The 144,179-nt window shown below is 40.9% G+C and overlaps 1 protein-coding gene across 1 annotated transcript; it reads right to left on the minus strand.

Annotated features, from left to right (window-relative positions):
* Nucleotides 1-28,453: 28,453 nt before the first annotated feature.
* Nucleotides 28,454-115,446, minus strand: LOC128660077 (zinc finger protein 135). Its single transcript, XM_053713689.1, has 4 exons — nt 115,297-115,446; nt 40,891-41,017; nt 30,766-30,855; nt 28,454-30,414 (listed from the first exon to the last, which is right to left on the minus strand). Exons 1-4 carry the CDS (start codon nt 115,318-115,320, stop codon nt 29,207-29,209), a joined length of 1,449 nt encoding a protein of 482 aa, XP_053569664.1. The 5' UTR covers nt 115,321-115,446; the 3' UTR covers nt 28,454-29,206.
* Between the last annotated feature and the right edge of the window lie 28,733 nt (nt 115,447-144,179).

Consider the following 144,179-nt stretch of genomic DNA (forward strand, 5'->3'; position numbering starts at 1 on the left):
TATCCTGGGAATCCTGACTTTACTCCATGAGTAACCCTTGGATTCACACCGATGAAGATATTTACACCATATCTTATGATAGATTTTCCTAGTGACAGACTTTCGAGCCTGAATTAAGGTATCAATGACCGACTCGGAGAAACTGCGTTTTGATAAAATCAATCGTTCAATCTCCAAGCAGTCAGACGCAGAGAAATTAGATTTGGATGGTTGAAAGGACCCTGAAGTAGAAGGTCCTGTCTCAGCAGTAGAGTCCATGGTGGAAGGGATGACATGTCCACCAGATCTGCATACCAAGTCCTGTGTGGTCACGCAGGTGCTATCAAAATCACCGAAGCTCTCTCCTGCTTGATCTTGGCAATCAGACGAGGGAGCAGAGGAACCTGTGGAAGCTTGGCGTTCTGACGAGACGCCATGAGATCCAATTCTGGTTTGCCCCAACGTTGAATCAACTGTGCAAACACTTCCGGATGGAGTTCCCACTCCCCCAGATGAAAAGTCTGCCGACTTAGAAAATCCGCCTTCCAGTTCTCTACTCCTGGGATATGGATAGCTGATAGATGGCAAGAGTAAACCTCTGCCCATAGAATTATTTTTGAAACCAACATTGCAAGGGAACTCCTTGTTCCCCCTTGATGGTTGATGTAGGCTACAGTCGTGATATTGTCTGACTGAAATCTGATGAACCTGACCGCAGCAAGCTGAGGCCAAGCCTGAAGAGCATTAAATATCGCTCTTAGTTCCAGAATGTTTATCGGAAGGAGTGTCTCCTCCTGAGTCCACGAGCCCTGAGCCTTCAGGGAGTTCCAGACTGCACCCCAGCCCAGAAGGCTGGCATCTGTCGTTACTATAGTCTAGTCTGGCCTGCGGAAACTCATCCCCTTGGACAGATGGACCTGAGATAGCCACCAGAGAAGAGAATCCCTGGTTTTCTGATCCAGATTTAGTAGAGGGGACAAATCTGTGTAATCCCCATTCCACTGACTGAGCATGCAAAGTTGCAGCGGTCTGAGATGTAGGCGGGCAAACGGTACTATGTCCATTGCCGCTACCATTAAACCGATTACTTCCATACATTGTGCCACTGAAGGACGAGAAGTGGAATAAAGAACACGGCAAGAGTCTAGAAGTTTTGACAATCTGGCCTTCGTTAGGTAAATCTTCATTTCTACCGAATCTATCAGAGTCCCTAGGAATGAAACATTTGTTAGAGGTGATAGAGAGCTCTTTTCTTTGTTCACCTTCCACCAATGGGACCTCAGAAATGCCAGAACAATGTCCATGTGGAACCTGGCAACTTGAAAAGTCGACGGCTGTATCAGAATGTCGTCTAAGTAAGGGGCTACTGCTATAACCCGCGGCCTTAGGACCGCTAGAAGGGACCCTAGAACCTTTGTAAAGATTCTTGGTGCCGTGGCCAACCCGAAGGGAAGAGCCACAAACTGGTAGTGCCCGTTTAGAATGGCAAATCTGAGAAAATGATGATCTTTGTGTATCGGGATGTGAAGATAAGCATCCTTTAGGTCTACGGTAGTCATATAGTGACCCTCCTGGATCATAGGAAGGATGGTTCGAATAGTCTCCATCTTGAAGGATGGAACTCTGAGAAATTTGTTTAAGATTTTGAGATCTAAGATTGGTCTGAATGTTCCCTCTTTCTTGGGAACTACAAACAGATTTGAATAGAAGCCCTGACCCTGTTCCTCCTGCGGAACTGGGTGGATCACTCCCATAATTCGAAGGTCTTGAACACAATGTAAGAATGCCTCTCTTTATCTGGTTTGCAGATAAAAGTGAGAGATGAAATCTCCCTTTTGGGGGAGAGGTTTTGAATTCCAGAAGATAACCCTTGGACACAAATTTCCAATACCCAGGGATCCTGGACATCTCTTGCCCAAGCCTGGGTGAAGAGAGAGAGTCTGCCCCCTACTAGATCAGTTTCCGGATTGGGGGCTGCTCCTTCATGCTGTCTTAAGTCCCGTGTAGTGGCGTCTATAGGAAACATCTTTTTAAAAACAGGAGGGGGAGAGAACGGTACACCTGGTCTATCCCATTCCTTAGTAATAATTTCAGAAAACCTTTTAGGGATTAGAAAAACATCAGTGTAAGTAGGTACTGAATAGTATTAATCCAATCTACATAATTTCTCTGGGACTACAATAGTGTCACAGTCGTCCAGAGTTGCTAAAACCTCCCTGAGCAATACGCGGAGGTGTTCAAGCTTAAATTTAAATGTAGACATATCAGAATCAGAAACAAAAGAAAGTTCAGGAGTCCCAATTGTAAAAATAATCCAACGAACTTTATTGTGAAAAAATAATAAAAGTGAATAGTGACACCAGCAGAGTAACAGAGAAACAGCTGGTCCTACTAGTTTTGGCTAGTTGCCGTAATCTAAGACCTGCTGTGTACTACAACAAGGGCGTTTAAAAGTAGTGCTCTACACAGTTATTGGCTACTGGGGATACAACAATTACCTCCCACTTAACCCATTGTTGGACAAATAGCATTTGGGGTTTTACAGGCACAAGCAACATTAATTGACAATTAGGCTGACATGTTAGAAAATACATCACATCAATGCATATGTATATATACTGTTGGTTACAGAATGCAGAAATATGCAGATTGCAATAATAAAGGAAGACATGCAGTAATAGATGAAAGAACATATTTCAGAGTAATCAGTGGCTTATACCTAGATAAACAAAAGTAGATAAAAATGGATAAAAGTAGTGGAAAAAGGTTTCAAATGTGTCTATTCTAGAAACCTTACTCTAGGAAATATCCTGTCTCCTAGTCAACTACCACAGGATCCTAAACCATCTACCTGGCTCTCTGTGAATGGTACCTATAAATGTGGAGTCTCAAGGTGTAAGGCCTGTGACTTCATAATAGAAGACAAAACTTTCTATTCATGTGTCACAAATCAGACATATGAGACAAAAGGGTGCATCAAATGCTCCACTAGCTATGTAGCTTATTGAATGTAATATTCACCATTTGCAATATATTGGTATGACATCCAGAGATGTCTGCACAAGAGTGCGTGAACACTTAGGCTATATAAAAAATGAAAAAACTTGTTCTGAGTTGGCCAGGCATTTCATTAAAATTCACTGTGGAGATGTCAGATCTTTTAAATGGCGGGCGATTGAAGCCATTAGGAGACCGTCTAGAGGGGGAGATAAAGATGCTATTTTAGCACGCCAAGAGGCATTTTGGATATTTAAACTCCGTACTCAGACTCCTAATGGCTTCAATTCAGAGTTCGATTTAATCAACCACTGGTGCTGAACTTCTTGTTCGGCACCAGTGCCGCCATATATACTCTAGTATTACTAGCTGACCAGCATATATACACTTCAATCATATAGACTCTTTTGCCGGCTACTTTTTACTGTATTCTCTATGTATATATGGGAATACACTTCAGGTTGTGAGTTTCAGCATTTGGAATCTTTTTTGTTCCCCATATAACATTTTATCTAGTACCAGACTTTTTCTGGCTTTGCCAAGTATACTTCTTTTGCTTACTCCAATATACAGCTTTAATCACATACCTTGCCCTGATAAACTTGTAGCTATACTTATAAGCATATTTCTTAAATCAAGTCAAATCAAACTATATTATCCACACAATAGATAATAATGGAAAATGAGATTTTTTTCCACCTATTGCTGTTGAGCCCTATAAGTGATTGGTTTATTTGGGGACTTTTGATGTTTGACATTTGTTTGCTTATATTTTTTATCCATTGTTTATCCATTTTTATCTACTTTTGTTTATCTAGGTATAAGCCATATTAGAGTTAATTTGCTTGTTTGTGTTTATGCACTGAAATAAAGTAATGGGAGAAAGTAATGGGAGAAATTAGGGCATAACTTAAAAGTAAAAATCAAACCGTGGCAAAGTCTATAGTTAAAAGACTTTATTAAAAACAATGTTTAACACACGTGTGTTAAACATTGTTTTTAATAAAGTCTTAACTATAGACTTTGCCACGGTTTGATTTTTACTTTTAAGTTATGCCCTAATTTCTCCCATTACTTTACTGTGGGACTTAACCTGCCCCTGTAATCTGTACGGAGGAATGAATACACCTGTGTGAGCGGCATTACACTGACGGTTAGAGCTTTGAGGCTTCGTGGAGGAGCAGCTGATCGTTGAGCAGTTTACTGGGCGACTGTAAGAGCCCAGAATGCATATATAGCACTTGTTCAGTGCTTTGGAGCTTGTAAGTACGGGCTATCTGTGTGGGGAATTTCTGATAATATTCACCCTGCACTATTGTGGCGCCTTCTTTCTTTTCTATATCTATCAGTTCGGCCTGAGTATCCCTGGACTTGGATCTGTATCTCGGGAGCTTGGCATTCTGACGAGATGCCATAAGATCCAGCTCCGGTCTGCCCCATCTGAGAATCAGGTTGGCATACCTCCGGACGGAGTTCCCATTCCCCCCGGATGAAACATCTGTCTGCTCAAAATATCCGCTTCCCAGTTGTCCACTCTTGGGATGTAGATTGCTGACAGATAACAAGAGTGAGCCTCCGCCCACTGAATTATCTTGGATACTTCTGTCATCGCTAAGGAACTCCTTGTTCCTCCCTGATGATTGATGTATGCCACAGTCGTGATTTTGTCCGACTGAAAACGGATGAATTTGGCCGAAGCCAACTGAGGCCAAGCCTGAAGTGCATTGAATATTGCTCTCAATTCCAAAATATTGAATGGAAGTAGAATTCCAGACTGCATCCCATCCTAGTAGACTGGCGTCCATTGTCACTATCACCCATGAGGGTCTGCAGAAGCACGTCCCTTGGGACAGATGATCCTGCGACAACCACCAAAGAAGAGAGTCTCTTGTCTCCTGATCCAGATCTATCTAAAGAGACAAATTTGCATAATCTCCATTCCACTGTGTGAGCATGCTCAGTTGTAGAGGTCTGAGATGAAATCGAGCAAACGGAATGATGTCCATTGCCGCCACCATCAATCCAATTACCTCCATGCACTGAGCCACTGATGGCCGAGGATTGGACTGAAGGGCTCGGCATGTTTTCAGAATCTTTAGCTTTCTGACCACCGTCAAGAAGATTTTCATTGATATAGAATCTATTAGAGTTCCCAGGAAAGGAACCCTTGTCTGTGGAATTAGTGAACTCTTTTCCAGATTCACCTTCCACTCGTGAGTCCTTAGAAAGGACAGAACCATGTCGGTATGCGGCTTTGTCAGTTGAAAGGACGACGCCTGGATCAGAATATTGTCCAGATAAGGCGCCACTGCAATGCCCCACGGTCTGTGAACCGCCAGCAGAGACCCTAGAACCTTCATGAAGATCCTGGGTGCCGTGGCCAGCCCGAAAGGCAGAGCCACAAACTGAAAATGTTTGTCCAGGAAGGCAAACCTTAGGAACTGGTGATCTTTGCGGATAGGAATGTGAAGATATGCATCCTTTAAGTCCACGGTAGTCATATATTGACCCTCCTGGATCAATGGAAGAATTGTGCTATACAATTTTGATATTTGCGGCTTTGGAGACACAAAACAAAGTTTTATAACGTATCCCAGAAGGAGTCAACTAATTTGGGCAGTAATTTACACTTTTAAAAATAATAGCACCTCGCCACAGCTATACTGTGGCGCCTACCTGCTCCCTATGACCCAGGGGCAAACGAGCCTCCTAACCACAGAGTGTCTACACCGCCTGTTCTACCCACGCGGCCCAGACAGATACCGGAGTCAATTACTCCTCTGACTCCCAGAAAAGCACTGTGCGGCTTCTCTCAGCGCGGGAACGAGTACCCCGCCCATCGTGGACGTAACCAACGAAACTCCCAGGCGACTCTGTATAGTAGTAAAAAAATGGAGTCGTCTGGACAAATGTGATCCACAACACATATCTAATAAATGTGACCCACAACACATATCTAATAGGAACCAGTCCCCTCAATAACTCCCGGTCTGTTAAACGACTCCGGAGCCCGGAGTAAACCGGAATACACTAGTAAAAATCCCCAGCGTCAGCCCAATCCTGAAGGGGTTAACTTGTTAAAAAAAAAAAAAAAAAAACACCCCAATGTACCTCATGCAGCCCCATAAACAGGCCCAATAATTAAGGCAGCCCTCTAGAACCGTGTAGTAAAGCACACATACATAGGTGAAGATATTCAGTTTACAGAGGAAAATTACAGACTTTTCTGAGTTAGTAGAAACAACAATGAGGAAGCACCCAGACAGTACAGCAATGTGTCCGGAATCCTGCAGTAGCCTTCACGTAGTCCGTCACACCCCCAAATACATTGTGATGACGTTGCTCACTCACCCAGCTGGTGCAAAGACAGGAGCGTTCCACCTCTGCTCAAACAACGAACAGCAGCAACAAAAGTCAGCGCACCCAGCGGGGCAAAGAAATATAGGCACTAGAAGCTTAATCCAACCATTTTATTGAAGTAATGTTAAAGTCTCACATTACAGACATCACAAGTCAGAGATTGTGATAAGGCTGGCAGCTCATGGTCATAAAAAAACAATTTATGTAAGAACTTACCTGATAAATTAATTTCTTTCATATTGGCAAGAGTCCATGAGCTAATGACGTATGGGATATACATTCCTACCAGGAGGGGCAAAGTTTCCCAAACCTCAAAATGCCTACAAATACACCCCTCACCACACCCACAATTCAGTTTAACGAATAGCCAAGAAGTGGGGAGATAAGAAAGGAGCGAAAGCATCAACAAGGAATTGGAATAATTGTGCTTTATACAAAAAAATTACCACCACAAAAAAAAGGTGGGCCTCATGGACTCTTGCAAATATGAAAGAAATACATAGATTATGTTTTCTTTCATGTAATTGGCAAGAGTCCATGAGCTAGTGACGTATAGGATAACAGATACCCAAGATGTGGAACTTCCACGCAAGAGTCACTAGAGAGGGAGGGATAAAATAAAGACAGCCAATTCCGCTGAAAAAATAATCCACAACCCAAATCAAAAAGTTTTAATCTTATAATGAAAAAAACTGAAATTATAAGCAGAAGAATCAAACTGAAACAGCTGCCTGAAGTACCTTTCTACCAAAAACTGCTTCTGAAGAAGAGAAAACATCAAAATGGTAGAATTTAGTAAAAGTATGCAAAGAAGACCAAGTTGCTGCTTTGCAAATCTGATCAACAGAAGCTTCATTCCTAAAAGCCCAGGAAGTAGAAACTGACCTAGTAGAATGAGCCGTAATCCTTTGAGGCGGGGATTTACCCGACTCCACATAGGCATAATGAATCAAAGACTTTAACCAAGACGCCAAAGAAATGGCAGAAGCCTTCTGACCTTTCCTAGAACCAGAAAAGATAACAAATAGACTAAAAGTCTTTCTGAAATCTTTAGTAGCTTCAACATAATATTTCAAAGCTCTTACTACATCCAAAGAATGTAAAGATCTCTCCAGAGAATTCTTAGGATTAGGACACAATGAAGGGACAATAATTTCTCTACTAATGTTGTTAGAATTCACAACTTTAGGTAAAAAATTAAAAGAAGTCCGCAACACCGCCTTATCCTGATGAAAAATCAGAAAAGGAGATTCACAAGAAAGAGCAGATAACTCAGAAACTCTTCTAGAAGAAGAGATGGCCAAAAGGAACAAAACTTTCCAAGAAAGTAATTTAATATCCAGAGAATGCATAGGTTCAAACGGAGGAGCCTGTAAAGTCCTCAGAACCAAATTAAGACTCCAAGGAGGAGAGATTGACTTAATGACAGGCTTGATATTAACCAAAGCCTGTACAAAACAATGAATATCAGGATGATTAGCAATCTTTCTGTGAAAAAGAACAGAAAGAGCAGAGATTTGTCCTTTCAAGGAACTTGCAAACACACCCTTATCCAAACCATCCTGAAGAAACTGTAAAATTCTAGGAATTCTAAAAGAATGGCAAGAGAATTTATGTGAAGAACACCAAGAAATGTAAGTCTTCCAAACTCGGTAATAAATCTTTCTAGACACAGATTTACGAGCCTGTAACATAGTATTAATCACTGAGTCAGAGAAAACTCTATGACTAAGTATTAAGCGTTCAATCTCCATACCTTCAAATTTAATGATTTGAGATCCTGATGGAAAAATGGGCCTTGAGATAGGTCTGGCATTAACGAAAGTGGCCAAGGTTGGCAACTGGCCAGCCGAACGAGATCCGCATACCAAAACCTGTGTGGCCATGTTTGAGCCACCAGAAGTACAAACGAACGCTCCATTAGGATTTTGGAAATCACTTTTGGAAGAAGAACTAGAGGCGGAAAGATATAAGCAGGTTGATAATTCCAAGGAAGTGACAACGCATCCACCGCTTCCGCCTGAGGATCCCTGGATCTGGACAGATACCTGGGAAGTTTCTTGTTTAAACGAGAAGCCATCAGATCTATTTCTGTAAGTCCCCAGATTTGAACAATCTGAAGAAATACCTCTGGGTGAAGAGACCATTCGCCCGGATGTAATGTCTGGCGACTGAGATAATCCGCTTCCCAATTGTCTATACCTGGGATGTGAACCGCAGAGATTAGACAGGAGCTGGATTCCGCCCATACCAGTATCCGAGATACTTCTTTCATAGCCTGAGGACTGTGAGTCCCACCTTGATGATTGACATACGCCACGGTTGTGACATTGTCTGTCTGAAAACAAATAAACGATTCTCTCTTCAGAAGAGGCCAGAACTGAAGAGCTCTGAAAATCGCACAGAGTTCCAAAATATTGATTGGTAATCTCGCCTCCTGAGATTCCCAAACCCACTGCGCTGTCAGAGATCCCCATACAGCTCCCCAACCTGAAAGACTCGCATCTGTTGAGATCACAGTCCAGGTTGGACGAACAAAAGAGGCCCCTTGAATTAAACGATGGTGATCCAACCACCAAGTCAGAGAAGATCGAACATTGGGATTTAAGGATATTAATTGTGATATCTTTGTATAATCCCTGCACCATTGGTTCAGCATACAAAGCTGGAGAGGTCTCATGTGAAAACGAGCAAAAGGGATCGCGTCCGATGCAGCAGTCATGAGACCTAGAATTTCCATGCACAAAGCTACCGAAGGGAATGATTGAGACTGAAGGTTTCGACAAGCTGAAACAAATTTCAGACGTCTCTTTTCTGTTAGACACAAAGTCATGGACACTGAATCTATTTGGAAACCCAAAAACGTTACCCTTGTCTGAGGAATCAAGGAACTTTTTGGTAAATTGATCCTCCAACCATGTCTTTGAAGAAACAACACAAGTTGATTCGTATGAGGGTCTGCAGAATGTAAAGACTGAGCAAGTACCAAGATATCGTCCAAATAAGGAAATACCGCAATACCCCGTTCTCTGATTACAGAGAGTAGGGCACCGAGAGCCTTTGAAAAGATCATTGGAGCTGTTGCTAGGCCAAAAGCAAGAGCAACAAACTGGTAATGCTTGTCTAGAAAAGAGAATCTCAGGAACTGATAGTGGTCTGGATGAATTGGAATATGAAGATATGCATCCTGTAAGTCTATTGTAGACATATAATGCCCTTGCTGAACAAAAGGCAGAATAGTACTTAGTCACCATTTTGAATGTTGGTATCCTTACATAACGATTCAATATTTTTAGATCCAGAACTGGTCTGAAAGAATTCTCCTTCTTTGGTACAATGAGCAGATTTGAGTAAAACCCCAGACCCCGTTCCAGATCTGGCACAATTACCCCAGCCGACTCCAGGTCTGAAACACATTTCAGAAACGCCTGAGCCTTAACTGGGTTTACTGGAATGCGTGAGAGGAAAAATCTTCTCACAGGCGGTCTTATCTTGAAACCTATTCTGTACCCTTGAGAAACAATGTTCTGAATCCAAAGATTTTGAATCGAATTGATCCAAACATCTTTGAAAAATCATAACCTGCCCCCTACCAGCTGTGCTGGAATGAGGGCTGCACATTCATGTGGATTTGGGAGCTGGTTTTGACTTTCTAAAGGGCTTGGATTTATTCCAGACTGAAGGTTTCCAAATGGAAACTGTTCCTTTAGGGGAAGGGTCAGGCTTCTGTTCTTTATTCTGATAAAAAGAACGAAAAAGATTAGCAGCCCTATATTTACCTTTAGATTTTTTGTCCTGAGGCAAAAAAGCTCCCTTCCCCACAGTAACAGTTGAAATTATTGAATCCAACTGAGAACCAAATAATTTATTACCATGGAAAGAAAGAGAAAGCAACGTTGACTTAGAAGTCATATCTGCATTCCAAGATTTAAGCCATAAAGCTCTTCTAGCTAAAATAGCTAAAGACATATACCTGACATCAATCCTAATGATATAAAAAATGGCATCACAAACAAACTGCTAGATTTAGAGTTTTGTCGGTAACGACCCGCGTAGCTAACGCTGTTTTTTTCCCCCCGCACCTTTTAAATACCGCTGGTATTTAGAGTTCACAGAAGGGCTGCGTTAGGCTCCAAAAAGGGAGCAAATAGCATATTTACCGCCACTGCAACTCTCAATACCAGCGGTGCTTACGGAAGCGGCCAGCTTAAAAAACGTGCTCCATTGTTTCCTATGGGGAAACACTTCCTATGTCTGCACCTAACACCCTAACATGAACCCTGAGTCTAAACACCCCTAACCTTACACTTATTAACCCCTAATCTGCCACCCCCCGCTATTGCTGACCCCTGCATATTTTTTTAACCCCTAATCTGCCGCTCCATACACCGCCGCCACCTACGTTATCCCTATGTACCCCTAATCTGCTGCCCCTAACACCGCCAACCCCTATATTATATTTATTAACCCCTAATCTGCCGCCCCCAACGTCGCCGCTACCTACCTACACTTATTAACCCTTAATCTGCCGACCGGACCTCACCGCTACTATAATAAATTTATTAACCCCTAAAGCTAAGTCTAACCCTAACCCTAACACCCCCCCCTAAGTTAAATATAATTTTTATCTAACGAAATAAATTATTTCTTATTAAATAAATTATTCCTATTTAAAGCTAAATACTTACCTGTAAAATAAACCCTAATATAGCTACAATATAAATTATAATTATATTGTAGCCATTTTAGGATTAATATTTATTTTACAGGCAACTTTGTATTTATTTTAACTAGGTACAATAGCTATTAAATAGTTAATAACTATTTAATAGCTACCTAGTTAAAAAAATTACCAAATTACCTGTAAAATAAATCCTAACCTAAGTTACAATTAAACCTAACACTACACTATTTTATTTTTTATTTTAAGCTAATTACACCTACTCTAAGCCCCCTAATAAAATAACAAAGCCCCCCCAAAATAAAAAAATTCCTTACCCTATTCTAAAATAAAAAAGCTCTTTTACCTTACCAGCCCTTAAAAGGGCCTTTTGCGGGGTATGCCCCAAAAAATTCTGCTCTTTTGCCTGAAAAAAAACATACAATACCCCCCCAACATTACAACCCACCACCCACATACCCCTAATCTAACCCAAACCCCCCTTAAATAAACCCAACACTAAGCCCTGTTTGGTTCTGTTCATTAGTGAGGTATATAAGGCAGTGAAGGGTAGCATGATTTATTATGATTTTTTATGCCTGATGAAACGGTCTGTGAACCGTGAAACGCGTTGCATGATTGGGTGATTATTGGACACCCTGTTATCCACTCTCATCAGCAATCATTGTGCTGTTTTTAAACTTTTATGCTTTTTTAAATAAATTTGGATAGATCTTTTATCCTTTGAGTGGATTCATTTCTACCCACCATCTGCCATTGTTCACCTATGAGAGACCAGCCCAGCACCTGAGGGAACACATTATCATACAAATATCAGGATACCTAGAGTTTGGGTGAGCTGCCACACCTCTACCAATCTGCAGCCTGCTTCTACAAGCACATTGGTGTGCTCTGGGAATATGTGAGTACCCTCCATATTAAGGAATCTGTTGTGGTTGTACCATTAATAGTCTGCACATGTGGTGCCCGTATTTCTTGTCTCCCTTATAGCACCACCATCTTACGCCAAGAGCGCCTTCAAGTGGGTGAGCTGTCACACCTTTCTAATTCTACAGCCCGCCCCTACCAGCACATAAGTGTGCTCTCCAAATTTGTGAGTACCCATTTGGCAATAGTTCTGTGACTTGTTAATTAATAGATGATACCACACATGAGGCGCCCCTCCATTCTGTTTTATCTTATCTTATATTTGTCTGGAACACAAAAGCTCAATAGATAGAGAGAACAATGGAAAAACAATTTATGCTTACCTGATAAATTTATTTCTCTTGTAGTGTATTCAGTCCACGGGTCATCCATTACTTATGGGATATTCTCCTTCCCAACAGGAAGTTGCAAGAGGATCACCCAAGCAGAGCTGCTATATAGCTCCTCCCCTCACATGTCATATCCAGTCATTCGACCGAAACAAGACAAGAAAGGAGAAACCATAGGGTGCAGTGGTGACTGGAGTTTTAATTAAAATTTAGATCTGCCTTAAAAAGACAGGGCGGGCCGTGGACTGAATACACTACAAGAGAAATAAATTTATCAGGTAAGCATAAATTATGTTTTCTCTTGTTAAGTGTATTCAGTCCACGGGTCATCCATTACTTATGGGATACCAATACCAAAGCTAAAGTACACGGATGATGGGAGGGACAAGGCAGGAACTTAAACGGAAGGAACCACTGCCTGTAGAACCTTTCTCCCAAAAACAGCCTCCGAAGAAGCAAAAGTGTCAAATTTGTAAAATTTTGAAAAGGTATGAAGCGAAGACCAAGTCGCAGCCTTGCAAATCTGTTCAACAGAGGCCTCATTCTTAAAGGCCCAGGTGGAAGCCACAGCTCTAGTGGAATGAGCTGTAATTCTTTCAGGGGGCTGCTGTCCAGCAGTCTCATAGGCTAAACTTATTATGCTACGAAGCCAAAAGGAGAGAGGTAGCCGAAGCTTTTTGACCTCTCCTCTGTCCAGAGTAAACGACAAACAGGGAAGAAGTTGACGAAAATCTTTAGTTGCCTGTAAATAGAACTTCAGGGCACGGACTACGTCCAGATTATGCAAGAGTCGTTCCTTCTTTGAAGAAGGGTTAGGGCATAATGATGGAACAACAATCTCTTGATTGATATTCCTGTTAGAAACTACCTTAGGTAAGAACCCAGGTTTAGTACGCAGAACTACCTTGTCTGAATGGAAAATCAGATAAGGAGAATCACAATGTAAGGCAGATAACTCAGACTCTTCGAGCCGAGGACATAGCCATCAAAAACAGAACTTTCCAACGGAATGAAGGGGTTCAAACGGAACACCTTGAAGAACGTTAAGAACTAAGTTTAAGCTCCATGGCGGAGCAACAGTCTTAAACACAGGCTTAATCCTAGCCAAAGCCTGACAAAAAGCCTGAACGTCTGCCAGACGTTTGTGTAAAAGAATAGACAGAGCAGAAATCTGTCCCTTTAACGAACTAGCAGATAAGCCCTTTTCTAAACCCTCTTGTAGAAAAGACAATATCCTAGGAATCCTAACCTTACTCCATGAGTAACTCTTGGATTCACACCAATATAAATATTTACGCCATATCTTATGGTAAATTTTTCTGGTAACAGGTTTCCGAGCCTGTATTAAGGTATCAATAACCGACTCCGAGAAGCCACGCTTTGATAGAATCAAGCGTTCAATCTCCATGCAGTCAGCCTCAGAGAAATTAGATTTGGATGGTTGAAAGGACCCTGAATTAGAAGGTCCTGCCTCAGAGGCAGAGACCATGGTGGACAGGACGACATGTCCACTAGGTCTGCATACCAGGTCCTGCGTGGCCACGCAGGCACTATCAGAATCACCAATGCTCTCTCCTGTTTGATCTTGGCAATCAGCCGAGGAAGCAGCGGAAATGGTGGAAACACATAAGCCATGTTGAAAACCCAAGGGGCTGCTAGAGCATCTATCAGCGCCGCTCCCGGGTCCCTGGATCCGTAACAAGTTAGTTTGGCGTTCTGGCGAGACGCCATGAGATCCAGTTCTGGTTTGCCCCAACTATGAATCAGTTGAGCGAAGACCTCCGGATGAAGTTCCCACTCCCCCGGATGAAAAGTCTGGCGACTTAGAAAGTCCGCCTCCCAGTTCTCCACGCCTGGGATATAGATCGCTGACAGGTGGCAAGAGTGAGACTCTGCCCAGCGAATTATCTTTGAGACTTCCAACATCGCTAGGGAACTCCCGATTCCCCCTTGATGGTTGATGTAAGCCACAGTCGTGATGTTGTCCGACTGAAATCTGATGAACCTCAGTGTTGCTAACTGAGGCCAAGCTAGAAGAGCATTGAATATTGCTCTTAACTCCAGAATATTTATTGGGAGGAGTTTCTCCTCCTGAGTCCACGATCCCTGAGCCTTCAGGGAGTTCCAGACTGCGCCCCAACCTAGAAGGCTGGCATCTGTTACAATCGTCCAATCTGGCCTGCGAAAGGTCATCCCCTTGGACAGATGGACCCGAGAAAGCCACCAGAGAAGAGAATCTCTGGTCTCTTGATCCAGATTTAGTAGAGGGGACAAATCTGAGTAATCCCCATTCCACTGACTGAGCATGCATAATTGCAGCGGTCTGAGATGCAGGCGCGCAAATGGTACTATGTCCATTGCCGCTACCATTAAGCCGATTACTTCCATGCACTGAGCTATTGACGGGTGTGGAATGGAATTAAGGGCACGGCAAGCATTTAGAAGTTTTGATAACCTGGACTCAGTCAGGTAAATTTTCATCTCTATAGAATCTATGAGTCCCTAGGAAAGGAACCCTTGTGAGTGGTAATAGAGAACTCATTTCCACGTTCACCTTCCACCCATGGGACCTCAGAAATGCCAGAACTATTTCTGTATGAGACTTGGCAATTTGAAAACTTGACGCTTGTATCAGAATGTCGTCTAGGTACGGAGCCACAGCTATGCCTCGTGGTCTTAGCACCGCCAGAAGGGAGCCCAGAACCTTTGTAAAAATTCTTGGGGCCGTAGCTAACCCGAAGGGAAGAGCTACAAACTGGTAATGCCTGTCTAGAAAGGCAAATCTTAGGTACCGATAATGATCTTTTTGAATCGGTATGTGAAGGTAGGCATCCTTTAAGTCCACTGTGGTCATATACTGACCCTCTTGGATCATGGGTAGGATGGTTCGAATAGTTTCCATTTTGAATGATGGAACTCTTAGGAATTTGTTTAAGATCTTTAGGTCCAAGATTGGTCTGAAGGTTACCTCTTTCTTGGGAACCACAAACAGATTTGAGTAAAATCCTCGCCCTTGTTCCGTCCGCGGAACTGGGTGGATCGCCCCCATTACTAAGAGGTCTTGTACACAGCGTATAAATGCCTCTTTCTTTATTTGGTTTGCCGATAACCTCGAAAGATGAAATCTCCCTTGTGGAGGAGAAGCTTTGAAGTCCAGAAGATATCCCTTAGATATGATCTCCAACGCCCAGGGATCCTGGACATCTCTTGCCCAAGCCTGGGCGAAGAGAGAAAGTCTGCCCCCCACTAGATCCGTTTCCGGATAGGGGGCCCTCTCTTCATGCTGTCTTAGGGGCAGAAGTAGGTTTTCTGGCCTGCTTGCCCTTGTTCCAGGACTGGTTAGCTTTCCAGCCCTGTCTAACGAGCAACAGGTCCTTCCTGTTTTGGAGCGGAGGAAGTTGATGCTGCTCCTACCTTGAGGTTACGAAAGGCACGAAAATTAGACTGTTTGGCCTTTGATTTGGCCCTGTCCTGAGGAAGAGTATGACCCTTACCTCCAGTAATGTCAGCAATAATTTCTTTCAAGCCGGGCCCGAATAAGGTCTGCCCTTTGAAAGGAATATTAAGCAATTTAGATTTAGAAGTCACGTCAGCTGACCAGGATTTAAGCCATAGCGCTCTGCGCGCCTGGATGCCGAATCCGGAGTTCTTAGCCATTAGTTTGGTTAAATGTACAACGGCATCAGAAACAAATGCGTTAGCTAGCTTAAGTGCTTTAAGCTTGTCCATAATCTCATCCAATGGAGCTGTGCGAATGGCCTCTTCCAGAGACTCAAACCAGAATGCCGCAGCAGCAGTGACAGGCGCAATGCATGCAAGGGGCTGTAAGATAAAACCTTGTTGAACAAACATTTTCTTAAGGTAACCTAATTTTTTATCCATTGGATCCGAAAAAGCACAACTATCCTCCACCGGGATAGTGGTACGCTTAGCTAAAGTAGAAACTGCTCCCTCCACCTTAGGGACAGTCTGCCATAAGTCTCGGGTGGTGGCGTCTGTTGGAAACATTTTCCTAAATATAGGAGGAGGGGAAAAAGGCACACCGGGTCTATCCCACTCCTTGCTAATAATCTCTGTAAGCCTTTTAGGTATAGGAAAAACGTCAGTACACACCGGCACCGCATAGTATCTATCCAGCCTACATAATTTCTCTGGAATTGCAACTGTGTTACAATCATTCAGAGCCGCTAATACCTCCCCTAGCAATACACGGAGGTTCTCAAGCTTAAATTTAAAATTAGAAATATCTGAATCCTGTCTCCCTGGATCAGATCCGTCACCCACAGAATGAAGCTCTCCGTCCTCATGTTCTGCAAATTGTGACGCAGTATCGGACATGGCTCTCACATCATCAGCGCGCTCTGTCCTTAACCCAGAGCTATCGCGCTTGCCTCTTAATTCTGGCAATTTAGATAATACCTCTGTCATAACAGTAGCCATGTCTTGCAAAGTGATTTGTATGGGCCTCTCTGATGTACTTGGCGCCACAATATCACGCGCCTCCTGAGCGGGAGGCGAAGGTACTGACACGTGAGGAGATTTAGTCGGCATAACTTCCCCCTCGTTGTCTGGTGATAATTTCTTTACAGATAAAGACTGACTTTTATTTAAAGTGACATCAATACATTTAGTACACATATTTCTATGGGGCTCCACATTGGCCTTCAAACATAGTGAACAAACAGATTCATCAGTGTCAGACATGTTTAAACAGACTAGCAATGAGACTAGCAAGCTTGGAAAATACTTTCAATATAAAAAACGCTACTGCGCCTTTAAGAAGCACAAAAAAAACTGTCACAGTTGAAATAACAATGAACCAAATCAGTTATAGCAACCAAATTTTCACAGTAAATGTATTAAGTTAGCAAAGGATTGCACCCACTAGCAAATGGATGATTAACCCCTTAATACCCAAAACGGATAATCAATTTAACAATTAACGTTTTTATCACAGTCAAACACACTGTCACAGGTCTGCTGTGACTGATTACCTCACTCAAAATGAATTTTGAAGACCCCTTAGCTCTCTAGAGACGCCCTGGATCATGGAGGAAGAAGCAGGAAGTGACTGAATTCTTACTGCGCAAAAAAGCGCTAAAATAGGCCCCTCCCACTCATATTACAACAGTGGGAAACCTCAGTTAACTGTTTCTATGCAGAAATATACGTTAGCCATGTGGAAAAAATCATGCCCCAATAAGTTTTATCACCAAAGTACCTCACAAAAACGATTAACATGCCAGTAAACGTTTTAAACATCCATTTTAAAGGTTATGTAGTGTTATTAATAAGCCTGCTACCAGTCGCTTCTACTGCAGTTAAGGCTCATACATTACTTCAGTATTAACAGCATTTTCTTAGTCAAATTCCATTCCTTAGAAAATTACTTTACTGCACATACATTCATCAGCCTGATACCAGTCGCTACTACTGCATTTAAGGCTGTACTTACATTACATCGGTATCAGCAGTATTTTCTTAGTCAATTCCATTCCTTAGAAAAATATTTTACTGCACATACCTCATTTGCAGGGGACCCCGCATGCTATTCCCTTTTCTGAAGTTACCCCACTCCTCAGAATGTGCGAGAACAGCCAGTGGATCTTAGTTACTTCTGCTAAGATCATAGAAAACGCAGGCAGATTCTTCTTCTAAATACTGCCTGAGAGAAAAACAGCACACTCCGGTGCCATTTAAAATAAACTTTTGATTGAAGAAATAAGTATAAAAACTCCACACTCCTCTCACAGCCTTCCTACTATGTTGAGAGTTGCAAGAGAATGACTGGATATGACATGTGAGGGGAGGAGCTATATAGCAGCTCTGCTTGGGTGATCCTCTTGCAACTTCCTGTTGGGAAGGAGAATATCCCATAAGTAATGGATGACCCGGACTGAATATCATTTTATTACTTAACTATCCTGCATCCCACTAAAAGTGTAATCTCTTCTGCTGGCTGTGTTTACTTAGGCTTGTCAATAGCATATACGCCAGTATCAAAACTTTCAGTATAGGTTGGGAAACCACAAGCTAAATCAGCTATTTCAAATAATGAAATATGAGTAAAGGAGCTACTTGCAACCAATTTAATACACTCTAGCAGGTAAAAAGGATCATTGGGAATAATTTAAAGGGGAGAAAGTTTTTGGGTGAACTGTCCCTTTAAAGCGTCAGAAAGCTCTGTATTAGTTCTAGCCCCAGAGCTGTCTCGCTTTCCTTGTAACCCTGGCAGTTTGGACAATACCTCTGAGAGGGTAGCATTCATAACTGCCGCCATTTCCTGTAAGGTAAAAGAATTAGACGCGCTAGATGTACTTAGCGTCACTTGAGCGAGAGCTATAGGTTCTGACACATGGGGAGAGCTAGATGGCATAATCTCCCTTTATTCAGTCAGAGAATCCTCTGGAGATAAATCTTTAAACGCCATAATATGTCCTTTATAGTTTATAGAAATTTCAGTACATTTGGTACACATTCTAAGAGGGGGTTCCACAATGGCTTCCAAACATATTGAACAAGGAGTTTCCTCTATGTCAGACATGTTTAACAGACTAGTAATGAGACAAGCAAGCTTGGAAAACACTTTAATAAAGGTGAAACAGCAATTAAACAAAAACGTTACTGTACCTTTAAGAGAAAAAAAAAACTAGCACTTAAACTGCAAAACAGTGTAAAAATATAGTAAAGTCTTCGAAATTTTTACGGCGTGCGTAAGAGACTAAAGCAACATTGCACTAACTTGCAAATGGATGATTAACCCCTTAGCCCCCAAACCGGATTTAAAAAACGTCAACCACCGGTAAAAGACAGTTGAGCACCTTGCCACAGCTCTGCTGAGGTTCCTACCTGCCCTCAAATACGATTTAGGTAAGAAATAAACCCTTTATAATGGTCCTCAGATGCCAGAGGACTCCTCCAGGGAAGCTGGATGTCTCAGTCTGAAGGAAACTGCGCATCTAGAGCGTGAAAATAGGCCCCTCCCACCATGTACTGGATGTCAGAGGGGCCTTAAGAAAATACTCCTAGGAGTATCTGACTAGCCATGTGGAAAACTAGGCCCCAAATAAAGACATCTCCCTCAGAGAAAAAAAATGTCCTATTTATGAAACCTGTAAACGTTTTGTCACTAAGTAATATGAGTATTACCCTGTTTTGTAAGCATGATCCCAGTCGTCATTAAATCACTGCATCTAGCTTACCTCAAATACACAAGGCTCTGTCAGCATTTTCTAGAACTTATTCATCTCTCTAGAAATAAAAATACTAAACATACCTCAAAGCAGGTAATCTGCAAACCGTTCCCCCAACTGAAGTTTTCCCATACTCTTCAGTTATGTGTGAGAACAGCAATGGACCTTAGTTACAAACCGCTAAGATCATCAACCTCCAGGCAGAATTAGTCTAATTTCTGCCTGAGAGTAAAACAGTACAACGCCGGTACCGTTTAAAAATAACAAACTCTTGATTGAAGGTAACACTACACTAAGTCACCACATATCTCGTCGAGAGTTGCAAGAGAATGACTGGAGGTGGGGGTTAGGGGAAGAGCTATATAGACAGCTCTGCTGTGGGTGTCCTCTTGCAACTTCCTGTTGGGAAGAATATCCCCCACAAGTAATGGATGAACCCGTGGACTGGATACACCTTACAAGAGAAATAACTTTTACAAAGAGGTTCAGGTGATATTTTCTAGTCAGTTTTATACAGCTATGCTGTATCACTTTCAAGTGCTCAACATTTGGGTATTATGTCCCTTTAATTGAATGAAGAATGCACAAAAAACATTTTTTTTTTTTTTTTTTGAGTAATACAAGTTATGCATTTTTAACCTTTGATTTTGCAGCTTATCTTGGGGAAGTGCAAAGCAGGCTTTTATGGTAATCATGCCCACCAGCGAATTGGACGGGATATGCTAAATAAATGGCCATACACACATGTACAAGCAGGCACACACTAATGTGCAATATAAATTACAGTAAATATAAACCTTTTTCCACTGTCAAGTCAGTGCTGTCCTTGACTTATTGTCAGCTGTCACCTTCAGTGGAAATTAGTGATATTCTTACACTGCTTCCTATATATGAGCTTATATTGAGTCCAGCACAGCTTTCACACTAGTGGTGACAACATAGGGATCCCTGCATATGTAAAAAGACAATATACACACAGAAAGCAAGAAGGACACTTTATGTAACAAACATGTGCTTCTGAAACTTAAAGGGACACTGAATCCAATTTTTTTATTTTGTGAATCAGATAGAGCAGTCATTTTCAACCTTTTTGCCGTGGCACACTTTTTTACATTAAAAAATCCTGCGGCACACCACCATCCCAAAATTTTACAAAATCACCCATTGTAGCCTAATACAGTATGTATATATAAATATACAGAGTATATATATATATATATATATATATATATATATAAATATACAGAGTATATATATATACACATATATATATATATATATATATATATATATACACACACATATATATATATATATACACACACATATATATATATATACACACACACACTGTACTGTCATGCCATGCCTCCTACAAACTATACATGACATTGAAACAAGCAAAATTTAAAAAATATATCACACTGTTGTCAGTCTGCCGCGGCACACCTGAGGATCTCTCACGGCACACTGGTTGAAAAACCCTGAGATAGAGCATGAAATTTTAAGCAACGTTCTAATTTACTCCTATTATCAAATTTTCTTCATTCTCTTAGTATCTTTATTTAAAATGCAAGAATGTTAGTTTAGATGCCAGCCCATTTTTGGTGAACAACCTGGGTTGTCATTGCTGATTGGTGAATAAATCCAATAAAAAAAACTGCTGTCCAGACTTCTGAACCAAAAGATGCCTTATTAGAAAGTTGCTTAAAATTGCATGCTCTATCTGAATCACAAAATAAATAATTTGGGTTCAGTGTCCCTTTAAAGATACACTGAACCCAAAATATTTATTTTGTGATTCAGATAGAAAGTTGCTTAAAATTGCATGCTCCATTTATTCCTATTAACAATTTTTCTTCGTTCTCTTGCTATCTTTATATGAAAAAGGCATCTAAGCTTTTTTTCTTGGTTCAGACTCTGGACAGCAGTTTTTGATTGGTGGATGAATTTATCCACCAATCAGCAAGGACAACCTAGGTTGTTCGCCAAAAATGGGCCGGCATCTAAACTTACATTCTTGCATTTCAAATAAAGATACCAAGAGAATAAAGAACATTAGAAAGTTGCTTAAAATGTCATGCTCTATCTCAATCACAAAGAAAAATTTTGGGTTCAGTGTCCCTTTAAGGGGACTATAAATGTGCACACAATATTAATTTTATTAATTAAGACTTGCTAATTCTGACCCTGATGTATTATAGTAATTAATCCTTCACTAAACATTTATATCGAGATAATTTCAGTGTATAGGGTTCCTTTAAGTTTTGTGCTTTTTCAATTACAAAAGTATAGCTTTCTTTCTTGTTCTACTATTTGTCCTTTATGTACGGAGACATTTTTAAGTTATACAATACTGAGTTTTGCCTCCTTATTGCAACGAGATTGGATGGAAAAAAACAATGCCTTGTCTAAAAGAAAAACTACCAATACTTTAAAGGATAGTCTAGTACCTCTGGTCGCCCTCAGTAAACATTAAATTACTTCCAAAGCAAACTCACAAAACTGTAAATTTACATTGTTTACCCAAGTACCTCCATGAACTGAATTAGAATTAGCTTTTTAAGCTTATCAAACTGCTTAAGGTAATAATATACATTAATATATTGTTTTATGTCATCACCCTTTCTGTCTGAACCTTGACCACATATCCCCAGACAGAACACGGATGGGTCAATTACATCTAAAAACATAATTTATGCTTACCTGATAAATTCCTTTCTCCTGTAGTGTAGTCAGTCCACGGGTCATCCATTACTTATGGGATTATATCTCCTCCCTAACAGGAAGTGCAAGAGGATCACCCAAGCAGAGCTGCTATATAGCTCCTCCCCTCTACGTCATACCCAGTCATTCGACCGAAACTAAACGAGAAAGGAGAAACTATAGGGTGCAGTGGTGACTGGAGTTTAATTTAAAATTTAGACCTGCCGTAAAAAACAGGGCGGGCCGTGGACTGACTACACTACAGGAGAAAGGAATTTATCAGGTAAGCATAAATTGTTTTCTCCTGTTAAGTGTAGTCAGTCCACGGGTCATCCATTACTTATGGGATACCAATACCAAAGCTAAAAGTACACGGATGACGGGAGGGACAGGCAGGATCTTTACACGGAAGGAACCACTGCCTGAAGAACCTTTCTCCCAAAAACAGCCTCCGAAGAAGCAAAAGTGTCAAATTTGTAAAATTTGTAGAAAGTGTGAAGTGAAGACCAAGTTGCAGCCTTGCAAATCTGTTCAGAGGCCTCATTCCTAAAGGCCCAAGTGGAAGCCACAGCTCTAGTAGAATGAGCTGTAATCCTTTCAGGAGGCTGCTGTCCAGCAGTCTCATAGGCTAAACGTATTATGTTACGAAGCCAAAAAGAGAGAGAGGTAGCCGAAGCTTTTTGACCTCTCCTCTGTCCAGAATAAACGACAAACAGGGAAGAAGCTTGACGAAAATCCCCAGCCACCCGCAAATAAAACCTCAGAGCACGGACGACGTCCAGACCGTGCAGAAGTCGCTCCTTCTTTGAAGAAGGATTAGGGCACAATGATGGAACAACAATCTCTTGATTAATATTCTTGTTAGTGACTACCTTAGGTAAGAACCCAGGTTTAGTACGCAGAACTACCTTGTCTGAATGAAAAATCAGATAAGGAGAATCACAATGTAAGGCCGATTACTCAGAGACTCTTCGAGCCGAGGAAATAGCCATTAAAAACAGAACTTTCCAAGATAACAGCTTGATATCAATGGAATGAAGGGGTTCAAACGGAACACCTTGCAGAACGTTAAGAACTAAGTTTAAGCTCCACGGCGGAGCAACAGTCTTAAACACAGGCTTAATCCTAGCCAAAGCCTGACAGAAAGCCTGAACGTCTGACAGACGTTTGTATAAAAGGATAGACAGAGCTGAGATCTGTCCCTTTAACGAACTAGCAGATAAGCCCTTTTCTAAACCTTCTTGTAGAAAAGACAATATCCTAGGAATCCTAACCTTACTCCATGAGTAACTCTTGGATTCGCACCAATATAAGTATTTACGCCATATTTTATGGTAAATTTTCCTGGTAACAGGTTTCCTAGCCTGTATTAAGGTATCAATCACTGACTCCGAGAATCCCCGCTTTGATAGAATCAAGCGTTCAATCTCCATGCAGTCAGCCTCAGAGAAATTGATTTGGATGTTTGAAAGGACCCTGAATCAGAAGGTCCTGTCTCAGAGGCAGAGACCATGGTGGACAGGACGACATGTCCACTAGATCTGCATACCAGGTCCTGCGTGGCCACGCAGGCGCAATTAGAATCATCGATGCTCTCTCCTGTTTGATCCTGGCAATCAATCGAGGAAGCATCGGGAAGGGTGGCAACACATAAGCCATGTTGAAAACCCAAGGTGCTGTCAGAGCATCTATCAGTACCGCTCCCGGGTCCCTGGACCTGGATCCGTAACAAGGAAGCTTGGCGTTCTGGCGAGACGCCATGAGATCCAGATATGGTTTGCCCAATGATGAAGCAGTTGGGCAAACACCTCCGGATGAAGTTCCCACTCCCCCGGATGAAAAGTCTGGCGACTTAGGAAATCCGCCTCCCAGTTCTCCACGCCTGGGATGTGGATCGCTGACAGGTGGCAAGAGTGAGACTCTGCCCAGCGAATTATCTTTGAGACTTCCATCATTGCTAGGGAACTCCTTGTCCCTCCCTGATGGTTGATGTAAGCCACAGTCGTGATGTTGTCCGACTGAAACCTGATGAACCTCAGAGTTGCTAACTGAGGCCAAGCCAGAAGAGCATTGAAAACTGCTCTTAATTCCAGAATGTTTATTGGAAGGAGTCTCTCCTCCTGAGTCCATAATCCCTGAGTCTTCAGGGAATTCCAGACAGCGCCCCAACCTAGCAGGCTGGCGTCTGTTGTTACAATCGTCCAATCTGGCCTGCTGAAGGGCATCCCCCTGGACAGATGTGGCCAAGAAAGCCACCATAGAAGAGAATCTCTGGTCTCTTGATCCAGATTTAGCATAGGGGACAAATCTGAGTAATCCCCATTCCACTGACTTAGCATGCACAATTGCAGCGGTCTGAGATGCAGGCGTGCAAAAGGTACTATGTCCATTGCCGCTACCATTAAGCCGATTAGCTCCATGCATTGAGCCACTGACGGGTGTTGAATGGAATGAAGGACACGGCAAGCATTTAGAAGTTTTGATAACCTGTCCTCTGTCAGGTAAATTTTCATTTCTACAGAATCTATAAGAGTCCCTAAGAAGGGAACTCTTGTGAGTGGCAATAGAGAACTCTTTTCTACGTTCACCTTCCACCCATGCGACCTTAGAAATGCCAGAACTAACTCTGTATGAGACTTGGCAGTCTGGAAACTTGACGCTTGTATCAGAATGTCGTCTCGGTACGGAGCTACCGCTATTCCTCGCGGTCTTAGTACCGCCAGAAGAGAGCCCAGAACCTTTGTAAAGATTCTTGGAGCTGTAGCTAACCCGAAGGGAAGAGCTACAAACTGGTAATGCCTGTTTAGGAAGGCAAACCTTAGATACCGGTAATGATCCTTGTGAATCGGTATGTGAAGGTAGGCATCCTTTAAATCCACTGTGGTCATGTACTGACCCTCTTGGATCATAGGTAAGATGGACCGAATAGTTTCCATTTTGAACGATGGAACTCTTAGGAATTTGTTTAGGATCTTTAAGTCCAAGATTGGTCTGAAGGTTCCCTCTTTTTTGGGAACCACAAACAGATTTGAGTAAAACCCTTGTCCGTGTTCCGACCGCGGAACTGGGTGGATCACTCCCATTAGTAAAAGGTCTTGTACACAGCGTAGAAAAGCCTCTTTCTTTATCTGGTTTGCTGACAACCTTGAAAGATGAAATCTCCCTTTTGGAGGAGAAGCTTTGAAGTCCAGAAGATATCCCTGAGATATGATCTCTAACGCCCAGGGATCCTGGACATCTCTTGCCCAAGCCTGGGCGAAGAGAGAAAGTCTGCCCCCCACTAGATCCGTTTCCGGATCGGGGGCCCTCACTTCATGCTGTCTTAGGGGCAGCAGCAGGTTTTCTGGCCTGCTTGCCCTTGTTCCAGGACTGGTTAGGTTTCCAGCCCTGTCTGTAGAGAGCAACAGTTCCTTCCTGTCTTGGAGTGGAAGAAGTTGATGCTGCTCCTGCCTTGAAGTTACGAAAGGCACGAAAATTAGACTGTTTAGCCCTTGGTTTGGCCCTGTCTTGAGGCAGGGCATGGCCCTTACCTCCAGTAATGTCAGCGATAATTTCTTTCAAACCGGGCCCAAATAATGTCTGCCCTTTGAAAGGGATGTTAAGCAATTTAGATTTAGAAGTCACATCGGCTGACCAGGATTTTAGCCACAGCGCCCTACGCGCTTGAATGGCGAATCCGGAGTTCTTAGCCGTAAGTTTAGTTAAGTGTACTACGGCATCAGAAATAAATGAATTAGCTAGCTTAAGGACTTTAAGCTTGTCTATAATCTCATCCAATGGAGCTGTGCTAAGGGTCTCTTCCAGAGACTCAAACCAGAATGCCGCCGCAGCCGTGACAGGCGCAATGCATGCAAGGGGTTGTAATATAAAACCTTGCTGAACAAACATTTTTTTAAGGTAACCCTCTAACTTTTTATCCATTGGGTCTGAAAAAGCACAGCTATCCTCCACCGGGATAGTGGTGCGCTTAGCCAGAGTAGAAACTGCTCCCTCCACCTTAGGGACCGTCTGCCATAAGTCCCGTGTGGTGGCGTCTATTGGAAACATTTTTCTAAATATAGGAGGGGGTGAAAAAGGCACACCGGGTCTATCCCACTCCTTGTTAACAATTTCTGTAAGCCTTTTAGGTATAGGAAAAACGTCAGTACACGCCGGTACCGCAAAATATTTATCCAGCCTACATATTTTCTCTGGAATTGCAACCGTGTTCAGAGCCGCTAATACCTCCCCTAGTAATACACGGAGGTTCTCAAGCTTAAATTTAAAATTTGAAATGTCTGAGTCCAGTTTACTTGGATCAGATCCGTCACCCACAGAATGAAGCTCTCCGTCCTCATGTTCTGCAAATTGTGACGCAGTATCAGACATGGCTCTATTATTATCAGCGCACTCTGTTCTTACCCCAGAGTGATCGCGTTTACCCCTAAATTCTGGCAATTTAGATAGTACTTCAGTCATAACATTAGCCATGTCTTGCAAAGTGATTTGTATGGGCCGCCCTGATGTACTTGGCACCACAATATCACGCACCTCCTGAGCGGGAGGCGAAGATACTGACACGTGTGGAGAGTTAGTCGGCATAACTTCCCCCCTCGTTGTCTGGTGAAATTTTCTTTACATGTACAGATTGGCTTTTATTTAAAGTAGCATCAATGCAATTAGTACACAAATTTCTATTGGGCTCCACATTGGCTTTTAAACATAGTGAACAAAGAGATTCATCTGTGTCAGACATGTTTAAACAGACTAGCAATGAGACTAGCAAGCTTGGAAAATACTTTTCAAATAAATTTACAAGCAATATAAAAAATGCTACTGTGCCTTTAAGAAGCACACAAAAACTGTCACAGTTGAAATAACAATGAACCAAATTAGTTATAGCAACCAAATTTTCACAGTAAATGTATTAAGTTAGCAAAGGATTGCACCCACCAGCAAATGGATGATTAACCCCTTAATACCCAAAAACGGATAACAATTTAATATTAACGTTTTTATCACAGTCAAAACACACTCTCACAGGTCTGCTGTGAGTGATTACCTCCCTCAAAACTAGTTTTGGAGACCCCTGAGCTCTGTAGAGACGTCCTGGATCATGGAGGAAGAAATAGGAAGGCTGTGACTAAATTTTTACTGCGCAATAAAGCGCTAAAAATAGGCCCCTCCCACTCATATTACAACAGTGGGGAAGCTCAGTAAACTGATTTTATTCAGAAACAAACGACAGCCATGTGGTAAAAGTCATGCCCATAAAGTTTTATCACCAAGTACCTCAGAAAAAAAACGATTAACATGCCAGTAAACGTTTTAAAAATGAAATTATGAAATGTTATTAATAAGCCTGCTGCTAGTCGCTTTCACCGCAGTGTAGGCTCAAATATTACTTAAACATAAACAGTATTTTCTTAGTGAAATTCCATTCCCCAGAAATACCTCAGAGTATACATACATACATATCAGCCTGATACCAGTCGCTACTACTGCATTTAAGGCTGCACTTACATTACATCGGTATTAGCAGTATTTTCTCAGTCAATTCCATTCCTTAGAAAATAATATACTGCAACATACCTCCTTGCAGGTGAGCCCTGCCTGCTATCCCCTGTTCTGAATTTACCTCACTCCTCAGAATGGCCGAGAACAGCAAGTGGATCATAGTTACGACCGCTAAGATCATACACAAACTCAGGTAGATTCTTCTTCTAATGCTGCCTGAGAAGAAACAACACACTCCGGTGCCGTTTAAAATAAACTTTTGATTGAAGAAATAAAAACTAAGTTTAACAACCACAGTCCTCTCACACGTCCTATCTATTAGTTAGGTGCAAGAGAATGACTGGGTATGACGTAGAGGGGAGGAGCTATATAGCAGCTCTGCTTGGGTGATCCTCTTGCACTTCCTGTTAGGGAGGAGATATAATCCTATAAGTAATGGATGACCCGTGGACTGACTACACTACAGGAGAAACACCAGGTAAAAATCAGATGCTGAGAGTAGTAATTGTAACATTGAAAACAAGATAGCTACTGAATGCAGAAAACAGAGTAAGAAATCTGCTATAAACAGCTACAAGATAAAATGTTAACAAGTGTTTGCAATAAGTACTAATATTTATACATGACAAACAACGAGGCATCATCTTTTTAAAAGATGTAGAAAAATTCTTGCTAGACAGTAGTTACTCCCATCAATGTAAATAGGAGCTGTCAAAACTTTTGACTTATTGGCAGGGTGTGCGTTTCATTTATGAACCAGTTTCCTGCTAACAAAACCCACTGTATTAAATATGTACAAGAGAATCATTTATTTAAGATTTCTTTGGAAAGAAAATTAAAAACAAACAAAAAAGTACATTTAATATTTCACCATTTGGAGGGCAATTTTATTTCTATTCAGAACGACTCCACAAGACCCTCTCTGATGAATATCCACAATTGTCATCCAGACAGCACGATGGCTACAGCTTTATGATAAGGAGATGGGAGCGGCATGCTTGTTACAATAAGGGTGAAGGAGCAAATAGATCCTTACTGCTCTAAAATGATGTCTAAACTTAGTTCATATCTCTCTACAAAATATATATGTATGCTAACTGAAGCTTTCGCTAGATTTCAACAGCAAAGAAGTGTGTTCTCTAATACTAGTCAGTGAAATCCAATGAATTCTCAAGGAAACAGTATTAGAAGAGTTCATTCTCAACTTTTTTAAGCCTACAAATCAAACGTTACATTGAATATAGGTGTTCCTCAAATGTTCACCAAAATTTCTTAATACAAACAGGTGATGTAGCTGTATTATTAACTCTCATATTCAATATGGATAGAGGTGATCACAAGAGAACTGAAAGTCAGCTGAAGAAATATATACAAATACCCTGCACCAAAGTGAACTAAAAGGTTTTTTAAAGATGTATTAGTACATATGGGAATAGGTATTAAATCCAGAGGCAGGGACGTTTCTCTCATATAACTTGAGAAACTTATTCAGATCTTAAAAGTTCAATAAGATTTCAAGACAATGCCTGTTAGTTATCTCACGGCTTTCGAGGCTTGTGCACCTGTACGCTCTGAACATTGTGAACTCTGATATGAGCCAGTAGGGTCTCCTTCTTGTTAAAGCTCCTTTCACATAAGCTGCAAGGGTAAGGCTTGTCAGGGGCGTGTGTGGCCTGGTGAGACACCAACTGTGTCTTCAAAAAGAAGCTTTCATTGCACTGTGTGCATTTGAAGGGCTTGGTATCGGTGTGAACACCTTCATGAGTAATGAGCAGGTTTTTGTCATTGAAGCTTTTCTCACAGTGCTTGCATTTGTATGGCTTGGGTTTCAAATGGCACTCCTCGTGGGCAACCAAACTGGTCCGGTTTGGGAACCATTTATTACAGTGACTGCACTTGTGCGGTTTCTCCCCAGTGTGGGTCCTCTTGTGGGCAACAAGAAGAGCCTGGTCATTGAAGTTCTTATCACACTGGTCACACTGATATGGCTTGCCTTCTTTGTGTGTATTATTATGAGCAGCAAGCAGTGATGGTTTTGAGAAGCTCTCCTCACACATGGTACAAGGGTAGGCAAGTTTCCCAGTATGAATTCGGTGGTGAGCTTCAAGGATTGATTGGTCATTAAACCTCTTCTCACAGAAGTTGCATTTAAGAGGCTTGTCCCCTACGGGTACAAAAGTGGCCCCTGGCTTGGGACTTGAAGATAATGTTCTGACAGCACAATTTGATGTCTGACCACTTGCATTTGGAGTTTGACTATTTACAATTGGAGAGGGACCACTCCTGATTGGAGCTGTAACTGGTGCACGATTTGGAATCTGATTACCGACTATAGGAGATTGATTTTCTTCATCCTGGGATCTGCTTGTTGAAGCCTGCACATGTTGTCTGCGATGTACAATGAGTTCAGACTTGTAGCCAAAGTTTACCTTGCAGATGTCACATTGATGAGGTTTATCACCATTGTGCACCCTGCGGTGGGCCTCCAACGCAGAACTGTGTTTAAAGCATCGTTCACATTCAGAGCAATAGTACTGCCGACGTTGTCTCAGGTTCCTACCATGATTGTAAGAGGCAGCTGAGTCTTCGTCACTCCTTTCAATGCCATTCTGCCAATCAGAATCCTCCCATGTAACACTCTTTGCAGATCTCTTTCTCTTTTTTCCTTTAGACATGTTTTGGTCATTTTGTGCATCAATAGCTTCTTTTTCATCAATGATAAAATCATTTTCACCCTCCTTATAACCTGTTGGTAAAACAGAATAATTGCTTATAAATGCTTAATCATGTTCTTTCCTTATGTTATGTACAATACAACATTATCCACAAAATTCAACCAGTAGTAATACTACTCAGTATTTCTGTTTTAGTACATCTGATCAATGGATACAAAACTGGTTCAGACTTAGTAAAATACTAGAATAAAGCAGAGAACCACCTCCCACAAATAAATTATAGCTATATATCAATGCTCCTTAAACTAAAATCTTAGGACAAATATTGTGTTTCCCAGCAAGAATATGATTAACTCTGTTTGGCATCCCTTTGCAGACCTCATGCCATAAACATTTGAGTGATGGTAGAAAGGAGTACATACTTCCTGTGATCGAAGAGATGCGCAGCTGTGACTCAGGACACGCCATGCCTCCATCTTGCAGCAAGGATAAAATCACTGGAACGTCATAACCTGGGTGTTCAAAAGACAATAATAATGATTAGACACATTCATCTTCTGTAAACTCTAAAATGTAAAACGAAATTTATGCTTACCTGATAAATGTATTTTTTGACACCGAGTCCACGAATCATCAGTAATTACTATTGGGAATATCACTCCTGGCCAGCAGGAGGCAGCAAAGAGCACCACAGCAAAGCTGTTAAAGGGACACTGAACCCAAATTTTTTAATTTGTGATTCAGAGTGCATGACATTTTAAGCAACTTTCTAATTTACTCCTATTATCAATTTTCTTCATTCTATCTTTATTTGAAATGCAAGAATGTAAGCTTAGATGCCGGCCCATTTTGGTGAACAACCAGAGTTGTTCTTGCTGATTGGTGGCTAAATCCATCCTCCGATAAAAAAGCGCTGTCCAGTGTTCTGAACCAAAAAAAAAAAAAAAAAAGCTTAGATGCCTTATTTTTCAAATAAAGAAAGCAAGAGAATGAAAAAAAAAATGATAATAGGAGTAAATTAGAAAGTTGCTTAAAATTGCATGCTCTATCTGAATCAAGAAAGAAAAAAATTGGGTTCAGTTATCACTTCGACCGAAGGAAAAGGAGAGAAAGGAATCAACACAAGGTGCAGAGGAGCCTGAGGGTTTATACGACAAAAAAACCTGTCTGGGCGGGCCGTGGACTCACCATGTCAAGAAAGAAATACATTTAGCAGGCAAGCAAAAATTTCGTTCTAATGACATGGTGAGTCCACAGATCATAAAGCTAGAGGACACAGAAAAGGGAGGGACAAGACAGGGAACCTAAACAGAAGGCACCACTGCTTGAAGAACCTTTCTCCCAAAAAAAGCCTCAGCCGAAGCAAAGAGTATCAAATTCATTTTTGAAGGCCAAGGAGGACGAAACAGCCCTCGCGGAATGAGCCGTGATTCTCTCAGGAGGCTGCTGTCCAGCAGTTTCATAGGCCTAATTATACTCTTCAGCCACAAAGACAGAGAAGTAGCCGTAGCTTTCTGACCCTTGAGAATCCCAGAAAAAAAACAAAGACTGGCGAAAATTGCCTGTAAATAGTATTTCAAAGCACGCACCACATCTAGGTTGTGCAGCAAACGCTCAGGACACATAGAAGGAACGATTTCTTGATTAATGTTCCTATCTGAAACCACTTTAGGAAGGAAACCTAACTTGGTACGCAGGACTACCTTATCCGAATGAAAAATAAGGTAAGGGGATTCACACTGCAACACCGAGAGTTCAGAGACTCTATGAGCAGAAGAAAGTGCAACAAGAAACAAAACTTTCCAAGATAACATTTTAATATATAAGGAATGCATAGGCTCAAATAGAGCCTGCTGAAGAAGTTTAAGAACAAGGTTAAGACTCCAGGGAGGAGTAACATGTTTGAACACAGGTCTGATTCTGACCAAGGCCTGACAGAAGGATTGCACATCTGGTACATCCGCCATATGTTTATGCAACAAAATAGATAAGGCAGATATTTGACCCTTCAAAGTTCTCGCAGACAAACCCTTCTCCAGACCCTCTTGGAGAAAGAAAATTCTAGGAATCTTGACTCTACTCCACGAGAACCCCTTGGATTCACATCAGAACAGATATCGGTGCCCTATCTTATAGTAAATATTTCTAGTCACAGGCTTACAAGCCCGAATCAAGGTCTCAATGACCGATTCCGAAAACCCACGCTTAGATAGAATTAAGCGTTCAATCTCCAAGCAGTCAGCTTCAGAGAAACGAGATTTGGATGAAGGCGGGGCCCTTGAAGAAGGTCCTTCCTCAGTGGAGGTCTCCAAGGTGGGAGAGAAGACATATCCACTAGGTCTGCATACCAGATCATGCAAGGCCACGCCGGTGCAATGAGGATCACCGACGCTTTCTGTTTGATTCGAGCAATGACCCGAGGAAGTAGAGCGAACGGAGGAAATAGGTATGCTTGACTGAAATTCCAAGAAACCCCCAAAGCATCTATCAGTACAGCCCGAGGATCCCTTGACACGTACCTCGGGAGCTTGGCATTCTGTCGAGATGCCATGAGATCCAGCTCCGGCTGTCCCCATTTGAGAATCAAGTCAGAATACACCTCCAGATGGAGTTCCCACTCCCCCGGGTGAAAGGTCTATCTGCTCTGAAAACCCGCTTCCCAGTTGTCCACTCCTGAAATGTGGATTGCAGATAGACCGCAGTTGTGGGTCTCCGCCCACTGAATAACCTTGGCTACCTCTGTCATAGTCATCTAAGAGTTCCTCCCTGATGGTTGATGTAAGCCACTGAAGTTATGTTGTCCGACTGGAACCTGATAAACCGGGCTGAAGACAACTGAGGCTGAGCCAGAAGAGCATTGAAGTTTGCCCTCAGCTCTAGGATGTTTATGGGGAGAACGGACTCCATATCCCCTGAGCCTTTAGCGAGTCCCAGACTGCTCCCCATCCCAGCAGGCTGGCATCCATGGTCACAATCACCCAGGTAGGTCTGCAGAAGCAGGTTCCCTGGGAGAGATGTTCCTGAGACAACCACCAAGGAAGAGAATCTCGTCACCTGATGCAGTTCTAATCGCAGAGACAGATCTGCATAATCCCCGTTGCATTGTTTGAGTATGCATAACGGCGGAGGTCTGAGATGGAACCGGGCAAACGGAATGTCCATGGCAGCTACCATCAGACCAATTACCTCCATACATTGGGCCACTGATGGCCAAAGAAAGGACTGAAGGGCAAGACAAGAGTCGAAGATATTTGTTCTTCTGACCTCTGTCAGAAATATTTTTGTTGATAAGGAATTTAATATGGTTCCCAAGAACACTACCCTTGTAGCTTGAATCAAGGAACTCTCCTAAATTCACCTTCTATCCCTGAGAGCGCAGAAAAGATAACATATCAGCGTGGGAGTTTGCTTGTTGAAAAGATGGTGCCTGAACGAGAATGTCGTCCAGATAAGGCGCCAACTGCAATGCCAAGCAACTGGAGCACTGCCAACAGTGCTCCCAGGACCTTTGAGAAAATTCTGGGAGCTGTAGCAAGGCCGAATGGAAATGCCACAAACTGAGTTTGTCTAGAAACTCAAACCTCAGAAACTTATGATGATCCCTGTGGATGGTAACATGCAGGTATGCATCCTTTAAATCTACTGTTGTCTTGAACTGACCCTCTTGAACCAAGAGGAGAATGAAATTAATAGTTTCCATCTTGAAGGACGGTACTCTGCGGAACTTGTTTAGACTCTTGAGGTCTAAAATCGGTCTGAAAGTTTCCTTTTTTTGGGAACCACAGACAGATTGGAGTAGAATCCCAGACCCTGTTCCTGCATTGGAACAGGAACTATCACTCCCAGGTCGGAAAGGTCTCAGACACAGTGTAAGAACGCCTCTCTTTATCTGGTCTTCAGATAATCTTGGTCCACTGGGAGGAAAGGTCTTGAACGCTAGTTTGTATCCCTGGTACACGATGTCCACCACCCAGGGATCCGTGGACTCAGTACATCGCAAAAGAAAGAAATTTATCAGGTAAGCATAAATTTTGTTTTCTTTTGCAAGATGTACCGAGTCCACGGTTTCATCCTTACTTGTGGGATACCAATACCAAAGCTTTAGGACACGGATGAAGGGAGGGACAAGACAGGAACCTAAACAGAAGGCACCACTGCTTGCAGAACCTCTCTACCAAAAATAGCCTCTGAAGAAGCAAAAGTATCAAATCTGTAAAATTTGGAAAAGGTATGAAGCGAAGACCAAGTCGCAGCCTTACATATTTGTTCAACAGAAGCATCAATTTTAAAAGCACATGTGGAAGCCACGGCTCTAATAGAGTGAGCTGTAATCCTGTCGGGAGGCTGCTGTCCAGCAGTCTCATATGCCAAACGGATTATGCCTTTCAGCCAAAAGGAAAGAGGTAGCCGTAGCCTTTTGAGCTCTACACTTTCCAGAATAAACAACAAAGAAGATTTTTGACGGAAATCTTCGGTTGCTTGCAAATAAAACTTCAAATCACGAACCACGTCCAAGTTGTGCAACAGACATTGCTTCTTAGAAGGATTAGGACACAGAGAAGGAACAACAATTTCCTGATTGATATTCCCGTTAGTAACAACCTTTGGAAGGATTCCAGGTTTGGTACGCAAAACCACCTTATCAGCATGGAAACCCAGATAAGGCGAGTCGCATTGTAATGCAGATAGTTCAGAAACTCTTCGAGCTGAAGAGATAGCCGACAATCCCTTCTCCAATCCTTCTGGAAGAAAGGCCAAAATCCTAGGAATCTCCTGATCTTACTCCATGAGTAGCCTTTGGATTCGCACCAATAAAGATATTTACGCCACATCTTATGATAAATTTTCCTGGTGACAGGCTTTCGAGCCTGAATCAAGGTATCTATGACCGACTCAGAGAAACCCCGCTTGGATAAGATCAAGCGTTCAATCTCCAAGCAGTCAGCCGCAGAGAAACTAGATTTGGTGGAAACACATAAGCCAGGTTGAACGACCAGGGTACTGCTAGAGCATCTATCAGTACTGCTTGAGGATCCCTTGACCTGGACCAATAACAAGGAAGTTTGGCGTTCTAACGAGACGCCATCAAATCCAATTCTGGCGTGCCCCCTTTCTGAATCAATTGTGCAAACACCTCCGGATGGAGTTCCCACTCCCCCGGATTAAAAGTCTGACAACTTAGAAAATCCGCTTCCCAGTTCTCCACTCCTGGCATATAGATTGCTGATAGATAGCAAGAGTGAGTCTCTGCCCATTGAATTATTTTGTTAACCTCTCATCGCTAGAGAACATTTTGTTCCCCCCGATGATTGATATATGCTACAGTCATAATATTGTCCGACTGGAATCTTATGAATCTGGCCGATGCCAGCTGAGGCCACACCTGAAGCGCGTTGAATATCGCTCAGTTCTAGAATATTTATCAGGAGGAGAGCCTCCTCCTGAGTCCACAATCCCTGTGCTTTCAGGGAATTCCAGACTGCACACCAGCCCAACAGGCTGGCGTCCATCGTCACTATGACCCACGCTGGTCTGCGGAAACACATTCCCTTGGAGATGATCCTGTGACAACCACCAAAGAAGAGAGGCTCTGGTCTCTGGGTCCAGATTTATCTGAGGAGATAAATCTGAATAATCCCCATTCCACTGTCTGAGCATGCAAAGTTGCAGTGGTCTGAGATGCAAGCGAGCAAACGGAACTATGTCCATTGCCGCTACCATTAAGCCGTTTACACCTCCATACACCGAGCCACTGACGGGCGAGGAATGGAATGTAGAGCTCGGCAGATGGATAAAATTTTTGATTTCCTGACCACCGTCAGAAAATTTTTCATGTCCACCAAATCTATCAGAGTTCCCAGGAATGGAACTCTTGTGAGAGGGATAAGTTAACTTTTTTACGTTCACCTTCCACCCGTGAGATCTTAGAAAAGCCAACACGATGTCCGTGTGAGACTTGGCTAGTTGGTAAGTTGACGCCTGGATTAAGATATAGTCCAGATAAGGCACCACCACTATGCCCCGCGGCCTTAGAATCGCCAGAAGGGACCCTAGCACCTTTGTGAAAATTCTGGGAGCCGTGGCCAACCCGAAGGGAAGAGCCACAAACTAGTAATGCTTGTCCAGAAACGGATCGGGGGCTACCCCTTCAAGCTGTCTTGGTGGCAGCAGCGGGCTTCTTGGCCTGTTTACCCTTGTTCCAAGTCTGATTAGGTCTCCAGACTGACTTGGATAGAGCAAAATTCCCCTCTTGCTTTGCGGCAGGGGAAGAGGTAGAGGGACCACCTTTGAAGTTTCGAAAGGAACGAAAATTAATTTTGTTTGGTCCTCATTTTATTCATCTTATACTGAGGAAGGGCATGGCCTTTCCCTCCAGTGATGTCTGAAATTATCTTTCAGATCAGGCCCGAATAGGGTCTTACCCTAGAAAGGGATGGCTAAAAGGTTAGCTTTTGATGATATATCAGCAGACCAGGACTTAAGCCATAACACTCTACGCGCTAAAATGGCAAAACCTGAATTTTTCGCCGCTAATTTAGCCAATTGAAAAGCGAAATCTGTAAAGAAAGAATTAGCTAGCTTGAGAGCCCTAATTCTATCCAGAATACCATCTAATGGGGTCTCAACCTAAAGTGTCTCTTCCAGAGCCTCGAACCAAAAGGACGCTGCAGTAGTTACAGGAACAATGCACGCTATAGGTTGGAGAAGAAAACCTTGATGAACAAATATTTTCTTCAGGAGACCCTCTAATTTTTTATCCATAGGATCTTTGAAAGCACAATTGTCCTCAATAGGTATAGTTGTACGCTTAGCCAGGGTAGAAATAGCTCCCTCCACCTTAGGGACCGTCTGCCACGACTACCACACGGCGTCTGATATGGGAAACATTTTCTTAAAATTAGGAGGGGGAGCGAACTGAATACCTTGTCTATCCCACTCCTTTGTAACAATTTCCGAAATCCTCGTAGGGACCGGAAAAACAGTGTAGGCAGGAACCTCTAGGAATCTGTCCATTTTACACAATTTCTCTGGAACTACAATAGGGTCACAATCATCGCTAAAACCTCCCTGAGCATCAAGCGGAGGTGTTCTAGTTTAAATTTAAAAGCCGTCATATCTGAATCTGTCTGAGGGAACATATTTCCTGAATCAGAAATCTCTCACTCAGCCAGCAAATCCCTCACTTCAGAACATTGTGAGGGTACATCGGAAATGGCTAATAAAGCGTCAGAGGGCTCAGCATTTGTTCTCACACAAGACCTACTGCGCTTCCCCTGCAACCCCGGCAGCTTAGATAAAAACCTCTGTGAGGGTAGTATTCATAACTGCGGCCATGTCTTGCAGGGTGAAAGAATTAGACGCACTAGAAGTACTTGGCATCGCTTGTGCGGGCGTTAATGGTTGTGACACTTGGGGAGAATTAGATGGCAAAACCTGATTCTCTTCTGACAGAATCATCCTGCGACATACTTTTAGTAGCCAAAATATGTTCTTTACAATTTATTGACCTTTCAGTGCATAAGGGACACATTCTAAGTGGAGGTTCCACAATGGCTTCTAAACATATTGAACATTGACTTTCCTCAATGTCAGACATGTTGAACAGGCTAGTAATGACTACAAACAAGCATGAAAACACTTTATTTAGTGAAAAAAAAAATCTTAAAAAAACGGTACTGCGCCTTTAAGAGAAAAAAAGTATACACGTTCTGCAAAACAGCCTAAACATGCACCAAATTTTTACTGTATAGGTAGGTAAGATTGCACCACACATTTTTTTTTAACAATTAACCCCTTAATTTCCAAACCGGATCGAAAATAGGCCCAGATCCGGAAAAAAATAACACTCCCAGCACCTTGCCACAGCCCTGCTGTGGCCCTACCTGCCCTCAGGGATCAAAAATAAGGGGTAAAAGCTTTTATTTGGCCCAAAACATACACCAGGGCCCTCAGAAGTTAGAGCTTGCTGCTTGTTGATAAAACTAACTGCGCATCTGAGGCGCCGCCCATCTAACTCTATGTCTCCTCAGCCTTAAAGAACCGCACCATAGTGGTTATAACTAGCCATGTGGGTTCTGAGACCCAAAAGTTAAGCTATGCATGCCCTTAATAAAGCTTGGCCAAAACGTTAAAGTACTCCCAAATTAAAAAACGTTTGCTCACAAACATTTGCAATTCAGTGTCAACCATATTTGTAATTGGCCCCATATGCATGCCAAGTAATGCCCTTCTTTTAGCTCTAGGATTACTGCTTACCCTTACCCTCCTGGGTATAATGTCAGCCTTTCTGAAATACACAGTCTCTCCAGAAAAAAAAATTACTGAACACACCTCATTGCTGCATAGCATGAAACCGTTCCTCACACTGTAGTTTCCTGTACTCTTCAGCTTCTGTGGGAACAGCAATGGATCTTGGTTACAAATGCTAAGATCATCATCCTCCAGGCAGCAGTCTTCATCCATCTGCTGCCTGAGAGTAAATAGTACACACCGGTACCATTTAAAATAAACTCTTACTTGAAGAAATTAAAAACTATTTTATCACCTCTTTCACTTTACCCTTCCTAGTACTTAAGAGTAGGCAAAGAGAATGACTGGGGGGTGGAGCTAAGGGAGGAGCTATATAGACAGCTCTGCTGTGGTGCTCTTTGCCACTTCCTGTTAGGAAGGATAATATCCCACAAGTAAAGGATGAATCCGTGGACTCGTCTTACCTTATAGAAGAAAACACATTGTAGATGCAGCCTTTTTGGGAGCCGTGGGGTTAACTGCATCTGCTATGTATTTAAGCAGTTTCTCAGAGAGCAGGAGATTGTGTGGGAGGTTCCATAATGTTTACATACCCTAAGTTTCAGACTGCAGACGTCCCTAGGGGGAAATATAAGTAAGTGGCTTTCTCTGCTCTTCATTCCTGCATGGGCTCTGCTTTTAAATTTCTAGATTGATCGGCTGCTTCTCAGAACAGAAAGTGAAAGTAAAAGCCATTTTACAAATGTGTGCTAAAAGCAACCACTAGATGGAGCTGGTTTGCAAGAAATCACAAATAAATGAATGCATTAAAGCCACTTCTAAAGGAATTTTTTTATGTAGGAAAAAATCACGACTTTAAATTGCATATGCGATTAATCGTGCAGCCCTAATACATTGTATAACTTATCCAAAGATCAACTGTTCACTGGTTGATAGGAACATCCAACAATTCTGCAAATGGAACGCCACAATCTTAAAAACATAAGTTATTAAATTGCTGCAGCATACATCAAAAATACCAGTCACAAGGCCCTTTAAATACCATTTTTGTATGTCTGATGAAGCATGAAAGTTGTAAGGTGTATAAGTCAAAAATTGAAGAATACTGCTTGAAAAAGTTCCTTTATTTAAACATATTTAAAATTGATACAGCTCACGTGCAGTAAAAAAGCTGTTAAAATAATGTCACAAAATTATTTTTCGTGTGTGTCGATAGATGGGAGGAGAGTTCAAACACAGGTGTCCAATCAGGATGTGAGGGAGCGTATAAAGCTCCACAGGTAATACAAGTAAAATGAGTCTATGAATAAGGCAGAACAGACTAAACGCGTCAGACTGGCCGGTTAAGATTGTGACATTTATTATTTTAACAACTTTTTTACTGCACGTGAGCTGTATCAATTTGAAATATGTTTAAATAAAGGAACTTTTACTTTTTCAAGCAGTATTCTTCAATTTTTGGTTCACATCCGGCCTAGGAGAGGGTTGGTGTTTACTGCAGTAGGGCATTACAGCCCGCGCCTGTTAGGGCTCCGGGAAGGACAGAACTTACTCAGCTGCCAGGATCGGTGATTAACATAGGACAGACTGAACGCACGTCCGTGCAGTCTACCCTTTGATTGGTCGCAAACAATCTCGTGTTTCGTGACGTCAGACGCCATCAGAGGATCACTGAGCCACGGAAGAGTGGAGAGATTGTGATCCCGAGTTCGCGGTTGAGGAGTCTGTAGCGACTGGGGTAAGACCGAGAGTGCGGACAGAGCTGACAAAGGTGAGACGTCTCCCTCTTTAGACACCGTTAGCAGCCAGGATACCAAGAACCACGAAGTTTATACCCAGACTTCAAAGAAGGTAAGTGCACAAGGTGTAAACACTCTGTTGAACTGGAGGCACCACACCATCATCTGCACAACACATCCAGAGAGAAACACAGGGAAGCTTGTGGTAACCTCTACATCTGGGCTTGATAAATGTGTTCAAAATCTTGGAGCCAGAAACTTTTTGCCATCATATATTATAACACAATAACAGCTGGATTTCTATGTTCACAGCTGCAAGGCCTAGAAAGGAACCAGCCTCACTTAGCTTAATTTCGGGTGCAGCTTGTGGTGGCTGGTGAGGGAAGTTGGGGGCATGATTTAGTTCTACAAGTACGCAGCTCAATTCTCTCTCCTCTAGATCTATGGAAGGGGGGTTCATGGCTTCAAGCTCTCTTGGGAATCAGTCCACTACAATGTTATTTTATTGTCATGTTGTTTATGTTTAAGAAAAAAAAATAATAAAAAAAAAATACTTGCCTAAAAAGATGAAGTGCTCGTAGTTGTCTTTCATCACTTCCATGTAGAGAGCACGCTGCTGATCATTTAGCAAATTCCACTCATCCTCCGAGAAATACACAGCAACGTCATCAAATGTTACAGGCTCCTGTAAGTAAACAAATGTCACACAATATCCCAGAGGATGGCACTAGTATAAAAACAATGTTGTACTTAAAACATTAATAATTCATACAGAACATGACATTTTAAATAACTTTCCAATTTACTTTGATGATCAAATTTGCTTCATTTCTTTGGTATCCTTTGTTAAAGAGTAGGCTCAGGATCATCAATGCACTCCTGGGAGCTAGCTGAACACACTGGGTGAGCCAATGACAAGAGGCATACATGCAGCCAAAAACAAAAAGCGATGATGAAAAAAAGCCCTTCCTATTTCATTAGAACGTGATGGGGCAGCAGTGCACAAATGGTAGATAAGCTGGAGGAAAAACATAATTTATGTAAGAACTTACCTGATAAATTCATCTTTCATATTGGCAAGAGTCCATGAGCTAGTGACGTATGGGATATACATTCCTACCAGGAGGGGGCAAAGTTTCCCAAACCTCAAATGCCTATAAATACACCTCCCACCACACCCACAACTCAGTTTAAAGGGACACTGGACCCAAATTTTTTCTTTCGTGATTCAGATAGAGCATGCAATTTTAAGCAACTTTCTAATTTATTCCTATTATCAATTTTTTTCCGTTCTCTTGCTATCTTTATTTGAAAAAGAAGGCATCTAAGCTTTTTTCTTGGTTCAGACTCTGGACAGCACTTTTTAATTGGTGGATGAATTTATCCACCAATCAGCAAAGACAACCCAGGTTGTTCACCAAAAATGGGCTGGCATCTAAACTTACATTTTTGCATTTCAAATAAAGATACCAAGAGAATAAAGAACATTTGATAATAGGAGTAAATTAGAAAGTTGCTTAAAATGTTATGCTCTATCTGAATCACGAAAGAAAAAATTTGGGTACAGTGTCCCTTTAAAGAATAGCCAAGTAGTAAGACGATAACAAAAAGGAGTAAAAAAGCATACAAAGAGAGGAACTGGAAAACAGAATTTATGTTTACCTGATAAATTACTTTCTCCAACGGTGTGTCCGGTCCACGGCGTCATCCTTACTTGTGGGATATTCTCTTCCCCAACAGGAAATGGCAAAGAGCCCAGCAAAGCTGGTCACATGATCCCTCCTAGGCTCCGCCTACCCCAGTCATTCGACCGACGTTAAGGAGGAATATTTGCATAGGAGAAACCATATGGTACCGTGGTGACTGTAGTTAAAGAAAATAAAATATCAGACCTGATTAAAAAAACCAGGGCGGGCCGTGGACCGGACACACCGTTGGAGAAAGTAATTTATCAGGTAAACATAAATTCTGTTTTCTCCAACATAGGTGTGTCCGGTCCACGGCGTCATCCTTACTTGTGGGAACCAATACCAAAGCTTTAGGACACGGATGAAGGGAGGGAGCAAATCAGGTCACCTAAATGGAAGGCACCACGGCTTGCAAAACCTTTCTCCCAAAAATAGCCTCAGAAGAAGCAAAAGTATCAAACTTGTAAAATTTGGTAAAAGTGTGCAGTGAAGACCAAGTCGCTGCCCTACATATCTGATCAACAGAAGCCTCGTTCTTGAAGGCCCATGTGGAAGCCACAGCCCTAGTGGAATGAGCTGTGATTCTTTCGGGAGGCTGCCGTCCTGCAGTCTCGTAAGCCAATCTGATGATGCTTTTAATCCAAAAGGAGAGAGAGGTAGAAGTTGCTTTTTGACCTCTCCTTTTACCGGAGTAAACAACAAACAAGGAAGATGTTTGTCTAAAATCCTTTGTAGCATCTAAATAGAATTTTAGAGCGCGAACAACATCCAAATTGTGCAACAAACGTTCCTTCTTTGAAACTGGTTTCGGACACAGAGAAGGTACGATAATCTCCTGGTTAATGTTTTTGTTAGAAACAACTTTTGGAAGAAAACCAGGTTTAGTACGTAAAACCACCTTATCTGCATGGAACACCAGATAAGGAGGAGAACACTGCAGAGCAGATAATTCTGAAACTCTTCTAGCAGAAGAAATTGCAACTAAAAACAAAACTTTCCAAGATAATAACTTAATATCAACGGAATGTAAGGGTTCAAACGGAACCCCCTGAAGAACTGAAAGAACTAAATTGAGACTCCAAGGAGGAGTCAAAGGTTTGTAAACAGGCTTAATTCTAACCAGAGCCTGAACAAAAGCTTGAACATCTGGCACAGCTGCCAGCTTTTTGTGAAGTAACACAGACAAGGCAGAAATCTGTCCCTTCAAATTTTAAACTGAACACACTTTATTACTGCAATTGCGAAAAAACATGAAGGAATTGTACAAAATTCACCAAATTTTCACCACAGTGTCTTAAAGCCTTAAAAGTATTGCACACCAAATTTGGAAGCTTTAACCCTTAAAATAACGGAACCGGAGCCGTTTTAACACTTTAACCCCTTTACAGTCCCTGGTATCTGCTTTGCTGAGACCCAACCAAACCCAAAGGGGAATACGATACCAAATGACGCCTTCAGAAAGTCTTTTCTAAATATCAGAGCTCCTCTCACATGCGACTGCATGCCATGCCTCTCAAAAACAAGTGCGCCACACCGGCGCGAAAATGAGGCTCTGCTTATGCTTTGGGAAAGCCCCTAAGAATAAGGTGTCTAATACAGTGCCTGCCGATATTATAATATCAATATACCCAGATAAAATGATTGAATAATAAAAACTACAGTTAAACACTAAAAAACTCTAAGCCATCTCCGTGGAGATGTTGCCTGTACAACGGCAAAGAGAATGACTGGGGTAGGCGGAGCCTAGGAGGGATCATGTGACCAGCTTTGCTGGGCTCTTTGCCATTTCCTGTTGGGGAAGAGAATATCCCACAAGTAAGGATGACGCCGTGGACCGGACACACCTATGTTGGAGAAATATAAAATTGTACTTTTATAAAAAAAAACACAAAAAAACCCATAACCACCATAAAAAGGGTGGGCCTCATGGACTCTTGTCAATATGAAAGAAATTAATTTATCAGCTAAGTTCCTACATAAATTATGTTTTCTTTCATGTAATTGGCAAGAGTCCATGCGCTAGCGATATATGGGATAGAAATACCCAAGATGTGAAAGTCCACAGAAGAGTCACTAGAAAGGGAGGGATAAAAACAGAATTTATGCTTACCTGATAAATTACTTTCTCCAACGGTGTGTCCGGTCCACGGCGTCATCCTTACTTGTGGGAATATCTCTTCCCCAACAGGAAATGGCAAAGAGTACAGCAAAAGCTGTCCATATAGTCCCTCCTAGGCTCTGCCCACCCCAGTCATTCGACCGACGGACAGGAGAAAATATAGGGTGCCGTGGTGACTGTAGTTAAAGAAATAAATTCATCAAACCTGATTAAAAAACCAGGGCGGGCCGTGGACCGGACACACCGTTGGAGAAAGTAATTTATCAGGTAAGCATAAATTGTTTTCTCCAACATGTGTGTCCAGTCCACGGCGTCATCCATAACTTGTGGGAACCAATACCAAAGCTTTAGGACACGGATGAAGGGAGGGAGCCAATCAGGTTGCCTAAACGGAAGGCACCACGGCTTGCAAAACCTTTCTCCCAAAAATAGCCTCCGAAGAAGCAAAAGTATCAAATTTGTAGAATTTGGCAAAAGTGTGCAGGGAAGACCAAGTCGCTGCCTTACATATCTGATCAACAGAAGCCTCGTTCTTGAAAGCCCATGTGGAAGCCACAGCCCTAGTAGAGTGAGCTGTGATGCGTTGAGGAGGCTGCCGTCCGGCAGTCTCGTAAGCCAATCGGATGATGCTTTTCAGCCAAAAGGAAAGAGGTAGCAGTAGCTTTTTGACCTCTCCTCTTGCCAGAATAAACGACAAACAGAGAAGACGTTTGTCTGAAATCCTTTGTTGCTTCTAAATAGAACTTTAAAGCACGAACTACATCTAGATTGTGTAACAAACGTTCCTTCTTTGAAACTGGATTCGGACACAAAGAAGGCGCAACTATTTCCTGAATGGAACACCAGATAGGGCGGATTACACTGCATAGCAGATAAATCAGAAACTCTTCTAGCAGAAGAAATAGCAACCAAAAACAGAACTTTCCAAGATAACATCTTGATATCTATGGAATGTAGAGGTTCAAACGGAACCCCTTGAAGAACTGAAAGAACTAAATTTAGACTCCAGGGAGGAGTCAAAGGTCTGTAAACAGGCTTGATCCTGACCAAAGCCTGAACAAAAGCTTGAACATCAGGCACAGCTGCCAGTCGTTTGTGTAGTAAGACAGATAAAGCAGAAATCTGTCCCTTTAGAGAACTCGCTGATAATCCCTTATCCAAACCTTCTTGGAGAAAAGAAAGGATCCTAGGAATTTTGATCTTACTCCATGAGAATCCCTTGGATTCACACCAACAGATATATCTTTTCCATATTTTATGGTAAATCTTCCTAGTTACAGGTTTTCTGGCTTGTATCAGAGTATCTATTACAGAATCCGAAAACCCACGCTTAGATAAAATCAAGCGTTCAATTTCCAAGCCGTTAGCTGAAGGGAAACTAGATTTGGATGTTCGAATGGACCTTGTACTAGAAGATCCTGTCTCAAAGGTAGCTTCCATGGTGGAGCCGATGACATATTCACCAGGTCTGCATACCAAGTCCTGCGTGGCCACGCAGGAGCTATCAAGATCACCGAGACCCTCTCCTGCTTGATCCTGGCTACCAGCCTGGGAATGAGAGGAAACGGTGGAAACACATAAGCTAGGTTGAAGGTCCAAGGCGCTACTAATGCATCCACTAGAGTCGCCTTGGGATCCTTGGATCTGGACCCGTAGCAAGGAACCTTGAAGTTCTGACGAGACGCCATTAGATCCATGTCTGGAATGCCCCATAATTGAGTCAACTGGGCAAAGATCTCCGGGTGGAGTTCCCACTCCCCCGGATGGAATGAATGACGACTCAGATAATCCGCCTCCCAGTTTTCCACTCCTGGGATGTGGATCGCAGATAGGTGGCAGGAGTGATCCTCTGCCCATTTTATGATTTTGGTCACTTCTCTCATCGCCAGGGAACTCCTTGTTCCCCCCTGATGATTGATGTAAGCAACAGTCGTCATGTTGTCTGATTGGAATCTTATGAATCTGGCCTTTGCTAGTTGAGGCCAAGCCTTGAGAGCATTGAATATCGCTCTCAGTTCCAGAATGTTTATCGGGAGAAGAGACTCTTCCCGAGAACATAGCCCCTGAGCTTTCAGGGAGTTCCAGACCGCGCCCCAGCCCACTAGACTGGCGTCGGTCGTGACGATGACCCACTCTGGTCTGCGGAAACTCATTCCCTGGGACAGGTGGTCCAGGGTTAGCCACCAACGGAGTGAGTCTCTGGTCTTCTGATCTACTTGAATCACTGGAGACAAGTCTGTATAGTCCCCATTCCACTGTTTCAGCATGCACAGTTGTAATGGTCTTAGATGAATTTGCGCAAAAGGAACTATGTCCATTGCTGCAACCATCAAACCTACTACTTCCATGCACTGAGCTATGGAAGGACGTGGAACAGAATGAAGAACTTGACAAGCGCTTAGAAGTTTTGACTTCTGTCAGGTAGAGCTGCAACAACTAATCGGCATAATCGATAATAATCGATTATGAAAATAGTTGTCAACGAATCTCATAATCGATTAATCGGTTTGCAATTAGTTGGTCTGTGCACAACACCAGCTGCTTCACTCCAATGAACTCCTGCATATGGTATTGTGTTTTATGGTTATGTCCTTAGCCTAAAGGACGTCTACTTTTCACTTTTTCAGGACAGTATAAGTTTACAACTAGCCCTGGCCTATGTGCAACCCAGATATAATAGTCATCATTTGGATTGTTTATATTAAATCTGGTGATTTGGAACTATGCTTTTCATGATATAGTGCCAAGCTTGTTGTTTACACCTTGCCCCTAGATTGATGGGAGTTATTTCAATTGATGTGTACTATTATCTGTTTGCACAATTATTAGCATATTGCTTGCTATTGCTGATTATATGTACTGTATAAATATATGTGTAAGGCTTTGTCCTGTTATTGATATACAGTCCTTAGCGCTTTTGATCTTGTTTTTTATTGTTTTTTTATATTTTTAATAAATTGTGATAATATGTACCAGATTCAACCTTTATAAGTATATATCTGTTATTTTTAGAGCGGACTAGATATTTCCCCTAACCTTATAGCTGGTTATTTACCATTGCATATAGATATTCAAGATATTTTTATGTTAGAATGAAGTCAAGGGTTACTTTATAGAGAGGTCCCTTGCCAAGGCAGAAAACACTTAGCATTGGTGAAGAGCTAACAAAGATAAATATCCCACTTTGGTGAAATTGTCAAAACCCTATTTATACACCTCAACAGCCTTTTCTCTGCTGCAGAAAATATAGCTGCAAACAGAGAACCAGACTTAGCCAGAACAATGTGGACATGTTGAGATTTTTGCATTTCAATGCAAAGTTTCTGAAAGAGTGAATAACAGAATGTTATTAACAGTGATAGTCTAACTCTTTCTAGTTCTACCTCTTTTCAAACAGTTTGTGGTTTTGTTTTGTTTAATTATAAAACTGTGCTCTGCTGCTTAAAAATTGAAGAAACAGTTGTGTTAATGTAAAGTTTTCGTCTGAAGTTTATATTTGTAACACTCATTATGTGGATTTTATTTAAAACATAGAAAACTATTATTGATTCTCTTTTTATCCGATTAGTCGATTAATCGAAAAAATAATCGGCCGATTAATCGATTATGAAAATAATCGTTAGTTGCAGCCCTACTGTCAGGAAAATCTTCATTTCTAAAGAATCTATTATTGTCCCCAAGAAAGGGACTCCTGTAGACGGAGACAGGGAACTTTTTTCTATGTTCACTTTCCATCCGTGAGATCTGAGAAAGGCCAGAACGATGTCTGTGTGAGCCTTTGCCTTTGAAAGAGACGACGCTTGTATCAGAATGTCGTCCAAATAAGGTGCCACTGCAATGCCCCTTGGTCTTAGAACCGCTAGAAGGGACCCGAGTACCTTTGTGAAAATCCTTGGAGCAGTGGCTAGCCCGAATGGGAGAGCCACAAACTGGTAATGTTTGTCCAGAAAGGCGAACCTTAGGAACTGATGATGATCTTTGTGGATAGGAATATGTAGATACGCATCCTTTAGATCCACGGTAGTCATAAATTGACCCTCCTGGATTGTAGGTAAAATCGTTCGAATGGTTTCCATTTTGAACGATGGCACTCTGAGAAATTTGTTTAGGATCTTTAAATCCAGAATTGGTCTGAAAGTTCCCTCTTTTTTGGGAACTACAAACAGATTTGAGTAAAACCCCATTCCTTGTTCCACGGATGGAACTGGGTGTATCACTCCCATTTTTAACAGGTCTTCTACACAATGTAAGAATGCCTGTCTCTTTATTTGGTTTGAAGATAAGTGAGACATGTGGAACCTTCCCCTTGGGGGTAGTTCCTTGAATTCCAGAAGATAACCCTGAGAAACTATTTCTAGTGCCCAGGGATCCTGAACATCTCTTGCCCAAGCCTGAGCGAAGAGAGAGAGTCTGCCCCCTACTAGATCCGGTCCCGGATCGGGGGCTACTCCTTCATGCTGTGTTGTTAGCAGCAGCAGGTTTCTTGGCCTGCTTACCCTTGTTCCAGCCTTGCATTGGTTTCCAAGCTGGTTTGGTTTGCGAAGCATTACCCTCTTGTCTCGAGGCTGCAGAGTTGGAGGCCGGTCCGTTCCTGAAATTGCGAAAGGAACGAAAATTAGACTTATTCTTGGCTTTGAAAGGCCAATCTTGTGGGAGGGCGTGGCCCTTACCCACAGTGATGTCTGAGATAATCTCTTTCAATTCTGGCCCAAAAAGAGTTTTACCCTTGAAGGGGATATTAAGCAATTTTGTCTTGGAAGATACATCCGCTGACCAAGACTTTAGCCAGAGCGCTCTGCGCGCCACAATTGCAAACCCAGAATTTTTCGCCGCCAATCTAGCTAACTGCAAAGCGGCATCAAAAATAAAGGAATTAGCTAACTTAAGTGCGTGAACTCTGTCCATAACCTCCTCATACTGAGTCTCTCTACTGAGCGACTTTTCTAGTTCCTCGAACCAGAACCACGCTGCTGTTGTGACAGGAATAATGCACGAAACAGGTTGCAGGAGGTAACCTTGCTGTACAAAAATCTTTTTAAGCAAACCCTCCAATTTTTTATCCATAGGATCTTTGAAAGCACAATTATCCTCTATAGGAATAGTAGTGCGCTTGGCTAGTGTAGAAACTGCCCCCTCGACCTTAGGGACTGTCTGCCATAAGTCCTTTCTGGGGTCGACCATAGGAAATAATTTCTTAAGTATAGGAGGGGGAACAAAAGGTATGCCGGGCTTCTCCCACTCCTTATTCACTATGTCCGCCACCCGCTTGGGTATAGGAAAAGCGTCGGGGTGCACCGGAACCTCTAGGAACTTGTCCATCTTGGACAATTTTTCTGGAATGACCAGGTTGTCACAATCATCCAGAGTAGATAACACCTCCTTAAGCAGTGCGCGGAGATGCTCTAATTTAAATTTAAATGTCACAACATCAGGTTCTGCCTGTTGAGAAATTCTACCTGAATCTGAAATTTCCCCATCTGACAAAACCTCCCTCATGGCCCCTTCAGATTGGTGTGAGGGTAATGACAGAGCAATTATCAGCGCCCTCCTGCTCTACAGTGTTTAAAACAGAGCAATCGCGCTTTCTCTGATATGCAGGCATTTTGGATAAAATATTTGCTATGGAGTTATCCATTACTGCCGTCAATTGTTGCATAGTAATAAGCATTGGCACGCTAGAAGTACTATGGGTCTCCTGCGTGGGCAAAACTGGTGTAGACACAGGAGATGATGTAGAACTAGGTCTACTCCCTTCATCTGATGAATCATCTTGGGCAACTTTACTATCTGTGGCAGTACTGTCCTTACTTTGTTTGGACGCTATGGCACAATTATCACACAATTTTGAAGGGGGAGACATATTGGCTTCCATACATACAGAACATAGTTTATCTGAAGGCACAGACATGTTAAACAGGCTTAAACTTGTCAATACAGTACAAAAAAACGTTTTTAAACAAAACCGTTACTGTATCTTTAAATTTTAAACAGTGCACACTTTATTACTGAATGTGAAAAACTATGAAGGAATTGTTCAAATTTAACCAAATTTTCACCACAGTGTCTTAAAGCATTCAAAGTATTGCACCCCAAATTTGAGACCTTTAACCCTTAAAATGAAGAAACCGGAGCCGGTTACACTTTTAACCCCTCTACAGTCCCAGCTACAGCCTTTGCTGCAACTTTACCAAACCCAGGGGGTATACGATACCAAATGAAGCCTTCTAGGAACCTTTTCAACAACTTTCAGACCCACACACATGCAGCTGCATGTCCTGCTCTCAAAAGTAACTGCGCAGTAATGGCGCGAAAATGAGGCTCAGCCTACTACAGGGAGGCCCTTCCTGACAGAAAAGGTGTCTAAACCAGTGCCTGACGTTAAAAAAACGTTCCCCAAAGTTTATAAGTGTGAATATCAATATCAAGCTTCATAAAATGCCCAAATAAAGCAATCGATCTTGCCCATAAAAGTGTCTACCAGTTTTATAGCCCATATTAAGCCCTTTATTCTGTTTGAGACTAAGAAAATGGCTTACCGGTCCCCATGAGGGGAAATGACAGCCTTCCAGCATTACACAGTCTTGTTAGAAAAATGGCTAGTCATACCTTAAGCAGAAAAGTCTGCTAACTGTTTCCCCCAACTGAAGTTATTTCATCTCAACAGTCCTATGTGGAAACAGCAAACGATTTTAGTTACTGCTGCTAAAATCATAATCCTCTCACAAACAGAACTCTTCATCTTTTTCTGTTTCAGAGTAAATAGTACATACCAGCACTATTTTAAAATAAACTCTTGATAGTAGAATAAAAAACTACAACTAAACACCACATACTCTTCACCATCTCCGTGGAGATGTTACCTGTGCAACGGCAAAGAGAATGACTGGGGTGGGCGGAGCCTAGGAGGGACTACATGGACAGCTTTTGCTGTACTCTTTGCCATTTCCTGTTGGGGAAGAGATATTCCCACAAGTTATGGAGGACGCCATGGACCGGACACACCAATGTTGGAGAAATAACAGCTATTTCCACTGAGAAATTAAATCCACACAATAATTAAGTTTCTTAAAAACTTAAATCAAAAGCAGTAGAATCTAACAGACAGCTGCCTGAAGAACTTTTCTACCAAACTCTGCTTCAGAAGAAGCAATACATTAAAATGGTAAAAACAATAAAAGTATGCAAAGAAGACCAAATTACTGATTTGCAAATTTGATCAACCGAAGCTTCATTCTGAAAAAGGCCAAGAAATGGCGACTGAACTTAGTAGAATGAGCTGTAAATCTCTGAGGCGGAGCCTGCCCTGCCTCCAAACAAGCCTTGAGAAACAAAAGCTTTAACCAGGATGCCAAAGAAATGGCAGAGGCGTTCTAACCTTTTCTGGAACCACAAAAAACAACAAATAGACTAGAAGTCTTCTGAAATCCTAGTAACCTCGATATAGAATTATAAAGCTCTTACCACATCCAAAGGATGTAAAGAACACTCAAAGAATTCTTTATGATTAGGACACAGAGGGAACAACAATTTCTCTACTAATGTTCAAATTCACAACCTTAGGAAAAAAACATAATTTATGCTTACCTGATAAATTTATTTCTCTTGTAGTGTATCCAGTCCACGGATCATCCATTACTTGTGGGATATTCTCCTTCCCAACAGGAAGTTGCAAGAGGATCACCCACAGCAGAGCTGCTACATAGCTCCTCCCCTCACTGCCATATCCAGTCATTCGACCGAAACAAGCCGAGAAAGGAGAAACCATAGGGTGCAGTGTTAACTGTAGTTTAATTAAAATTTAGACCTGCCTGAAAAAGGACAGGGCGGGCCGTGGACTGGATACACTACAAGAGAAATAAATTTATCAGGTAAGTATAAATTATGTTTTCTCTTGTTAAGTGTATCCAGTCCACGGATCATCCATTACTTGTGGGATACCAATACCAAAGCTAAAGTACACGGATGATGGGAGGGACAAGGCAGGAACTTAAACGGAAGGAACCACTGCCTGTAGAACCTCTCCCAAAAACAGCCTCCGAAGAAGCAAAAGTATCAAATTTGGAAAAAGTATTAAGGGAAGACCAAGTTGCAGCCTTGCAAATCTGTTCAGAGGCCTCATTTTTAAAGGCCCAGGTGGAAGCCACAGCTCTAGTAGAATGAGCTGTAATCCTTTCAGGAGGCTGCTGTCCAGCAGTCTCATAGGCTAAACAGATTATACTACGAAGCCAAAAAGAAAGAGGTTGCCGAGGCCTTCTGACCTCTCCTCTGTCCAGAGTAAACAACAAACAGGTTAGATGTTTGGTGAAAATCTTTAGTAGCCTGTAAGTAAAACTTCAAGGCACAGACTACGTCTAGATTATGCAAAAGACGTTCCTTCTTTGAAGAAGGATTAGGACATAATGATGGAACAACAATCTCTTGATTGATATTCTTGTTAGAAACCACCTTAGGTAAAAACCCAGGTGTTGTACGCAGAACAACTTTATCTGAATGAAAGATCAGATAAGGAGAATCACAATATAAGGCAGATAACTCCGAGACTCTTTGAGCCGAGGAAATAGCCATCAGAAAAAGAACTTTCCATGAAAGAAGTTTGATATCAATAGAATGAAGGGGTTCAAACGGAACCCCTTGAAGAACTTTAAGAACCAAGTTTAAGCTCCATGGAGGAGCAACAGGTTTAATTCTAACTAAAGCCTGACAAAATGCCTGAACGTCTGGAACTTCTGCCAGACGCTTGTGTAAAAGAATAGACAGAGCAGAAATCTGTCCCTTTAAAGAACTAGCTGATAATCCTTTGTCCAAACCCTCTTGGAGGAAGGACAATATCCTAGGAATCCTAACCCTACTTCCATGAGTAATTCTTGGATTCACACCAATGAAGATATTTACACCATATCTTGTGGTAAATTTTCCTGGTGACAGGCTTTCGTGCCTGTATTAAGGTATCAATAACTGACTCTGAGAAGCCACGCTTTGATAGGATCAAGCGTTCAATCTCCATGCAGTCAGTCTCAGAGAAAGTAGATTCGGATGATTGAAAGGACCTTTTATTAGAAGGTCTTGTCTCAGAGGCAGAGTCCATGGTGGAAAGGATGACATGTCCACTAGGTCTGCATACCAGGTCCTGCGTGGCCACGCAGGCGCTATCAATATCACTGATGCTCTTTCCTGTTTGATTTTGGCAATCAAACGAGGGAGCAGAGGAAACGGTGGATACACATAAGCCAGGTTGAAGAACCAAGGTGCTGCTAGAGCACCTATCAGTGCCGCTTCTGGGTCCCTGGACCTGGATCCGTAACAAGGAAGCTTGGCGCTCTGGCGAGACGCCATGAGATCCAATTCTGGTTTGCTCCAACGGAGAACCAATTGAGCAAACATCTCCGGATGGAGTCCCCATTCGCCCGGATGAAAAGTCTGATGACTTAGAAAATCCGCCTCCCAGTTCTCTACACCTGGGATATGGATCGCTGACAGGTGGCAAGAGTGAGTCTCTGCCCAGCAAATTATCTTGGAGACTTCTGACATCGCTAGGGAACTCCTGGTTCCCCCTTGATGGTTGATGTAAGCCACAGTCGTGATGTTGTCCGACTGAAATCTGATGAACCTCAGGGTTGCTAGCTGAGGCCAAGCCAGAAGAGCATTGAATATTGCTCTTAACTCCAGAATATTTATTGGGAGGAGTTTCTCCTCCTGAGTCAATGAACCCTGAGCCTTCAGGGAGTTCCAGACTGCACCCCAACCTAGAAGGCTGGCATCTGTTGTTACAATTGTCCAATCTGGTCTGCGAAAGGTCATACCCTTGGACAGATGGGCCCGAGATAACCACCAGAGAAGAGAATCTCTGGTTTCCTTATCCAGATTTAGTAGAGGGGACAAATCTGTGTAATCCCCATTCCACTGACTGAGCATGCATAATTGCAGCGGTCTGAGATGCAGGCGCGCGAATGGCACTATGTCCATCGCCGCTACCATTAAGCCGATTACTTCCATGCACTGAGCCACCGTGGGGCGCGGAATGGAGTGAAGAACATGGCAAGCATTTAGAAGTTTTGATAACCTGGACTCCGTCAGGTAAATTTTCATTTCTACAGAATCTATTAGAGTCCCTAGGAAGGAAACCCTCGTGAGAGGAGATAGAGAACTCTCTTCTTCGTTCACTTTCCACCCATGCGACCTCAGGAATGCCAGAACTATCTCTGTATGAGATTTGGCAATTTGAAAGCTTGACGCCTGTATCAGGATATCGTCCAGGTAAGGAGCCACCGCTATGCCTCGCGGTCTTAGGACCGCCAGAAGTGAGCCCAGAACCTTTGTAAAAATTCTTGGGGCTGTAGCCGACCCGAATGGAAGAGCTACAAATTGGTAATGCCTGTCTAGAAAGGCAAACCTCAGGAACTGATGATGATTCTTGTGAATCGGAATGTGAAGGTAGGCATCCTTTAAGTCCACTGTGGTCATGTACTGACCCTCTTGGATCATGGGTAAAATGGTTCGAATAGTTTCCATCTTGAATGATGGAACTCTGAGGAATTTGTTTAGGATCTTTAAATCCAAAATTGGTCTGAAGGTTCCCTCTTTTTTGGGAACCACAAACAGATTTGAATAAAACCCCTGTCCTTGTTCCGTCCGCGGAACTGGATGGATCACTCCCATTACAAGGAGATCTTGTACGCAGCTTAGGAATGCCTGGGCGAAGAGAGAAAGTCTGCCCCCACTAGATCCGATCCCGGATCGGGGGCCCTCAATTCATGCTGTTTTAGGGGCAGCAGCAGGTTTCCTGGCCTGCTTGCCCTTGTTCCAAGACTGGTTAGGTCTCCAGCCTTGTCTGTAGCGAGCAACAGATCCTTCTTGTTTTGGAGCAGAGGAAGTTGATGCTGTTCCTGCTTTGAAATTCCGAAAGGAACGAAAATTAGACTGTCTGGCCTTAGGTTTGGCCCTGTCTTGAGGCAGGGCGTGGCCTTTACCTCCTGTAATGTCAGCGATAATTTCTTTCAAACCAGGCCCAAATAAGGTCTGCCCTTTGAAAGGTATATTAAGTAATTTAGACTTAGAAGTAACATCAGCTGACCAGGATTTTAGCCACAGTGCTCTGCGTGCCTGAATGGCGAATCCTGAATTCTTAGCCGTAAGTTTAGTTAAATGTACTACGGCCTCCGAAATGAATGAATTAGCTAGCTTAAGGACTCTAAGCTTGTCCGTAATGTCATCCAGAGTAGCTGAACTAATGGTCTCTTCCAGCGACTCAAACCAGAATGCCGCCGCAGCCGTGACCGGCGCAATGCATGCAAGGGGTTGCAATATAAAACCTTGTTGAACAAACATTTTCTTAAGGTAACCCTCTAACTTTTTATCCATTGGATCTGAAAAGGCACAGCTATCCTCCACCGGGATAGTGGTACGCTTAGCTAAAGTAGAAACTGCTCCCTCCACCTTAGGGACCGTTTGCCATAAGTCCCATGTGGTGGTGTCTATTGGAAACATCTTTCTAAATATCGGAGGGGGTGAGAACGGCACACCGGGTCTATCCCACTCCTTAGTAATAATTTCAGTAAGTCTCTTAGGTATAGGAAAAACGTCGGTACTCGTTGGTACCGCAAAATATTTATCCAACCTACACATCTTCTCTGGTATTGCAACTGTGTTACAATCATTCAGAGCCGCTAACACCTCCCCTAGTAATACACGGAGGTTCTCCAGCTTAAATTTAAAATTTGAAATATCTGAATCCAATCTGTTTGGATCAGAACCGTCGGCCGCAGACAGAAGCTCTCCGTCCTCATGTTCTGCAAGCTGTGACGCAGTATCTGACATGGCCCTAGTATTATCAGCGCACTCTGTTCTCACCCCAGAGTGATCACGCTTGCCTCTTAATTCTGGTAATTTAGCCAAAACTTCAGTCATAACAGTAGCCATATCTTGTAATGTTATTTGTAATGGCCGCCCAGATGTACTGGGCGCCACAATATCGCGCACCTCCCGAGCGGGAGATGCAGGTACTGACACGTGAGGCGAGTTAGTCGGCATAACTCTCCCCTCGCTGTTTGCTGAAATTTGTTCAATTTGTACAGATTGACTTTTATTTAAAGTAGCATCAATACAGTTAGTACATAAATTTCTATTGGGCTCCACTTTGGCATTAGCACAAATAGCACAGATATCTTCCTCTGAATCAGACATGTTTAAAATACTAGCAAATAAACTTGCAACTTGGAATACTATTCAAGTAAAATACTATGAAAACGTACTGTGCCTATAAGAAGCACAGAAGATTTATGACAGTTGAAAATTAATAAACTGAAAAAGTTATAGCATCAATCTTTGTAAACAACACAACTTTAGCAAAGGTTTGTTCCCATTGAAAACCCCTGAGTTCTGTAGAGATGAACCGGATCATACAGGAAATACAATGAGCTGCTGACTGAATTTTTTGATGCGTAGCAAAAGCGCCAAAAAACGGCCCCTCCCCCTCACACACAACAGTGAGAGAGATCAGTAAACTGTCAGAAATTAGATCAAGCAACTGCCAAGTGGAAAAATAGTGCCCAAACATTTTATTCACCCAGTACCTCAGAAAATGAAAACGATTTTACATTCCAGCAAAAACGTTTAACATAAATTAAGAGTTATTAAAAAGCCTGTTGCTAGTCCCTGCAAAATAGGCTAAAGTCTTATGTACACAGTGTAATTCCAGTGAAGTACCATTCCCCAGAATACTGAAGTGTAAAATATACATACATGACATTATATCGGTATGGCAGGATTTTCTCATCAATTCCATTGTCAGAAAATAAAAGCTGCTACATACCTCTTTGCAGATTAATCTGCCCGCTGTCCCCTGATCTGAAGTTTACCTCTCCTCAGATGGCCGAGAAATAGCAATATGATCTTAACTACTCCGGCTAAAATCATAGTAAAAACTCTGGTAGATTCTTCTTCAAACTCTACCAGAGAAGGAATAACACACTCCGGTGCTATTATAAAATAACAAACTTTTGATTGAAGGTATAAAACTAAGTATAATCACCATAGTCCTCTCACACATCCTATCTAGTCGTTGGGTGCAAGAGAATGACTGGGAGTGACGTAGAGGGGAGGAGCTATATGCAGCTCTGCTGGGTGAATCCTCTTGCACTTCCTGTTGGGGAGGAGTAATATCCCAGAAGTAATGATGACCCGTGGACTGATCACACTTAACAGAAGAAACCCCTGTCCTTGTTCCGTCCGCGGAACTGGATGGATCACTCCCATTACAAGGAGATCTTGTACGCAGCTTAGGAATGCCTCTATCTGGTTTGCAGATAATCTTGAAAGGTGAAATCTCCCTTGTGGAGGAGAAGCTTTGAAGTCCAGAAGATATCCCTGAGATATGATCTCCAACGCCCAGGGATCCTAAACATCTCTTGCCCACGCCTGGGCGAAGAGAGAGATTCTGCCCCCTACTAGATCCGTTGTCGGATAGGAGGCCGCTCCTTCATGCTGTCTTAGAGGCAGCAGCAGGCTTTCTGGCCTGCTTTCCCTTGTTCCAGGACTGGTTAGGTTTCCAGGCCTGCTTGGATTGAGCAAAAGTTCCCTCTTGTTTTGAAGCAGAGGAAGTTGATGCTGCACCTGCCTTGAAATTTCGAAAGGCACGAAAATTAGACTGTTTGGCCTTTGATTTGGCCCAGTAATGAGGAATGGTATGACCCTTACCTCCAGAAATGTCAGCAATAATTTCTTTCAAACCAGGCCCGAATAAGGTCTGCCCCTTGAAAGGAATGTTGAGTAATTTAGACTTTGAAGTCACATCAGCTGACCAGGATTTGAGCCATAGCGCCCTACGCGCCTGGATGGCGAATCCGGAATTCTTAGCCGTTAGTTTAGTCAAATGGACAATGGCATCAGAAACAAATGAGTTAGCTAGCTTAAGAGTTCTAAGCTTGTCAACAATTTCAGTCAATGGAGCTGTATGGATGGCCTCTTCCAGGGCCTCAAACCAGAATGCCGCCGCAGCAGTGACAGGCGCAATGCATGCAAGGGGCTGTAAAATAAAACCTTGATGAATAAACATTTTCTTAAGGTAACCCTCTAATTTTTTATCCATTGGATCTGAAAAAGCACAACTGTCCTCAACCGGGATAGTGGTACGCTTTGCTAAAGTAGAAACTGCTCCCTCCACCTTAGGGACAGTCTGCCATAAGTCCCGTGTAGTGGCATCTATTGGAAACATTTTTCTATATATAGGAGGTGGGGAAAAGGGCACACCGGGCCTATCCCACTCCTTACTAATAATTTCTGTAAGCCTTTTAGGTATTGGAAAAACATCAGTACTCACCGGCACTGCATAGTATTTATCCAGCCTACACAATTTCTCTGGCACTGCAATTGTGTCACAGTCATTCAGAGCAGCTAATACCTCCCCAAGCAATACACAGAGGTTCTCAAGCTTAAATTTAAAATTAGAAATCTCTGAATCAGGTCTCCCCGATTCAGAGACGTCACCCACAGACTGAAGCTCTCCGTCCTCAGGTTCTGCATATTGTGACGCAGTATCAGACATGGCTCTTACAGCATCTACGTGCTCTGTATCTCGTCTAACCCCAGAGCTATCCCGCTTGCCCCTCAATTCAGGCAATCTGGATAATACCACTGACAGGGTATTATTCATGATTGCAGCCATGTCCTGCAAAGTAATCGCTATGGGCGTCCCTGATGTACTTGGCGCCATATTAGCGTGCGTCCCTTGAGCGGGAGGCAAAGGGTCCGACACGTGGGGAGAGTTAGTCGGCATAACTTCCCCCTCGACAGACCCCTCTGGTGACAATTCTTTTATAGATAAAGACTGATCTTTACTGTTTAAGGTGAAATCAATACATTTAGTACACATTCTCCTATGGGGCTACACCATGGCTTTTAAACATAATGAACAAGTATCCTCTGTTTCAGACATGTTTGTACAGACTAGCAAGCTTGGAAAACACTTTAAAGCAAGTTAACAAGCAATATAAAAAAACGTTACTGTGCCTTTAAGAGAAAAAATTGACAAAATTTGAAATAACAGTGAAAAAAGGCAGTTACACTAAAAAAATTTTTTACAGTGTATGTAACAAGTCAGCAGAGCATTGCACCCACTTGCAAATGTATGATTAACCCCTTAACAAAAACAGAATAATAAATGACAAAAATGTTTTTTAAACACAGTCACAACTGCCACAGTCTACTGTGATTGTTACCCTCCTCAAACACGACTTTGAAGCCTTTTGAGCCCTTCAGAGATGTCCTGTATCATGCAGAGGGAAGCTGAATGTCTGTCAGTATTTTTATCTGAACAGAAAAGCACTAAAATAGGCCCTTCCCACTCATATTGCAACAGTGGAAAGCCTGTTACTAGGCAAAAATCAAGCCAGCCATGTGGAAAAAAACTAGGCCCCAATAAGTTGTCACCAAACATATATAAAAACGATTAACATGATAGCAAATGTTTTATATTACACTTTTATAAGAGTATGTATGTTAATAAGCCTGATACCAGTCGCTATCACTGCATTTAAGGCTTAACTTACATTAATCCGGTATCAGCAGCATTTTTCTAGCAAATTCCATCCCTAGAAATATATTAACTGCACATACCTTATTACAGGAAAACCTGCACACTATTCCCCCTCTGAAGTTACCTCAGAATATGTGAGAACAGCAAAGGATCTTAGTTACTTCTGCTAAGATCATAGAAATCACAGGCAGATTCTTCTTCTAATGCTGCCCGAGATGAAACAGTACACTCCGGTACCATTTAAAAATAAACTTTTGATTGAAGTTAAAAAACTAACTATAATACACCACTCTCCTCTTACTACGTCCATCTTTGTTGAGAGTTGCAAGAGAATGACTGGGTATGGCAGTGAGGGGAGGAGCTATGTAGAAGCTCTGCTGTGGGTGATCCTCTTGCAACTTCCTGTTGGGAAGGAGAATATCCCACAAGTAATGGATGATCCGTGGACTGGATACACTTAAGAGAAAAGAAGTCCACAAAACAACTTATCTAGATGAAAAAAAAAAAAAAAAATCAGATAGACACACAAGAGAGCTACTAAATCAGAAACTCTAGCAGAAAAGAAACAACTTTCCAAGAAAGTAGATAATCTTCAAAGAAAATATAGGCTCAAAAGAAAGAGCCTGAAAAATCTTTAAATCAAATAAGACTCCAAAAAGGAGAAATAAATAAACAGCAGGGCCTATGAATACCCCAAAACTCCCCTCGCCCACTGGGCGAGTAAATGACAAAAATTTACCAGCCCGCAAGAAACTTTAGTCGCCCGTGCGTATCTGCATGTAGTGTGTATATATCTTATGTAAAAAGGTAATATAAAACAGAATTTATGTTTACCTGATAAATTACTTTCTCCAACGGTGTGTCCGGTCCACGGCGTCATCCTTACTTGTGGGATATTCTCCTCCCCAACAGGAAATGGCAAAGAGCCCAGCAAAGCTGGTCACATGATCCCTCCTAGGCTCCGCCTACCCCAGTCATTCGACCGACGTTAAGGAGGAATATTTGCATAGGAGAAACCATATGGTACCGTGGTGACTGTAGTTAAAGAAAATAAATTATCAGACCTGATTAAAAAAACCAGGGCGGGCCGTGGACCGGACACACCGTTGGAGAAAGTAATTTATCAGGTAAACATAAATTCTGTTTTCTCCAACATAGGTGTGTCCGGTCCACGGCGTCATCCTTACTTGTGGGAACCAATACCAAAGCTTTAGGACACGGATGAAGGGAGGGAGCAAATCAGGTCACCTAAATGGAAGGCACCACGGTTTGCAAAACCTTTCTCCCAAAAATAGCCTCAGAAGAAGCAAAAGTTAAACACTAAAAAACTCTAAGCCATCTCCGTGGAGATGTTGCCTGTACAACGGCAAAGAGAATGACTGGGGTAGGCGGAGCCTAGGAGGGATCATGTGACCAGCTTTGCTGGGCTCTTTGCCATTTCCTGTTGGGGAGGAGAATATCCCACAAGTAAGGATGACGCCGTGGACCGGACACACCTATGTTGGAGAAATAGTGTTATTGTAATCCCACAAAGCATTGCAGACAGAGGTCCCAATTTAAATGCCCTGCAAGCTGCTTAATATTTGGGACTTAATAAAAAAGGCTTTAACTTTAGAAAATATTTTTTCTATCACTAGGTATAAACAAACAGGGATATTATCTTTGTAATACTGTATATACATCTTGACTTTTTTCCCCCTAAGGAAAAAAAAGATATAATTGAGCTTTTTTTTACTTCAGCATATGTGGGGGGTTATGATTGACTAAGGGCTAGAATTTATCAACGCTTAGGCGTACAGGGGCGCGTATACGCACCCCTGTACGCCTCAGCTCGCCTATGACGGGGCGAAATTATCCGCAGGTAATTAACATTGCACACGAGCGCAATTTTGCGCTCGCGTGCAATCCCGCCCCCTGCCCGCGCACAGCCAATCACGCGCGGGCAGGAGCTGTCAATCTCCTCGGTCGGACTCGACCGAGGAGATTGAATTTTGCCACAATAGAGGTGGCGTACATGTTGAGAGAACTTGCTGCCGTAGGGGCTTAATAAATCTAGCCCTAAGTATATTTAATGCTGCCACCCTTCACCCTATAGCGCTGTGAGCGGTACTGTATTTATCTGGTCAATGAACAGTGACATAACGAGCATTTTAAAAATACTCCCCCCCCCCCTTTCTGCCCAGCTGCCTTTCAACTAGTAGCGCGACCGTCAGTGCCGCGCTAGCAGATTTGACTGGGTGCATGGAGATGGTATGTTCTCTACTAATTAGATTGGTAAAGTCAGTTTTTGGAGAATTAATAGCATCCAGTAAAATTGTGCACTGCTCTATATTGTTATAGTAGGCAGCTTGATCGTGTACATTGTGCTTAAGTACTGCAGAGGACCCTGGAGTACGTCAGCATAATGTACGTGAGCAAGCTGCCTACCATAACTATATAGTCACTTTACCCCTTACTTCATTCATACACAGAGAAGAAACACTCACCGCTCTAGCAGGATGTCTTCCCGTGCAGACAACTTTAGGGGTGGGAAGTAGCAACTGACAAGGAAGAGACCAAGAGCCATGGAGAAAAGGGGAGGTCTTTGAATGCATTTAACAGAAAGAACCTCCCCTTTCTACCATCCTTTCCCGTGTGTGCGCATATGTGAAAGGCAATTTGACATTTTTTATTACTGCTTCTTATATCCCACTTAAAATGTCAGGTCGCCGCTTGGGCTGGTAACTTAAAAATTTTACTTGCCCGCAAGAAATTTAGGTCGCCGTTGGCGACCTGTCTATTCATATGCCCTGAACAGGCTTGATACAAACCAAAGCCTGAACAAAACAGTTAATATCAGGAAGTTTAAACAATCTTTCTGGGAAATAAAACAAAAAGAACAGATTTGCAGACAAACTTATCCAAACCATTCTGAAAAAAAAAACAAAACTGTAAAATCCTAGGAATTCTAAAAGAATGCCAAGAGAATTTATGAGAACACCATAAAATATAGGTTTTCCAAACCTGATAATACATGTTCCTTGAAACTTATAAGCCTGCAACATAGTAATAAAAACTGAGTCAGAGAGACCTCTATGACTAAACAATTTTCATACCTTCAAATTAGTAATTTGAGATCACGATGGAAAAAAAAAGCCCCTAAAACAAAAGGGCTGGCCAAAGAGAAAGTGGCCAAGGAAGGCAACTGGATATCCGAACAAGATCCACATACCAAACCTGTGAGGCCATGCTGATGCTATCAGAAACACACAAGACTGTTCCAATATGATCTTGGAAATCACCCTTGGAAGAAAAAAAAACCACAGAGGCGGAAAGATGTAGCCAGGTTGCAAAACCAAGACACTGCTAATGCATCCACCATTTCCGCCTGAGGCTCCCTGGACCTGAAAAGGTACCTGGGAAATTGAGAAAACATCTGTATAGAGATACCACACTCCCGGATGTAAAGACTGACGGCTGAGATAATCAGGCTCCTAAATGTCTAAACCTGAGATATAAATCGTAGAAATTAGACAGGAGATGAATTCCACCTAAGAATGTATTCAAGATACGTCTTAATTGCTAAGAAACTGCAAGTCACTATTTGATGATTGACATATGCCACAGTTGTGATATTGTATGTCTGAAAGCAAAATTAAAAAAGTTCTCTCCTAAAAAATGTCAAGCCTGAAAGAGCTCTGAAAATAGCAGAGAGTTCTAAAATATCGATTGGAAACCTCGCCTCTTGAAGTTTCCAAACCCCTTGTGCTGTCAGAGACCCTCAGACAGCTCCCCAACCTGTAAGACTTGCATCCATTAAGAATACAGTCCAGGAAGGACGAATAAAAGGAGGCCCCCTGAAAAAAATTATTATAGTCTAATCACCAAAACAGAGAGTTGAGTGTTAGGATTTTAGAATATCAACTGATATATCTGAAAATCCCTGCACCATTGACTCAGTATGCAAAGCAAAAGAGGTCTCAGATGAAAAACGAGCAAAGGGAACCACGCCCGAAGCTACAGTTATGAGACCTAAAACAATACATGCACACAGCCACTAAAAGGAATGTTCTAGACTAAGTTAGACAGGCTAACGCCAATTATAATTGACTTTTGTCCGATGAAGACATGAACACAGAATCCATCTAGAAACCCAAAAGAGGTGTCCCTTGTCTGAGGAATCACAAAACTCTTAGGTAAATTACATCCTCTAACCATGTCTTGAAGAAACAAAAACTAGTTGATTCGTGAGATTCCAATAAAAGAAAAGATTAAGCCAATACCAAGATACCGTCCAAATAAGGAAACACCACAATACCATACTGTCTTATTACAGAAAGAAGGGCACCCAGAACCATTGAAAAGATTCATAAAGCTGTAGTACGACCAAATGGAAAAGCGACAAATTGGTAAAGCTTATATAAAAAAGATAATCTCAGAAACCACAAGTGGTCTGAATGAAATAAAATATGAGGATAAACATCCTGTAAAATGGAGTGGACATGAAATGACCTTGCTGAACAAAAAAATGCATAATAGTCCTTGTAATCACCAACTTGAAAGTTGAGACTAACAATACAATATAAAGTCTTCAGATCCAAGATAGGACTGAATCAACCTCTCTTCTTTGGGACAAAGAATAGAATTGAATAGAAACCGAGAAAGAATCTTCCCATAGAAGGTCTCATTCTAAAAATCTATTCAAACCCTAAGAATATAGATTTTGGACTGAGTTCACCCAAAATCTATTTAATCTGCCCCCCCCCCCCCCCCCCCCCACCACCAGAAGGACTCGTTTGAGAACTGCACCTTCCTGCAGTCTAATAACTAGTAATTACATAGCTTTTTTTCTCCCAGGATATAAAAAAATGCTTTTTCAGTGCTTACACTATGAGTTAACCAAATTAGCAGCAGATAAAAACAGTTATTACCCAAATAAATGGTACACAATAAATTGACCTCAAAAACCCGAAGGGCCGTATTAAAGGGACAGTCTACCATAGAATTGTTATTGCTTTAAAAGATAGATTATCCCTTTATTACCCATTCCCCAGTTTTGCACAACGAACAGTTATATTAATATACCTTTTACCTCTGTGATTACCTTGTATCTAGGAACCTTCTTCCAGCCCCCTGATCACATGACTGTGACTGTTTATTATCTAGCGTCTTAAATTTAGCATTGTTTTGTGCTAAATCTTAAATAACCCCCTGTGCCTAAACACAGTGTTATCTATATGGCCCACATGTACTTTGTCTCTTTGTGTTGAAAAGAGATTTAAAAAGCATGTGATAAGAGGCAGCCCTCAAATGCTTAGAAATTAGCATAAAATGTTTTGGCCCAAAACCCCAGAAAGACACAACTAGCGTCATAAACATGATTTTGCGCCAAAACTAGAGTCAGACGCAGGAAATGCCAAAATGTGCGCCACCAAAGGCGCAACTTCGTGCCAAAAAATTTTGCGCCAAGAATGACGCAATAAAAAACCTCAGCATTTTGCGTTCTCACGAGCCTAGATTTGCCAGCGAAAAATATCAAAAACAAGTCAAATTTGAAAAAGACTGAACCCCAGGTGAGATAAAAAGTTTAACTTCCCAAACATGATTCCTATACTTAAACTGTTTGGACTGCAAATGGAAATATACATAGACCTGACTCATGACAAATAAGTGAAAAACATATTTAAAACTTTATATTAATATATAATGTGCCAAACCATAGCCGAGAGTGTCTTAAATAATGATACATACTTACCGAAAGACACCAATCCACATATAGCAGATAGCCAAACCAGTACTGAAAACTATCAGCAGAGGTGATGGTATATAAGAGTATATCGTCAATCTGAAAAGGGAGGTAAGAGTTGAATCTCTACGACAGATAACAGAACCCTTGAAAAGATTTCCAGTGAGAGAAACCATAAAATCAATAGGCAATACTCTCTTCACATCCCTCTGACAAACACTGTACTCAGAGGAATTGGGCTTCAGAATGCTTAGAAGCACTTATCATAGAAGAAATAAACAATCAAGCACAAACTTACTTCACCACCTCCATAGGAGGCAAAGTTTGTAAAACTGAGTTGTGGGTGTGGTGGGAGGTGCATTTATAGGCATATGAGGTTTGCGAAACTTTGCCCCCTCCTGGTAGGAATGTATATCCCATACGTCACTAGCTTGCCAATTACATGAAAGAAATTAAAACATACTAGCGCAAAGTAACATACAGATGATCCATGTAGAAGGATCACAATTTTCAAAAAATTTTCTCCCTTGTTCCTGCATAATAAAATAGAAGCTACATATAAAGAGGGCCTCACTGGTTAGCAACACTAACTAGTGACCGACGATGAGTGCGGTACCACTACATGTGTGGTTAGTAGCTACTGCCTTGAACTTAACAAATTTTCTAACGCCACAACTTCTCAGAGTCAGCATTGGCTGGTATGACAAAATCTTCAATACACACCACCAGCAGCTTTCTGAGGTTAAATATGTGGGTATGATGTTGAAAAACAGGAATAACTTACTAGAAACATATTTGATAATGGAAGTCAATTGCAAAAATGCTTCTATTTAAACGGACCCTTTTGTGCACATTTTAACTTTGGCCTTTCAATCCATTTAACAAAGCACTGGTTTTCAAACCTGTCCTCAGGCCTCCCTAACAGGCCATATTTTGAGGATACCTGGACTAGAGCACAGGTGAAATAATCAGCTGATTAGTAAACATTGTTATTTTACCTGCTCTAACACAAGGTAATCTAGAAAACCTGGACCGTTGGGGAGGCCCGGTTTGAAAACCGGTGACATAACCTTTTCCGGTTCTTTAAACGTTTCGTTTGTGCGGCCAGCGGGTCAGATTTAATTTTCGCTGCAATTTTTTTTTTAATTGCACAGGTAAATAGCAAGTCAACGCTAGATGTCGCTATTTAGCTGTGAAATTCAAAAGCGGCAAAGTCGTAATATATCCGAAATTTGAGAGCATGCGCTAAAACCCTTTGTCGGATATATTCCGACAAAGGACCGCAAAGGGTTAGACTTTCCAGTGAAAATTAAACTTATGATTCAGATAGAAAAGGTAATTTTAAGAATCTTTGCAATTTACTTCCACTATCAAATTTTGCACAATCTTTTTATATACACTTTTTTTTGGTAATATTTTATTGGATTTTTTAACATCTTACATGAAAATGTTACAAAAAGAAAGTGTATAACAGTACGAATATGTTCATTTTCAGTATTCCCCCTTTCAGATCGGGGACAAAACAAGAATTTAATATGTGGATCAACAAGGTTTCACAGTAAACATCAAACAGTGATAAAAGTACAAGGGTCATGTATATTTCTATCAAAATATCAGGTGTCTGGTTTATGCATTCTTCTTAAAAGGTGTTCTGGGCGAGGAATGTTTTCCCTCATCTAACTTCAATAAGCATAATCCATGGTTCCTATAATGATAGGAACGGGTCCCTAGCAGATAAAACAGCTGCTGCACTACTCATTTGATATATGTAATCTATATTTTGCTCTATTATTCTGTAACCAATAGGTCCTGTCTTCCAATACCTAGCTATGCAAAGTCTGGTTGCGGTAAATATTGTAGCCACAAGCTTGATTTGAAGAGAATTATTGTACAGGAAAACGCATGTTCTGGGCCTATGATCACCTCTTTCTTCAATATCGTCCTTATAAGTTTGGTTGTCTCTTCCCAAATCTTGCGTATTGTAGGTCAGTGCCACCAGGTATGTAAATACGTGCCATCCCCCCCGCATTTCCTAAAGCATATACTACTTGTACGAACCCCAGTATTATGGAATCGCGTTGGATGTAAATACCATCTTAAAGGGACATTAAACACTAAATAAATGCTAGACAAAAGCAAAGAAAAATTTAGTCTGAGAATAACATGTAGATGTATTTTTATAGTTTCATTAGCTGTTTAAATATCGATAAAATAAGTGTAAAGTTTTAGTGTCTATAAAACAATGGGAGCTGCCATGTTGTAACTTAATGCTCTTGAAGATTTGCATTATATGTGAATTTGGAGCAGTGTTCCAAGTTTGTGACCCATTCCTGTAGTGTCCATTCTTTTCCTAAGTCTAGTTTGGGCCGCCTAATACTAGCAATATTGCTACTTCAAATGTACTATATATTAGAATGAGGCATTGATACTCTGAGATTGACTGAATTTGCCAAACCGACGCTTTATTTAACTTTAACTTGTGTGAATCTGTGTTATGCTTGAAAAAACTTTTTCTAGAATTTAACTTAAAATGAGATGTGAATCTAAATGATGCAAGTGTGTGTCTAGTGCCTAAAAAACCTCCGCTTTAATTTCAAAGTGAGGTATTAAACTACAGGATCTATTTAATCACAAAACCAGTACTTAAGAGTGCTTTCCAGAGAAAGTATATCTTTGAACCTAGAATACTTAAAGAGTATTAAATTGTATTAACCTATTACGCAGATGATAATCTAATGTAGCGATCAACTGATATTAGCTGCTATTTGAGTAACATAGAAAATACTGGGCATTGCATGCATCGGTTACCATAAACATAAAAAACCAAGGCTAACACCCTCAGGGAATATTAAGGCTGCAATCACAATCAGCCGGGAGTAAAAACAATCACATTGAACTTTGAATAGTGATACTTTGTAATTACACAACCATATTAGTTACAATATATTATATATTTGTAACAATTTGGTCAGTATTCCCCTATACAAGGTGTTATAATCTTAACTAAGCATAATAAACCTAGTACATACCATACAGATATTTAGTTACATCACTCTGAGTGACGGACCGCTAAAAAAGCTAACTAATCGATTTATAAAGTATGTGCCAACTATCCTGTATGATCAGACAACTTAAAATTTAAGTACAGATTGCAGACAAGGCATAGGAGATACCAGACTGCTAATAAAGTCAACCAACAGATTTAGAACCAGTACTGGTATACTATTTTGTATTAACAGACAATAATTATAATCCAAGTACTGATTGTAGGCACAAGGCAATTTAAGCACATGAGCCAATGATAAAAGATATCCAAAAACTATAAAAATCGGTTACTTCACTGACATTTATCTTTATAAATAATCCATCTGAGCTCATTTTTCTTAAGTTGAACAAATTTAATAGACTTAAGAAAATCTGATAAACACCTGAGTACCTAACCGATTGCTGAGTTAGTTTTTATACTCAGCAAAACTTACTCATATTGTATCTATTTGTCTTCTCTTAGGAGATTTCAATATATTCCATCTCCTTATTAAGTACACTGTCAAGTGATCACACTTTTTGAATTTATAATACTGTTAACTGTACTGAGTAATTTGATATACTCGTTCTATGGGCCCTTACTTTTTGTGTTTTTAACTCATTATGTTGTGTGTTCTGTTTTTTTAATAAAACCAATAAAGGTTAAATTTTAATTCAAATCACCACTTCATCCTACTAAAGGTGTTTTATGTATAAATTTTCAAGGGGAGAATGAAGTGCTAAAGAAATGCATACTTTTTCAACCTCTTGTTGATCCTGCTCTTTTCCTAAGTCTGTTTCCCATTTTCTCATGTGTTGTCTTATCTGCCTGCTTGAGGTTAATGGTGGGGTATAAAAGTCTTATTAAACCTTTCCGTCTTGTTTTTGCAAGACATGATTCAAGGGGTGTGGTAATAGCTGTATAGGTTAATGTTGGTCCTATGACTTTTGCTACTCTTGATATTAAAGTGAAGGTAAAGTAAAACGTTGTGTAGTAAATAAATATATCAATGCAAAATAATAGTACTTTCATTCATCAGTATTATATCGCAATATTACCTTAGTTATAGTATATTTTCATTGCTCCGGCTCCCTGAAAGGCAACCCGTTTTTTTTCTAAACAAGATCACGTTGTTGTAAGAGCCAATTGATTCTTTGGCCGTTAGGCGGCCGTCAATTGACGTAAGCATGGTTTCGGCCAATATGCGCATGCGTAGCATTTTGTGGTTCTTTGCGGCCAAGCGAGTGTGTCCACGTTTCGCGCAGGCGCACTACCAAATTTATTTGACTAGCACAGTAAAAGCTCAGCGCAACACGAACGCATACTAGAGGGAAAACATAATTTATGCTTACCTGATAAATTCCTTTCTTCTGTTGTGTGATCAGTCCACGGGTCATCATTACTTCTGGGATATAACTCCTCCCCAACAGGAAATGCAAGAGGATTCACCCAGCAGAGCTGCATATAGCTCCTCCCCTCTACGTCAGTCCCAGTCATTCGACCAAGAATCAACGAGAAAGGAGTAACCAAGGGTGAAGTGGTGACTGGAGTATAATTTAAAAGATATTTACCTGCCTTAAAACAGGGCGGGCCGTGGACTGATCACACAACAGAAGAAAGGAATTTATCAGGTAAGCATAAATTATGTTTTCTTCTGTTATGTGTGATCAGTCCACGGGTCATCATTACTTCTGGGATACCAATACCAAAGCAAAAGTACACGGATGACGGGAGGGATAGGCAGGCTCATTATACAGAAGGAACCACTGCCTGAAGAACCTTTCTCCCAAAAATAGCCTCCGAAGAAGCAAAAGTGTCAAATTTGTAAAATTTGGAAAAAGTATGAAGCGAAGACCAAGTTGCAGCCTTGCAAATCTGTTCAACAGAGGCCTCATTCTTAAAGGCCCAAGTGGAAGCCACAGCTCTAGTGGAGTGAGCTGTAATTCTTTCAGGAGGCTGCTGTCCAGCAGTCTCATAGGCTAAACGTATTATGCTACGAAGCCAAAAAGAGAGAGAGGTAGCAGAAGCTTTTTGACCTCTCCTCTGTCCAGAGTAAACGACAAACAAGGAAGAAGTTTGGCGAAAATCTTTAGTTGCCTGCAAGTAGAACTTGAGGGCACGAACTACATCCAGATTGTGTAAAAGACGTTCCTTCTTTGAAGAAGGATTTGGACACAAGGATGGGACAACAATCTCTTGATTGATGTTCCTGTTAGTGACTACCTTAGGTAAGAACCCAGGTTTAGTACGCAGAACTACCTTGTCTGAGTGAAAAATCAGATAAGGGGAATCACAATGTAAGGCTGATAACTCAGAGACTCTTCGAGCCGAGGAAATAGCCATTAAAAACAGAACTTTCCAAGATAACATCTTTATATCAATGGAATGAAGGGGTTCAAACGGGAGACCCTGTAAAACGTTAAGAACTAAGTTTAAACTCCATGGTGGAGCAACAGCTTTAAACACAGGCTTGATCCTAGCTAAAGCCTGACAAAAGGACTGGACGTCTGGATTTTCTGACAGACGTCTGTGTAACAAGATGGACAGAGCTGAAATCTGTCCCTTTAATGAACTAGCTGATAAACCCTTTTCTAAACCTTCTTGTAGAAAAGACAATATCCTAGCGATCCTAACCTTACTCCAGGAGTAACCTTTGGATTCGCACCAGTATAGGTATTTCCGCCATATTTTATGGTAAATCCTTCTGGTAACAGGCTTCCTAGCCTGAATCAGGGTATCAATAACCGACTCAGAAAAACCACGTTTTGATAAAATCAAGCGTTCAATTTCCAAGCAGTCAGCTTCAGAGAAGTTAGATTTTGATGTTTGAATGGACCCTGTATCAGAAGGTCCTGTCTTAGAGGTAGAGACCAAGGCGGACAGGATGACATGTCCACTAGATCTGCATACCAAGTCCTGCGTGGCCAAGCAGGTGCTATTAGAATTACTGATGCTCTCTCCTGTTTGATTTTGGCAATCAATCGAGGAAGCAGCGGGAAGGGTGGAAACACATAAGCCATCCTGAAGTTCCAAGGTGCTGTCAAAGCATCTATCAGAACTGCTCCCGGATCCCTGGATCTGGACCCGTAGCGAGGAAGTTTGGCGTTCTGACGAGACGCCATGAGATCTATCTCTGGTTTGCCCCAACGTCGAAGTATTTGGGCAAAGACCTCCGGATGAAGTTCCCACTCCCCCGGATGAAGAGTCTGGCGACTCAAGAAATCCGCCTCCCAGTTCTCCACTCCCGGGATGTGGATTGCTGACAGGTGGCAAGAGTGAGACTCTGCCCAGCGAATTATCTTTGATACTTCCATCATTGCTAGGGAGCTTCTTGTCCCTCCCTGATGGTTGATGTAAGCTACAGTCGTGATGTTGTCCGACTGAAACCTGATGAACCCCCGAGTTATTAACTGGGGCCAAGCCAGAAGGGCATTGAGAACTGCTCTCAATTCCAGAATGTTTATTGGAAGGAGACTCTCCTCCTGATTCCATAGTCCCTGAGCCTTCAGAGAATTCCAGACAGCGCCCCAACCTAGTAGGCTGGCGTCTGTTGTTACAATTGTCCAGTCTGGCCTGCTGAATGGCATCCCCCTGGACAGGTGTGGCCGATGAAGCCACCATAGAAGAGAATTTCTGGTCTCTTGATTCAGATTCAGAGTAGGGGACAAATCTGAGTAATCCCCATTCCACTGACTTAGCATGCATAATTGCAGCGGTCTGAGGTGTAGGCGTGCAAAAGGTACTATGTCCATTGCCGCTACCATTAAGCCGATCACCTCCATGCATTGAGCTACTGACGGGTGTTGAATGGAATGAAGGACGCGGCATGCATTTTGAAGTTTTGTTAACCTGTCTTCTGTCAGGTAAATCTTCATTTCTACAGAATCTATAAGAGTCCCCAAGAATGGAACTCTTGTGAGAGGAAAGAGAGAACTCTTCTTTTCGTTCACTTTCCATCCATGCGACCTTAGAAATGCCAGAACTAACTCTGTATGAGACTTGGCAGTTTGAAAGCTTGAAGCTTGTATTAGAATGTCGTCTAGGTACGGAGCTACCGAAATCCCTCGCGGTCTTAGTACCGCTAGAAGGGCACCCAGAACCTTTGTGAAGATTCTTGGAGCCGTAGCCAATCCGAATGGAAGAGCTACAAACTGGTAGTGCCTGTCTAAGAAGGCAAACCTTAGATACCGGTGATGATCTTTGTGGATCGGTATGTGAAGGTAAGCATCCTTTAAATCCACTGTGGTCATGTACTGACCCTCTTGGATCATGGGTAAGATTGTCCGAATAGTTTCCATTTTGAACGATGGAACTCTTAGGAATTTGTTTAGAGTCTTTAAATCTAAGATTGGCCTGAAAGTTCCCTCTTTTTTGGGAACCACAAACAGGTTTGAGTAGAACCCTTGTCCTTGTTCCGACCACGGAACCGGATGGATCACTCCCATTGTTAACAGATCTTGTACGCAGCGTAGAAACGCTTCTTTCTTTATCTGGTTTGTTGACAACCTTGACAGATGAAATCTCCCTCTTGGGGGAGATAATTTGAAGTCTAGAAGGTATCCCTGAGATATGATCTCTAGTGCCCAGGGATCCTGAACATCTCTTGCCCAGGCCTGGGCGAAGAGAGAGAGTCTGCCCCCTACTAGATCCGGTCCCGGATCGGGGGCTCTCGGTTCATGCTGTCTTTGGGGCAGCAGCAGGTTTCCTGGCCTGCTTGCTTTTGTTCCAGGACTGGTTAGGCTTCCAGCCTTGCCTGTAACGAGCAACAGCTCCTTCCTGTTTTGGTGCAGTGGAGGTTGATGCTGCTCCTGTTTTGAAATTCCGAAAGGGACGAAAATTAGACTGTCTAGCCTTAGCTTTGGCCTTGTCTTGAGGTAGGGCGTGGCCCTTACCTCCCGTAATGTCAGCGATAATTTCTTTCAAACCGGGCCCGAATAAGGACTGCCCCTTGAAAGGTATATTAAGTAATTTGGACTTAGAAGTAACATCAGCTGACCAGGATTTTAGCCACAGTGCCCTGCGTGCCTGTATGGCGAATCCTGAGTTCTTAGCCGTAAGTTTGGTTAAATGTACTACGGCCTCCGAAATGAAAGAATTAGCTAGTTTAAGGACTCTAAGCCTGTCCGTAATGTCGTCTAGCGTAGAGGAACTAAGGTTCTCTTCAAGCGACTCAATCCAAAATGCTGCCGCAGCCGTAATCGGCGCGATACATGCAAGGGGTTGTAATATAAAACCTTGTTGAACAAACATTTTCTTAAGGTAACCCTCTAATTTTTTATCCATTGGATCTGAGAAAGCACAGCTATCCTCCACCGGGATAGTGGTACGCTTAGCTAAAGTAGAAACTGCTCCCTCCACCTTGGGGACCGTTTGCCATAAGTCCCGAGTGGTGGCGTCTATTGGAAACATCTTTCTAAATATTGGAGGGGGTGAGAACGGCACACCGGGTCTATCCCACTCCTTAGTAACAATTTCAGTTAGTCTCTTAGGTATAGGAAAAACGTCAGTACTCGCCGGTACCGCAAAGTATTTATCCAACCTACACAGTTTCTCTGGTATTGCAACAGTGTTACAATCGTTGAGAGCTGCTAAGACCTCCCCTAGTAGTACACGGAGGTTCTCCAATTTAAATTTAAAATTTGAAATATCTGAGTCCAATCTGTTTGGATCAGAACCGTCACCCACAGAATGAAGCTCTCCGTCCTCATGCTCTGCGAGCTGTGACGCAGTATCAGACATGGCCCTAGCATTGTCAGCGCACTCTGTTCTCACCCCAGAGTGATCACGCTTGCCTCTTAGTTCAGGTAATTTAGACAAAACTTCAGTCATAACAGTAGCCATATCTTGTAATGTTATCTGTAATGGCCGCCCAGATGTACTAGGCGCCAAAATATCACGCACCTCCCGGGCGGGAGATGCAGGTACTGTCGCGTGAGGCGAGTTAGTCGGCATAACTCTCCCCTCGCTGTTTGGTGAAATTTGTTCACATTGTACAGATTGACTTTTATTTAAAGTAGCATCAATACAGTTAGTACATAAATTTCTATTGGGCTCCACCTTGGCATTGGAACAAATGACACAGATATCTTCCTCTGAGTCAGACATGTTTAACACACTAGCAAAAAAACTTACAACTTGGTTATAATCTTTTTTAGCAAAAAAACGCACTGTGCCTCAAAGAGGTACTAACGATTAAATGACAGTTGAAATAATGAACTGAAAAACAGTTATTGCATCAAACTTTAAAACAACACAACTTTTAGCAAAGGTTTGTTCCCATTAGTAAAAAACAACACTAATTAAATTTGTACATAAGAAAACAAAACAACGTTTTTTATACACAGTCACTATAAGAATTCTCACAGCTCTGCTGAGAGAATTTACCTCCCTTCAAAGAAGTTTGAAGACCCCTGAGATCTGTCAGAGATGAACCGGATCATGCAGGAAATATAAAAGTAGCTGACTGGAATTTTTTGATGCGTAGCAAAGAGCGCCAAAAACGGCCCCTCCCTCTCCCACACAGCAGTGAAGAGAAACGAAACTGTCACAATTAAAGCAAAAAACTGCCAAGTGGAAAATAATGCCCAAATATTTATTCACACAGTACCTCAGCAATGTAAACGATTCTACATTCCAGCAAAAACGTTTAACATGAGAATAGTTATTAAAAGGATTAGTGACCTTTAACACAGTAGTTCCGGTGAAATACCATCCCCAGAATACTGAAGTGTATACATACATGTCATTTTAACGGTATGGCAGGCTTTTCTCATCAATTCCATTCAGAAAATAAAAACTGCCACATACCTCAATGCAGATTCATCTGCCCGCTGTCCCCTGATCTGAAGCCTTTACCTCCCTCAGATGGTCGAGAACAGCAATATGATCTTAACGACTCCGGTTAAAATCATAGTAAAAAATCTCTGTCAGATTCTTCCTCAAACTCTGCCAGAGAAGTAATAACACGCTCCGGTGCTATTTTAAAATAACAAACTTTTGATTGAAGTCATAAAAACTAAGTATAATCACCATAGTCCTCTCACACATCCTATCTAGTCGTTGGGTGCAAGAGAATGACTGGGACTGACGTAGAGGGGAGGAGCTATATGCAGCTCTGCTGGGTGAATCCTCTTGCATTTCCTGTTGGGGAGGAGTTATATCCCAGAAGTAATGATGACCCGTGGACTGATCACACATAACAGAAGAAACATTTGTATCGCTCATTATAATAATACGGTCATTTTTGGTAATATCGGTAAGTGCCCGACACAGACCGCGATTAACGCATGCGCAATGTTGCCAGTGTAGTAAGGATGCGCATGCGCGGTGAGTAGACGCTCTATGTGCACAAGCTTGGATGACACGTATAGAGCGGGTGGGACCGCTCTATACGTCACTGTCTGAAATCCGGAAATGCTAGATGGGAGGAGATTCGTCAGGCAACGGTAGATAAAATTTACTTTTAAAAGTATAGAAATAATAGTTTTATTAAAAAAAAAAAAAAAACCCAGCGACTTGATTTAACACTATAAATTGAATATAAATATTATCAATGAGCAAAACTTACCTTCACTTTAACTGAAGGTAGTGGAACCATGTGTGTGAATCTGAATATTTATATACACTTTTTGAACCACCAGCTCCTACTGAGCATGTGCATAAGTTCACAGGGCATATGTATACTAGCCTGTGATTGGCTGATTTCTGTCATGTTAGAGGACTAGCAAAAAGGAGGAACAAAATTGCAAGAAAGGGGTGGTGGAGCAAGCTACGCTAAAATAAGTAATTTTGCAGATTTTTGGAACGGTTTATAAAATACTTAAAGGGTCATTATACACTCATTTTTTCTTTGCATAAATGTTTTGTAGATCTATTTATAAAGCCCAAAGTTTGTTTTTTTTAAAAATGTATATTTTTGCTTATTTTTAAATAACATTGCTCTGATTTTCCTAACCAAGCACCAAAGTTTTATTTGAATACCGTCAGCTACCTTCTCCAGCTTGCTCCTGTTTGTGTAAAGGGTCTTTTCATATGCAAAAGAATGGGGAGGGGGCCAGCTGCCTTTTCAACAGAGCTAAACTGAAAGCTTCTAAGTACGTTTTTAAACCATTTTATACTGGATTTTTATATCAGTATCTGTGCATCTTATTCTTTATAGTAGTGTCTATTACATGCAGTTGTATGAAAATGAGTGTATACTGTCCCCTTAACTTTTTTTTTTTTTTTTTTTAAACCTTTCACACACTGTTTTACCTCAGTTGACACTTTTTTTATATGCTCATAACTCAATGTTTTATGGCACTAACTCATTACAGAATCCAGTTGCTAAAGCTCAGCATTTTATACTGGGCGCCACCATTTTGTAGCAGTGCACTTTCACAGATCTGCTTTTTGACAGCTGCAACCTTTCACTTCCGCTCATAATAGAAAGTGGAAGAGTTACATTTTTGCAGTTTAAAAACCTAATTTATGCTTACCAGATAAATTTCTTTCCTTCCTGGCAGGGAGAGTCCACAATTTCATTCCTTACTGTTGGGAAATACAACACCTGGCCACCAGGAGGGGGCAAAGCCAAAGGCTTAAATATCCCTCCCACTGACCCTATCCCTCCAGTCATTCTTCCCGAGGGAACAAGAAAAAGTAGGAGAAACATCAGGGTATAAAAGATGCCGGAAGAAATATAAAAAGGGAGCCGCCCATCAAAATAATTAACTAGACACAGGGTTGTGGACTCTCCCTGCCAGGAAGGAAAGGAATTTATCTGGCAAGCATAAATTATGTTTTCCTTCCATAAGGCAGGGAGAGTCCACGACTTCATTCTTTACTGTTGGGAAAACTACACCCAAGCTCCAGAGGACACTGAATGAACGGGAGGGGGGGGGGGGGGAAGCGCCCTATTCTGAGGGCACCACAGCTTCCAAAACTTTTCTCCCGAAAGCAAACACATCAAACTTGTAAAATTGAGGGGGAAAAAAAAGTGTGTAGAGAGGACCAGGTAGCCGCCTTACAAATCTGATCCATTGAGGCTTCGTTCTTAAAAGTCCAAGAGGAAGCCACTGCTCTAGAGGAATGAGCCGTTATCCTCTCAGGAGGCTGTTGTCCCACTGTCTCATAAGCTAAGCGGATGACACTCCTCAACCAGAAAGATAGAAAAGTCGTAGTAGCCTTCTGCCCCTTACACTTCCCTGCATAGATGACAAAAAGGAAGATTGACTGAATTCCCCCTTATCAGCATAAAAAAAAAAAAAAACACAGATAAGGGGGGGGGTCACATTGCAAACAGAAATCTCAGAAACTCTGCGCGCAGAGGCAATAGCCAACGAACAAAAGAACCTTCCAAGATAACAATTTAAAGGGACAGTCTACCATAGAAATGTCATTGTTTTAAAAGATAGATAATCCTTTTATTACCCATTCCCCAGTTTTGCATAACCAGCACAGTTATATTAATATACTTTTTACCTCTGATTACCTTGAATCTAGGAACCTTCTTCCAGCCCCTGATCACATGGCTGTGACTGTTTATTATCTATTGTCTTAAATTTAGCATTGTGTTGTGATAGATCTTAAATAACCCCCCTGTGCCTGAACACAGTGTTATCTATATGGCCCACGTGTACTTTCTGTCTCTTTGTGTTGAAAAGAGATTTATAAAGCATGTGATAAGAGGCAGCCCTCAAAGGCTTAGAAATTAGCATATGAGCCTACCTATGTTTAGTTTAAACTAAGAATACCAAGAGAAAAAAAGCAAATTTGATGATAAAAGTAAATTGGAAAGTTGATTAAAATTAAAAGTCCTATCTGAATAATGAAAGTTTAATTTATACTAGACTATCCCTTTAATGTCAACAGTATGAATAGGCTCAAACGGAGCCTGCTGCAAAACACAAAGAACAAGATTGAGGCTCCAAGGCCGAGCCTCAGATCTAAACACGGGTCTGATCCTAGCCAGAGCCTTAAACAAAGGACAGCACATCCGGAAGCTCAGCCAACCTTTTGTGTAGTAACACCGACAGGGCCGATATCTGTCCCTTCAGGGAACTAGCAGATAGGCCCTCCAGTCAATCCTGGAGTAAAGCTAAAATTCTGGCAACCTTAACCTTATGCCAGGAAAACACCTGTACAAGACCTCCACACCTTATAGTAGATACGATAACTGGCTTACAAGCTTGAACCAGAGTGTCGATAACACTCAGAAAACCCTCTTTTGTCTAAGACTAAGCATTCAATCTCCACGCAGTCAGCCTCAGAACCTAGATTTTGATGAACGAAGGGACCCTGTATCAGCAGATCTCTGCGACAAGGTAATTTACACCGAGGAGATGAGGAAATCCCCACCAGATCCGCAAACCACATCCTTCAAGGCCACGAAAGAGCAATCAGAATCACAGATGCTCACTCCTACTTGATGCAAGCCACCACACAAGGGAGAAGCAATAATGGAGGAAAAAAAAAAAAAAAAAAAAAAAGGTATGAGACTGTACCTCCATGGTACTGATAGGGCATCTATCAATTCTGCCTGAGGATCCCTCGCTCCAGCGTCCCCCACTCGCTGCATATTTCTGAAAACACCTTGGGGTGCAGAGACAATTCCCCTGGGTGAAAGGATTGCCTGCTGAGGAAGTCCTCTTCCCAGTTGTCCACACCCAAAATGTGGACCGCTGACAGCGTACATTTGTGAGTCTCCACCCACTCTAGTAACAGATACTTCTCTTTCTTCCTTGATGGTTGAGACAGGCAACCAAGGTTATATTGTCTGATTGGAATCTGATAAACTGGGACGAACCCAGAAGGGGCCAAGACTTCAAGGCATTGAAGATTGCCCGGAGTTCCAAAATATTGATCAGGAGGGAGGACGATTCCTTAGTCCACAGACCTTGTGCCTTCTTGGCACCCCAAATGGCTCCCCAGCCGGAAAGGCTTAAATACGTAGCCATAATCGGCCAGGACAGTCTCAAAAAGCATGTACCTTGGGGACAGATTATCTTGACAGAGCCACCAGGAGAGCGAGTCTCGACAGGCTATCCAGCCCAATTTTTTGAGACAGATCTGAATGGTTGCCGTTCCATTGTCAGCATGCATAGTTGTAAGGGTCTGAGATAGAATCTGGCAAAAGGAATGATGTCCATGCAGGACACCATGAGTTAGATTACCTCCATACACTGAGCCAATAAGGGTCTTGAGGAGGCCTGGAGGGTAAGACATGCAGAAGTTAGCTTGCAATGTCTCTGATCTGTGAGAAATATTGTCAGGGATATGGAGTCTATTATAGTTCGCAGGAAATTCACCCTTGTACTTGGAGCAAGAGAACTCTTTTCCAAGTTTATCTTCTATCCATGTGATTGAAGACTGAGAAGGGAATCTGAATGTTCTTCTGCTAGACGAAAAGAGGATGCCTGTACCAAGATAGCAACCAGGTAAGGCGCTAATGCAATACCTTGTGTTCTGGCAACGACTAGAAGAGCCCCCAGAACCTTTGTAAATATTCGTGAAGTAGTAGCTAGACAAAACGGAAGGGCTATGAACTGGAAGTGCTGATCCAGAAAAGCAAACCTCAGGAACGGAAAATGTTCCCTGTGAATCGGAACATGAAGGTATCCATCCTTCAGGTCTATTATGGTCATAAACTGTCCTTCCTGAACCAAAGGCAGAATTGGCCGTATTGTTTCCATCTTGAAAGAGGGAACACTCAAACTTGTTTAAGCACTTTAGGTTCAGAATTGGACGGAAAGTTCCCTCCTACTTTGGAACCATGAAAAATGTTTGAATAAAACCCCAGACCTCTTTCTGCTGTAGGAACTGGGACAATTACTCCTAGAGGGGAGAAATCCCATACGCAACCTAAGAAAGCAGCCCTCTTTTCTGGTCTTGTCAAAAGAACTGGAGAGTAGGAATCTGCCACTGGGCGGATAAGACTTTAATCCTATTCTGTATCCTTGGGATACAACCTCCAAGACCCAAGGATCCTGCACATCCTGGAACCAAGCATCAAGAGACAGTCTGCCCCCTACTCAATCCAATCCCGGATTGGGGACTGTCCCTTCATGCCGATTTTGTTCTCGGCAGATCTTGACCATGAAGTTCTTCTTAGTCGGTTTGGACTTATTTCAGGAGTGAGCGGGCTTCCAAGTACTCTTGGGCTGCTCGGACTTGGAAGAGGACTGCTGTGATTGCGACTTGTCAGCATGAAAGGAACGAAAATTAGACTGTTGCCTTCCCTTAGGCATATTCTTATCTTGCGGTAGGAAGGCACCTTTCCCTCATGGACTGAATAAAATCTTTCCCTTGAAGGGAAGAGAAAGGAGTCTGACAATATAAACAGGAATTATTAATCAGTACAGAAGGACTGGAACCTTCTAATGTAGTAGTCCTCCATAGCTTTGCATATACCCACAGAAGGACAATCAAAAAGACGCTTTCATTTAAAAAAAAAAACGGCACCCTAATACTCCCAGTGAAAACGATCTCCTCAGGAGTGATGTCCGCAGCAGGATCTTAGGAAATTAAAGCGACCGCACCCGGTCACATGGTACGCAAGACAGGGCTTATGAAAAAGGGCATCAAGCTATAATGAGCTGCGCAACACTTCAAAAACTAAAGTGAAACCGGTTTGTTCCAAGCCAAAAACACACAGCCTATGAGCCTAAAAAACCTCACATTAAGCAGATATAAATCCCCAAACTGTTCAAATAATCTCCCTGAAGGAGATAATAATCCTTGATCCTATCGAGGTATAAAAGGAGCCACACTGTGACCCTGTATAGCGTTTTAAATGGTATAATATGAAATGTATATATAAAAGATGGCCTTACTCTCCAGGATCCATGCTGTGGAACAGGCACAGCCTCTCAAGTGTGAGTCTTGCAGCAGCGCTTCTGACATGGACTTGAGTGTGTAGCAGCAGTGAAAATCATCAACACTGATAGCTCAGGAGCTGTTAGCGACAGTCTGGATGGGTTCGAAAAAAAACAAAACAAAGTTACCCTGCATCTCCAGACTAACTTTCATGAACACTTTCACTGAGAGGTTGACATGATTACTTAAAGCTCCAGTCCTTTCTCGAAGGGAACATACTATCCAAATCTTATGACACTTCTCTGCCACCTCCAATAGTGAAGAAAGGCAAAGAACGACTGGGGGATAGGGGAAGTGGGAGGGATATTTAAGCCTTTGGCTGGGGTGTCTTTTCTTCCTCCTAGTGGCAAGGTGTTTTATTTCCCAAAAGTAAGGAATGAAGTTGTGGACCCCTGCTTATGGAAGGAAAAGTTAAAAAATAAATATAAACTCCAAGATGTCAGCGCCCAATGTGAATATGTAGAGCTTTACCGAATGACCGAAGACAGCTGCAGGCACATGAGGAACAACAGTAGCTCTTTGTAGTTGTACTGAAGTTTCAAGTCCCTTTAACCATATCTAGCAATGCAATCTCCTTTCCCTGTTACCAATAGATATGTAAACCTTATCCCCTGTAATGAAACTGAATGCACAAAACAGATATGTAATGGTACCTTGGTAGCTCAGGATAAAGAAAGAAGTGATCTACCAGGAACAAACAGCTCAGTAGCTTGTTCTGTGGAGATTTACCACCTAGGAGCAGCCTCTTTTAGCCCAACTGCTTTTCACAAAGGAGAACTTTCCTTAAACGGACACTGAACCCAATTTTTTTCTTTCATGATTCAGATAGAGCATGACATTAAGCAACTTTCTAATTTACTCCTATTATCAAATTGTCTTCATTCTCTTGGTATCTTTATTTGAAATGCAAGAATGTAAGTTTAGATGCCGGCCCATTTTTGGTGAACAACCTGGGTTGTCCTTGCAGATTGGTAGATAAATTAATATTCCAATAAAAGTGCTGTCCAGAGTCCTGAACTAAAAAAAAAAAGAGCGTAGATGCCTTCATTTTCAAATAAAGATAGCAAGAGAAAGAAAAAAAATTAATAGGACTAAATTAGAAAGTTGCTTAAAATTGCATGCTTTATCTGAATCACGAAAGAAAAAAACATAATTTATGCTTACCTGATAAATTCCTTTCTTCTGTAGTGTGATCAGTCCACGGGTCATCATTACTTCTGGGATATTACTCCTCCCCAACAGGAAGTGCAAGAGGATTCACCCAGCAGAGCTGCATATAGCTCCTCCCCTCTACGTCACTCCCAGTCATTCGACCAAGGACCAACGAGAAAGGAGAAGCCAAGGGTGAAGTGGTGACTGGAGTATAATTTAAAAAATATTTACCTGCCTTAAAAAACAGGGCGGGCCGTGGACTGATCACAGTACAGAAGAAAGGAATTTATCAGGTAAGCATTAATTATGTTTTCTTCTGTTAAGTGTGATCAGTCCACGGGTCATCATTACTTCTGGGATACCAATACCAAAGCAAAAGTACACGGATGACGGGAGGGATAGGCAGGCTCTTTATACAGAAGGAACCACTGCCTGAAGAACCTTTCTCCCAAAAATAGCCTCCGAGGAAGCAAAAGTGTCAAATTTGTAAAATTTGGAAAAAGTATGAAGCGAAGACCAAGTTGCAGCCTTGCAAATCTGTTCAACAGAGGCCTCATTCTTAAAGGCCCAAGTGGAAGCCACAGCTCTAGTAGAATGAGCTGTAATTCTTTCAGGAGGCTGCTGTCCAGCAGTCTCATAGGCTAAACGAATTATGCTACGAAGCCAAAAAGAAAGAGGTAGCAGAAGCCTTTTGACCTCTCCTCTGACCAGAGTAAATGACAAACAGGGAAGACGTTTGTCGAAATTCCTTAGTTGCCTGTAAGTAAAACTTTAGGGCACGAACTACATCCAGATTGTGCAGAAGACGTTCCTTCTTCGAAGAAGGATTTGGACACAAAGAAGGAACAACAATCTCTTGATTGATATTCCGGTTAGTGACTACCTTAGGTAAGAACCCAGGTTTAGTACGCAGAACTACCTTATCCGAATGAAAAATCAAATAAGGAGAATCACAATGTAAGGCTGATAACTCAGACTCTTCGAGCCGAGGAAATAGCCATTAAAAATAGAACTTTCCAAGATAACAACTTTATATCAATGGAATGAAGGGGTTCAAACGGAACGCCCTGTAAAACATTAAGAACAAGGTTTAAACTTCATGGCGGAGCAACAGTTTTAAACACAGGCTTAATCCTGGCCAAAGCCTGACAAAAAGCCTGAACGTCTGGAACTTCTGACAGACGTTTGTGCAACAGAATGGACAGAGCTGAGATCTGTCCCTTTAATGAACTAGCAGATAAACCCTTTTCTAAACCTTCTTGTAGAAAAGACAATATCCTAGGAATCCTAGCCTTACTCCAAGAGTAACCTTTGGATTCGCACCAATATAGGTATTTACGCCATATCTTATGGTAAATCCTTCTGGTAACAGGCTTCCTAGCCTGTATTAAGGTATCAATAACCGACTCAGAAAACCCACGTTTTGATAAAATCAAGCGTTCAATTTCCAAGCAGTCAGCTTCAGAGAAGTTAGATTTTGATGTTTGAAAGGACCCTGTATCAGAAGGTCCTGTTTCAGAGGTAGAGACCAAGGTGGACAGGATGACATGTCCACCAGGTCTGCATACCAAGTCCTGCGTGGCCATGCAGGTGCTATTAGAATAACTGATGCTCTCTCCTGTTTGATTCTGGCAATCAATCGAGGAAGCATCGGGAAGGGTGGAAACACGTAAGCCATCCTGAAGTCCCAAGGTGCTGTCAGGGCATCTATCAGGACTGCTCCTGGATCCCTGGATCTGGACCCGTAACGAGGAAGTTTGGCGTTCTGTCGAGACGCCATGAGATCTATCTCTGGTTTGCCCCAATGACGAAGTATTTGGGCAAAGACCTCCGGATGAAGTTCCCACTCCCCCGGATGAAAAGTCTGACGACTTAAGAAATCCGCCTCCCAGTTCTCCACTCCCGGGATGTGGATTGCTGACAGGTGGCAAGAGTGAGACTCTGCCCAGCGAATTATCTTTGTTACTTCCATCATTGCTAGGGAGCTTCTTGTCCCTCCCTGATGGTTGATGTAAGCTACAGTCGTGATGTTGTCCGACTGAAACCCGATGAACCCCCGAGTTGTCAACTGGGGCCAAGCCAGGAGGGCATTGAGAACTGCTCTCAATTCCAGAATGTTTATTGGTAGGAGACTCTCCTCCTGACTCCATTGTCCCTGAGCCTTCAGAGAATTCCAGACGGCACCCCAACCTAGAAGGCTGGCGTCTGTTGTTACAATTGTCCAGTCTGGCCTGCTGAATGGCATCCCCCTGGACAGATGGGGCCGAGAAAGCCACCATAGAAGAGAATTTCTGGTCTCTTGATCCAGATTCAGAGAAGGGGACAAGTCTGAGTAATCCCCATTCCACTGACTTAGCATGCACAGTTGCAGTGGTCTGAGGTGTAAGCGTGCAAAGGGTACTATGTCCATTGCCGCTACCATCAAGCCGATTACCTCCATGCATTGAGCCACTGACGGGTGTTGAATGGAATGAAGGGTGCGGCAAGCACTTTGAAGTCTTGTTAACCTGTCTTCTGTCAGGTAAATCTTCATTTCTACAGAATCTATAAGAGTCCCCAGGAAGGGAACTCTTGTGAGTGGAACGAGTGAACTTTTCTTTTCGTTCACCTTCCATCCATGTGACCTTAGAAATGCCAGTACTAACTCTGTATGAGACTTGGCAGTTTGAAAGCTTGAAGCTTGTATCAGAATGTCGTCTAGGTACGGAGCTACCGAGATTCCCCGCGGTCTTAGTACCGCCAGAAGAGCACCCAGAACCTTTGTGAAGATTCTTGGAGCTGTAGCCAATCCGAATGGAAGAGCTACAAACTGGTAATGCCTGTCTAGGAAGGCAAACCTTAGATACCGGTAATGATCTTTGTGAATCGGTATGTGAAGGTAAGCATCCTTTAAATCCACTGTGGTCATGTACTGACCCTTTTGGATCATGGGTAAAATTGTCCGAATAGTCTCCATCTTGAATGATGGAACTCTTAGGAATTTGTTTAGGATTTTTAAGTCCAGGATTGGTCTGAAAGTTCCCTCTTTTTTGGGAACCACAAACAGATTTGAGTAAAACCCTTGTCCCTGTTCCGACCGTGGAACTGGATGGATTACTCCCATTAACAAAAGCTCTTGTACGCAGCGTAGAAACGCCTCTTTCTTTGTTTGGTTTGTTGACAACCTTGACAGATGAAATCTCTCTTGGAGGAGAGTATTTGAAGTCCAGAAGGTATCCCTGAGATATTATCTCTAGCGCCCAGGGATCCTGGACATCTCTTGCCCAAGCCTGGGCGAAGAGAGAAAGTCTGCCCCCCACTAGATCCGATCCCGGATCGGGGGCCCTCAATTCATGCTGTTTTAGGGGCAGCAGCAGGTTTCCTGGCCTGCTTGCCCTTGTTCCAAGACTGGTTAGGTCTCCAGCCTTGTCTGTAGCGAGCAACAAATCCTTCTTGTTTTGGAGCAGAGGAAGTTGATGCTGCTCCTGCTTTGAAATTCCGAAAGGAACGAAAATTAGACTGTCTGGCCTTAGGTTTGGCCCTGTCTTGAGGCAGGGCGTGGCCTTTACCTCCTGTAATGTCAGCGATAATTTCTTTCAAACCAGGCCCAAATAAGGTCTGCCCTTTAAAAGGTATATTAAGTAATTTAGACTTAGAACTAACATCAGCTGACCAGGATTTTAGCCACAGTGCTCTGCGTGCCTGAATGGCGAATCCTGAATTCTTAGCCGTAAGTTTAGTTAAATGTACTACGGCCTCCGAAATGAATGAATTAGCTAGCTTAAGGACTCTAAGCTTGTCCGTAATGTCATCCAGAGTAGCTGAATTAATGGTCTCTTCCAGCGACTCAAACCAGAATGCCGCCGCAGACGTGACCGGCGCAATGCATGCAAGGGGTATAAAACCTTGTTGAACAAACATTTTCTTAAGGTAACCCTCTAACTTTTTATCCATTGGATCTGAAAAAGCACAGCTATCCTCCACCGGGATAGTGGTACGCTTAGCTAAAGTAGAAACTGCTCCCTCCACCTTAGGGACAGTCTGCCATAAGTCCCGTGTGGTGGCGTCTATTGGAAACATTTTTCTAAATATCGGAGGGGGTGAGAACGGCACACCGGGTCTATCCCACTCTTTAGTAATAATTTCAGTTAGTCTTTTAGGTATAGGAAAAACGTCGGTACTCGTTGGTACCGCAAAATATTTATCCAACCTACACATTTTCTCTGGTATTGCAACTGTGTTACAATCATTCAGAGCCGCTAACACCTCCCCTAGTAATACACTGAGGTTCTCCAGCTTAAATTGCTCTCCGTCCTCATGTTCTGCAAGCTGTGACGCAGTATCTGACATGGCCCTAGTATTATCAGCGCACTTGGTTCTCACCCCAGAGTGATCACGCTTGCCTCTTAGTTCTGGTAATTTAGCCAAAACTTCAGTCATAACAGTAGCCATATCTTGTAATGTTATTTGTAATGGCCGCCCAGATGTACTGGGCGCCACAATATCGCGCACCTCCCGAGCGGGAGATGCAGGTACTGACACGTGAGGCGAGTTAGTCGGCATAACTCTCCCCTCGCTGTTTGCTGAAATTTGTTCAATTTGTACAGATTGACTTTTATTTAAAGTAGCATCAATACAGTTAGTACATAAATTTCTATTGGGCTCCACTTTGGCATTAGCACAAATAACACAGGTATCTTCCTCTGAATCAGACATGTTTAACACACTAGCAAATAAACTTGCAACTTGGAATACTATTCTAGTAAAATATTATGAAAACGTACTGTGCCTATAAGAAGCACAGAAGATTTATGACAGTTGAAAATTAATAAACTGAAACAGTTATAGCATCAATCTTTGTAAACAACACAACTTTAGCAAAGGTTTGTTCCCATTAGCAAAAGACAACTAACCCTGATAGCAGAAAAAAATTACAGGATAAACGTTTTTTATCACAGTCAAATACAATCTCACAGCTCTGCTGTGAGAATTACCTCCCTCAAAACAAGTTTTGAAGACCCCTGAGTTCTGTAGAGATGAACCGGATCATGCAGGAAATACAATGAGCTGCTGACTGAAATTTTTTGAGGCGTAGCAAAAGCGCCAAAAAATGGCCCCTCCCCCTCACACACAACAGTGAGAGAGATCAGAAACTGTCAGAAATTAGATCAAGCAACTGCCAAGTGGAAAAATAGTGCCCAAACATTTATTCACCCAGTACCTCAGAAAATGAAAACGATTTTACACTCCAGCAAAAACGTTTAACATAAATTAAGAGTTATTAAAAAGCCTGTTGCTAGTCCCTGCAAAATAGGCTAAAGTTTTATGTACACAGTGTAATTCCAGTGAAGTACCATTCCCCAGAATACTGAAGTGTAAAATATACATACATGACATATCGGTATGGCAGGATTTTCTCATCAATTCCATTGTCAGAAAATAATAAGCTGCTACATACCTCTTTGCAGATTAATCTGCCCGCTGTCCCCTGATCTGAAGTTTACCTCTCCTCAGATGGCCGAGAAACAGCAATATGATCTTAACTACTCCGGCTAAAATCATAGTAAAAACTCTGGTACCCCATGGCAGAACATAGAGTGATCTGAGATGTCATCGCAGAAAATGCAGCATGTCTGCAGAAAGAACAGGAACTGTTAGCACTTTAACTTTTCAGTGCTGCTCGCACATTAGGCTGTTCTTTTTAAACAGAGCTGTTCTCTGACTGCATTGTATAAGTTTTCCTAAACACAGTGCACCCAGAGCAAAGTGCTGTTTGAAGACAACAGTCAAATATGCAGTAGTGCATTGATTGTTGTCTGGCTCTGAGATTTTTGCAAGCTCGTTCCCTAGCTTTTCACAATCTGCAAAGCTGTTTTTCTCTGAATGTAAGATGTTTGTATGAGCAATGCACCTTTTTATTACTTCCTTTGTTAGACTAAGAGAAAAGGAAACAAATTAATTCAAGAGACATTTTACAATTACTTTTTTTGTCTGCAGCTAATTTGCAATGCGATTTTCAACTACTGCACTAGATTACACAACTTTAAATATTGCTTTATTCTCCAGTTAACCAACACATTGCAATTGATCTGGTGCTTTAGTGTAACTGACAAATTAACATTTTTATTTAAAAATGACCTGCAGAAAATTTTTTACTAAAAAAATCTAATCGCAGAAAGTGAAGAAAAGTTCTGTCTCTGGGCTCTGGTAGATTCTTCTTCAAACTCTGCCAGAGAGGTAATAACACACTCCGGTGCTATTATAAAATAATAAAGTTTTGATTGAAGATATAAAACTAAGTATAATCACCATAGTCCTCTCACACATCCTATCTAGTCGTTGGGTGCAAGAGAATGACTGGGAGTGACGTAGAGGGGAGGAGCTATATGCAGCTCTGCTGGGTGAATCCTCTTGCACTTCCTGTTGGGGAGGAGTAATATCCCAGAAGTAATGATGACCCGTGGACTGATCACACTTAACAGAAGAAAATTGGGTTCAGTGTCCCTTTAAGTATCAGTCTTATCCTGCCTAGTAAGGTCAGTCCATGCCCAAAAGCACTACCAGGAATGAACAGCTCAGTAGCTTATTCTATGGCGAGTTACCACCTAGGAGCAGCCTCTTTTTTATCTCAGGAAAAATGCATACATCATTTAAACACACATAGCACTCTATATAGATCAAGCTCTTTTATAATGACCAGCCTTAAAGGGACATTAAACCAATTTGTTTTTTTCATGATTCAGATAGAGAATACCATTTTAAACAACTTTCTAAATTACTTCTGTTATCTAATTTGCTTCATTCTCTTGATATTCCTTCCTGAAAAGCATATCTAGATAGGCTCGGTAGCTTCCGATTGGTGGCTGCACATATTTTCCTCATGTGATTGGCTCACCCATGCGCATTGCTATTTCTTTAACAAAGGATATCTAAAGAATGAACCAAATTAGATAATAGAAGTAAATTGGAATGTTATTTAGAATTGTATTCTCTGTCTGAATCATGAAAGAAAATGTTTGGGTTTAATGTCTCTTTAAAGACCAAAAGCAATAAAATCCATAACGTGTAAAACAATCAGGCAAATGAGAAATACAGTTTGTAAAATAATCCTGAATTTTTTTTTAATGATCATCCATAATGTAAGTATAGATCATGATTATATATGCAACAAAACCAGCAAGCATGGAATAAATAATTTGAGACCCAAGTAAGTTATCAGACTCTTAAATCAGATGAATATGTGAGGTAAGAATGTGTGTGTTGTGAATAAGGATGTGACTGCATGTGTGTTGCTAATGTTAAATAGAGGTGTTGGCTTTGCCACTAAGTTGTATGAACAGCTGTCTGACTTCAGACTAAAGCAGGGCTAGACAATACCCAAGAGCCAGGTAGCTATTGTCTCATAGAATTTTGCCCCTGGTTCCTGTTCGAATTATTCTAAATATATCTATATACAAACATGGCTGTGTTGTTCCTAAAAGTATTTCACTCCTAATTTTTAAACAGATTTGTCAAGCCCTGGAATAAAGGGGTCAATAAATCTGTTTCAAATTTAGGAGCCAGTAAAAAATATTTAGGTGCCAGACATACTTTTAGAAGCCAAACAGTGGTATTTGTATATAGCTATATGGAGAATAACCCAAAAACTCAGTAGCCATGGTTAAAATTTTATAAGCCAGTGGCTCCTTGGCTTTTGTCAAGCCCTGACATCACTATATCCAAAAAGGGGGACAATATGAGCTTCTATAGAAATAAGCTGCAGATATTAAAGATTTAAGCTAAATATACTAAATAATTGGTTCAATTCCTCCTTGTTACAAAGTTAGAAAATTACCTTATTAAAAAACATTCTTCCATCCGCAACACTAATAAGAATGTCAGTGTGATACAGCATGTGCATAGTTTAATTTTTCCACATTTCCCCCCACCTATATCTCCTCCCCTTACTCTTCTCCCTTGATCTAGGTACCCTTAACTTAAAAAAAATCCTGTAAGATAAATCCTTCCCCCCACATAGATAAAAATTAGAATGCATAAATACGAAGAAGAATATATATAACAAACGTGGTAAATTTCCAGTTTAAAATGACCTTGATAAAATATCCTAATTGATAACTATAATTTTCCCAAATCAAGTCTACCTTCTGGGTCCTTATCTATGTGGGCAGAATTACGACATTCTACAGCCTTGAATTAGACCCAGCGGAGGTTCTCCTATCCAGTGAGAAAGCAGGTGGTTTAAGTTTACATTCAGCTACTTGTGTTATGAAGGAATGTTATACCAATTTAAACTAGAAAGAAACAAAATGCATTTAACTCGACACTACATATAAAATGTAAATACATACATATATACCCAGAGGCAGAACTTTTCTTCACTGTCTGCAATGAAATTTTTTTAGTGAAAATTTTTCTGCATGTAATTTTTAAATAAAATTCAATTTTAAATTAAGCAGTTACACTAAAGCACCAGTTCAATTGTAATGTGTTGACTGAAGAATAAAGCAATATTTAACCCCTTAACGACCGAGGACGTGCAGGGTACGTCCTCAAAAAAAAGGCAGTTAATGCCTGAGAACGTACCCTGCACGTCCTCTGTGTGGAAAGCAGCTGGAAGCGATCCTGCTCGCTTCCAGCTGCTTTCCGGTTATTGCAGTGATGCCTCGATATGGAGGCATCCTGCAATAACCCCCCTTGGCCATCCGATGCAGAGAGAGCCACTCTGTGGCCCTCTCTGCACCGGACATCGGTGGCCGGTATCGTTGGTGGGTGGGAGCAAGTCTGGGAGGCGGGTGGGCGGCCATCGATGTGCCCAGTGGAGTGGAGGGGGGCGGGAGCGTGCACGGGAGCGCGCGTGCACGGGGGGCGGCGGGCGGGCGCGTGCACGGGGCGGGAGGGAACCGCTACACTACAGAAAAATAAAGTTTAAAAAGTACATCAAATAACTTTTTGAAAGCTGTAAATAACAGCTAAGAGATGTGGAAGGGGTGGGGGGTTTATCTTGGGGGGGGGGGGAAGCTACACTGCAGAAAAGGGTTTTTTTTTTTTAAAAAGGCACATTTTTTCACTAAACTAAACTGCCAGTACCCAAGATGGCGCCCATTAAGGCAGAGGGGGAGGGTTAGAGAGCTCTTTGGTGGGGGATCAGTAAGGCTGGGGGCTAAGGGGGGATCCTACACAGCAGCATATGTAAATATGCTAAAAAAACAAAAAACAAAACCCAAATATAGCTTTTATTTTAGTACTGGCAGAGTTTCTGCCAGTACTTAAGATGGCGGGGACAATTGGGGGGTGGGGGAGGGAAGAGAGCTGTTTGGGAGAGATCAGGGTGTCTCATGTTTCAGGTGGGAGGCTGAGCTCTACACTAAAGCTAAAATTAACCCTGCAAGCTCCCTACAAGCTACATAATTAACCCCTTCACTGCTAGCCATAATACACGTGTGAAATGCAGCGGCATTTGGCGGCCTTCTAATTACCAAAAAGCAACGCCAAAGCCATATATATGTCTGCTATTTCTGAACAAAGGGGATCCCAGAGAAGCATTTACAACCATTTGTGCCATAATTGCACAAGCTGTTTGTAAATGATTTCAGTGAGAAACCTAAAATTGTGAAAAATTTAACGTTTTAATTTGATCGCATTTGGCGGTGAAATGGTGGCATGAAATATACCAAAATGGGCCTAGATCAATACTTGGGGTTGTCTACTGCACTACACTAAAGCTAAAATTAACCCTAGAAGCTCCCTACATGCTCCATAATTAACCCCTTCACTGCTGGGCATAATACACGTGTAGTGCGCAGTGGCATTTAGCAGCCTTCTAATTACTAAAAAGCAACGCCAAAGCCATATATGTCTGCTATTTCTGAACAAAGGGGATCCCAGAGAAGAATTTACAACCATTTAAGCCATAATTGCACAAGCTGTTTGTAAATAATTTCAGTGAGAAACCAAAAGTTTGTGAAAAAATTTGTAAAAAAGTGAACGATTTTTTGTATTTAATCGCATTTGGCGGTGAAATGGTGGCATGAAATATACCAAAATGGGCCTAGATCAATACTTTGGGATGTCTACTAAAAAAAATTATATACATGTCAATGGATATTCAGAGATTCCTGAAAGATATTAGTGTTCTAATGTAACTAGCGCTAATTTTGAAAAATAATGGTTTGGAAATAGCAAAGTGCTACTTGTATTTATGGCCCTATAACTTACAAAAAAAGCAAAGAAGATGTAAACATTGGGTATTTCTAAACTCAGGACAAAATTTAGAAACTATTTAGCACGGGTGTTTTTTTGGTGGTTGTAGATGTGTAACAGATTTTGGGGGTCAAAGTTAGAAAAGGTGTGTTTTTTTCAATTTTTTCCTCATATTTTATAATTTTTTTTTATAGTAAATTATAAGATATGATGAAAATAATGGTATCTTTAGAAAGTCCATTTAATGGCGAGAAAAACGGTATATAATATGTGTGGGTACAGTAAATGAGTAAGATGAAAATTACAGCTAAACACAAACACCGCAAAAATGTAAAAATAGCCTTGGTCCCAAACGGACAGAAAATGGAAGTGCTGTGGTCATTAAGGGGTTAAAGTTTTATAATATAGAGCAGTAGTTAAAAATTGAATTGCAAATTAGGTGCATTGCTCATACGAACGTCTTACATTCAGAAAAAAAGAAATTATGCTTACCTGATAAATTTATTTCTTTTTTGACACGATGAGTCCATGGATCATCTTAATTACTATTGGGAATACCACTCTTGCCCTGCAGGAGGCGGCAAAGAGCACCACAGCAAAGCTGTTAAAGGGACAGTAAACCTTAAAAATAATGTTATATAATTCTGCACATAGTGCAGAATTATATAACATTATATTAGCCAAATATAAATCATAATGTAACCTATTTTTTTTTTTTTTTTAAAAACGCTGTTTTACAGACCCGCTCTCTGTACTCTGCTGAGCGGGTCTGTTATTTACTCAGCACATCGGGCCAGCTGTATAGTCACAGCCAGGCCGCGCCATAAGACTAAGTGCAGCTCGCTCTTGCTGTCAGACAGAGCAGGAGCGAGCTGCACTTAGTCTTATGGCGCGGTCGGGCCGGGCTGTGACTATACAGCTGACCCGATGCGCTGAGTAAATATAACAGACCCGCTCAGCAGAGTACAGAGAGCGGGTTTGTAAAACAGCGTTTTTTAAAAAAATTAATAGGGTACATTATGATTTATGTTTGGCTAATATAATGTTATATAATTCTGCACTATGTGCAGAATTATATAACATTTTTAAAGTTTACTGACACTTTAAATATCACCTCCCTTCCCTCCCAACCCAGTCATTCGACCGAAGTAAAGGAGAGAAAGGAAGTAACAAGGTGCAGAGGTGTCTGAAGTTTATTAGAAACCTGTCTATAAAACAGGGCGAACCGTGGACTCATTGTGTCAAAAAAAAAAAAAATTATCAGGCAAGCATAAACATCAGCTGACAACATCAGCTGAGTACCCTTGTTTTTAATATTTTTTATCCTCTTGTCATTTGCAATAAATATGTTCATTTTTCATGTCTAGAGGGCTGGCCGGAGTTGTTTTTTCTTTTTCCAAGCATAAATGTTCTTTTCTTTTTAATGACACGATGAGTCTACGGATGATCTTAATTACTATTGGGAATCAATACCCAAGCTAGAGTACACAGATGATACGGGAGGGACAAGACGGGAACCTAAACGGAAGGCATCACTGCTTGAAGAACCTATCTCCCAAAAGCTGCCTCAGCCGAGGCAAAGTGTCAAATTTGTAAAATTTTTACAAAAAGTGTGAAGAGAGGACCAAGTAGCAGCCTTGCAAATCTGTTCCACAGAAGCTTCATTTTTGAATGCCCATGAGGAAGAAACAGCCCTCGTGGAATGAGCCATAACTCTCTCTGGAGGCTGCTGTCCAGCAGTCTCATATGCAAAACGTATGATACTCTTCAGCCAAAAAGAAAGTAGCCGTAGCCTTCTGTCCCTTACGTTTTCCTGAGAAAACCACAAAGTAGAAGACCGACGAAAATCCTTAGTCGCCTGCAGGTAAAATTTTAAGGCACGAACCACGTCCAAATTGTGTAGAAGCCGTTCCTTCTGAGAGGAAGGACTAGGACACAAAGCAGGAACAACAATCTCCTGATTAATGTTCTGATCAGAAACAACTTTAGGAAGAAATCCTAATTTAGTACGCAAAATTACCTTATCTGAATGAAAAATAAGGTAAGGAGACTCGTACTGCAAAGCCGAGAGCTCTGACACACTGCGAGCAGAAGAAATAGCAACCAGAAATAAAACATTCCAAGATAACTAAATATCTAAGGGATGCATAGGCTCAAACAGAGCCCCTTGAAGAACTTTAAGAACCAAATTAAGACTCCATGGAGGAGTAACTGGTTTGAACACAGGCCTGATCCTAACCAAGGCCTTACAAAAAGATTGTACATCTGGAACATCTGCCAGACGTTTGTGTAACAAAATAGATAAGGCAGAAATCTGACCCTTGAGGGAACTTGTCGATAATCCTTTCTCCAAACCCTCTTTGAGAAAAGATAAAATTCTAGGAATCCTAACTCTACTCCAGGAGTAACCCTTTGACTCACACCAATAAAAATATTTACGCCATATCTTATGGAAAATCTTTCTAGTTACAGGTTTACGAGCCTGAATCATGGTCTCTATGAACAATTCTGAAAAACCCCACTTGGATAAAATTAAGCATTCAATCTCCAAGCAGTCAGCTTTAGAGAAACTAGATTTGGGTGAAGGAAGGGCCCTTGAAGTAGAAGGTCCTAACTCAACGGAAGTCTCCAAGGTGGCAGAGAAAACATGTCCACCAGATTCGCATAACAAATCCTGCGAGGCCAAGCTGGTGCAATGAGGATCACCAAGGCCCTCTCCTGCTTGATTCGAGCAATGACCAGAGGAAGAAGAGCAAACGGAGGAAATAGGTATGCTAGACTGAAGGTCCAAGGTGCCGCCAGGGCATCAGTACCGCGCCTGAGGGTCCATGGACCTCGACCCATACCTCAGAAGCTTGGCATTCTGCCGAGATGCCATGAGATCCAATTCCGGCTGACCCCATTTGAGGATCAGGCAGGAACACACTTACGGATGGAGTTCCCACTCCCCCGGATGAAAGGTCTGCCTGCTCAGAAAGTCCGCCTCCCAGTTGTCTACTTATTACTCCGATGTCCCTTTTGTTTCTCTTATCCTGCGAGAGGTGACCTTTACCTCCTGTAATATCTGAAATTATCTCTGTCAAGCCCGGTCCAAACAAGGTCTTCCCCTTGTAAGGGATCGCTAAAAGCTTAGACTTAGGATACGTCCGCAGAAGGTTTTAACCATAAGGCTCTGCGAGCTAGAACAGAGAAGCCTGAAATCTTTGCTCCCAGTTTGATCACTTTAAGGTAAGCATCCGTAATAAAGGAATTAGCTAATTTAAGAGCTTTTATCCTATCCAGGATCTCATCCAGGGGAGTTTCTGTCCTGATAGCATTGGACAACGCATCATACCAATACGCTGCCGCACTGGTGACGGTAGCAATGCACACAGCTGGTTTCCACTGTAAACCCTGGTGTACATACATCTTTTTGAGTAACCCTTCTAGCATTTTGTCCACAGGATCTTTAAACGCACAACTATCCCCTATGGGAATAGTAGTTCTCTTAGCCAGAGTGGAAACCGCTCATCCACTTTAGGGACTGTTTGCCAAGCCTCCTTGACAGAGTCGGCTATGGGGAACTTCTTTTTAAATATAGGCGATGGAGAAAAAGGGATACCCGGTCTCTCCCACTCCTTAGCAATGATCTCAGAAGCTCGGTCTGATACCCGAAAAACCTACCAAAGAAGGAACCTCAAAATATTTGTTAAGCTTACTGGATTTCTTAGGCGTAATAACGACTGTGGAGGAGTCGTCCAATGTAGCTAAAACCTCCTTGAGTAGTAGACGTAGTTCTAGCTTAAACCTGAAAGATACCACTTCAGTATCAGTAAGAGGAATTACACTGCCAGAATCCGAAATTTCACCTTCAGATGCTACCGCGATATCCTCCTCCTCAGGCTTCTGGGAGGAAGCATCTGCAATAGCAAGAACTGTATCAGAAACCTCTGAATGTCTGTTTTTCCTCTTACGCTTTCCCTGCAACATTGGAAAAAACGACAACGCATCTGAAACTGCAGAAGACATAAGGGAAACGATGTCTTGTAAAGTAACCCCAGCCAGAGTTCGAGGAAGCGCAGGGCACTGCATGTGAGCGGTAAAATTTGTGACGCTTGAGGAGAAAGCTGCGGCATAAATTGAGCATTGGCATTAGACTCCTGAACAGCATCCTCCTTGGAAAATGATGGTTCAGTAAAAAGTCTCTCCCTATAACTTAAAGTACGCTCAATACATGAGGAACAGAAAGGGATTGGTGGTTCCAGATTGGCATCAAAGCATAAAAAAAACAAGTGACACTCTTGGTCCATCTTAACTTGCAATTGGTCACAAAAAGACTATTTTTAGATCAAATTTAGAGTTACACAAAAAAAAAAAAAAAAACACTTTACTGTCTCATTATTGTCCCATATTAATAAAGTGCCTCCTTTACGGAGTTCTGTCCCCCAAATAACCAGTCAGCACTTACATCCTCATCTGCCTGACAGTAAGGCAGCTCCCAGGTTTAAGAGGTCCTCTCCCTCCTATGGACCTGTGACAAAAACATAATTTATGCTTACCTGATAAATTTATTTCTCTTGTAGTGTATCCAGTCCACGGATCATCCATTACTTGTGGGATATACTCCTTCCCATCAGGAAGTTGCAAGAGGATCACCCACAGCAGAGCTGTTATATAGCTCCTCCCCTCACTGCCATATCCAGTCATTCGATCGAAACAAGACGAGAAAGGAGAAACCATAGGGTGCAGTGGTGACTGTAGTTTAATTAAAATTTAGACCTGCCTTAAAAGGACAGGGCGGGCCGTGGACTGGATACACTACAAGAGAAATAAATTTATCAGGTAAGCATAAATTATGTTTTCTCTTGTTAAGTGTATCCAGTCCACGGATCATCCATTACTTGTGGGATACCAATACCAAAGCTAAAGTACACGGATGATGGGAGGGACAAGGCAGGAACCACTGCCTGTAGAACCTTCCTCCCAAAAACAGCCTCCGAAGAAGCAAAAGTGTCAAATTTGTAAAATTTTGAAAAGGTGTGAAGCGAAGACCAAGTCGCAGCCTTGCAAATCTGTTCAACAGAGGCCTCATTTTTAACCCCTTAATGACCACAGCACTTTTCCATTTTCTGTCCGTTTGGGACCAAGGCTATTTTTACATTTTTGCTGTGTTTGTGTTTAGCTGTAATTTTCCTCTTACTCATTTACTCTACCCACACATATTATATACCGTTTTTCTCGCCATTAAATAGACTTTCTAAAGATACCATTATTTTCATCATATCTTATAATTTACTATAAAATTTTTTATAAAATATGGAGGAAAAAATGGAAAAAAAACACACCTTTTCTAACTTTGACCCCCAAAATCTGTTACACATCTACAACCACCAAAAAAACACCCATGCTAAATAGTTTCTAAATTTTGTCCTGAGTTTAGAAATACCCAATGTTAACATGTTCTTTGCTTTTTTTTGCAAGTTATAGGGCCATAAATACAAGTAGCACTTTGCTATTTCCAAACCACTTTTTTTTTCAAAATTAGCGCTAGTTACGTTGGGACACTGATATCTTTCAGGAATCCCTGAATATCCATTGACATGTGTATATTTTTTTTTTAGAAGACATCCCAAAGTATTGATCTAGGCCCATTTTAGTATATTTCATGCCACCATTTCACCGCCAAATGCGATCAAATAAAAAAAGATTGTTCACTTTCTCACAAATTTTTTCACAAACTTAAGGTTTCTCACTGAAATTATTTACAAACAACTTATGCAATTATGAAATAAATGGTTGTAAATGCTTCTCTTGGATCCCCTTTGTTCATAAATAGCAGAGATATATGGCTTTGGTTTTTGGTAATTAGAAGACTGCTAAATGCCACTGCGCATCACACGTGTATTATGCCCAGCAGTGAAGGGGTTAATTAGGTAGTTTGCAGGGAGCTTGCAGGGTCAATTTTAGCTTTAGAGTAGAGATCAGCCTCCCACCTGACACATCACACCTCCTGATCCCTCCCAAACAGCTTCCTTCCCTCCCCCACCCCACAATTGTCCCCGCCATCTTAAGTACTGGCAGAAAGTCTGCCAGTACTAAAATAAAAGGTATTTTTTTTTCTTTTTTTGGGGGGGCATATTTACATATGCTGCTTTGTAGAATCTCCCCATAGCCCCCAACCTCCCTGATCCCCCCCCCCCCAACAGCTCTCTAACCCTCCCCCTCTGCCTTACTGGGGGCCATCTTGGGTACTCGCAGCTGTCTGCCAGTACCCAGTTTGGAGAAAAAAAAATGGTTTTATTTTTTTTTTCCACCCGTTTTTTTCTGTAGTGTAGCTTCCCTCCCTCCACAGAGCACCCAACATTCACTGATGACCTTTTTTTCCCTTTTTTTATTAATTTTGACTTACATTGTTTTCTGTAGTGTAGCGGTTCCCTCCCGCTCCCTCCCCGTGCACGCGCCCGCCCCCGCCTCCCCGTGCACGCGTCTGTGCGCGTGTCCGGGCATCCCCGCCCACCTCCACATCATCTGGGCCATCGATGGCCGCCACCCGCCTCCCACACACGCTCCCACCCACCAACGATGGAAGCCATAGATATCCGGTGCAGAGTGGCCCTCTCTGCATTGGATGGCTACTAAGGGTTATTGCAGGATGCCTCGATATCGAGGCATCACTGCAATAACCGGAAAGCAGCTGGAAGCGAGCAGGATCGCTTCCAGCTGCTTTCCACACCGAGGACGTGCAGGGTACGTCCTTGGTCGTTAAGGGTATTTTTTTAGAGGACGTACCCTGCACGTCCTCGGTCGTTAAGGGGTTAAAGGCCCAGGTGGAAGCCACAGCTCTAGTAGAATGAGCTGTAATCCTTTCAGGTGGCTGCTGTCCAGCAGTCTCATAGGCTAAGCGTATTATGCTCCGAAGCCAAAAGGAGAGAGAGGTTGCCGAAGCTTTTTGACCTCTCCTCTGTCCAGAGTAAATGACAAAAAGGGCAGATGTTTGACGAAAATCTTTAGTAGCCTGTAAGTAAAACTTCAAGGCACGGACTACGTCCAGATTATGCAAAAGACGTTCCTTCTTTGAAGAAGGATTAGGACACAATGATGGAACAACAATCTCTTGATTTATATTCCTGTTAGAAACCACCTTAGGTAAAAACCCAGGTTTGGTACGCAGAACTACCTTGTCTGAATGAAAAATCAGATAAGGAGAATCACAATGTAAGGCAGATAACTCAGAGACTCTTTGAGCCGAGGAAATAGCCATCAAAAACAGAACTTTCCAAGATAAAAGTTTAATATCAATGGAATGAAGGGGTTCAAACTGAACTCCCTGAAGAACTTTAAGAACCAAGTTTAAGCTCCACAGGGGAGCAACAGTTTTAAACACAGGCTTAATCCTAACCAAAGCCTGACAAAATGCCTGGACGTCTGGAACTTCTGCCAGACGCTTGTGCAAAAGAATAGACAGAGTAGAGATCTGTCCTCTTAAAGAACTAGCTGATAAGCCTTTGTCCAAACCCTCTTGGAGAAAGGACAATATCCTAGGAATCTTAACCTTACTCCATGAGTAACTCTTGGATTCACACCAATAAAGATATTTACGCCATATCTTATGGTAGATTTTCCTGGTGACAGGCTTCCGAGCCTGTATTAAGGTATCAATGACTGACCCGGAGAAGCCACGCCTTGATAGAATCAAGCGTTCAATCTCCATGCAGACAGTCTCAGAGAAATTAGATTTGGATGATTGAAAGGACCTTGTATTAGAAGGTCCTGCCTCAGAGGCAGAGTCCATGGTGGAAGAGATGACATGTCCACTAGGTCTGCATACCAGGTCCTGCGTGGCCACGCAGGCGCTATCAGAATCACAGATGCTCTCTCATGTCTGATTTTGGCAATCAGTCGAGGGAGCAGAGGAAACGGTGGAAACACATAGGCCAGGTTGAAGAACCAAGGAGCTGCTAGAGCATCTATCAGCGTTGCTCCCGGGTCCCTGGATCTGGATCCGTAACAAGGAAGCTTGGCGTTCTGGCGAGACGCCATGAGATCCAGTTCTGGTTTGCCCCAGCGATGGACCAGTTGAGCAAACACCTCCGGATGGAGTTCCCACTCCCCCGGATGAAAAGTCGGACGACTTAGAAAATCCGCCTCCCAGTTTTCTACGCCTGGGATGTGGATCGCTGACAGGTGGCAAGAGTGAGACTCTGCCCAGCGAATTATCTTTGAGACTTCTAACATCGCTAGGGAACTCCTGGTTCCCCCTTGATGGTTGATGTAAGCCACAGTCGTGATGTTGTCCGACTGAAATCTGATGAACCTCAGTGTTGCTAACTGAGGCCAAGCTAGAAGAGCATTGAATATTGCTCTTAACTGCAGAATATTTATTGGGAGGAGTTTCTCCTCCTGAGTCCACGATCCCTGAGCCTTCAGGGAGTTCCAGACTGCGCCCCAACCTAGAAGACTGGCATCTGTTGTTACAATCGTCCAATCTGGCCTGCGAAAGGCCATACCCCTTGGACAGATGGACCCGAGAAAGCCACCAGAGAAGAGAATCTCTGGTCTCTTGATCCAGATTTAGTAGAGGGGACAAATCTGAGTAATCCCCATTCCACTGACTTAGCATGCATAATTGCAGCGGTCTGAGATGCAGGCGCGCAAATGGCACTATGTCCATTGCCGCTACCATTAAGCCGATAACTTCCATGCACTGAGCCACTGACTGGCGTGGAATGGAATGAAGGACACGGCAAGCATTTAGAAGTTTTGATAACCTGGACTCAGTCAGGTAAATTTTCATCTCTACAGAATCTATAAGAGTCCCTAGGAAGGAGACTCTTGTGAGTGGTGATAGAGAACTCTTTTCCACGTTCACTTTCCACCCATGCGACCTCAGAAATGCCAGAACTATCTCCGTATGAGACTTGGCAATTTGAAAGCTTGACGCCTGTATCAGGATGTCGTCTAGATACGGAGCCACTGCTATGCCTTGCGGTCTTAGAACCGCCAGAAGTGAGCCCAGAACCTTTGTAAAAATTCTCGGGGCAGTGGCCAACCCGAAGGGAAGAGCTACAAATTGGTAATGCCTGTCTAGAAAGGAAAACCTTAGGAACCGATGATGATCTTTGTGAATCGGTATGTGAAGGTAGGCATCCTTTAAGTCCACTGTGGTCATGTACTGACCCTCTTGGATCATGGGTAGGATGGTCCGAATAGTTTCCATTTTGAATGATGGAACTCTGAGGAATTTGTTTAAGATCTTTAGATCCAAGATTGGTCTGAAAGTTCACTCTTTCTTGGGAACCACAAACAGATTTGCATAAAACCCCTGTCCTTGTTCCGTCCGCGGAACTGGATGGATCACTCCCATTACTAGGAGGTCTTGCACACAGCTTAGGAATGCCTCTTTCTTTATCTGGTTTGCTGATAACCTTGAAAGATGAAATCTCCCTTGTGGAGGAGAAGCTTTGAAGTCCAGAAGATATCCCTGAGATATGATCTCCAACGCCCAGGGATCCTGGACATCTCTTGCCCACGCCTGGGCGAAGAGAGAAAGTCTGCCCCCCACTAGATCCGTTTCCGGATAGGGGGCCGTTCCTTCATGCTGTCTTGGGGGCAGCAGCAGGCTTTCTGGCCTGCTTGCCCTTGTTCCAGGACTGGTTAGGTTTCCAGGCCTGTCTGGAATGAGCAACAGTTCCCTCTTCTTTTGAAGCGGAGGAAGTTGATGCTGCTCCTGCCTTGAAATTTCGAAAGGTACGAAAATTAGACTGTTTGGCCTTTGATTTGGCCCTGTCCTGAGGAAGGGTATGACCCTTGCCTCCAGTAATGTCAGCAATAATTTCCTTCAAGCCAGGCCCGAATAAGGTCTGCCCCTTGAAAGGAATGTTGAGTAATTTAGACTTTGAAGTCACGTCAACTGACCAGGATTTAAGCCATGGCGCCCTACGCGCCTGGATGGCGAATCCGGAATTCTTAGCCGTTAGTTTAGTCAAATGAACAATGGCATCAGAAACAAATGAGTTAGCTAGCTTAAGCGTTTTAAGCTTGTCAATAATTTCATTCAATGGAGCTGTCTGGATGGCCTCTTCCAGGGCCTCAAACCAGAATGCCGCTGCAGCAGTGACAGGCGCAATGCATGCAAGGGGCTGTAAAATAAAACCTTGTTGAATAAACATTTTCTTAAGGTAACCCTCCAATTTTTTATCCATTGGATCTGAAAAAGCACAACTGTCCTCAACCGGGATAGTGGTACGCTTTGCTTAAGTAGAAACTGCTCCCTCCACCTTAGGGACCGTCTGCCATAAGTCCCGTGTAGTGGCGTCTATTGGAAACATTTTTCTAAATATAGGAGGTGGGGAAAAGGGCACACCGGGTCTATCCCACTCCTTGCTAATAATTTCTGTAAGCCTTTTAGGTATAGGAAAAACGTCAGTACACACCGGCACCGCATAGTATCTATCCAGCCTACACAATTTCTCTGGAATTGCAACTGTGTTACAGTCATTCAGAGCAGCTAATACCTCCCCAAGCAATACACGGAGGTTCTCAAGCTTAAATTTAAAATTAGAAATCTCTGAATCAGGTTTCCCCGAGTCAGAGATGTCACCCACAGACTGAAAGCTCTCCGTCCTCATGTTCTGCATACTGTGACGCAGTATCAGACATGGCTCTAACAGCATTTGCGCGCTCTGTATCTCTCCTAACCCCAGAGCTATCGCGCTTGCCTCTTAATTCAGGCAATCTAGATAATACCTCTGACAGGGTATTATTCATGATTGCAGCCATGTCCTGCAAGGTAATCGCTATGGGCGTCCCTGATGTAATTGGTGCCATATTAGCGTGCGTCCCCTGAGCGGGAGGCGAAGGGTCTGACACGTGGGGAGAGTTAGTCGGCATAACTTCCCCCTCGACAGAACCCTCTGGTGATAATTCTTTTATAGATCTTTACTGTTTAAGGTGAAATCAATACATTTAGTACACATTCTCCTATGGGGCTCCACCATGGCTTTCAAACATAATGAACAAGTAGGTTCCTCTGTGTCAGACATGTTTAAACAGACTAGCAATGAGACTAGCAAGCTTGGAAAACACTTTAAAACAAGTTTACAAGCAATATAAAAAACGTTACTGCGCCTTTAAGAAACACAAATTTTCCCAAATTTTGAAATAACAGTGAAAAAATGCAGTTACACTAACGAAATGTTTACAGTGTATGTAATAAGTTAGCAGAGCATTGCACCCACTTGCAAATGGATGATTAACCCCTTAATACCAAAAACGGAATAACAAATGACAAAAACGTTTTTTAAACAGTCACAACAACTGCCACAGCTCTACTGTGGCTTTTTACCTCCCTCAATACGACTTTTGAAGCCTTTTGAGCCCTTCAGAGAAGTCCTGGATCATGCAGGAAGAAGCTGGATGTCTGTGTCTGTAATTTTTGCTGTGCAAAAAAACGCCAATAGGCCCCTCCCACTCATATTACAACAGTGGGAAGCCTCAGGGAACTGTTTCTAGGCAAAATTCAAGCCAGCCATGTGGAAAAAACTAGGCCCCAATAAGTTTTATCACCAAACATATGTAAAAAACGATTAAACATGCCAGCAAACGTTTTAAAATACACTTTTATAAGAGTATGTATCTCTATTAATAAGCCTGATACCAGTCGCTATCACTGCATTTAAGGCTTTACTTACATTACTTCGGTATCAGCAGCATTTTCTAGCAAATTCCATCCCTAGAAAAATATTTTAACTGCACATACCTTATTGCAGGAAAACCTGCACGCTATTCCCCCTCTGAAGTTACCTCACTCCTCAGAATATGTGAGAACAGCAAAGGATCTTAGTTACTTCTGCTAAGATCATAGAAAACGCAGGCAGATTCTTCTAAATACTGCCTGAGAAACAGTACACTCCGGTACCATTTAAAAATAACAAACTTTTGATTGAAGAATAAACTAAGTATAAAACACCACAGTCCTCTTACGACCTCCATCTTAGTTGAGAGTTGCAAGAGAATGACTGGATATGGCAGTGAGGGGAGGAGCTATATAGCAGCTCTGCTGTGGGTGATCCTCTTGCAACTTCCTGTTGGGAAGGAGTATATCCCACAAGTAATGGATGATCCGTGGACTGGATACACTTAAGAGAAAGTAAGACTGAGTAAGATCCCTCAGTTTTTCTGAATTAGGGCAGCATCAGTATGGGAGGTGCAGTGAGAATTATGTCCCGCAAGTTCCAATCGCTCTAAAGCCACCACTGCTCTACTGAAGAGACCGATATGGACTACGGCTACACCCCAGAACAAAGCAGCACAATCCTGTACTACTTTAAAAATAAACTCTTGATAGAAGAATCTTTTTCTAACACCTAATTTACCACCTCCTTGCACTTAACGTAGGCAAAGAGAATGACTGGGTTGGGAGGGAAGGGAGGTGATATTTAACAGCTCTACTGTGGAGCTCTTTGCCACCTCCTGCAGGGCAGGAGTGGTATTCCCAATAGTAATTAAGATGTTCCGTGGACTCATTGTGTCAGTAAAAAGAAAACAGCTTTGCAGACTTTGAAAGGCTAGGGGACGGGCTTGACACAATCTGAGAGACAGTCAATTAATGCACTACTGCTTGGCAGCGCTACTGAATATTTGACTGTTCACTTCAAACAGCACTTTGCTCTGTATGTACTGTGGTAAGGAAAACTTACACAGTGCAAGCCAGAAAAAGAGCTGTTTGAAGAGAACAACAATGAAAAGTTAAATCGCTTACAGTTCCTGCATGTGTCCTGCTCTTTCTGCAGACATGCTGCATTTTCTGCGATGACATCTCAGATCACTATGTTCTGCCTTGGGGCCACACACACACATACATACACACACACATACATACACTGAAAAAAAAAAAATGTGATTACATACATACACACTGAAAAAAAAAATATTACATATTCTCTTCTAGGGGTTTTGCCCCCAAAATGTCCCCAACAACCCCATGCTTTGGTCGGATACAGTGGAAACATATCCCTAAAGTTTGCTAGTTATGGGTTAAAAGCTACTAGCCCAGAGGGAAAATGACAATGTTAAAGATAGGAAAAAGTTTTTCTACTCATCCACAGCAACTTCTTACTCACCCGGTTCCAGTGGACTAGTGAAAATTATACATACACACACACACAAAAATATACAAGCCCTAACATACATAGGGCTTGACAAATCCAAGAAGACTTGTGTAAAAAAATAAAGCCCAAACAAGGAATTCAATCCCGGCAGTCCATAACCCACACCAATAATGTATCCCTTGCTTGCTCTGAATGATTACTAGCAAACAGGGATTTTTCTTCCTTACAAGTAAATGTCAGGGTCAGTTGCTCTGAGAGTTGGAGTTAAAGGGACAGTTAATTCAAAAATGTTCTCCCCTTTAATTTGTACCCAATGATCCACTTTATCTGCTGGAGTTTATTAAATTGTTTACAAGTATTTCCATTATCCTTATATTGGCATTTAAAATTATTTAGCCTGTGGTATCCCCACCCATCCTAAAAGTGTTTGGCCTCAAGGCCAAGCTATTGATAAGTTATGTAAATACAGCCAGCAGAAGAAATTACACTCCCAGTGGGTTATAGAAAGATAAGGTAATAAAATTTTAACTTTCCATTGTTCTCTACAAGTATTGGTGATTGGTTTATGGGCAGATATAAAATAAAGAAGCAGGTATATGTACACAATGTGATAAAGTAATGAGATCTGATTATACCTACAAGCTCAACCCTTTTTTTTAGGTTGTGACTTCAAAACACAAAATCATTTAATTCATAGACACAAACAAGCCTTAAAAAAAGCAAATCTCATATATTTTATACTTTGCAGCTGGTAAAAAAAAGTAATTGGAAACTCATTAAGCAAAAAACATTTTTATAGTATACTGTCCCTTTAAAGAGAGGAGAGGAACACTGCATTGGACCTGGCTGCCGTGCCAAAGTAATGCTCAGCAGTACATCAAATGCCTGCCTCACAAAGGAGAGGTGTTGCTGTCAGTCCTCTCTCCTCAAAGAAGCAGGGTGAGGCTGTTTTCCATGGCCCAACAATATAGTTATAAATATATTGCAATATATATTATTTATTTTATCCTTTTTTCATGTAATTTAGCTCTAAAAATTGAGCAATTTGTAATACTCAGATCTTGAAAGGCATCCTGCTGACTTTTTAAGACCAACTCTGCTTGATAACTATCCTTAGTGGACTTGCATTTTATACTGACTTTAGGAGTGTGATCAGCCTAGTAGTCTGCTGATTTAAAACCAGATTGTCTCCTCCAAGGAAGGCAAATGGTGGGTAGAGTTTGGCCATTGAAAAACAATTCCAGAAAAAAGTATGTTAATTTGTGTTAAGAAGGTAAGACTTGGCTGATATATTATTCTATAGGAGCATAACAGAAAGGTCTTGTCGTTGCAAGGAGTCATTGGCTCATCCAGTAGTCCATTGCTGCTCCTTCAATAGCGGATACCACAAGAATGGAAAGTTGTTTAAAACTATATTGCTTTTTTAAAATTGAGATACATATTTTTCGATGTCCCTACAAGTTGATAAGCCTGCCCAGAGGGCAGTCTATTTTTGAAACTACAAATGTAGAAACAACCTACTTTGTAACACTTTTATATAAATATTTAAGCTACAGGTGTAGCAATACCATAATTATAATGGACTACTGTCTTAAAGGGACACTGAACCCAAATTTTTTCTTTCGTGATTCAGATAGGGCAAACAACTTTCTAATTTACTCCTATTATCAATTTTTCTTCGTTCTCTTGCTTTCTTTATAATAACTATTTAAATAACTAAGTACACTAACCTAACACCCAATAAAATAAACCCAAATTACCTAAAACCAATACATTCTAAAGTTACAAAAAATAAAGGCTAACATTAAAAAAACAAAAATTACCAAATTCAACAAAATTAAACCTAATCCCCATGAAAATAAAAAAGACCCCCCCTACTCTAAGAATAAACTACCAGTAGCCCTTAAAAGGGCTTTTTGCAGGGCATTGCCAAGATAATCAGCTCTTTTACAAAAAATATATAAAGTCCCACCTAACATTAAAATCCCCCCACCCCCTAAAATAAAAGAACCTAACACTAAAAAACCTTAACTACCCATTGCCTTGAAAAGGGCATTTAGCTCATTTACTGCCCATCCTTATTCTAAATATAACAACCCCCCCCCCCAAAAAAAAAAAAACCCTTAAAAAATCCTAAATCTAATCCCCAGGTTGGTATAGTCATGGTTCCTGAAGTCCGAAGAAGGTCCTGTTCCAGGAGGTGAAGTCTTCTTCCAGAAACATCCTGCGCGGAGCTGAAGACCGGCAACCCTGGAGCCATGGAGGATCTCCGCCGTACACTTAATAGTGAATTCAAGGTACGTGATTAAAGATGGTGTCCCTTGAATTCCTATTGGCTGAGTTAATTATTCCAATTCCAATCATCCAATAGGGTGAGAGCTACTCAAATCCTATTGGCTGTTCAAATAATCCAATAGGATGACAGCAAGTGAAATTTTATTGGCTATTCAAATCAGCCAATAGAATTTCACTTGCTCCAATCCTATTAACTAATTTAAACAGTCAATAGGATTTGAGTAGCTTTCATCCAATTGGATGATTTGAATTTGAAGAATCAAACCAGCCAATAGGAATTCAAGGGACGCCATCTTTAATCGCGTACCTTGAATTCACTATTCAGTGTATGGCGGAGATCAAACAAAGAGAATCCTCCACGCTCCATGGTCTGCATTTACAGGGTCGCTGGTCTTCAGCTCCGCTCAGGATGTTCCAGGAAGAAGAGGTTATGCTTGGAAGAAGACTTCACCGGCTGGAACAGGACCTTCTCCGCCGGACTTCAGGAACAGTGAGTACCAACCTGGGGGTTACACTTAATATTTTTTTAAGGGGTTTTTTTTTGGGGGGGGGAAGGGTTTATTTAGACTAGGGCTGGGCAGTAAAAGAGCTAAATGCCCTTTTAAGGGCAATGGGTAGTTTAGTTTTCTTAGTGTTAGGTTCTTTTATGGGGGGGGGGGGGGGGGGGGGAGTTTAATGTTAGGTGGGACTTCGTATATTTTTGTAAAAGAGCTGATTATCTTGGGGCAATGCCCTGCAAAAAGCCCTTTTAATGGCTACTGGTAGTTTATTATTAGAGTAGGGGGTGTTTTTATTTTGGGGGTCTTTATTTTCATAGAGATTGTTTCATTTTGTAATTTGATTTTTTTATAATGTTAGCCTTTTTTATTTTTTGTAACTTTAGAATGTATTAGTTTAGGTAATTTTGGTTTATTTAAGGGGGTGTTAGGCTAGGGTACTTAGTTATTTAGATAGTTATTTGCGTTTTAGATTTTGGCGCTTTAAAGTGTTAGTAAGTTAATTAGGTTTATGCGATGTGGGAGTTTTGCGGTTAAGGGGTTAATAGGGAAAATAGGTTTATTGCGATGTAGAGGTTTTTGCGGTTTAGGGGTTAATACTTTGTGTTTGTTTTGTTTTTAAAAAAACTTTAATGTGGGCGATTAGTTGTTGCTTTTGTAATGCTCCATTTGCCTTCGCTGCATCCCGGTGGATTCCGAAAATGGCAGGATGGTGAAAGAATCCACCTTCAGTGGATTCTTTCACCACCCTGCCATTTTCGGAATCCACCTGAATGCAGCTTTGCTGCATCCAGGTGAATTCTTTTGTCCTCGCGCTGCCAACATTCCATTGAGGATGCGTGCGCAAGTGCCGACGGACATTACAAACGCAATTATAGTATAGATAATTATTGCATATCAGAAGATATAAATACAGACAACTTTCAAACAAATTGCCCCTAAATCATGTATCAAATTAACATAAAAGCAGACTAATTAGAAGGTATAATAGTACAACAAATGTGTGAAGGGGTATATTTATTAAGAGGTGAATTAAAACATTTAAATTACTGCCATTAACTAAGCATTATGAAGGGCCATACCCAGTGAGTATCTCCTTCAAGAAGAGAGGAGTTAGCCCTGCCCATAGCATGAGTATTATGTACCTTTCACTATGCAAAGTCACTGGAAAGTGATGCAGTGTAACTGTAAAAAGCCGACAAGAAAATATCACCCGAGCATCTCTATGTAAAATAGGAAGATATTTTACCTCAAAATTTCTTCAGCTCACCAGAGTAAGTGCTGTGTAAAAAAGTTATATTTCAGCTGCTGTAAAGTTGCAAGTTGAAGGGAAAAAACAAAACAATCAGCATTAGCAGTGCTGAGGTAATGCTGTGATCTCATGAAGTTTTACTGAAATCTCATTTCATACAACTTACTAAAAATGAAAAGGAAAACATGACTGACTGCACATGACAGATGCACAAGCCCTAGCAGGTCCTGAGACAAGCATTCTGATAGGCTGCTTAAAGTCTTTTTAAAATGTGGTGGGAATACTTAGGAAATTTGAGGTAAAATATCTTTTTACACAAAGCTGTTAAGGTATTATTTTCTAGCCCACTTTTTACAGCTATGCTGCGCTGCATCAGTTTCAAGTGCTTTAACATTTGGGTTTTATGTCCCTTTAATTCTTTGTGCTGTTCAGCTAAAATAAAACTGCAGGTGAATGATCTCCTGCAAAAAGAGCTGCGTTAACCCTGCACAATGCATAGTTATAATGCTGTGTACAATTCACCTAAAATAGAATTGCAGGTGAATTGTATGCAGCATTAAGGGGTCGATTTATCAAAGGCTTCTCAAGCCTTTCGACCCCATACGACTGCAGGTTCTCACAAGAGAACCTGCACGTTGTATTTAACAAGCTGTGGTCATTAGACCGCTGCTTTCCTAACCTTTCGCCACCTCCAAGGTGGCGAATTTCAATCTCCCCAGTAAAGTCTGACCGGGGAGATTAACAGATCCTGCACAATTGCACGCAAGCGCAAAATAGTGCTAGTGTGCAATGCTGAATTGTGCCAGGGGAATTTAGCCCGCCAGAGGCGAGCTGCGGCAGGCAGGGGCACGTATGTCTCCTTGAGATTCACTGCATATTTAGCAGCCTGTCAGGGGTACTAAGCATGCATAGGGCAACTGTCAAACACTCTAAAGACGGACGTTAGCTTGGCTGTTGACTGCAGGACCACGATGGAATTAGAAAAAATGCTCCAGATTTGTGATTTCCCCCTTTTTTTTCACCTTAAAAAAAGTAAATGCTTCCACACTGCTACTGCACTGTTAAAGGGACAGTCTAGTCCAAAATAAACTTTCATGATACAGATAGGGCATGTCATTTTAAACAATTTTCCAATTTACTTTAATCAGCAATTTTGCTTTGTTCTCTTGGTATTCTTAGTTGAAAGCTAAACCAAGGAGGTTCATATGCTAATTTCCAAGCCATCGAAGGCCGTCTCTTTTCGCAGGGCATGTTTACAGTTCTTCACCACTAGAGGGTGTTAGTTCATGTGTCATATGGATAACACTGTGCTCACGCACTTCGAGATCCTAGGAGCCAGCACTGATTGGCTAAAATGCAAGTCTATCAAAAGAACTGAAATAAGGGGGCAGTCTTCAGAGGCTTAGACACAAGGTAATTACAGAGGTAAAAAAGTATTATAACTGTTGGTTGTGCAAAACTGGGTAATGGGTAATAAAGTGATTATCTTTTAAAACAAAAAAAATTCTGGTGTTGGCCATCCCTTTAAGTAACATTTATAAATAACAGAAAATGTCATAATATTACAAAGTATTACCCTCTTCCTGCTGTCTACACTTTATATTGAATGATTGTTACCTTTTAAAATATGAAGGGGTAGTAATATATTGTTTCAATGTGCTTAACTATTGCACTAATGATTGAAAAGAACTGTTTACCATTCTCTTTTTTGTAGGTATCACCAGATTAGCTATGCAATCCTGTTCTAAAAATGGCTTCCGATTGGCAGACACACACACATGGTGCCACTACTGATGTGTCATAATAAATGGCTGTAGTGTGCAATGATAAATGCAAGCAGCGTATTGATGCAAACAAGACGCAAAGCAGTGCGGACAGGGCAAAGATATACACCTCTGTCCGCCTTTGTATGCACTCACAAATGTAACATAAGATTACATGTAAAATTTGTGATTTAAAGGGACAGTCTACACCAGAATTTTTTATTGTTTTAAAAGATAGATAATCCCTTTATTACCTATTCCCCAGTTTTGCATAGCCAACAGTTATATTAAAGTGAAAGTAAACTTACATCTTTTGCGATCTTCCCTAATATTCTTTGCCCAAAATTAGTATGACTTTCATTCATGGTTTTTTCCTCAGTTACCTCTAAATCAAGTTTTCGCCGCAATGAATGTATTTTTTTAGACTCTAATAATTCAACCCGTATTTTTTTTTAATTTACTTTATTTCCTGATCACGTTTTTTACCTAGTCAATTGAGATTCTGGCCGTTAGGCGGCCGTGATGCCACGTCATCCAACTATTTCTTCTGCGCATGCTGCACTAATTTGTTCGGCCAAATTATATTAGGCGCACGCTCCCTATTCGTGCATGCGCATTAAATTTTTGGATGACTACAGCTAAAACATTGCTTTCAAAGCGGATAGCAAAAGTACTATGTGTCTAACGCAATTAGCGCATGCGTGTTGTAGACAGGGTTAGTGGAGAATCGCATGCGCACTAGAGTGTTGAATCCCCGATTCGCATGCGCAATACTCACGGGTACTTGTGAACAAGCAATTGAGATACGTATAGAGCAGATGGTACTGCTCTATACGTCAACGCACTAAAATATAGGATGTAGAGGATGGGAGGAGTAAGCATGAGAACGGCAGGACATCAATATGTTATTAAAAATTGACTAATATAATCAATAACTAAAAAATAAAGTTAGGGATCTTAATATACTAATGAAATAGCATACATTGATGTGTTCCAAAGGACAAACTTTACTTTCACTTTAATATACTTTTAACCTCTGTGATTATCTTGTATCTAAGCCTCTGCAAACTGCCCCTTTATTTCAGTTCTTTTGACAGACTTGCAGTCTAGCCAATCAGTGCCTGCTCCCAGATAACTTCACGAACACAGTGTTATCTATATAAAATACGGGAACACCCTCTAGTGGTGAAAAACTGTTAAAATGCATTCTGAAAAGCGGTGGCCTTCACGGTCTAAGAAATTAGCATATGAACCTCCTAGGTTAAGCTTTCAACTAAGAAAACCAAGAGAACAAAGCAAAATTGGTGATAAAAGTAAATTGGAAAATTCTTTAAAATGACATGCTCTATCTGAATCATGAAAGTTTATTTTGGTCTAGACTGTCCCTTTAACGAATTAAAAAAAAACAACAACCTGAAATATTGAATGGATAAAAGGGTGAATGTTTAGTTTCTATAAACTAAACTAATGGGCGCCAACATGTTTTCACTTATCTCTTCAGTTGAAAACAATTAGGGACATATATAAAACGGGCAATTGGAAAGTTGCTTAAAATTGCATGCCCTATCTGAATCTTGAAAGTAATTTTAACATGACTGTTCCTTTAAGAGCAGCAATGCAATACTGGGACCCAGCTAAACACATCTGGTAAAACCATGACAAGTGTAGCCAAAATCCCTAGTTTTCACTTAGTAGCACAGTGCTGATGCTAGGCCTACCTAGGGTATGCTTTGTCAATAACTATCAAGAGAAAGTAAATTTGATATTAGAAGCAAATGAAGTTTATTTTGTAGTTGAATGCTGACCGACTATTCTGCATCTTGCTCCCTGTGATTGCTGCTTGGAAATTATATATATATATATATATATATATATATATATATATATATATATATATATACTGTATAGCCATGTTTTCACAAGCTGTGATTGTTTAAGACCTATGTTCATTAAATGCATGGTTTTTACTTCTCCAATTTAAGCAGTTTTGTGCCATCATTGCTGCACCTTCATCTCATCTATGGTTTACCAATTCAATGGGGACACGAGGTATGTGTATATATATATATATATATATATATATATATACACACACAAACCTATAGTTTACTAGTCAAGGGTTAGAAGTTTAAAAGTTACTAATCCACTAATTGTTTTACTTTAATTTGTTAGAACATGCCATATATCCTATACAAAGATGCAAAGAGGGGGTTATGCCCATAGCTTTGCAATATCACAAGTAATAAAATGACATGCTGTAACAAATCAGAGAATGTCATTGTATCACGATATAGGCCATATATATATATATACACACACACACAGTATAAATGACTATATAGCTCTTGTAGGCCAGCCATGTATGCCACTTTGATATGGAACAGATTTGTTAAAGGGACAATAAACCGAAAATATTTATCTCATGATTCAGAGAATACAATTTTAAACATTCCAATTTACGTCTATTAACGAATTTGCTTCATTCTTTAGATATCCTTTGTTAAAGAAATAGCAATACACATGGGTGAGCCAATCACACGAGGCAGCCACCAATCAGAAGCTACTGAGCCTATCTAGATATGCTTTTCAGCACAGAATATCAAGAGAATGAAACAAATTAGAAGTAAATTAGATGTGGTTTAAAATGGTATTCGGTATCTGAATCACGAAATAAAAAATAAAAAAATGGGTTTAATGGGCTACCATGGAAATAAAACAAATACAATATTTTAATGAAGAAACTTATACCTATAAGATGTAATAATAAATCCATTATGTTAATACACTGTCATTGAGTAACACACTGCAAGTTTCCATCGTCTCCTTAGTAAACATTTCATAGACAAGGCTGCAGGTAAAATAGCACAATGTGAAACACAATGTACCACACAAAATTAAGGATAAATCATGAGGGAAAATACATCACAAAAACAAGTCAGTATGCGCCAGTCCCTAATGTAAAAAGCCCATGAGATAATAAGGAAATTCAAATTACACAGAATTTCCTCAAACTATTACTAAGTAGTCACTAACTCATCCCCAGTGTAAAAAAAAACTTAGCAAAGCCAGAGAAACTTCCAGAAGATTATTCCAGACTATCCCACCCCACGTGATGACTCCGCACAATACTGCCCTCCTACACGCGCGCCCCGCAGCCCAGGTTCCCGCGGTTAAGAGTTGTATTTAGTAACTGGAAGACGCCGACAATAGCAATACACCGAGAAATCTGCAAAACTAACGGGGTTTTTTTTTGCGTAATAGAATGAAAAAAACCTACACTAAAGTATTCACTTTTTTTCTATGTATATGACAAGAGACAACCGCATGACAGAAAATGTACTAATAAAACATACATTTATAGTGTAGCTTACGGAGGAGCCGGTGTGTATATATATATATATATATATATATATATATATATACACACATACACCATTACAGGACACAGGCGTGAATAACTAGTCGGCCCGGTATTTATTGGTATATGACTTGCTTCAGCACCATAGTATAATAATGGCGGGCACAATGCAGCATGAAAAATTTAACCCTGGGAAAAAACCTCATGGCTCAGTCAGAGGCCCATACTACTACTAAATAAAACGAAGGTTCCGCGAGTCTGCCTTCTATCCAGTCGCACACCCTGACAAGACCTATTTCCCTAGTACAGAGCGCGAGCTCTGCGGAACAGGCGCGCGGTGGGGCCGAGCACACCCACCGCTGCAGACAGAGGCTTTTGTGTGACAATAATAGAAGTTTCCAGAAGAATTGGCCGTCACCTCACAGCCCGTGTCACCCACCTCGAAGCTGGTAGTCTCGGACATGATGGCGCCGCCGATAGGAACAAATACAGCAGGCAGAAGGTACTGTCACGTCTAATTCCTAATGACAAGCCCCGGGACCCGGGCTCATCCAATTCCTCGGCCGCAGTACACACACAAAATGGCGGCTGCGAGGAAGTGAGGCGGGCTTGCAGGGAGGAGCTGGAGGTATACGGGGGAGGAGGCCCAGAGTGACGCTACAGTGAGGGTTGGGACTAGTTTCCTTTCCTTCCCTCAGAAGGATATTGACTATTCTGATTGAGTGTGGGATTTAGCTCGCTCAGTGTAAAAAAAAAAAAAAAAAAGCTAAATCCTATACTGGTATTCTAGTTCTTTTAGGGATAGGAACTAGACTGTTCACAATGGTAGAGTTTGATTCCGTACTGCAAATGGACATTTTGACTCCTAGTGGTCAGGTCCTGTATAGGGATGGGAACTAGACTTCTTACAGTGACAGAGCTAGTTCCTATACTGCTCATGAGCATTTTGCTCCCTAATAGGTGATGTATCGAGACTTGAAATAGACCACGCATAGTGGCAGAGCTTGTTCCTATACTGCTTGTCATGAATACCTCATGATTGAGATGCTATGGGGTTAATTTTCTTTAGCCTGTGTGCTAAAACCAGATGTTTTTTTCAAGAACTGTGTTGCTGTGGTTTTTGTGTTAACCATTTCATGACCGGGTCATAATGTCATCGGAACAACGTTAAAGGTAAGTATTTGAAGAAAACGAGTGAAATGTAAATTTTGATGAATTAAAGTGCCCTTGTTTTTAATATGATTATTAAAATCCGGTCATCGATTCATCTAAATTGGCATTCACTTTAATCACATGCTTTTTGTATTTGCTTTTCACAACAGGAGACTGATAATTCATGTGGGCCATATAGATAACAATCACCTAGATTACAAGTTTTCCACTATAGAGGGTGCGAAATTTCACCTCCCATAGCGCTGCCATTACAAGTTTTTAAAAAGCCGCTGCGTCCAATATGGTTGCGTTGAGCGCCATACCGCACAGAATATAAGTGCTGCTTTGACTTTCCCAATAGACATCAATGGGGAGAAGGTGTTAGAAAAAAAACTAACACCTGCGATCGCAGAATAAATAGCTCCGTAACGCAACCCCATTGATGTCTATGGGGAAAAAAAAAGTTACGTTTAAACCTAACACCCTAACATAAACCCCACGTCCAAACACCCCTAATCTGCTGCCCCCGACATCGCCGACACCTTCATAAACTTATTAACCCCTAATTTGCCACCCCGACATCGGCGCCACCAAAATAAATGTATTAACCCCTAATCTGCCGCTCCCCGACATCGCCGCCACTAAATAAAGTTATTAACCCCTAATCCTCTGGCCTCCCACATCACTACCACTAAATAAACCTATTAACCCCTAAACCGCCAGCCCCCCACATCGCAACAACCTAAATTAAACTATATTAACCCCTAAACCTAACACCCCCTAACTTTAACATAATTAAAATAGACCTAAATTAAAGTTACAATTATTACCTAATAAACTAAAAACAAACTTACCTGTGAAATAAAAATAAAACCTAAGCTAGCTACAATTAGGGTTGCCACCTCAGCCATGTTTTCCTGGACACTTATGAGTTATACTTGCTGCAGGGTGTGCAGGGAGGAACATTTATTGTGTTTCTGGACAGGACTATTCATATTCCTCCCTGCACACCCTGCAGCATGTGTAACTTATAAGTGTTCTGTATTTTAAGGGACAGTGGCAAGCCTAGCTACAATATAACTAATAGTTATATTGTAGCTAGCTTAGGTTTTTATTTTACAGGCAAGTTTATATTTATTTTAACTACGTATACTAGTTAGTAAATAGTTATTAACTATTTACTAACTACCTAGTTAAAATAAATACAAACTTACCTGTGAAATAAAAGTAAAACCTAAGCTGCTTTACACTAAAACCTAACATTACAAAAAAAACAACTAACATTACAAAAAATAAAAAACTATCATTACAAAAAAAAACATACGAAATTATCCAAAACAATAAAATGTATCCCTATTCTAATACCCTGTTTAAAAAAAAAAAACACCCCAAAATAAAAATCCCTAATCTATAATAAACTACCAAAGGCCCTTAAAAGGGCCTTTTGTAAGGCATTGCCCTAAAGAAATCGGCTCTTTTTCTACAAAAGAAAGACAAACACCCCTTAACAGTATACAAACCCCAAACCCACAAAATAAAAATAAAGTTAAACTTAATCTACCTATTGCCCTGAAAAGGGCATTGCCCTTAAAAGGGCATTCAGCTCTTTTGCTGCCGATTAAAAATAAAAAAAATGGCTATTCTAAAAAAAAAAAAAAAAAAGATTACGAGTTTTTGCTCATTACCGCACTCCAATACCAGCGCTGCTTAATTGTTAGGGTGTTAGGTGTAGACATAACTTTTATTTCCCCATAGGAATCAACGGGGAGAGCCAGCTGAAAAAAAGTCTAACACCTGCCAAAAAGCAGCGTAAAACTCCTTAACCCCTTAAGGACCAGCGACGTACCCTGTATGTCACTGGCCTTTTTTGGGGACTTGATTGTTTTATAGCGCGGTCTTGCCACCAGCGTTGAGACTGCTCTATTCCACAAAACCTGCTGGAGGGAGTGCATTAATAGCGTTTTCTTGCTAGACTTGTGCTTTTATGTCCTGAAAAAACCCTTAACGACCAGTGACATACAGGGTACATTGTGGTCATTAAGGGGTTAACATAGCCCCATTGATTCCTGTGGGGAAATAAAAGTTATGTCTACACTTAACACCCTAACATGAACCCCGAGTCTAAACACCCCTAATCTTACACTTATTAACCCCTAATCTGCCACCCCCGACATCGCCAACACCTGCATTATATTGTTAACCCCTAATCTGCCGCTCCGGACTCCGCTGCCACCTACATTATATGTATTAACCCCTAATCTGCTGCCCCCAACATTGCTGACACCTACATACTATTTATTAACCCCTAATCTGCCTTCCCCAATGTCGCCGACACCTACATTATAATTATTAACCCCAAATCTGCCTTCCCCAATGTCGCCGACACCTACATTATATTTATTAACCCCTAATCTGCCTTCCCCAATGTCGCCGACACCTACATTATATTTATTAATCCCTAATCTACCGCCCCCAACGTCGCCCCCACTATATAAAGTTTTTAACCCCTAAACCTGTCTAACCCTAAACCTAACACCAACTAACTTAAATATAATTTAAATAAATCTAAATAAATATTTCTATCATTAACTAAATTATTCCTATTTAAAACTAAATACTTACCTATAAAATAAACCCTAAGCTAGCTACAATATAACTAATAGTTACATTGTAGCTAGCTAAGGGTTTATTTTTATTTTACAGGCAAGTTTTTATTTATTTTAACTAGGTAGAATAGTTATTAAATAGTTATTAACTATTTAATAACTACCTAGCTAAAATAAATACAAAAGTACCTGTAAAATAAAACCTAACCTAAGTTACAATAACACCTAACACTACACTATACTTAAATAAATTTACTAAATATTAAATTAGCTAAAGTACAAAAAAACACACTAAATTACAGAAAATAATAAACAAATTACAGATATTTAAACTAATTACACCTAATCTAATAGCCCTATTAAAATAAAAAAGCCCCCCCCCCAAATAAAAAAAACCCTAGCCTAAACTAAACTACCAATAGCCCTTAAAAGGGCCTTTTGCTGGGCATTGCCCCAAAGTAATCAGCTCTTTTACCTGTAAAAAAAAATACAAACAACCCCCCGAACAGTAAAACCCACCACCCACACAAGCAACCCCCCAAATAAAATACTATTTAAAAAAACCTTAGCTCCCCATTGCCCTGAATAGGGCATTTGGATGGGCATTGCCCTTAAAAGGGCAGTTAGCTCTTTTGCCGCCCAAAGTCCCTAACCTAAAAATAAAACCCACCCAATACACCCTTAAAAAAACCTAACACTAACCCCCTGAAGATCGACTTACCGGGAGACGTCTTCATCCAAGCCGGGCCGAAGTCCTCAACGAAGCCGGGAGAAGTCTTCATCCAAGCCGGTCGAAGTGGTCCTCCAGACGGACAGAAGTCTTCATCCAGACGGCATCTTCTATCTTCATCCATCCGGCGTGGAGCGGGTCCATCTTCAAGACATCCGGCGTGGAGCATCCTCTTCTGCCGATGGACTAACGACGAATGAAGGTACCTTTAAGTGACGTCATCCAAGATGGTGTCCCTTAGATTCTGATTGGCTGATAGAATTCTATCGCCAATTGGAATTAAGGTAGAAAAAATCCTATTGGCTGATGCAATCAGCCAATAGGATTGAAGTTCAACCCTATTGGCTGATTCAATCAGCCAATAGGATTGAGCTGGCATTCTATTGGCTGTTCCAATCAGCCAATAGAATGCAAGCTGAACTTCAATACTATTGGCTGATTGCATCAGCCAATAGGATTTTTTCTACCTTAATAGAATAGAAGTCTATCAGCCAATCGGAATCTAAGGGACGCCATCTTGGATGACGTCACTTAAAGGTACCTTCATTCGTCGTTAGTCCATCGGCAGAAGAGGATGCTCCGCATCGGATGTCTTGAAGATGGACCCGCTCCACGCCGGATAGATGAAGATAGAAGATGCCGTCTGGATGAAAACTTCTGCCCGTCTGGTGGACCACTTCGACCGGCTTGGATGAAGACTTCTCCCGGCTTCGTTGAGGACTTCGGCCCGGCTTGGATGAAGACGTCTCCCGGTAAGTCGATCTTCAGGGGGTTAGTGTTAGGTTTTTTTAAGGGTGTATTGGGTGGGTTTTATTTTTAGGTTAGGGTTTGGGCGGCAAAAGAGCTAACTGCCCTTTTAAGGGCAATGCCCATCCAAATGCCCTTTTCAGGGCAATGGGGAGCTTAGTTTTTTTAGATAGTATTTTATTTGGGGGGTTGGTTGTGTGGGTGGTGGGTTTTACTGTTGGGGGGTTGTTTGTATTTTCTTTTACAGGTAAAAGAGCTGATTACTTTTAAGGGCTATTGGTAGTTTAGTTTAGGCTTGGGTTTTTTTTTATTTTGGGGGGGCTTTTTTATTTTAATAGGGCTATTAGATTAGGTGTAATTAGTTTAAATATCTGTAATTTGTTTATTATTTTCTGTTATTTAGTGGGGGGGTTTGTACTTTAGCTAATTTAATTTAGCTAATTGTATGTAATTTAGTAAATTGTATTTAATTTAGTAAATGTATTTAATTATAGTGTAGTGTTAGGTGTTATTGTAACTTAGGTTTTATTTTACAGGTACTTTTGTATTTATTTTAGCTAGGTAGTTATTAAATAGTTAATAACTATTTAATAACTATTCTACCTAGTTAAAATAAATACAAACTTGCCTGTAAAATAAAAAATAAACCCTAAGATAGCTATAATGTAACTATTAGCTAGCTATAATGTAACTACGGCGATGTCAGTGGCGGCAGATTAGGGGTTAATAATATAATGTAGGTGTCGGCGACATTGGGGAAGGCAGATTAGGGGTAATAGATATAATGTAGGTGTCGGCGATGTTGGGGGCAGCAGATTAGGGGTTCATAAATATAATGTATGTGGCGGCGGTGTCCGGAGCGGCAGATTAGGGGTTAAAATTTTTATTATAGTGTTTGCAATGTGGGAGGGCCTTGGTTTAGGGGTTAATAGGTAGTTTATGGGTGTTAGTATACTTTTTAGCACTTTAGTTATGAGTTTTATGCTACAGCGTTGTAGTGTAAAATTCATAACTACTGACTTTTAAATGCGTTAGGGATCTTGACAGGGTAGGGTGTACCGCTCACTTTTTGGCCTCCCAGGACAGACTTGTAATATCAGCGCTATGGAAGTCCCATAGAAAAAAGACTTTACGAAGTTTATGTAAGTTGTTTTTCGGTAAGGCCAAACAAGTGTGCGATACACCTAAACCTGCAAGACTCGTAATACCAGCGTAAAAAAGCAGCGTTAGGACCTCTTAACACTGCTTTTTTACCCTAACGAACAAGTCGTAATTATCGAAAATAATAAAAGTGATTCCTATTCTAATACCCCATTTAAAAAAAAAAAAAACACTCCAAAATAAAAGAACCATAATCTATAATAAACTACCAATAGCCCTTAAAAAGGCCTTTTGTAGGGTATTTCCCTAAAGAAATTGGCTCTTTTTCTAAAAAATAAAAACAAACACCCACTAACATTACAACCCCCCCCCCCCCCCAACCCACAAAATAAAAAAAACCTAACTAAAAAAACATAATCTACCCATTGCCCTGAAAAGGGCATTTGTATGGGCATTGTCCTTAAAAGGGCATTCAGCTCTTTTTCTTGCCCTTAAAAAGGCATTCAGCGATTTTAAAACAAACCCAACCCTAATCTAAAAAAAACCCACACAAAAAAAACTTAAAAAAACCTAACACTAACCCCTCTTTAGGTACTCACAGTTGCTGAAGTCCGGCTTAAACGATCTCCATCCCAGCGGCTCCATCTTCATCCATCGAGGGACCGGCATCTTCCCTACGAAGGCGGAGTGGTCGATGCGCGGAGGCTGAGTCCAAGGTGGAGGTCCTCTTCATGCGATCGTCCGCTGCACACTGAGGATTTAAATGCAAGGTACCCCTTTTATACTGGGGTGCCATTGCATTCCTATTGGCTGAAACATTTAAATCAGCCTATATGAATTATGGCTGCTAAAATCCTTTTGGCTGTTCAAATCAGCCAATAGAATTTAAGCAGCTCTCATTCCTATTGGCTGATTGGAATCTGCAGGGATGAAGTAGATGCTGGTCCCTCTATGGATGAAGATGGAGCAGCCTGGATGAAGATGGAGCTGCTGGGATGAAGATTGTTCAAGCCGGACTTCAGCAACTGTGAGTACCTAAAGAGGGGTTAGTTTTTTTTTTAGATTAGGGTTTGGGCTTGTCTTAAAAGCCTGGATGAAGATGGAGCTGCTGGGATGAAGATCGTTCAAGCCGGACTTCAGCAACTGTGAGTACCTAAAGAGGGGTTAGTTTTTTTTTAGATTAGGGTTTGGGCTTGTCTTAAAAGAGCTGAATGCCCTTTTAAGGGCAATGCCCATACAAATACCCTTTTCAGGGCAATGGGTAGATTAGTTTTTTTAGAGTAAGTTTTTTATTTTGGGGGTTGGTTGGGTGGTGGGTTTTACTGTTGGGGGGTCTTTGTATTCTTTTTCAGGAAAAAGAGCTGATTTCTTTAGGGCAATGCCCTATAAAAGGCCCTTTTAAGTGCTATTGGTAGTTTATCGTAGGCTAGGGGGTGATTTTATTTTTTATAGGGCTATTAGATTAGGTGTAATTGTTTTTATTTTGGATAATTTCGTTTGTTATTTTTTGTAATTTAGTATTTTTTATTTTTTGTAATTGTAGATTTAATGTTTTCATTAGAGTAATTTAATTTATTTACGCCTAGATTTAGAGTTCTGCGTTAGCCGTCAAAACCAGTGTTAGGGGGTCCTAACGCTGGTTTTGTCCTACCGCTGGTATTTAGAGGATTGAACTTGAATCTGATTGGCTGATTCAATCAGCCAATCAGATTTTTCCTACCTTAATTCCCATTGGCTGATAGAATCCTATCAGCCAATCGGAATTCGAGGGACACCATCTTGGATGACTTCATTTAAAGGAACCTTCATTCGGACTTAGGACGTCGTTAGAAGTCGGCTGCTTCAAGATGGTCCCGCTCCGCGCCGGATGGAAGAAGATAGAAGATGCCGCCTGGATGAAGATGTCTACCGGTCCGGATGCCCTCTTCTTGCCGGATAGGATGAAGACTTCGGACCCTCTTCTGGACCTCTTCTTGCCGTTTAGGATGAAGACTTCGGCCCCTCTTTTGGACGGATCGGTGATACCCGGCGTGGTGAAGATAAGGTAGGAAGATCTTCAGGGGCTTAGTGTTAGGTTTTTTAAGGGGGGTTTGTGTTAGATTAAGGGTATGTGGGTGGTGGGTTGTAATGTTGGGGGGTATTGTATGTTTTTTTACAGGCAAAAGAGCTGTTTTCTTTGGGGCATGCCCCACAAAAGGCCCTTTTAAGGGCTGGTAAGGTAAAAGAGCTGTAAAAATTTTATTTTAGAATAGGGCAGGGCATTTTTTTTTATTTTGGGGGGCTTTGTTATTTTTTTAGGGGGCTTAGAGTAGGTGTAATTAGTTTAAAAATCTTGTAATCTTTTTTTATTTTTTGTAATTTAGTGTTAGTTTTTTTTTGTAATTTAGTGTTTTGTTTTTTTTGTAATTTAGTTTAGTTGATGTAATTGTAGGTAGTTTATTTAATTAATTTATTGATAGTGTAGTGTTAGGTTTAATTGTAACTTAGGTTAGGATTTATTTTACAGGTAATTTTGTAATTATTTTAACTAGGTAACTATTAAATAGTTATTAACTATTTAATAGCTATTGTACCTGGTTAAAATAAATACAAAGTTGCCTGTAAAATAAATATTAATCCTAAAATAGCTACAATATAATTATTATTTATATTGTAGCTATATTAGGGTTTATTTTACAGGTAAGTATTTAGTTTTAAATTGGAATCATTTATTTAATAAGATTTATTTTATTTCGTTAGATTTAAATTATATTTAACTTAGGGGGGTGTTAGTGTTAGGGTTAGACTTAGCTTTAGGGGTTAATACATTTATTAGAGTAGCGGCGAGGTCCGGTCGGCAGATTAGGGGTTAATACTTGAAGTTAGGTGTCAGCGATGTTAGGGAGGGCAGATTAGGGGTTAATACTATTTATTATAGGGTTTTTGAGGCGGGAGTGAGGCGGATTAGGGGTTAATACATTTATTATAGTAGCGGTGAGGTCCGGTCGGCAGATTAGGGGTTAATAATTGTAGGTAGGTAGCGGCGACGTTGGGGGGGGGCAGATTAGGGGTAATAAATATTATGTAGGGGTCGGCGGTGCTAGGGGCAGCAGATTAGGGGTACATAGGGATAACGTAGGTTGCGGCGGTGTACGAAGCGGCAGATTAGGGGTTAAAAATAATATGCAGGGGTCAGCAGATTAGGGGTTAATAAGTGTAAGGTTAGGGGTGTTTAGACTCGGGGTACATGTTAGGGTGTTAGGTGCAGACTTAGGAAGTGTTTCCCCATAGGAAACAATGGGGCTGCGTTAGGAGCTGAACGCTGCTTTTTTGCAGGTGTTAGTTTTTTTTCCATCTCAAACTGCCCCATTGTTTCCTATGGGGGAATCGTGCACGAGCACGTTTTTGAAGCTGGCCGCGTCCGCAAGCAACGCTGGTATTGAGAGTTGCAGTGGCGGTAAATATGCCTGTACGCTCCCTTTTTGGAGCCTAACGCAGCCCTTCTGAGAACTCTAAATACCAGCTTTGTTTAAAAGGTGCGGGGGGAAAAAAACACGCGTAGCTAACGCACCCCTTTGGCCGCAAAACTCTAAATCTAGGCGTTAATTTGTAGTTATTTTAATTTTAGTCTAATATTTATGTTAGGTTAATTTATAGTTTAAACTTAGGTTTTTTTAATTTCCCAGGTAAGTTTTTATTTATTTTAAGATAGGGATCTTGAAATTTTAAAGTAAAGTTAGGGGTTATTAGGTTTAGGGGTTAATAGTTTCATTTAGTTTTTGGCGATGTGGGGTACTGGCGGTTTAGGGGTTAATAGGTTTATTTAGTGGTAGTAATGTGGGAAGCCAGAGGTTTAGGGGTTAATAGGTAGTTTATGGGTGTTAGTGTATTTTGCAACACTTTAGTTATGAGTTTTGTGTAACAGTTTTGTTGCGTAAAACTCATAACTACTGCTCTCAGATGGCCATTTTTTTCAGCGTTAAAACACGAACGCACAACTCGTAATCTACCTGAATGTGTTCACACCCGGGAAGTTATTTAAGAGTTAGCACAACACAGTACTAAATGCAACTCAATAGATTTTAAATAGTCACAGTCATGTGATCAGGGGGCTGTCAGAAGATGCTTATAGATACAAGGTAATCACAAAGGTAAAAACTATATTAATAATATATAACTGTGTTGGTTGTGCAAAATTGGGGAATGATAAAGGGATTATCTATCTTTTAAAACAATACAGATTCAATTGTAGACTGTCCCTTTAATGAGTTTTCCCTTTGATCAGCCAGAACCCCTAATAAATAAGCTTGTAAGATGCACAAGAAAACTTTATTGCCCCAACCTGTCAGCAAAGGGATTGATGAAACACAGGGTTTCTGTTTGAAATAACTAACATGGGGTCATTGGCAAGACAGCCAGCCTTGCAAATTAGTGCTTTTATAAGTAATAATTCATCAGAAACATAAAGAATGCAATATATATGGTATTTGGTATCAAAATACTCATCACAACATCACTAAAAGATTGCATTTCTGTGTGTATGAAATAGATGTACATAGTAGAAGTTATAACATGTTCTATAATTTCAGGCAAAAACTCAGGACTTTATTGACTGTCGTAAAAGAGAGGGGTTTCCAAGCCCTCTGGAAAGAGGGTGGGTCAAGCAATTTGATATCATGGAAAGTATAGCTTTTGTGTTTAACAATTAAATTTGTTCATTCTTCATGGGAGGCTGTATACTACAGAGTGAGTGACCAACTTTTCCTGCCATCTCCCTGGCAAAAACAACTAAAAGCTATTAAAGTATAAGGTTTCTCTTATTTCTCCTTTTTATTTTTAAACTGTTTGCTTGTGTATAATTTTCATTGTTAACATCTTTTTATTAAAGTGAAGGTCAATTTTGACGAATTAGTGCTCGGTTTTTAATAATCCTATTAAAAATAAGGGCACTTTAATTAATCAAAATTGACATTTCAAGCGTTTTCTTCAAAAACTTACCTTTTAATCCTGAAAGCTGCTCCATCGATTCCCCCGGCTGTCGGAAGCCTCTGCTTACGTCAGAAATGACAAATCCGGCTTCCTATTATCATGGCGTTCCCCCCGGGGGGATCATGGCCTGAGGGAACGCCGTGATTAAATGAAGCCAGATTTGTCATTTTGAGCCTGCAAAGAGGGCTTGCGACTGGCGGATTAAAAGGCAAGTTTTTGAAGAAAACGCTTAAAATGTCAATGTTGATGAATTAAAGTGCCCTAGTTTTTTATTTTTTTTTTAATTTTTTGTTTATTGAGGTACTAGTGGGAAAGCCTACCCAGAGGGCAGTCTATTGTGGTGACGGAACCATCGAACCACCCTGACATTTTCGGAAGGGCAGTCTATTGTGGTAACGGAACCACCCTGCCATTTTCGGAATCCACTTGGATGCAGCTTATGCTGCATCCAGGTGGATTCTGAAAATGGCAGGGTGGTGAAGGAATCCACCTGGATGCAGCTTACACTGCATCCATGTGGATTCTTTCACCACCCTGCCATCCAGGTGGATTCCGAAAATGGCAGGGTGGTGAAAGAATCCGTCTGGATGCAGCTTGGTGGATTCTTTCACTGCCCCTTTTGCTCTCTCTCCCCCTTCTCTTTTGCTCTCTCTCCCCCTTCTCTTTTGCTCTCTCTCCCCCTTCTCTTTTGATCTCTCCCTCCTCTCTTTTGCTCTTTCTCCTCCCCCTCTTTTTTGCTCTCTCTCTCTCCCCCTCTCTTTTGCTCTCTCTCTCTCCCCCTCTCTTTTGCTCTCTCTCTCTCCCCCTCTCTTTTGCTCTCTCTCTCTCTCCCCCTCTCTTTTGCTCTCTCTCTCTCTCTCTCCCCCTCTCTTTTGCTCTCTCTCTCTCCCCTCTCTTTAGCTCTCTCTCCCCTCTCTTTAGCTCTCTCCCCTCTTTTTAGCTCTCTCTCTCCCCTCTCTTTTGCTCTATCTCCCCCTCTCTTTTGCTCTCTCTCCCCCCTCTCTTTTGCTCTCTCTCCCCCCTCTCTTTTGCTCTCTCTCCCCCCTCTCTTTTGCTCTCTCTCCCCCCTCTCTTTTGCTCTCTCTCCCCCCTCTCTTTTGATCTCTCTCCCCTCTCTCTTTTGCTCTCTCTCCCCTCTCTCTTTTGCTCTCTCTCTCTCCCTTCTCTTTTGCTCTCTCTCTCCCCTCTCTTTTGCTCTCTCTCTCCCCTCTCTCTTCCCTCTCTTTGGCTCTCTCTCCCCTCCAATTTGCTTTATCTTCCCTCTCAGTCTATGTGTTGTTAAATTAAAAAAAAAATTGAACTATAGAAAAAATAAACAAATTATCAAAAATAAAAAAATAAAACCTAATCCATATGAAAATAAAAACACCCCCTAATCTAATGCTAAACTATCAATAGCCCTTTAAAGGGCTTTTTGTAGGGCATTGCCCTAGGTTAAACAGCTCTTTTGCAGTTACCAAAAATTCTAAGTCCTCCCTAACAGTATAACCCACCACCCCCCAAAATAAATAAACCTAACACTAAAAAACCTAAACTATCCATTGCCCTGAAAAGGGCATTTGTATGGGCATTGTCCTTAATAGGGCATTCAGCTCTTTTGCTGCCCATCCCTAATCTAAAAAAAATAAAATATTTAAAAAAAGTCTAACTCCTAAAAATTTAAAATTTAAACCTAAATTTAAATTAATCCTAAATTACAGAAAATAAAAAAAATCTAGTATTACAGAAAATAAAAAAACAAATTACGAAAGTTTACAAAATGAAACCTAATCCCTATGAAAATAAAAAAGCCCCCCCCAAATAAAAACACCCCCTAATCTAAGAATAAACTACCAGTAGACCTTAAAATGGCTTTTTTGCAGGGCATTGCCCCAAGATAAACAGCTCTTTTACAGAAAAAAAGTCTGCCCCCCCTAACAGTAAAATCCCCCCACCCACCAAACCCCCCAAAATAAAAAAAACATTTATTGGGTTACCTTGTATTACTATTGGCTGACATTTTCACATCAGCCAATAGGATGAGAGCAAGTGAAATCTTATTGGTTAGTGAACAGCCAATAGGATTTCACTTGCTCTCATCCTATTGGCCTTTTTGGGCAATTTGTAAAAGAGCTAAAAGCACCAGTGTTGTCCCTAAAATGTATATGTTATCAGCCTATAAGGCATTACTTTCTGCACCTGTTATAGTTCCTATACCACCTAGAATACTTACTAGAAACATATGTTTCTTAAAATTGAATCACATACTTGGAGTTTGGGGGAAAGTTTTAATAGAATCTGTGTTCCACTGTTTATCCAGTAAACAGATATATGTGTGGGGAGGCGGGTCTAATACTAGAAAGGAACTTTTGAGAGGAATATCATTTTTACTATGGGGTCATCGTTCATACAAAAATAGGGTATACATATCCGCATCTTCTCTGCGGAGAATATAAATATATATGAATGTCAGTATATTTATAAAAATCTTTAGTAGTGCTTTCCAAATAATATGTTAGTATATGGCCGGGTTATAACTGATATAATTAACAATCTTTCTTTAAACTAAACCCACAATCAATATACTTCTACTAAGACAATAAAATTAATATAAATATCTGAATTCTTTATTATTAGTAAATAACTATGAACACGTTGATATATATATTTGTAATTGTATCAGAATGAGTCTGTATTATATGCGTTTAAAACTATTAAGATATGCTATCCTTCTTACGAAAGCCCAGAAAAGTTTACCTTTAAAAACCAGCCTTATTTACAAATAGCCTTTCATTCAGTTAACACAACAAGACTAAAATATCACAGCTACTAATATCCAGCAATACAATTAACAGTGCTAATGAATAATAGGACAATATATATATATATATATATATATATATATATATATATTCAGCTATTTAGTTGCAATTTATTCTAATACAATTCTAATTAGGATCCTAAAAATACATATATTCTTACTGTGGACAAATGCTTTAAATGAATTTCTTAGCATACAAAAGATAAACTTTTAACACTACACAGGCTTATGAAATACTAACTTGAAATACAAACTGCTTCTTTAAATCTGCTTAACTACAATTTGACTATGATATTGCCAATATCCTTTGTTTAAAATATTAAAGTTAGAAATCATACATCACCAGTTTGAACCAAATTGTAATTCAATCTTTTCCAAATATCTTAGATCTCCTCATTTGAAGGAAAAGTTATTTTGCATAGATCAGGGTTAGTATTTCAGCTCCTTGCTTAAATGACTGTGTCCCAAGTATGGCCGCCAGTTATCAGTCACCAGGGTAAGCAAATCACAAAAAAAACTCTCCTCTCTTACTTTTAACTTCCCAGTTATATAATCATTGGAGATCTGGTTTGGTTACGCCCACTCGGAAACCTTGTCTCGGATTGGCCCTTTGAGATTTCATTTTTAAAACAGCCAAAAAGCCTTCTGGCTGTAGTTCTCACATCATAACACTGGGGGGCAGTATTACAAATAGACACAGCAATACGTGCAGCATGACAAACCCAAACAAATTCACATTTAACATTTCTAAACATTTTTAACAAGTTAATTATTCTCATAAAATAGTTATTTAATCGGACCATAACTCTCTGCATCAATCACATATAACCCCAATTATAGATGGGCGGTATTAGATTATTTTTCTGACTATTCTGATACCAAATATGTTATATTATTAACATTGTATTGTATTAAAGTAACTTATATTGCTAATTATTGGCTTAAAATCCATTACAATTTTATTAGTATCATGGCATTTATATACAAATAACAGCCTATTTTGAATTCAGTATTGTATTGTATTCAAACATGAATATGCCATATTTCACGTTTCTAATGGATCTTGGAAGCATGAATCCTTTCTATGCAGATCTGAAATAAAATAAGTGTTATTAGTTATTTCTTTTTAGGTCCACAAATACTCTTAAATAATACAGATGCTAAGACATTTTATGCTTTCAAATATATATATGTATGTATATATATATATATATATATATATATATATATATATATATACACGCATTCACTTCTATGCAGTATCTTGTATTTATCAATTTTTAGCTCCATCTGGAAAACAGGAAAGCATGTTTTATATATATATATATATATATATATATATATATATATATATATATATATATGTAATTCAAATATGGGATTATTACAAATTTCATTCAATCTTTTACTTTCCATATATATATTCATGTGTTTATATTTAATAACACATAACTAGACAGTCTCATATCCATTAAAATATATATATATTTATTTGAAATCTAAATACAGTTGTTTTAACAGTGAGATTTGTAATTATAATGTAAACCATATGCTTCCACTGTGTGTTATCCTCTCCTAGACGCAACGTCTACCTTACATATATTCAAGTGTTAGCAGTTACATCTTAACATGTTTTCTGCTCAGCCAGCACAGATGTGTATCTGATTTCCAGGGGCAATTAACACCTCTATGCTAATCACTGTGTTTTCAGAATTTTACCTGTGTATCCAGTTTATAGATCCAAACGGGTCTCCCTGCACAGCATGAATCATTTTACAAACCTGTGTTAATTTTCAGTTCCTTGTGATTATACAATTGCATAATTTAGCATATTGAGTGTGGGGGATCTCTTGGAAACAATCCTTTGTTCTCAGATGTGTGTTTAGAATAACTTTACATGCTGAGTGGGGGAGAACTAAAACATGATTGAAGTCAGTTTGTCTGAAAGAAATGAATAATTTTCTACTGACCAGTCAGATATTTGATTAAATATATATATTTATTAACCTTAAAATATATATATTTATTAACCTTACATATACCTTGACATGAACCTGTAACAGACTAGATGTAGGAATAGCAACTATGTTAACATTTACATGTACATTAAAGACTCAGTTAAAGAAAAGGCTAAAAGTCTAGGCTAACCTATATTATTAGGTAGTAACAAGTCTTCCTATACTCTGGGGTCAACGTTCATTCAAAAATAGGATATATATAGCCACATCTTCTCTGTGGAGAATATAAATATATATGGACCTGTAGCCAACTATATGTAGGAATAGCAACTATGTTAACAGTTGCATGTACATTTAAGACTCGGTTAAAGAAAAGGCTAAAGGTCTAGATTAACCTAACCCAACCAAAGTACTTAAATCTCTAGTATACGGAAGAAAGTATAGTAATCTTTACTAAGAATTCTCTAGGAGTTTACTATAAGCTATTTCAGAAATCTAATTTCTTCTCAATGAAAGTACCATCAACCAAATAAAAACCCTCATCATTAATAAAATAAAATCAGAGTCTAGGAATTCAGACATTGCTGTCGTCATTGAAAGTTCCAGATAAAACAGGCATATATGGCTACATGAAAACCATTAAGCATGTTACCACATTAAAGTAAAGGTCATAGTGACTGACCAGTGATAGAAAGTATCTCCTATCCCACTCCTGTACTTGAAAATGCTTGTCCCAGAAAAGCCATATAAGGTGGTGTCAAGTCCCGAGAGTCTAGTTTTACGATTCTTTGTGAGTGCCTGTCTGTTAGAAGGGCTGAAGTATCGGTACTCACTGTTTCGGATAGGGACTTGGTGATCTCCTCCTTAGAAACTGTCTGGGCGGGCTGTTGCCAATATGAGGTCAGGCAGCTAGGGCCCATCACTACCAGCCTCATCGTGGAAGATTTATCTATTCTTGGAATGCCCTTTAAGTTACTGTGTGAGATCCCCTGGTCCTCCATCCTGTAGGCCGGGTGTTCGTAAACCTGTCTCCAAGGGTCAGCTGCATCCTTTAAGATGTGGTCTGCCACTGCTGCCTTGATATTCCCTTCAGTTAGACTTTGTTGTTCCATGAGCTGCAGTACTTAAAAGGTATCTTTCGCAGAATCAGGCTGACTTCAGTCTCCTGGTTTTTTTTATCTGTAGAGCGTCAAAGATCTGGAGCGTAGTCCTTTCGAAGTTTGTTAGCAGAGCATGTAGTGCCTGTAAGACGTTTTCCATATTGCGTCAGTAATCCAGGCCACTGGGGGTTACAGACACTAGACTAAACTCCACTAGGCTCCAGTTCCCAGTCAAGTCGTATAGGCTGCACTGCGAAAAATGCCTCTCTATGGCTGTTAATGCGTGCCAAAGAACATAGGTCAGTAAAGTGTTTAATGGGTAAGCTCCCACATATCCACAGTACGATTATTTTCCACCACTTTCCATAAAAGTGGTGAATTAGCTCTTAAAATATTAACTAGAATGAGGAGCTCCTCCAAAGCACGTCCTGCCGCTTTGGCATCAGGCCCCGCCCCCCCCTAAAGTGCCCTTGTTTTTAATAGGATTATTAAAACCGGGCACTAATTCGTCAAAATTGACCTTCACTTTAATAATGCACTGTGCATAATTTTTGCATAGTAAATCATTCACATAATAAATCATATTAAGCTTTTGCCTTAGTCTAATATTTGAACCAAGTTACTGAGAGACTGGTAGTATCATTACTGTGATTTTAGGTTATTTTTTGCTAAATTGTATTCTGGGAGTAAACTTGTAAGTCTGGGTTTTTTCTTAAGATTTCCCATAAATAAATCCTAAGCGGTGGCAGCAGCTTAGAGATAGTTTTAGTTTAGTGTGGGTGGCATTAACCCCTTGAGTGCTAACGACGGCTCTGAGCCGTTGAAAAAATTCCCTCTTAGGTGCTAAGACGGCTCAGAGCGGTCACTAGCACTCCCCCACCTTCGTGGAGTTCTGGGGACCTCCATCTACTCATCTACTCCCACCCTGGTGATCTGGCCTGTATAATGACAGGCATCGCCGGGGCTTCACGTTTTGTGCAGTGAAGTCACGCGCAATGACACGATGACGTCACTGACAATTGTCAGTAATAGGGAGATGGGGGCATGCTGCTTAGATGCCTGTATCTCAGGCATCTAAGCAGCTAGAGACCCCCCAGACCCACCATTGGAAAGGTAATTGTCCTTTAAAAAGAAATATTTAAAAAAAGTTAAAAAAGGATTTGGTGGTCTCTAAAGGCACATAAATAAAGCTCAAAATTGCCTAGAGACACCCAAAATACTTATAATAAAATTAAAGTTGTTGTTTTTATTTTAAAAAAAACATAAATATCGGTTTCAGTATTATAGCTAAATGATCAAAGTGGTAACTCGTGTTACCGCAGTGATCACCTAGCTAAGAAATGTTGCATTCCCTTTTACAATACGAACCAATATTATATTAGTAATCTCATGATCACCTGGAAAATGTGGTTACAAATTAAAGGGACAGTTCACCCAAAAAATGTTTTATTTTTATTTGAAAGTACTTTATTATTTAAGTCTGACAGTCAGAAACAATAAATACAAAAGTTTACCTTCAAAAATATATATTTTTTTTACTAGAATGATTTTCAACAGGCTTGTCTAAAGCCTTTCTTGCTGTTTTAATATGTACGTTTAGCCCTTTAGCTTCGCTTTTGTAACTCGCCCTCAAAATGATGTCACCCAGAAGTGTGAACACAGACTAGCACTGAATAAAAGCACGTCCCTGTTCTCTGTTGCATATTCTATTTGCTAGTGCCTGGAATTGTTGAGCCGTGTATCATCTTTATATTGAAGGTGAGACTATCCAATGTGTATTGAAACGAGCAGCAGTGCATACTGTATTAGGGCTACAAGTGTATAGTGAATTGCGGGTATAAGTGTTTATTGTGTATTACTGCCAGCAATGGATTGTGTATTGTGAATTACGGCCAGCAGGTTATCTCCCATAGTAATGTGTAAAATGTGATACGTATTTGGTGTATAGATGTGCAATAGTGGCAAGTTAGTGTGGCTTCTAAACAAAGACACACAAACTACTGTACCGAGTCAGACTATTAGTCCTACAGTAGTAATAACTAATACACGCACAGTGTATAAATATGTAGCACAAAGGCACATATCCTGACAGTAGTCTCACATGTGATACAAACATAATGTGCAAATGTAATCATGACATAGCTGAATATTGTGACGGACACTAGACACACACTGGGTGTCACATCTTTAGATACACAATGGTGCTGATCACACGTGTATTAGTTATAACTACTGTAGGACTAATAGTCTGACTCGGTACTGTAGTTTGTGCGTCTGTGTTTAGAAGCCACACTAACTTGTCACTATTTCACATCTATACACCGAATACGTATCACATCTTACACATTACTGTGGGAGATAATCTGCTGGCCGTAATTCACAATACACAATCCATTGCTGGCAGTAATACACAATAAACAATTATACCCGCAATTCACTATACACTTGTTCCCCTAATACAGTATGCACTGCGTGCTGCTTCAATACAAATTACACATTACTATGGGAGATAACCTGCTGGCCATAATTCACAATACATTGCTGGCCGTAATACACAATAAACACTTATACCCGCAATTCTCTATACACTTCTATGGGGGACATGTAAAGCGTGTGCAGTGAATCATTGATATGCACTTGTATAGTAATCAATATGGATCACCAACTTAGAAACAAGCTTACATCTAGTATGCTAATAAGTTCTGTTCATATTGTGGGCCATGTAAAGTGTGTGCAGTGAGACGTACAGGACTGGTGAAGTCATGTAGCACAATCATGAATCATTGAGGTGACTCATACACGTGCAAGATTTGTCGTTGTGGGCACGCTACTGACAATTGCCCATGCACATTTGAAATACAAGCTGATTTAAATAAAATTGAATAAATGGTTTCGATTGGTCACGGGGCAGGGTCACATAGCGTGGTAGTACAGCCCTTTTCTCTGGGTGTTCCACGGTCATCGAGCTGCAAGGAGAGGCAGTGTGGAAAAGGTAAAAATAATACATTATTTTAAAAAATTGAATCTTCAATGAACAGTTTTTTATTCTTTTACACTGCGCAATTGTTGAGACTGAAATCAATTTCACTGAGTGTACTGCTCCTTTAATAAATGAACACAATAGCTGAAGCTGCGCTTCTTACCGTGTGTATAAGTGACTATGCGGAAATATAATAAATAGATCAATTTCATATAGCCAAGTATTTAAAAGTCATAAACACGCAGCTCAATAAATCATATGTACATACTCAGTGAATCATGCGTGAATGTGGTATAAACACCAAATGTACCATATACATATACACTGATAGTATTAAATACAACAACTTGTGCTGTTTATCACCCCAAAGTGTTAAAGTGAGTATAATATATTGTTGAATACTATACTTCCCAAGTGGTGTTGGGACCTGTGGGTGCTGCTCTCATGTAACGATCAGGGCTGTGCTCCTGATTCTCAAAGATGCTGTGAAAAGGAAAAAGACAGAGAACGCAACCCACTCTAAGAGTAATACAGCTTTAATAGACCAACATACAACGTTGAAGTGAATACACGTACAATGTTAAAAATATAATTAAGCACAATCACCACTCCTCCGTTTCAGTCACCGGCATCTGTTGTGTCAAGATGGTAGTCAGACTTCCACTCTCCTTCATCCGGCTTCCGGAAAGCCTCAGGACGTCGTGTAAGAGAGAGAGAGTCCACAGCAGTATGTCCGGGCGTCGTCGGGCTTGTGGTGTGCAAGGAACTGACAACCTCTACGCGTTTCGTCAGGCTCCGGCCTGACTTTCTCAAGAGTTAGTATAATGTTCTTTTAGTAAAGCAGTCTTGTTTTAAAAAACCCAGCGGTGGCGTGCCTCTGTAATCTCAGTCTCTGATTGGGTGGCACGCCCCCTGGTTCTCAAGTTATGATTGGCTTATTAGTCGTAGTGTTTCCCATTGAAGGAATAGACCTGTCTGAAGAAATTGTCGTCACTGATAGCAAATACACACATAAATAAATAAAACATATAGCAAATAAGTTAAAAAATCACTATAATAACATGACTAAAATGGATAACATTGAAACCAAAAACAGATTAAAATATAAAGGTAAGATTAAAAAGGAGGGTTAAAATATGGACAGCTATCTCACACTGCGTATACAATCTGTGTAATTGAGATGTCTAAAAATTAATCCTACTACGTCTTGTCTACACATACAGAGATCACAGGGAGTACTAAAATGTTTTATACCTGATAACTTAGGGAAAATCAACCTGCGAAGATATACCTATAAATCCTGAATTATCAGGGAATATTTAAAGGCGCTTAATTATGTTCTGATAAGAGTTTTGCAATAGTGTGACACATAATTGTTTAAAGAGATACCCTTCTATTTACATAAAAGCCTGCAGGTCTAGGTCTATGTTAAGTCCTTTTTCATTAATTGTACCCAAAGTTTGAAGTTCGTGGATCCAAAAAGTTTCACGTTGTCTCAAACTTCGGAGTCTGTTTTTTGAAGTATTGGGGGGGGGTATCCAATCAAGCACCATAATTTTGAGTCCAGATGGGTCAGCCCTATGATGGTTCAAAAAATGGAAGGGGACACTATGATTCTCTACTTTGTTTTTTATATTATTAAAATATTCATTAAATCTGTTTCTGATAAGTCTTTTGGTACGCCCTATATAGAAGCTCTGACAATCACATGTTAGTAAGTAGACAACAAATGTTGATTGGCACGAATACTGATGTTTAACTTTATATGTCTTTGAATTTGTAATGTTGTTAAAGGAATCTCCCTTTATAATTCTACTGCACATGTTGCAGTTTTTAATTCCACAGGGCCATGTTCCGTTTGATCTACTTAGCCAATGTTTTGTTTCAGTTTGAGAGGGCTTCTTAGTACCTTTAAATTTTGAGGGTGCTAAGATGTTTTTCAAATTTTGATTTTTCTTGAAGGTTATGATAGGTTTGTCTGGCAGAGTTTTGCCCAGTATGGGATCGGAAGTCAGTATACCCCAATGTTTATTGAGGATATGTTCAATCTCCCTACTGCCCTGATTATAGGTTGTAATAAATCTGATGTTATTATCTGATGTTTCATTTTTATTTCTATTATTTCTGGTTTTTATCTCGGGGAATTAGCATAGTTTCTCTATCCATATGTGTCACTTTCTCTTTAACAATAGAGAGCAAATTTTCATTGTACCCTTTTTCTTTGAACCTCCTATCTAGATCTCTAGATTCTTTGTAGAAATTGTCTAAATGTGTACAGTTTCTTCGAATTCTTTGATACTGCCCAAGTGGAATATTATGTTTCCACCTGGGCAGATGTCCACTATTGGCACACAGAAAACCATTTTTATCAGTTGGTTTTCTGTAATTTTGCACGGCAATGAGGCCTTCGGTATCGACAAATAGGATCAAATCCAGAAATTCCATTTTTTCTTTGTGAATTTTACTCGTAAATTTTAAATTCATAGGGTTAGTATTAATGAAATCTATAAATTTGTTGACTTGATTTTCTTGCCCTTTCCAAATTATGATTATATCGTCGATATATCTAAAATAACTAATTAAGTGACTACTGTAGGGATTATGTGCCCAAATAAAACGGTTTTCAAAATAATTCATAAATAGATTGGCATACGATGGGGCAAAAGTCGTGCCCATCGCTGTGCCTTGTAACTGTAAATAAAAATTGGAATTAAACTCAAAATAGTTGTGTTTTAAAATAAAATCTATACCTTTCAAAATAAAATCTATTTGTATATGGGGGAGGCTACTGTTATTTAGGCTTTCTTCCACTGCTTTGGTACCTAAATCATGAGGGATGCAGGTATACAGCGAGGTGACGTCACATGTCACCCATAAGAAATCTTGCTCCCATTTTTTACCTTCAAAGGTTTTGATAGTTTCAGTAGTATCATTCAAAAACTATCTAGTTGTTTTGACCAATGGTTGGAGGAAATGGTCTATATATACCGAAAGGTTACAGAGTCGATTCCTGAAATGATTGGCCTTCCTGGGGGATCCACCAAGGTCTTATGGACCTTGGGGAGATGGTAAAATATAGGAATGGAAGGATCTCGATCTATTAGGAAGTGGTTTTCATCATTATTAAGAATACCATTTGATTTGGCCTCTGTAAGGATGGTGGTTAATTCTTTGACAAATTGGTTAGTGGGATTGTATGTTAATTTTTTATAAGTGTCCTTATCGTTTAATATTCTTATTGCTTCTTTTAAGTAGTCAGCTTTATCTTGTACTACCACTCCGCTCCCTTTATCGGCTGTTTTTATCACAATGTCAGAGTTGTTCTTTAATTTTGGGTGCAAAGTTAAGGCCTTTTGCCAATAAGTTTATTTCATTGTCTTTTAATCTATTCTTTGTAAGGTCAAATACATTTTCCCTGTTCTTATTTAAAATTTGTTTCTGAAATTTCAATCTCTGTACATGTCTGCCCCCTCTTGTTCCTCGCTTGTTCTTTTTCTTTTGGCATTTATATGTAGCTTTTTCTCTTCTATGTGTCTCTGTTTCTGAGTTTTTAATGGGGCTGAAATTCTGTCTGTTCCTGGATATAAAAAATGGGAACTATGTGTATTGTTTGATCCTGAATAGATTAAAAGACAATGAAATAAACTTATTGGCAAAAGGCCTTAACTTTGCACCCAAAAAAGCACCTAATAAGTTCGAGACATATATTGACCTGCAAAAATACATTAGAAAGATGACTTTGAAGAGATACTTTCTAAAACAACAACCTCGAGATTTTAGTTCTTCCACAAGATTGGTGAATACAAATAGAGAGGATAATGAGACCTTACACATATTAGAATCACTGGTTGAGGAACCAAGTGTACTAGAAGAATCACAAATGAACTTCAGTCTATATGAGAGTAGTGAAGAGGATCTAATTGAACATACTTCTTTCAAAAAACCATCTAATTTCTTCCCAGTTGGGGCCCAGGGGGAGCACATCAAAATTTTCAATAAAATGGTGAGTGCAGATTTATCTAAACTATGGAACGACAGAAATGGCAAATGGGTCAATAGATATAATGATAACTTAACTTTACAAGAAAGACTAACCCTAGGGACATTAAAGAACAACTCTGACATTGTGATAAAAACAGCCGATAAAGGGAGCGGAGTGGTAGTACAAGATAAAGCTGACTACTTAAAAGAAGCGAATAGAATATTAAACGATAAGGACACTTATAAAAAATTAACATACAATCCCACTAACCAATTTGTCAAAGAATGAACCACCATCCTTACAGAGGCCAAATCAAATGGTATTCTTAATAATGATGAATACCACTTCCTAATAGATCGAGATCCTTCCATTCCTATATTTTACCATCTCCCCAAGGTCCATAAGACCTTGGTGGATCCCCCAGGAAGGCCAATCATTTCAGGAATCGACTCCGTAACTAGTAACCTTTCGGTATATATAGACCATTTCCTCCAACCATTGGTCAAAACAACTAAATCGTTTTTGAAGGATACTACTGAAACTATCAAAACCTTTGAAGGTAAAAAATGGGAGCAAGATTTCTTATGGGTGACATGTGACGTCACCTCGCTTTATACCTGCATCCCTCATGATTTAGGTACCAAAGCAGTGGAAGAAAGCCTAAATAACAGTAGCCTCCCCCATATACAAATCGATTTTATTTTGAAAGGTATAGATTTTATTTTAAAACACAACTATTTTGAGTTTAATTCCAATTTTTATTTACAGTTACAAGGCACAGTGATGGGGACAACTTTTGCCCCATCGTATGCCAATCTATTTATGAATTATTTTGAAAACCGTTTTATTTGGGCACATAATCCCTACAGTAGTCACTTAATTAGTTATTTTAGATATATCGACGATACAATCATAATTTGGAAAGGGCAAGAAAATCAAGTCAACAAATTTATAGATTTCATTAATACTAACCCTATGAATTTAAAATTTACGAGTAAAATTCACAAAGAAAAAATGGAATTTCTGGATTTGATCCTATTTGTCGATACCGAAGGCCTCATTGCCGTGCAAAATTACAGAAAACCAACTGATAAAAATGGTTTTCTGTGTGCCAATAGTGGACATCTGCCCAGGTGGAAACATAATATTCCACTTGGGCAGTATCAAAGAATTCGAAGAAACTGTACACATTTAGACAATTTCTACAAAGAATCTAGAGATCTAGATAGGAGGTTCAAAGAAAAAGGGTACAATGAAAATTTGCTCTCTATTGTTAAAGAGAAAGTGACACATATGGATAGAGAAACTATGCTAATTCCCCGAGATAAAAACAAAACCAGAAATAATAGAAATAAAAATGAAAGATCAGATAATAACATCAGATTTATTACAACCTATAATCAGGGCAGTAGGGAGATTGAACATATCCTCAATAAACATTGGGGTATACTGACTTCCGATCCCATACTGGGCAAAACTCTGCCAGACAAACCTATCATAACCTTCAAGAAAAATCAAGATTTGAAAAACATCTTGGCACCCTCAAAATTTAAAGGTACTAAGAAGCCCTCTCAAACTGAAACAAAACATTGGCTAATTAGATCAAACGGAACATGGCCCTGTGGAATTAAAAACTGCAACATGTGCAGTAGAATTATAAAGGGAGATTCCTTTAACCCCTTAATGACCACAATGTACCCTGTATGTCACTGGTCGTTAAGGTTTTTTTCAGGACATAATAGCACAAGTCTAGCAAGAACACGCTATTAATTCCCTCCCTCCAGCAGGCTTTGTGGAATAAAGCAGTCTCAATGCTGGTGGCAAGACCGTGCTATAAAACAATCAAGTCCCAAAAAAAGGCCAGCGACATACAGGGTACGTCGCTGGTCCTTAAGGGGTTAACAACATTACAAATTCAAAGACATATAAAGTTAAACATCAGTATTCGTGCCAATCAACATATTTTGTCTACTTACTAACATGTGATTGTCAGAGCTTCTATATAGGGCGTACCAAAAGACTTATCAGAAACAGATTTAATGAACATTTTAATAATATAAAAAACAAAGTAGAGAATCATAGTGTCCCCTTCCATTTTTTGAACCATCATAGGGCTGACCCATCTGGACTCAAAATTATGGTGCTTGATTGGATACCCCCCAATACTTCAAAAAACAGACTCCGAAGTTTGAGACAACATGAAACTTTTTGGATCCACAAACTTCAAACTTTGGGTACAATTAATGAAAAAGGACTTAACATAGACCTAGACCTGCAGGCTTTTATGTAAATAGAAGGGTATCTCTTTAAACAATTATGTGTCACACTATTGCAAAACTTTTATCAGAACATAATTAAGCGCCTTTAAATATTCCCTGATACTTCAGGATTTATAGGTATATCTTCGCAGGTTGATTTTCCCTAAGTTATCAGGTATAAAACATTTTAGTACTCCCTGTGATCTCTGTATGTGTAGACAAGACGTAGTAGGATTAATTTTCTCTTACTTGGTGTATTCAGTCCACGGATTCATCCTTACTTGTGGGATATTCTCAATCCCTACAGGAAGTGGCAAAGAGAGCACACAGCAAAGCTGTCCATATAGCTCCCCTCAGGCTCCGCCCCCCCAGTCATTCTCTTTGCCGCTCTAACAAGTAGCATCTCCACGGGGTGGTAAAGAGTATGTGGTGTTATATTTGTAGTTTTATTTCTTCAATCAAGAGTTTGTTATTTTAAAATAGTGCCGGTTTGTACTATTTACTCTGAGGCAGAACAGTGATGAAGATTTCTGCTGAGAGGAATATGATTTTAGCACCAGTAACTAAAATCCATTGCTGTTCCCACGCAGGACTGTTGAATACCAGAGAACTTCAGTTGGGGGGAACAGTTTGCAGGCTTAACTGCTTCAGGTATGATCAGTCATTTTTCTAACAAGACCAAGTAATGCTAGAAGACTGATAGAAATCCCCATGTGGGAAGGGAAGGTAAGCCATTTTCTGAGACTCCGTATAGAAGGATGGCTTAGTTTATAGGGCTTAAATCACTGGTGGACACTGTTATGGGTAAAATCGATTATTTTTTAATATAATCTGATGTTTGCACAAGTGTTTATCATGTTTGGAACACTTTTTAGGGGGTTTTATACACCTGGCATAAATTTAGACACCTAATTTGGCTTAGGAAGGCCTCACAACTCCGGAGTGAAGAGGGAGAGGGCCTAATTTTCGCGCCTCAGTTGCGCAGTTCTTTTACAAGATAGCTTCATGCAGCTTCACATGTAGAGTCCAGAGATTGCAGGAGGACTACAGGGAGGCTTATTTTTGTTCCAAAACGAATCCCCTAGGAAGGTAGTGTGTTAAACTGGTGGCCAGCTTCAATTTGCTCCGGTTTGGGCAATAAGGGGTTAATTGGCTTGAAACTTGGTGTGCAATCTTTTCAAAGCATTAGGATCATATGGTGTAAATAAAGATCGGATGTTTTTTTGAGATTTGGTAAAAAAGTGTGTGCTGTTTATTATTTAAAGGCACAGTAACGTTTTTTCAAAAAGTGTATTTTTCTGTATTTGAGTGCTATCTAATTCTGTCTAACATGTCTGAGCCTACTGATAGACCTTGTTCTATGTGTTTAAAAGCCATGGCGGTACCCCCATTGCATTTGTGTTTAAAGTGTGCTAAGGTATTTAAACATTTTAATGACCATGCATTGACACTTAAAAATGTAGCCCAAGATGATTCTTTGACGGAAGATAATGAGGATAGTCCTCCTTCCTCTCCCCATGTGTCGACACCAGTTACGCCCGTGCAAGCGTTGCCTAGTACCTCTAGCGCATTGGCCCCTATTACTTTACAACAATTAGCAGCAGTAATGGATAATTCCCTTGCAGCATTTTTATCCAAACTGCCGGTTTTTCCAAAAAAGCGCGATAGCTCAGTTTTAAATACAGAGGATGAGCAATCTGAAGCTTTGGATAATTTATCTGTAGTACCCTCACAAAACTCAGAAGTAGCAGTGAGGGACGGTCTGTCTGAGGGAGAAATTTCTGACACAGGAAAAGTTTCTCAGCAGGCAGAGTCAGATTCCTTAGCGTTTAAATTTAAGCTGAAACACCTCCGCGTCCTGCTCAAGGAGGTTTTAGCTACGCTGGATGATTGTGACCCCACGGTGGTCCCTGAAAAATTGTGTAAAATGGACAGGTTTTTAGAGGTCCCTGTATACACTGAGACATTTCTGATCCCAAAGAGGGTGGCGGATATTGTGACTAAGGAGTGGGAGAGACCAGGTGTACCCTTTGTTCCCCCACCTATCTTTAAGAAACTGTTCCCCATAAATGACCCCAGACGGGACGCGTGGCAGACGGTCCCCAAGGTAGAGGGGCTGTTTCAACACTTGCTAAGCGTACAACTATACCAATAGAGGACAGTTGTGCTTTCAAAGATCCTATGGATAAAAAATTGGAAGGTTTGCTGAAGAAAATTTTTGTTCAGCAAGGTTTTCTTCTTCAACCAATTGCCTGCATTATTCCAGTAACTACTGCAGCGGCTTTTTGGTTCGAGGCCCTGGAGGAGTCATGCTCTAAAGCTGGCTAATTATTTTATCACTGATGCCGCTCTCCAACTAGCTAAGCTAGCGGCGAAAAACTCAGGTTTTGCCATCATGGCGCGAAGAGCGCTTTGGCTCAAATCGTGGTCGGCTGATGTGTCGTCCAAAACGAAACTCTTAAATATTCCCTTCAAGGGGAAAACCCTATTTGGCCCAGAGCTGAAAGAAATTATTTCAGATATCACTGGGGGCAAGGGCCATGCCCTGCCACAAGATAGGCCGTTTAAGGCCAAAAACAAGGCTAATTTTCGCTCCTTTCGCAACTTCAGGAGCGGACCTGCCACAACCTCTGCTGCCGCAAAGCAAGATAACGCTTCCCAGACCAAACCAACTTGGAAACCCCTGCAGGGCTGGAATAAGGGTAAACAGGCCAAGAAGCCTGCTCCTGCTACCAAGACAGCATGAGGGGGTAGCCCCCGATCCGGGATCGGATCGAGTAGGGGGCAGACTTTCTCTCTTCGCTCAGGCTTGGGCAAGAGATGTTACAGATCCCTGGACATTAGAAATAGTTGCTCAGGGGTACCTTCTAGAATTCAAGGATTCTCCCCCAAGGGGAAGGTTCCACATTTCTCATTTGTCTTCAGACCAAATAAGGAAAC

This window comes from Bombina bombina, chromosome 5 (assembly GCF_027579735.1).
Source record: "Bombina bombina isolate aBomBom1 chromosome 5, aBomBom1.pri, whole genome shotgun sequence".
NCBI classification, from domain to species: domain Eukaryota; kingdom Metazoa; phylum Chordata; class Amphibia; order Anura; family Bombinatoridae; genus Bombina; species Bombina bombina.

What these genes read in the sequence shown, in the direction of transcription:
- LOC128660077 (XM_053713689.1), bottom strand. Translation starts at nt 115,320, where the DNA reads ATGTCCGAGACTACCAGCTTCGAG. An exon ending in CCGAGACTACCAGCTTCGAG is followed by an intron (nt 41,018 to 115,296) that starts GTGGGTGACACG and finishes GTTTACTTACAG; the next exon opens with GAGCCTGTAACATTTGATGA. An exon ending in CATCTCTTCGATCACAGGAA is followed by an intron (nt 30,415 to 30,765) that starts GTATGTACTCCT and finishes TTTTACCAACAG; the next exon opens with GTTATAAGGAGGGTGAAAAT.